Source organism: Loxodonta africana, chromosome 9, assembly GCF_030014295.1.
Source record: "Loxodonta africana isolate mLoxAfr1 chromosome 9, mLoxAfr1.hap2, whole genome shotgun sequence".
Lineage (NCBI taxonomy): Eukaryota > Metazoa > Chordata > Mammalia > Proboscidea > Elephantidae > Loxodonta > Loxodonta africana.
Genome location: NC_087350.1, coordinates 121,744,211 through 121,866,106, shown reverse-complemented (window position 1 = coordinate 121,866,106; position 121,896 = coordinate 121,744,211). Strand labels below are relative to the sequence as shown.

The 121,896-nt window shown below is 51.7% G+C and overlaps 3 protein-coding genes across 3 annotated transcripts; all 3 read right to left on the bottom strand.

The window, feature by feature from the left end:
* Positions 1–23,988: 23,988 nt before the first annotated feature.
* Positions 23,989–51,313, bottom strand: UBAC1 (UBA domain containing 1). The gene is made up of 10 exons (XM_003422795.4): positions 51,120–51,313; positions 44,293–44,413; positions 43,037–43,110; positions 39,776–39,883; positions 38,428–38,530; positions 37,991–38,099; positions 37,026–37,248; positions 29,507–29,593; positions 28,683–28,821; positions 23,989–24,650 (listed from the first exon to the last, which is right to left on the bottom strand). Exons 1-10 carry the CDS (start codon positions 51,255–51,257, stop codon positions 24,535–24,537), a joined length of 1,218 nt encoding a protein of 405 aa, XP_003422843.1. The 5' UTR covers positions 51,258–51,313; the 3' UTR covers positions 23,989–24,534.
* Positions 51,314–59,851: 8,538 nt separating this feature from the next.
* LCN10 (lipocalin 10) lies at positions 59,852–64,317 on the bottom strand. The gene is made up of 6 exons (XM_064290918.1): positions 64,213–64,317; positions 63,247–63,386; positions 62,643–62,713; positions 61,423–61,530; positions 60,301–60,399; positions 59,852–59,969 (listed from the first exon to the last, which is right to left on the bottom strand). Exons 1-6 carry the CDS (start codon positions 64,315–64,317, stop codon positions 59,941–59,943), a joined length of 552 nt encoding a protein of 183 aa, XP_064146988.1. The 3' UTR covers positions 59,852–59,940.
* Positions 64,318–66,064: 1,747 nt separating this feature from the next.
* On the bottom strand, positions 66,065–70,522 carry LCN6 (lipocalin 6). Its single transcript, XM_064290867.1, has 7 exons — positions 70,433–70,522; positions 70,087–70,226; positions 67,889–67,959; positions 67,269–67,379; positions 66,628–66,729; positions 66,274–66,334; positions 66,065–66,155 (listed from the first exon to the last, which is right to left on the bottom strand). Exons 1-7 carry the CDS (start codon positions 70,520–70,522, stop codon positions 66,065–66,067), a joined length of 666 nt encoding a protein of 221 aa, XP_064146937.1.
* Between the last annotated feature and the right edge of the window lie 51,374 nt (positions 70,523–121,896).

Sequence of the window (121,896 nt, the reverse complement as noted above, 5' to 3'; positions counted from 1 at the left end):
CCAGCTCAGTGAAGAGGCAAGGCGGGCAGTGCCCAGGACGCTGGAAAGACCACCATGGAGAGATTGAGGCGCACCCCCCGCACATGGGGTCCCAGGCCAGCCCGGGGCTGCTGACGTGTGCTGGGTCCCCAGACTCTGCACGGAGACGTGATGAATCCTGGGTCCTCGGCTGCAGACGCTCATTGGTGAGAATGGACACTCTTCCGGCTCCTTTAGAGACGATGCGACCATCCATCTACTTCACAGTAAAGGGTTTTGCATTTCTCTCCCTGCAGCCCCTGTTGGCCAGGCCACACTTCCTTTCCTCATCAGAGTCTCTGAGTGCCCACTGCACCTGCAGCCCGTGCTCTGCACGTGGGATGTAAGCCTGAGGGGATACAGAGGGCAGAACCTAACATGGCCCAGCTGTAGAAGCCCACACAGCGGATCGCCAGAACCCGCAGGTGATGGTGGTTCCCTGGAAAGAATGAGTCAGCCTTCATGTTCACTCACCCAGAGCCCTTGAGTGGCACGGATAGTTAATGCGCTTGGCTGCTAACCAAAAGTTGAAGGTTTTATTCTACCCAGAGCACCTCAGAAGAAAGACCTGGCAATCTGCTTCAAAAAAATCAGCCATCGAAACCCCTGTGGAGCGCAGTTCTACTCTGACACACGTGGGGTCACCATGAATCAGAATCGACTCCACAGCTACTGGTCTGTCCCTTACTTACTGAAGCAAAAAAGTGGCATCTTTGCATCTTGAGTAAAATCCAATACGTTTCAGCGTCCTGGTTTAAGCAGGAAGCAGTCTCGCTGACACCAAGCACTGCATGGATTGTGTGGAGCCCTGTTACCACCCAGGAACTTGGCGTTCATTACAACCCAGGGCCGCCAGCCTTCCTCAGACAGATGGACAAGACCATCCCCAAAGGACTGGCACAGCCATGCCCAAAAAAGGCCAGATGCTAGAGCCATTTGCCCTGACTGAAAATGCCAGGGTGCCCTGAGGGAGGCCAGAGGGTACAGGCCCTCACCCGAGAACAGCCAAGCAGGCGTAGGGCGGTCTTCATGGCCAAGTGTTTAGTTGGGCTGGCGGTACCAAAGAATCGTTGTCCAAAAGGCATAAAAGGACAAACTGTGTGTCTGGGATTTGCTGTAAGGTGGTGGCAGCACAATAAGGCAGGCCGTGGGCTGGTGGGGAAGCTGGCTGATGGGCGTGGGGTCGTGACTCTTGCCCCCACTCCCTGCATGCTTGAGTTTTCTTTAAAGGCCTCCTTGGCTTCCACTGGCTGTGTAGTGGAACCGCAGAGCGAGACGCAGAGCCAGCCTCCTGCTGACCTGAACCGGCACCACTAGCGACCTCGGAGGTTCTACCTGACCCAGGATGTTCCTCAAAATGTGCAGAGAGGTGTCTACCAGCCCCGGGGTCATTTCCATGTGTGGGCTTATGAAACACACGCACATGTGGACACATGCATACACTCACATGCGTCCACGCTCACCATCGGCGCTGTGTCCTCCCCAGTGCAATGACTTGGGAGGGTTCTCAGGCCACACTTGGCGTGTTTGCATGACAGCACTTTGGATCAGACAAGGAGCATGTGCTGGACAAGTTCCCAATCATCTGGCTCATGCCCTTATCCGAGAAATGGAGCCAGCTCCTCCTCCCCGGCGTAGATCTCAGGCAACCTCTCAGCAATGCTGGCAAGGGGCAGACACCACATGTGAGCTGCACCAGACAGCCTTCCTTCTTATCAGAGGGAACAAATGAACACAAACAGCCTATCCAGCCAAACTTGGAACAACTCACCGATGACAGTCAAAATAGCGGGGGGTCTGGACCCTGGTACATATCAGAAGGCACAAGAGCTGTCAGGCAGTGCCATGCCCTTTATAATGGAGGATGGGGTGGAAGAGGCACAATAAGGAAGGCACCTGCCTCCAGAGATGAGCTGCATATGAATGGGCAGTAGACCTTCACTGCCTGGACAGGAAGGGAGGGAGACAGGGAGGGAAAAAGGAAGGAAGGAGGGAGGAAAGAAGGAAGGAAGGAAATTATTCCTCAGATCTGTAGAGCCCAGTGTGACCACTGCTAATATTCCCAGAGTAGAACCAGTAGGTATGACAGGCCCAGTGATCCCCTCCTGTTGTAAATGCGCCCTCCCCCGCTGCCCACACACAAATGCTCAAGGGTTGGCATCCTGTGATGTTGTGGGCCTGACATATCTGTCTCTCAGCCAGTGGCGACTTCCACAGGGCACCAGTTTTGATCCTTTTCCAGGCGCCTCAGCCCCACCATGCATGCTTTAGCAACAGCAAGCCTTAGGGGCAGCCCACATGGCCCCGGGAATCGAGGGGCACAGAGGAGAAGGAGGGCGGGGAGGGGAGTGGGAAGCACCTTCAGGGAGCTGTGAGCAGCCAGGTCAGTCTCCCAAGATGTTCCTGAGGGTCAGGAATCCAGATGCAGCTTAGCTGGGTGGTTCTGGCTCAGGCTCTTTCCTGAGATTATGGTCAAGATGTTGGCCAAGGATAAGTCATCTAAAGGCTTGACCAGAGCTAGAGAATCTCCTTCCAAAAGGCTTATTAACGCATTGGTCACAGGCCTCAGTTCCTCTCTGGCTGTTGGCTGGAGGCCTCGGTTCCTCTCTGGCTGTTGGATGGAGCCCTCAGTTCCTCTCTGGCTGTTGGCTAGAGGCCTCAGTTCCTCTCTGGCTTTTGGTTGGAGGCCTCACTTCCTCTCTGGCTGTTGACTGGAGACCTCAGTTCCTCTCTGGCTTTTGGCTTGAGGCCTCGGTTCCTCTCTGGCTGTTGACTGGAGGCTTCAGTTCCTCTCTGGCTGTTGGCTGGAGGTCTCAGTTCCTCTCTGGCTTTTGGCTAGAGGCCTCAGTTCCTCTCTGGCTATTGCTTGGAGGCCTCACTTCCTCTCTGGCTATTGCTTGGAGGCCTCACTTCCTCTCTGGCTGTTGGCTGGAGGCCTCAGTTCCTCTCTGGCTTTTGGTTGGAGGCCTCACTTCCTTTCTGGCTGTTGGCTGGAGGCCTCAGTTCTGCTCTGGCTTTTGGCTGGAGGCCTTGGTTCTTCTCTGGCTGTTGGTTGGAGGCCTCACTTCCTCTCTGGCTGTTGGCTAGAGGCCTCAGTTCCTCTCTGGCTTTTGGCTGGAGGCCTCACTTCCTCTCTGGCTGTTGGCTGGAGGCCTCAGTTCCTCTCTGGCTGTTGGCTGGAGGCCTCAGTTGCCCTAGTCTCTTGCCTCTGGCCCTTAAGTCCTTGATCCCCATTTCTGAGGCTCCGTTATCTATTTGCAGATAGCTGTGAATGAATGAGTAGCTAAAAGATGCCAAAGTCATCACATAGTTTCCAAGCAGCTCCTTGGGTCAAAGTCTACCCATATAAATGTTGCTAAGTAAGAAAAGAGCTAGACTGGCGGTCAGAAAACAGACAGGATGCTGTGTAAGACCTCAGGCAAACTATTTGCTCTCCCTAAACCTCAACTTCCCCAACTGTAAAGTGGCCTGACTCCAAAACTGAGTAAAAATTCAAAAGATGGACAACATCCAGTGTTGACAAGGATGTAGGGAAATGGGTGCCTTCAAACACTGATGATAGGAATGTAGTATCTCCCTTATATCCGAGCAATGGGACCTCTACCCTAGGCCCATCTCTCAAGAAGATGCGGCAGGCAGAATGATGTCCCCTCCAAAGATGTCCACACCCTAATCTCTGGAACCTGTGAATACGTTATAGTATATGGCAAAGGGGAATTAAGGTTGCTAATCAGATAACCTTAGAGTAATTGTGATGGTTTGCCCAGGTGGGCCCGATGTAATCACAAGAGTCCTTAAAAAATGGAAGACGGAATCAGGAGGGTCAGTATAGAGTGATGCAACACGAGAAAGTCTCAACACACTATTGCTGGCTTTGAAGATGGAGGGGGCCGTGAGCCAAGGAATGTGGGCAGCCTCTAGAAGCTGGAAAAGGCAAGAAAGCCAATTCTCCCCTACAGCCCCCAGAAGGAGCACAGTCCTGCCCACACCTTGATTCGAGCCCAGTGAGGCCCATTTCAGACACCTGACCTCCAGAGGTGTGAGAGAATACATTTGTGTTGTTTTAAGGCACTACATTTGTGGTAACGTGTTACAGAAGCAGCACAAAACAATACAGAAGTCCTTCTCTGGCCTCCTGTGGTCACTGACTTCACATGGAATCCACAGAGCCGAGAGGAGGCCCCCCCAGCTCCCCTTCTACCTTCCAGACACGCTCAGAATATAGAGGCCCAGAATCCCCTGCCCATCCCCTCCAGGGTTCTGTTTCTGAGGGATGAGTGGGGAGGAAGCATGTTAGTCCATCCATGTGACCTGGTTAATAAGTCATGGAGCAGCTGTGGTTGTGGAGAACAGTGGTCACCTTCCTCAGAGGGAGACAGACCCATGGGTCCTGGGGTGGGGGGACACTCTCCACTTCTTATTGTTCAGTTAAAAAACAGCAAACTGTAATCCCATTTTGTAAAAACAAGCAAAGACATAAATGTGGTAACAGGTACACATGCAGGTGGCAAAGCAGTTCATCCAGCTGCTAATGGATGGAGGTGGTGGGGGCAAGCCAAGGAGGGCAGGGCTTAGGAGAGGCAGCGAGGTGGTGCCCATGAACTCTGGGCACACTGAAGGAACTGAAGAGGCACCCCTCTGGGTGCAGGTCCCCTTGCTGCGGCCACCCTGGGTCCAGACCCAGGTCTCCAGACTAGAACCAAGAGAAGGTGGGCCAGAGAGATGCTGGAAAAGAGGTGTGATGATTAAGATTGTACGTCAACTTGGTCGATTCTCAGTGTTTACATGTGATCACCCCAATGATGGGATCTGCTTTGAGTAGCCAATCAGTTGAAATGGAGTTTCATTGGGCATATAGCCTGCATCCAAATCTAAGTGGACATTCCGGCTTTGGTCCTTTTGGGATCCTGCAGCAGCTGCCTCCTGTTCATCTGACCTCTGGTTCTCGGAACTTGAGCTAACAGCTTATCTGCTGATCTCGATATTCACTGAACTTCTCAGACTGTGAGCAAGAGCCCTGCTCTCCAACCTGCTGATCTTGGGTTCACCAGCCCCTGTGGGTACATGAATCAGGAGAAGCCTCTATTCTGATCCACAGACTTGGGACGTTCAGCCTCTATAATTGCATGCTCTGTTTCCTTAATATAAATCTCTCTCTCTATATATATTTATACCCTTTAATGGTTTTGCTTCTCTAGAGAACATTGCCTAAGACATTTGGTACCGAGAGTGGTTCTAGAAAAACAAAATTGTAAGGATGAGTTTTCTAATTGGTTCTCAAGTCTGGTTAGTCTTAAAGATGCTGACAACTCTGCCTCTAGTGGTAAGTAAAGAGGGCACTGCTAATCCATGGTGTGAGGTGACAATTCAAATATGCAAAATATCACCACCAATAGATCAGTTATTGGTGAAAGGCGAGGCTCTGGGTGATTGCATATATGATGCTTTTTACGATTTTGTTAATAATGAGAAGTATAAGGAAGCCGGTTGGTCGGTCCTATTTTGCTAGACAAACTGGTGAAAGACAGAGACATGGTCAGGGCTTCAGAGTCAAAGCTCGAGTGCTGCATAAACAACCTCAAAGTTTCCACTTGTGCTTTGAAAGAAACCCTTATTTCTTGTAGTAACAGAGTTGATATTGCTGAAAACCAAACCCAGGGTCTTCTTGTAAAAGTGGCTGAATTACAATGCCAGCTCAATTGTCAACCTCGAGAGCTTTCTGAAATTAAAAGGAGGGCATCGATTGGGAAGAAATGGGATCCCGAAACTTCAGATGGGGACATATGAGCAGACAATCAGGAAGCTGGAGACACTAAGCCCCTAAATTCCATTGAATCACTCCTGCCAACAGAACCACTCCCTTCTGAAGAAGAGAAAACTCGTGCCTCGTTTACAGATGGTTCTGTGTGATATGCAGGCACCACTTGAAAGTGGACAGTGGCAGCACTACGGCCCCTTTCTGGGACCTCCCTGAAGGATATTGACGAACAAAAATCCTCCCAAAGGGCAGAACTTCAAGCAATGCACCTGGTTGTTCACTTTGCTTTGAAGGAGAAATGGCCAGATATGCGATTGTATACTGATTCAAGGGCTGTGGCCAATGGCTTGGCTGGGTGGTCAGGGACTTGGAAGGAACATGATTAGAAAATTGGAGGCAAGGATTTATGGGGAAAAGGTATGTGGATAGATCTCTCTGAATGGACCAAAGATTTGAAGATATGTGTGTCTCATGTGAATGATCACCAAAGGGTGACCTCAGCAGAGGATGATTTTAACAATCAAGTGGATAAGATGACACACTCTGTGGAAACCGGTCATCCTCTTTCCCCAGCTACTCCCATCATTGCTGAATGGGCTCATGAGAAAAGTGACCGTGGTGGCGGGGATGGAGGTTACGCATGGGCCCAGCAACAGGGACTTCCACTCACCGAGGCTGACTTGGCTACGACCACTGCTGAGTGCCCAATCTGCCTGCAGCAGAGACCAATGGTGAGTCCCCGAAATGGCACCATCCCTCGAGGTGATCAGCCAGCAACCTGGTGGCAAGTTGATTACATTGGGCCACTCCCATCATGGAAGGGGCAGTGTTTTGTCCTTACTGGAATAGATACTTACTCTGGATATGGGTTTGCCTTCCCTGCATGCCATGCTTCTGCCAGAACTACCATCTGTGGACTTATGGAATACCTTATCCATTGTCATAGCATCCCACACAACATTGCCTCGGATCAAGGGACTCACTTCACAGCAAATGAAGTGCAGCAGGGGGCCCTGCTCATGGCATTCGCTGGTCTTACCATGTTTCCCATCATCCTGAAGCAGCTGGCTTGATAGAACAACGGAATGGCCTCTCAAAGACACAGTTATGGCACCAGCTAGGTGGCAATACTTGGCAGGGTTGGGGCAGTGTTCTTCAGGAGGCTGTATATGCTCTAAACCAGTGTCTGATATATGGTGCTATTTCTTCCATAGCCAGAATTCATGGGTTCAGGAATCGAGGGGTGGAAATGGGAGTGGCACCACTCACTATTAACCCTAGTGACCCACTCGCAAAATTTTTGCTTCCTGTCTCCACAACCTTATGCTCCGCAGGCCTACAGGTCTTAGTTCCAAAGGGAAGAATGTTCCCACCTGAAGACACATCACTGATTCCATTGAATTGTAAGTGAAGAATGCTGCCTGGCCACTTCGGGCTCCTTATGTCTCTGAATCAACAGGCAAAGAAGGGAGTTGCCCTATTGGCTGGTGTGATTGGTCCTGATTACCAAGAGGAAATCAGGTTGATATTACATAATGTAAGTAAAGAAGAATCTGTGTGGAAAATGCAGATCTCTTAGGGCCTCTCTTAGTACTACCATGCCCTGTGATTGAAGTCAATGGAAAACTACAACAACCCAATTACAACGTGACTACTAATGGCCCAGACCCTTCAGGAATGAAGGTTTGGGTCACTCCATTTGGCAAAGAACCACGACCAGCTGAGATGCTTGCTGAGGGCAAAGGGAACATAGAACGGGTGGTGGAAGAAGATAGCTCTAAATACCATTTACAGCCACATGACCAGTTGCAGAAAGGAGGACTGTAATTGTTATGAGTATTTCTGTTTTGTATGTGTGCATCAAATATTTTCATTTTCTTCAATTACAAAATGTAAGATGTAAACAGGGCTGGTGCATTTTCAGTTGTACACGTGTTAGTTGTATCACGTTGGGTGCAAGTATGACTTTGTAATTGTCTTTATTCAGAGATTATGTATGGTTTGGGGAGAAGTGTACAGGTACCAAGTTGACAAGGAGTGGACTGCGATGGTTAAGATTGTGTGTCAGCTTGGCTGGGTCATGATTCTCAGTGTTTATATGTGATCACCCCCATGATGGGATCTGCTTTGAGTAGCCAATCCGTTGAAACGCAGTTTCCTCGGGTGCGTGGCCTGCATCCGAATATAAGTGGAGCCTCTGGTTCTTGCCCTCTCGGGAGTCTGCAGCTAACTCCTGTTCATCTGACCTCTGGTTCTTGGGACTTGAGCTAGGAGCTTACCTGCTGATCTTGGTATTCACTGAACTTCACAGCCTGTAAGCAAGAGTCCTGCTCTCCAACCTGTCGATCTTGGGTTCGCCAACCCCTGCAGCTACTTGAAACAGGAGAAGCCTTGTGTTCTTGCATGGGAATCTTGGGATTTGTTGATCTTCACAACCCATGAGCAAGAGCCCTGCTCTCTGACCTGCCGATCTTGGATTTGCCAGCCATGGTGGGTATGTGGGAAACCCTGGTGGCATAGTGCCTAAGTGCTATTGCTGCTAAGCAAAAGGTCAATGGTTCAGATCCACCAGGCGCTCCTTGGAAACTCTATGGGGCAGCTCTACTCTGTCCTATAGGGTCACTATGAGTCAGAATCGACTCGACGGCAACGGGTTACTTGGGTAGATGGATCAGGAGAAGTCTCTGTCCTGATCCTTGTAGAGGTTCCAGCCTCTGCAATCACGTGAACTGTTTCCTTGATATAAGTCTCTTTCTATGTACATTTATCGTTTTACTGATTTTGCATCTCTAGGGAACCCAGCCTAAGACAGGAGGTCTGCAGGGAATCCCCACCCCTCAACTCCCCAGTGGGCAGGAGGGTGCTGCGGGGAGTGGCTCAGTGGAGATGGGAGGGGTGAGGTGGGGCACGGAGCCGAGGGAGCCTGTTAAAAAAAAAAACCATTGCCAGTTGATTCTCACTCATAGCGACCCCTATGGGGGGAGTGTGGAAAAAAGGGCATGGCTGGTTCAGAAAAGGGCACAGTGGGCAGTTGTTTTTTTTCCAACTGGTTGTTTTTAACATTAAAGAAATCATTTCCTCAGCACAAACTTAAAACCTGAAAACATCAGAAAATTAACAACTTCTCAAGCCTAAGTCCATTTGCATAAAAAAAAGTCCCCTGTAATTCAAGAGACCACACTCGAGGTGTTAAATAGGACTCAATGCCTGAAAGTGCCAGGGAGTAGTTCCTGAGCCAGGATAGCCGGGGCTGGTTCTCCCAGGGGGGCAGGATTTGGGCTTCGAGCTGCCCGTCAGGAAACTCCCCTCAGTGCCCATCCCTGGCTTATTGGAAATGCCACCAGCAGGCAGGCACAGAACATGATACACTTGTCAACCCACAGGGCTGGGCTGTGGCACACGGAATGAGCCCTGATGGAACTGCGGACCACAGTTCATCATGACACATCAATGTCAGTTCATCAGCTGAGACACACGTGGATAGGCGTGTGAGGTGGTGATAGCTGAGGATACTGTGGGCAGGGGAGAGGGGGCAGAGAGGAACTCTGTGTTTTCTGCACAACTCTGTAAACCTAAAATGGCTCTGAGAAATAGTCTATGAAACGAAGAACAATTCCATGGCGGGGAGATACCATCAGCAGAAAACGAGAGAAATGCCTCTGCACCTGCAGAACCTGCTACAGAAACAGAAGTGAGTGTGCTCACTGCTTGTGTTGTCTAAGCATTATTATTGTTGCTATGCTTGAGCCCATCATTGCAGCCACTGTATCAATCCATCTTGTTGAGGGTCTTCATCTTTTCCACTAACTCTGTATTTTACCAAGCATGATGTCCTTCTCCAGCAACTGATCTCACCTGACAACATGTCCAAAGTATGTGAGATGTAGTCTTGCCGTCCCTGCTTCTAAGGAGCATTCTGGTTGTACTTCTTCCAAGACAGATTTATTCGTTCTTTTGGCAGCCTAATATTCTTCACCAACACCTCAGTTCAAAGGTGTCAACTCTTCTTCGGTCTTTCTTACTCATTGTCTAGCATATGAGGTGATCGAAAACACCATGGCTTGGGTTAGGCACACCTTAGTCCTCAAGGTGACATCTTTGCTTTTAAACACTTTAACAAGGTCTTTTACAGCCAATTTGCACAATGCAGTGTGTCTTTTGATTTCTTGACTGCTGCTTCCATGGCTGTTGATTGTGGATGCAAGTAAAATGAAATCCTTGACATCCTCAGTCTTTTCTCCATTCATCATGATGTTGATTACTGGTCCAGTTGTGAGGATTTTTGTTTTGTTTGTGTTGAGGTGCAACCCATACTGAAGGCTGTGGTCTTTGATCTTCATCGGTAAGTGCTTCAAGTCCTCTTCACTTTCAGCAAGCAAGGTTGTATCATCTGCATAACGCAGGTTATTAACGAGTCTTCCTCCAATCCTGATGCCCCGTTCTTCTTCATATAGTCCAGCTTCTTGGATTAATTGCTCAGCATACAGATTGAATAGGTATGGTGAAAGGATGCAGTCCTGACACACATCTTTCCTGACTTTAAACCACTCATTATCCCCTTGTTCTGTTTGAATGACTTCCTCTTGATCCATGCACAGACTCCTCATGAGCTCAATTAAGTGTCCCAGAATTCCTATTCTGTGCAATATAATCTGTAATTTGTTATGGTCCACGCAGTCAAATGCCTAAGCATAGTCAATAAAATACAAGTAAACACCTTTCTGGTATTCTCTGCGTTCAGCCAGGATCCATCTGACATCAGCAATGATATCCCTCATTCCACATTCTCTTCTAAATCCGGCTTGTATTTCTGGAGTTCCCTGTTGATATACTGCTGCAGCTACTTTTGAATGATCTTAGGCAAAATTTTGCTTGCAAGTAATATTAATGATAGTGTTTGATAATTTTTGCATTCAGTTGGATCACCTTTCTTGGGAATAGGCATAAATACGGATCTCTTCTAGTTGGTTGGCCAGGTAGCTGTCTCCCAAATTTCTTAGCACAGACAAGTGAGCACTTCCACCACTGCATCTGTCTGTTGAAACATCTCAATTGGGATTCTGTCAATTTCAGGAGCCTCGTTTCTTGCTAACGCCTTCGGTGCTGCTTGGACTTCTTCCTTCAGTACCATTGGTTTCTGATCATATGTTACCTCCTGAAATAGTTGAATGTCAACTAGTTCTTTTTGGTATAGTGACTCTGTGTATTCCTTCCATCTTCTTTTATTGCTTCCTGCATCGTTTAATATTTTCCGCACGGAATCCTTCAGTATTGCAACTTGAGGCTTGAATTTTTTCTCAGTTCTTTCAGCTTGAGAAATGCTGAGTGTGTTCTCCCCTTTTGGTTTTCTATCACCAGGTCTTTGCACATATCATCATAATACTTTACTTTGTCTTCTCGAGCTGTCCTTTGAAATCCGTTCAGCTCTTTTACTTCATCATTTTTTCCTTTTGCTACTTGACTTTCAAGAGCAAGTTTCAGAGTCTCTTCTGACATCCATTTAGGTCTTTTCTTTCTCTCCTGTCTTTTTAATGACCTCTTGTTTTTTCAGGTATGATGTCCTAGATGTCATGCCACAACTTGTCTGGACTTTGGTCCTTAGTATTCAATGTATCAAATCCATCTAAATTCAGGTGGGATATACTCAAGGTCGTACTTTGGCTCTCACAGACTTGCTCTAATTTTCTTCAGTTTCAATTTGAACTTGCATATGAGTAATTGATGGTCTGTTCCACAGTTATCCCCTGGCCTTGTTCTAACTGATGATATTGAGCATTTTCCATTGCCTCTTTCCACAGATGTAGTCAGTTTGATTCCTATGTATTCCATCTGGAATACACGGCCACCCAAATACCACAGCCCTGATGTTCATCTAGAAATGTCCCCTCCAGGCACAGGTGGGGTGCTCCTGATCAGCACCAAGAGCGGTGTCTCAGCATTTATTTCATTATCACCCTCTAAGGGGAAAGTCTCCATTTAATTTAAATTTAACCTAATTAATTCTATCAGTTAATTAAGATCTAGTTTCACCCTAATAGGAGAAATGACAAACCAAGGGATATAGTTCTGCCGGGTGCAGTGGAGCTTTGTGGGGCCACAGACCGTTGTGGTAGCTGAAATTTTCCCCTCCCCACCCCAAGAGCCAACTTTTGTCCCCTTGGGGTCAGTATTGACCCATGGAGGACACAGGGCTTAAAGGACAACATGTGGCTGCAAAGGCTCAACACAGGCAGATGGAACCTGGCAGGGGCAGCTTATTTAGCCTGTTGCTGGATGTCACCTTGTGTCCTGAGTCCGGGCCCAGATGTCATCCATCCACCTTCCACCCACCATCCACTCTCCCGTCCATCCATCCACCATCTACCCTGCACCCATCCATCTACCCACCCATCCTTCCATCCACCCACCCACCCATCCACCCACCCCATCCGTCCTCCACCCATCCATTCATCCACCATCCATCCATCAGTCTACCCACCCACCCAACCATCCATCCATCCACCCACTCATCCATCCTCCACCCATCCATTCATCCACCATCCATCCATCTACCCACCCATCCATCCATTCATCCATCTATCCACCCATCCATCTACCCACCTATCCACCTATTCACCCTCCATCCATCCATCAACCCTCCATCCAGCCATCATCCACCCACCCACCCATCCACCCACTCATCCATCCTCCACCCATCCATTCATCCACCACCCACCCATCCATCTACCCACCTATCCATTCACCCTCCATCCATCCATCATCCACCCACCCACCCATCCACCCACCCCATCCATCCTCCACCCATCCATCCACCACACACCCACCAATCTACCCACCCATCCGTCCATCCGTCCGTCCATCCATCCATCCATCCATCCATCCATCCATCCACCCACCCATCCTCCACCCATCCATTCATCCACCACCCACCCATCAATCTACCCACCCATCCATCCATTCATCCATTTATCCACCCATCCTTCTACCTACCTGTCCATTCACCCTCCATCCACCCACCAACTCTCCATCCACCCATCCATCTATCCATCTACTTTTTATCCATCCATCCATCCTCCACCCACCCATCCATCCACCCACTCACCCATCCATCTACCCACCCACCCACCCATCCATTCACCGAACACTCAGTGAGCTCTGTTATCAACTCAGTGTTATGCATTAAAGAAAGATGAGTGTAATCTCCAATCTCTAATGCATATCGATAGTATTGATTAGAATGGCTGCTTTAACTTGAAGTATCGAACCATTCTGGCCTACTAACCAGATGGTTTGTGTGGTTGGATTCTTGGTCTGTGAGGTGGATGTTCTTAACTGGAAAGAAAACAGGGACTAGAATATAAAGCAAATCACAGCTGGGGATTTTGATTTATTTGGTCAAAGTGTATGGCCTTCGAGTTTTAAAAAATATATTTCATAATACCAAAAAAAGAAACTCCCCAGAAATGACCCCCAAGGATTTCAGAGCCAGCAGCCCTGATACAGAAGGAACATGGATGGAACTGCTCCAGACATCATCTTCTTGGGGACTGTTGAATTTTGGAGGCATGAAGTTCTTGAAAAAACTGTGCTGAGTGAAATAAATGAGACACAAAAAACAGACAATGTCTGATCCCACTTATATGAAATACCTAGACAGGCAAGTATAGCAGCACCGGAGTTCATCAGTGGTTATGAAGGGGTGGCGGGTAGCGAGTCACTGCTTTGGGGGCACTGAGCTTCTGTTCAGGTGATGGGAAAATTGGGACACAGAGAGCGTAAGTAATGTCACTGAAGCGTACACGTAACAAGTATTCGATTGGCAAATGTTTTGTTTATTTATTTACCCCTCCCCCCCCCCAAGAAAAGTTTAAGTTTCCCAGAACATAACCAAGTGTTTGGCTTCAAAGGGCCCAGAGAGAAACACGGCTCTTGATTATGGCCAGTGACTCGGCCTCTTTCAGCCACTGGGGTGCATGTGAGACTGAAAATAGCCCCCTCTTACCAAAAGAGGGGCAGAGCCTGGTTTGGGAGGTCAAGGTTTGGGGCTGGACAGCCGTGACCTTCATCAAGCCTTGGTGTAACTGTTGACGAGGGGAGGGTCCTGAGGATGGCCCAAGAAGTCTGGGCCATGTGGACAGTGAGGGCCGCGGGGATGCCAGCCAGCACCCGGGTCTCCACAAGCTCTGTCCCCCATGGTTGTGCTGGGGCAGTGACAAGGGCCTCCCACTTACGCCACCCCCAGCCCACTCCCATGGGGCATCCTGCAGGGCCTGGCAGCTGTCTGGTGGGAACAGGCATGTGCCTGGTGTAGCCATGGGCTCTTCAGGAGGGGCAGGGCTGTGCTCTGGTGTCCAGCAGCATTGGCATTCTGGATTCCTTGGGTCTGTGGGGGTTCAGGACCTTTGGATAGGTAGGGCTGAAGCCTGGGACGTCCCCATGGCCCCATCTGCGGGGGATGTCTCCATGACCCTATCCACCTGGGACACCCCCGAGGTCCCTCTGCCTGGGGCATCCCTGTGACCTCAGGCTTTGCTAAGGCCCCACACCAGAACATCTGCTGAAAGCATCATGGTTCCTCCAAATGGCCCCCAAAACCAAAAACATCCATTGCCCTTGAGTAGATTCCAACTCATAGCAACACTATAATGGCCCCAGCACTACAGATAATGAGGGAAGACCTCATGGACTGACGGGAAGTGTCTGACATTTTGTTAAGTGAAAACACCCGACGTTGCATACAGTCCTGCCTTTGTGGGTGGAATCAAGGCCAGGGTGTGTGGGAACCATGAGCACTGGGCGCCCTGGATGGCGGCTGGGGGGCCAGCAGGCCCTGCACGTCTTCTGGGCTCCTGGCAAGGCTCAGATGAGGGTCCACCCACCAGGCACTGCAGGGCTACTGTGTCCACCCCCTGCTGGAGAGCAGGTGTGCTGCCACGTGTGAAGCCCTGAGTCCACAAGGTGACACCCAGTTCCTGCCCTGTCACCCCTTTCCTGGGGCCACCTGTACAAGCTGTCCGGGCCTCTGGTCAGAGCCTACCTGGGCCCTCTGTGCTGTCTCTTGGGCAGGGCCCAGGGGCACGCACAGAGCAGACACCAGATCAATGTCTTTGGGGCTAATCAGCAGAGTCAAACCAGAAACCCCATGCCTGTGGCCCCTGGTCACAGCCAGCAGCCTAAACACAGCCCACAGCCCCCGTGGCTCAAAGTCTCCCATGGGGACAGTGGCCCCTGGTCCCAGGGCCGGTGGGGCAGGAGAGGGATGCTGGGAACTGCACTGGTTCCCTCTTGCTGCCCCGGGTGGCGACTTCCATGTGTGGACTTGGCTAGGCTATGGTGCCCGATGGTTTGGTCAGAACACATTTTGTAGATGTCATTCACATTTAAAAACCAGTCGGCTCTAACTAAAGCAGGTCACCTCCCCGATGTGGATGGGCCTTAGGTAGGCAATTGAAGGTCTTAGGAGTAAGAAGGGACGTTTCTAGACTGTCATGTGGACACCCTGCTGAGTCTCCAGCCCGCCCCATGGGTTTCACTCACCAGTCCCGCCACCTCGTGAGCCAGTGTCTTAAAATAAGCCCGTGTGTACTGTGTGTGCCCTACGGCCTCTCCATCTCTGGAGGATGCTTGTGAAAAGGCCACTGTAACAGAAGGGCCACACACCGGGGCCTTGAAACAACAGGAGGCAGAAGGCCAACACGGGAGTCGGCCGTGAGGCTCTGGGGGAGGATCCTTCCTGGCCTCTCTCAGCTGCTGGTGGCCCTTCTTGGCTTGTGGCCATGTCCCCCCATCTCTGCTTCACTGTCACATGGTGTCCCCCCACTGTGTCTGTCTCTTCTCTTCTTCCAAGGCCACCCCTCAGGCAGGATTTAGAGCCAGCAGTTCCAGTGTGATCTCATCTTAGCTAATTACCTCTGCATGACGCTTTCCAAATAAGGTCACGTTCTGAGGTTCCAGGGGCACATGAGTTTTTGGGGGGCCCACTACAGAGGCCAAGTGGGGGTGAGGCACTTCCTGGCCCAGAGAGGTCCGAGGCGGGAGGCCCGGCCTCCAGCCCACAGCCACCAGGCCCTCTTGGAAGCCTGCTTGCCAGCTGGCTCCACCAGGGCCCACTGGGGCTCGCCTGGGCAGGAAGCAGCAGGAGCAGCCAGGGAGCTCCACAGTCATCCCTGGCAGCAGTGTGCAGAATCAGAGCCCCAGCCTTGCAGAGATGGCGCCCCCTCCCGTGGCAATCCCAGGGACGACACAGGCCCCAGGTCTTCTCTGTCCTTCAGCAATTCTAGAAGTGTCACTGTTTGGTTGGCAGCGGCAGCAACTTAGAAACGCTGGTGATTCATTCAGTATAAAAAGGCAGGGCCCGTGGGTGTTGCCAGGAGTGGTTCAGAAGCTTGGGGGTGGGAGGAAAAGGCAGCTCACTCTCTTCAAAAAGACAGGACATTTGCTCTTAGAAGCTCCTTTCCTTGGCCAGGCTTGGGTGGTCCACAGTTGGAGGGGGTGCCGATCATGGAGGGCACCTGCCTTGGGCCCGCCCACAGCCCCACATGCTACGGGTGTGGCCAACGCTGGGCAGAGCTGCTGGGGCACCAGTCTCCAGACATCTCCCTGCCTCCATCCCCACTGGAATGGGGACGTCCCCCACAAAGTTGCCACTTGTCCCCACCGAAGGGACCCACAGTCCTTGAGCACTGTATGGTGCTAAAGTCCTGGACACTCTGCATAACAGGCCAGCCCTACCCTGGCAGCTTCACACACTGTGCTCTCTGCTCAGGGATGCCAGGGTCGGAATCCGGACTGCCTGGCGGCAGTGCTGGCCTCTGCTCCGAGATGTGTCTAGGTGACTCAAAGGCTGGGGCCGGAACCATCCAGAGGTTTCTTCACTCAAATTGTGGCCATTGGTTCTGGCTCCCACCCAGGATCTCAGCTGGGCAGTTCATGCATGGCCTCTCTGCAGCTCTGGCCACCTCAGGGACTAGGTCCCTATGTGGTGACTCAGCAACAGCAGCGAGTATCCCTGGAAGAGGTGGGTTGGTGGAGCCTCGCTGACCACGCCCAGGGAATCGCAGTCTTTGCTGTGATCTGTCACTTACAAGGACGTCACAGGGTGAGGGTGTCCCCAACTCCAAAAGATGACAGAACAACACCCTGCCCCCTTGGCTGCCCAGACTAGTCACCTGCCTCAGGCTACTGTCCTCACCACCTTCCAGACTCATCCCCTGCCTCAGGCCACTGTCCTCACTGCTATTGAGCATGGTCCCCTGCCTCAGGCCACTGTCCTCACTGCTGCCGAGCAGGGCTCGCCAGGTCCTGGACCCCCTGCAGCACTCCCATGGTCACCCCCAGCCCCTCTGGGGTCAGGACCTGCTGTCCCCCCCTCAAGTTCCCAAGTCACAGGGAGCCACAAGGGAGCCTGGGCTGGCTCCAGAGGCCTCATTCTGTAAGGTAGGCCTTGAATCCAGCCCCACCTTACCAATGAGACAGAGGCTGAGAGGTACTCTGTGCACACCACTTCTGGCTAGGTGTGTGGCCAGGTGTCACCATTCCTACCGCACAGGTGAGGGAGCCAAACCCATGTTCCACTGGCCTCCTGGTCCCCAGAGCCCACCCACATGGCCCAGGTGTCCCCAGAGCCTGTGCAAGCGGCTGTGCTTGGAGGAAGGCGAGAGGACTATGGTGTCGGGGCCCTCCCCCTGGCACTGACCTCATTTGGGACCCTGAGGAAAGGCTCAGGGGAGGGACCTGGGGAGCCTCCGGAATGGGAATGAGAGTGTGAGACTTGGCGGGGCCAAAGACCTGGCCTACCCTGCTCCTCTGCACTCACCCACTCCCCAGCAGTGAGGGGAAGGGGACGTGGAGACACAGTGGGGTTGTCCCTGAAGATGGTGCTGAGCAGCCTGGCCACTGGGCTCTGGCCCTGCCAGCTTTGGGTGCAGGGCTGAGCTGGGCAAAAAGCACAAGGTGGTAGCAACTAGAACCTCACCTCTGAGGCCCCTGATGGCAGACAGGCCTAGCAGGGATGTGAAAGCAGGAAGGGTCCTGGCGGGATGGTGCAGGGGGCCACAGGGAGGGCACCGGGCTGGCAGGGAGGGTGTGAGCTGCAGGAGGCACTGGGCTGGCAAGCTCCCCGGGCGGCCCTCAGGCCTGGGCTTGCACAGACTCACTCTGCTCTGAAGTGCCCTCATGGTCCCCAGCCTACTCAGGGAAATGCAGAGGCAGAAACACAAGGGCCCTGACAGCCCTCAGAAGGGCCTCCCTGGTGGTAGACCTTGGTTTCTGTTCTTACGGCTAAGGAGGTGTGGTCTGTAGCACACAGACTGGGGACCCCACGTCTGCCTCTTGGCCGCACTGCACGAACAGGAGGCCACAGGAAGGGCAGCCTCTCTCCTAGTCAGGATACCAGGGGCCCTCTCCTGCAGGCAGGTGCATCCCTACCAGCCTCACCTGGCACAGGAGTGGTCAGTAGTCACTTGGGGATCTCAGAAAGTTGGTCTGCAGCTGTCATGCTCAACTTAGCTCTTAACCCAGGAAAGGAGCCTGTGGGTGGGCTGGCCATGTGGGTGATGGGGGGCTTGGCAGAGTGGGACTTGACCTGTCACAGCCTGTTGGCCTTGGCCACCCCACAGCCTGGGCAGAGGGTGCAGGCATGGGTGGTGGACAGACACTGGGAGCAAGTCCAGAGCTGGGAGCCCCAAGGCCACCACCACCAACGTGGCTGGAGCAGGCTCACTAGCCTTGCCTCCACACTGCCCCTGGGACCCTGGTTAACAGGCCCGTGCCCCTACAGACCGAAGGGCCCCCTCCGGCTGGGTGTGCCCCATGCTGGCCGGGCCTGCTAGCTCCTTGACCCCAGCCCTGTCCTCCCTGGTCAGGCCCAGCACCTCCCACCACTGTCTCCTGAAGGTGCCCCAACCAGCCCTCAGCCACCAGGATACCTCTCCACGAGACTGGGCCAGGCTCCCGTGCATCCTGGCGGCCCCTCGAGCTGGGCTCCGTGTGCCCCACGGGGCACACCTATTCTCATACGAGGTCACCTCCAGCAGCTGGAGGGCTCCCACCATGGCCTCAGCTCTGCGGGAAGCGTGCGTCGTCCTGGGCAGAGGGACCCAACAGGAGGGAGAAGTGCCACCAAGAGAGTAGGCTGAGCCTCCACCCATGTTCTTGAGCCTGGTCCAGGCCTGGTGGGCCAGCGCCTGCACAAGGAGGGCCAGCTGCTCACCCCAAGAGACGAGAAACCGGTGTGGCACACGCTCACGATGGCCTTTATCTGGATGGACACCAGTGGCATGTGCATGGGGCAGGTCAGGTGATTCCGTGTCCCCAGACCCATACCCATGCCTCCCGTGACGGCTGCAATTTGGGCCAGACCACTGCCCACCGGTGGGCTGAGGAACCACACGGCAACTGGCAGTCAGAAGCGCCTGTGTTTAAAACCATGTTTGAGGAATTTATCATCTCATATGAATTAGAACTGACTTGATAGCAGTGGGTTTGGGTTTTTTTTTTTTATTTAGGGAATTTAAATGTTTTCCTGTTCTGTGGGTCCCTGTGACAAAAGCAAAAACAGAAATAAACAGCATTCCCGCCACTGCGCCGACTCCCGGCGGGCCATGAGAAGGGTGATTCTGGATTCAAGTTTGCCCATCTAAAGGCGGCTACCCTACAAGGCTGACCACAGGACACAAGTAGACAGCAGGGAACTCGGTGGTCACCAGGGCTGGGGGGTGGACAGGTGGGCTCAGGGTGTTGTCAGGGCAGTGGCGCTGTCCTGTGTGACGGTTTAGTTGACAGAGTGAGCCCCATGTGAACTGTGGGCTTTAGGTTATTACAACGTATCGCTGTGGGCTTTAGGTAATTACAACGTATCGCTGTGGGCTTTAGATATTTACAATGCATCACTGTGGGCTTTAGATAATTACAATGTATCACTGTGGGCTCAGGAACTGTAACAAATGTACTCCAGGAACTCACTGCACAGGGAGATGAAGGAGTGTGACTTTTGGCATAATTTTTCCGTAAACCTAAAACTGGTCTAAAAATTAAAGACTACTATTTAAAAAAACAAATAGGTTTTTTAGTTACTTAAATTTACCTTCTGAAACATGACCTCACCCCTAACACAAGCACATGAGACACAGGCTAGCTTCACCTACAAGGCTCTAGGCATCAGACCCAGGGACCGCCCAGTGACCTGGCTGGGAACCAGCAGCCCAGGAAGTCTGTGCCGAGAACACCACCTAGTGGCCAGACTCAGGGAAGAAGCCAGCCAGCCTCATCCTGTCAGTCACGGTTGCTCTTTAAACCCCGTGCCTGCAACGCCATCCTGCATGGCTCCAGGGAACTCTGGTGCCACTGACGAGGGACCCGGCAGAGCACGGCCCAGAAAGGAAAACACACCATGGGGACAGGGGAGAACATGGCCCAGCAAAGAAAACACACCATGGGGACACAGAATACAGACTAGCAAAGGCAACACATCATGGGGGCACCACAGGGACAGGGCAGAACACGGCCCAGCAAAGCAAATACGCCACGGGGGCATCACGGGGACACGATGGAATGCAGCCCGGCAAAGAGCGCACACACAGGGAAAAGCTGTACTTTTCTTTCAATTCTTATTGTGCTTTAAGTGAGAATTTACAAATCAAGTCAGTCCTCATACAAAAATTTATACACACCTTGCTATATACTCCTATTTGCTCTCCCTCTAATGAGACAGCACACTCCTTCCCTCCACTCTCTTTTTGCGTCCATTCGGCCAGCTTCTGGCCCCCTCCACCCTTCTATCTCCCCTCCAGACAGGAGCTGCCCACATAGTCTCATGTGTGTACTTGATCCAAGAAGCTCACTCCTCACCAGTATCATTTTCTATCCCATAGTCCAGTCCAATCCCTGTCTGAAGAGTTGGCTTTGGGAATGGTTCCTGCCCCGGGCTAACAGAAGGTCTGGGGACTGTGACCTCTAGGGTCCTTCTAGTCTCAGTAAGACCATTAGGTCCGGTCTTTTTAGGAGAATTTGGCGTCTGCATCCCACTGCTCTCCTCCTGCCTCAGGGGTTCTCTGTTGTGTTCCCTGTCAGGGCAGTCATGGGTTGTAGCTGGGCACCATCTAGTTCTTCTGGTCTCAGGATGATGTAGTCTCTGGTTCATGTGCCCCTTTCTGTCTCTTGGTCTCATAAACGCCTTGTGTCCTTGGTGTTCTTCATTCTCCTTTGCTCCAGGTGGGTTGAGACCAATTGATGCATCTTAGATGGCCGTTTGCTAGTGTTTAAGACCCCAGATGCCACTCTTCAAAGTGGGATGCAGAATGTTTTCTTAACAGATTTTATTATGCCAATTGAGTTAGATGTCCCCTGAAACCATGGTCCCCAAACCCCTGCCCCTGCTACGCTGGCCTTCGAAGCATTCAGTTTATTCAGAAAACTTCTTTGCTTTTGGTTTAGTCCAATTGTGCTGACCTCCGCAGTATTGTGTGCTGTCTTTCCCGTCACCTAAAGTTTTAGTTCTTATCTACCACCTAATTAGTGAATATCTCTCTCCCACCCTCCCTCCTCCCCCCGTCTCGTAACAATAAAAGAATGTTTTCTTCTCAGTTTAAACTATTTCTCAAGTTCTTATAATAGTGGTCTTATACAATATTTGTCCTTTTGCAACTAATTTCGCTCAGCATAATGCCTTCCAAGTTCCTCCATGTTATGTTTCACAGATTCCTCACTGTTCTTTATCGATGCGTAGTATTCCATTGTGTGAATATGCCATAATTTATCCATTCATCTGTTGATGGGCACCTTGGTTGCTTTCATCTTTTTGCTACTGTAAACAGTGCTGCAATAAACATGGGTGTGCATATATCTGTTTGTGTAAAGGCTCTTATTTCTCTAGGATATATTCCAAGGAGTGGGATTGCTGGATCGTATGGTAGTTCTATTTCTAGCTTTTTAAGGAAGCGCCAAATCGATTTCCAAAGTGGTTGTACCATTTTACATTCCGACCAGCAGTGTATAAGTGTTCCAGTCTCTCACAACCTCTCCAACATTTATTATTTTGTGTTTTTTGGATTAATGCCAGCCTTATTGGAGTCAGATGGAATCTCACGTAGTTTTCCTTTTTTTTAAATTTTTATTGTGGTTGAAGTGGAAGTTTACAAATCAAGTCAGCCTCTCATGCAAAAACTTATCTACACCTTGCTACATACTCCCAATTGCTCTGCCCCTAATAAGACAGCCTGATCCCTCCCTCCACTCCCTCTTTTCGTGTCCATTTCACCAGCTTCTAACCCCCTCTGCCCTCTCATCTCCCCTCCAGGGAGGAGATGCCAACATAGTCACAAGTGTCTACTTGATCCAAGACGCTCATTCTTCACCATCATCGTTTTCTATCCCATTGTCCAGTCCAAACCCTGTCCTATAGGGTCACTATGAGTCGGAATTGACTCGACGGCACTGGGTTTGGTTTTTTTTGGTTTATATATACACTTATACACTTTATGGGTTTTCCTTCTCTAGGGAACCCAGCCTAAGACAGTACCTAAAAGAATAAATTCAACCAGGAAGGTGAAGGACAGGCATGTGGAAAAGTACAAAACATTACTAAAAAAAATTAGAGGCCTAAATAAATGGAAGGACATTCCATGTTCATGAACTGAAAGGCTTAACATAGTAGAGATGTCAATTCTACCCAAAGCAATCAATAAATTAAATGTAATCTCCATCAAAATTCCAACAGTCTTTTTTGCAGAAATAGAAAAGTCAATCCTCAAATTTATATGGAATGGCAAGGACCCTAAATAGCCAAAGCAATCTTTAAAAAGATGAAAAATGAAGTAGGAAGACTCAAACATCCTGACTTAAAATATACTAAAGCCACAGTAATTAAAACAGCCTGGTATTGATATAACAGAAATACAGACCAACAGAACAGAATTGAGAGTCCAGGGACTAGTCCATATATTTACGGTCAACTGACTTTCAACAAGGGTGCTAAGTCCATCCAACAGGGGAGGATGAGTCTCTTCAATAAATGGTGCTGGGAAAACTGGGTTTCCACATGCAGAAGTATGAATCAGGATCCACACCTCACACCACACACAAAAACCAATCCAAAGTGGATCAAGGACCCAAGTGTGAAAAGGAAAACCACACAATTCTTAGAAGAAAACAAAGACATGACAATGGAGTAAGTGTGACAGCAAAGAGAAAACAGACATGTGGGACTTTGTGAAAAGTAAATACTTTCGTTCATCAAAGGACTTTATCAAAAGAGTGAAAAGACAGCCTACGGACTAGGCAAAAAGTTTCGAGACCCATGTATCTGATAAGGGTCTAGTACCTCAAACATACTGAAATATCCGTACAACAACAAAAAAAAGGCAAAGGGCTTGAGCAGATACTTCACCAGAGAGGACAGCAAACAGTCAACAAGCGCACGAGAAGACGCTCAATGTCATCAGCCGTAAGAGACACAAATCAAAGCCACAGTGAGATACCACCTCACCCCCATTAGAATGGCAACGATGCGCAAAAAAAAAAAAGGAAAACCACAGGCGTTGGTGAGGTTGTGGAGAAACTAGAACCCTGACTCACCCACCGCTGGTGGGCATGTAAAACGGTGCAGCCACCATGGGAAAGTTTGGTGGTTCCTCAAATGTTAAACACAGAATTATCATATGACCCAGCAATCCCAACCCTGGGTACACACCCAAAGAACTTGAAAGCAGGGACTTAAACTTGTATACCGATGTTCATGGCAGCCTTATTCACAGTTGCCAAAGGGTCCGAGCGCCCATCAACGGATGACTGTGTGAGCAAAGTGAGGTACCTACGTACAGTGGCATGTTAGCAGCCATAAAGAGGAATACAGTCCTGACGCAGGCCACAACACGCATGAGCCCTGAAAACATTATTCAGACAAATACTGTATGACCTCATTGATATTAAACAAGCACGTACACAGAAACCAAAGATTATTAGTGGTTGCCAGGGAGGAGAGGGAGGGAGGAAGGGGGAGTTTTTGCTTAAGGGGTACTGAGCTTACGTTCACGGTGTGGAACGGTTTGGAAAGGACAGCAATAATGGCCGCACAACTCGAAGAACATGATCAATGTCACTGGTTTAAACGTGTAGAAATCCAATCAGCGAATGTTTCGTTGTGTGTATTTTCACTACCATAAAAAAAAAAGCATACGACTTGTTCTTTGTGCACTAAAATAATGCTAAGACAGAAAATTGGAAAAAGAGCAATTGTTTATTAAAGAAAAATCACCTATGAAATACTCTACTTAAATTAGTATGTCTGATATGAACACTTTGAGTTGAAACATGCCTTCTTTCATACAAGTGGATGCTAATGTAAACTCCTAAGGTTGGATTCAGGCAGCCTCCGGGGGCGGCAGGGAACACTCTCTGGAGAGGGGCGAACGTTCAACTTCCTAGTGAAACATCGGTCACTTTTTGTAAACACCGTCAGATGCTAAAAACGCAGACTTACAAACTATCATCATAGAAGGTTTTTAAGCAGGAAGATTAAAAATTGGGAGCAGATGCCACCTTGAGCAGTCCAGACAAGGCTGGGAGGGAGGTTTCTGCAGCCCCACCCTCCTGGCCCTTCTCCCCGCAGCATGCACCCTCAGCTGAGCTGAAGGGTCTCTGCAGCCCTTGGTTCTTCTGTTACCAGTGAACCCCCCAGGACCTCTCGCCCGGGGAAGCGGTGAGGAAGCGCCGGCTCTGAGCCTCCACCGGTGGCCACCGCAGCAGGGAGCAGCTAGGCAGCACTACGTGCGGTTCAGGGTCTGGAAGATCCTGGAGATCTGCAGCATGACAGGTCCTGTTTCAGGGTCGTTCATCCACTGCGTGCTGTTGAGTGGGTTCTCGAGCATGTCTTCAAATGCTGTGGGGAGACAGAGCAAGACAGGCTAAGTGGCAGCCGCTCTGCAAGCTTAGCCACGCACCACGTGGACCACCTTCCGCTCCTCGAACTTAGCCACACATGTACACACACGTGGACCACCTTCCGCTCCTCGAACTTAGCCACACATGTACACACACGTGGACCACCTTCCGCTCCTCGAACTTAGCCACACATGTACACACACATGGACCACCTTCCACTCCTCGAACTTAGCCACACATGTACACACACGTGGACCACCTTCCCCTCCTCAAACTTGGCCATGAACGCACACACGGACCACCTTCCCCTACAGCTTCCTGAGTGCATGCACTCGGACCACCTTTTCCTACGGCTTTATAAGCATAGACGCAGACCACCTTCCCTACGGCTTTGTGAGTGTAGACACAGACGGCCTTCCCTACGGCTTTGTGAGTGTAGACACAGACGGCCTTCCCTACGGCTTTGTGAGTGTAGACACAGACGGCCTTCCCTACGGCTTTGTGAGTGTAGACACAGACGGCCTTCCCTACGGCTTTGTGAGTGTAGACACAGCCCGCCTTCGCTACGGCTTTGTGAGTGTAGACACAGCCCGCCTTCCCTACGGCTTTGTGAGTGTAGACACAGACGGCCTTCCCTACGGCTTTGTGAGTGCATGGCTCACACGGAAACCACTTATGCGTGGCAGTCTTCACTCCTGAGATTCACCCAGCTGTCCATGTCTGAGCCGCCCATCCAGCTGGTGAGGCGGGTGTAACTGGCTGGCCCACAGACTCTGAAAAGCGACCTGGCAACAGCAATCAGGAGCCTGACAGCCACGACCTGTGACCAGCTATTGCATCTCCAGTCCCCTCAACAAAATCACCAGGTGCAGAATGACCAGGGGCAAAGGTGCTGCTGCAAGACAGACTGGAAAAACCTAAACGCTCAGTCACAGGGAGATGGTTAAAAACCAGCACGTTAAAAGTTTAACTAAGCACTTATTCAAAATGATAACTTTGATTTTCTAAACAGTTCTACAAAACTATTTCCCCAGAAAGCAGAGGTGCCTTCTGGCCAAGCAGCCGGGCTGCCCACGCACGCAGCAACATGGAGGGCGTGTGCAGGGGTCGGCTACTTTACGCAGGGGACGCGGCCTTACACAGGGCCTTGTCACATGGGCAGACATTGAACCATGTCAGGAAAGTGGTACCATGTTCACAGGCCTCGCGACAGCACGTGGCACAGGAATCCACTGCTACTCGGGGTGGAAGAAGACCAGACCAGCCTCAGTGCACATGTGACAACAGGCTTTAGCTGGGCTCACGGGTGACAACACCCAGCCCTAACAGTCCCCTGGAATTGTTCTCATTAAAACCCTCTGAAACCAGCTTAGGAAGCCAGAAAGATTACCACCACTGACCACTCTGAGAGGGATCACAACAGAAGGTCCCAGACAGAACAGAAGAAAAATGTAGAACAAAATTCAAATTCAAAAAGAGACCAGGCTTACTGATCTGACAGAGACTGGAGAAACCCTGAGACTATGGCCCCCAGATACCCTGCTAACACAGAACTGAAGCCATTCCTGAAGTTCACCTTTCAGCCAACTATTAGATAGGTCTATAAAACAAGGAGCCCTGATGGGTCATTGGTTAAGAGCTTGGCTGCTAACCAAAAGACGGACAGTTCAAATCCACTAGCCGTCCCTTGGAAACCCTATGGGGCGGTCCTACTCTGTCGTATAGGGTCGCTATGAGTTGGAATTGACTCAAAGCAATGGCCTATAAAACAATAACACCTGTGAGGAACGTGCTTCTTGGAACAACCAAGTATACAAGACCAAATGGGCATTGCCTGCCCAAAAGCAAAGGTGAGCAGGCAAGAAAAAAATCAGACGAATGGAAATGGGGAACCCGGGGTGGAAAGCGGGACGGTGCTAACACATTGCGGGGACTGCAATGAATGTTACAAAACAATTCGTGTATAAATTATCAAATGGGAAACTAATTTGGTCTATAAACTTTCACCTAAAATGTAAAAAAAAAAAAAAAAGCCCGAAAGAGAAGCCAAAACACAACTTGGTCATATGAGAATGAAACAGAATGGAAGGGTGGCACCACAGACCCAGGAGACAAGAAAGGATGGCCCCCGAACAGCGCTGGGACCCTGATCCCATTTCCTCCCAACAAACGCCGAAATGAACTCTGAAGGATGGAAGGATTGAACCAGAAGATACAAAAAGGTGCTACATGGGACACCACGGACAACTGTTCATCTGAAGAGGGACTCTCTTTCTGCATGTCCTAACTTCGACATCTCAAATATGTCACTGTAAAGATGGCGTCACGGCATCGGACCTCCTCGAACTTCAGAAGGGCAGGGAGTCACCGTCAGCATCAGCCCAAGGCTGATTCCCATGAGGCAGAGGTAAGACGCACCTCCTCTCTCCGACCTTCTCTACCAACTCGGACACCAGCCGTTGCCCCCGCAGCACTCTCTATGTCTCTGCTGGGTTTGCTAATTCACTGCAGTGGCCACGCAGAACTCACAGACCACACCCACAGTTATGGGGTTTATTAGGAAGCAACAGGTTACAATTTAGGATCAGGAATGACTCAGGGTGCAGTTCTTTGATCAGGACAGCTTTCTCTCAGCTGTGCCCGCAGGCAGGCCTCTTTTTGGCCCTGGCCCCTAGGCCTCTGCCCAACTCGGTCAAGTGTTGTAAAGCTCCTTAGCTATACCAGTAAGTGCCCAGCAGCACCCCACTCTGCCAGCAAGCCTCCTGCCCAAAGCCGCTCAGCTCTCTCCCTCCGTGGGTCAGCACACTCACTGTAGGCCCTTGTTAAACTGACCAATCCCTCGTTAGGGTCCCACCCCCCCAAGAGTACCATGTACGTTATTTGCACAGTTAGCAGGCTGTCCAATCCCTTTAGCGAGCCACAAACACAGTATTTACATTGCCCCACCCAATCAGCGTGCGGGAGTCAGAAGACCACGCATGGCGAAAAGGGCCACATGAAGTAACTCACCGCACTGCGGTCATATAAAATCACAGAGCTACCTTGCCCCATTAGAATGACAGTGATCAAAACAACAGGTGCTGGCACGGTCGTAGAGAAAGTGGAACTCTCATTCACTGTGGAAAAAAAGTTAATCATAGAACCACTGCATGAGCCAGCAATTCCGCTACCGGGTATATACCCAGAAATGCAGGCACGAATGCAAACGGAAAGCTGTACACCAACGTTCCCTGCAGCACTATCCACAACAACCAAAGGTGAGACAGCTGAAATGCCCACCAACAGGTGAACGGATAACCAAAATGTGGCCTGCAATGGCATGCTCCGCCGTGAGGAGAAATGAAGTCCTGACGCATCCTACGACACGGATGAACTCAGAAAACGTGATGCTGAGTGAAGTCAGTCAGCCGTGAGAGGACGAACACTGTGAGTCTCACTTACATGAAACATCTACAACTGCAGAGACAGAGATGAGGTTATTAGTGGTCACCAGGGGCTGCAGAGTCCTGGTGGTGCGACGGTTAGGAGCTCGGCTGCTGACCTAAAGGTTGGTAGTTCGAACCCGTGCAGTGGCTCCAAGGGAGAAAGACCTGGGATCTGCTGCCATAAAGATCACACCCTAGAAAGCCCTCTGGAGCAGTCCTGCCGTCACACGGGGCCACCACGAGTCAGCACCGACCTGACGGTGCCCGACAACCACCCAGAGGCTGGGGAGACTGGGAAACGGAGAGTTCGTGCTTGAAACACTGCTGCATACGTACCTCACAATAAAAACAAACAAATGGCCAAGAAGTCCGATACAAACACAAGGGTAAAAGTCTAACCCCATGTTCCCCTCGGACAGGTGAGCCTGTGCCCTGATGCCAGGGCCCCACAGTGGCTTAGGCAGGCACAACACTGAAGCACACCGAGCTGTACGGGGGAGACTCCCCGCACACAGTGTCACCAGCACGCACCCCACCTGCCTGTCAAGGTCAGGAACCAGCTAGCCACGGGCCCGCCCTGAGCCGTGTGGAGGACACGCACGTACCTAACAGTGTCTTAGGGTTGGTCAGGCCCAACTGCACCACAGGGTTGTCCAGGATGGCTTGGAAGAGGGGGCTCTCGGGGTCCATGCCCTTGTCCAGCTCCTCGGGGGAGGGCTTCCGGTCCCCCAGCAGCCACTCACACTGCAAAGGCGAGAACGTCAGAGTGGCGGTGAGTTCCTTCCCGGGACACACCGCGAACATCACACTGCCCGCCACCGGCCCCAGCCTCTCCATTCACTCCCCGGGTCCCCAGGACTTCTTCTAGCGTGAGAGATGGCCACGTAAAAACACGCCCAGGCCCAGGCTCAGGTGACGTGAATGTCTGAGCTGGCCTCCTCAGCAGCCCTGGCACCGCCATTCAAAGGCAGTACGACTTCTCCAGCCCCACGGCGCAAGGAGCGCCGGCAACAGTCCCAGACACCCACAGGCCTGTCCCTGCGGAGCGGCCCCGGGCAGGACGGAGTCATCAGGACAGACCCAGCAGCTAGAGCTGAGCCAGCTGAGTCATCGAGCAGGTGGCACAGCAAGCCCACTGCCAAGTCCAGCCCAGCAGACTGCCCCTTAGAGGCCAGTGTGTGCTTGGAGAACAGGAGCCAGCAAGCACACAGAAACAAACCACACACGCACACATGAACACGGGACGTATGCTGTTTTAGGAAGAGAGAGCCCAGAACTCTCTCAGCCAAATAACGCATTTTTAGGATTTTGACTATTTGAGCCCTCCACCCTCCTGTGCTGCTTCACAAGCAGAAGAGCCGAATGCACACGAAAGCGGCCAGGCGTGCAGGCACTTGTGACGGGACTCCGACCAGGGCCGCGTACTCACGGCCGCATTCTGCTGGTTGTTGTTCACTCGGAGAGCGTCGATCACCTCCTTCTCATCAAACCCCATCTCCATCAGGGAAACGACGGCCTAAAGCAGAACCACACACCCCATTCAGGGCCACGCTCAGGAAGCCAGGTGGCAAACCTCACCAGTCAGGCATCTGGTATGGGGTTGAGCTGCTTCTCATTACAGCATCTTAGCGAAAGGCATTTTAACATAACATCACTGGATTTTCTGCCTCAAGATTATGTTTCCTGACTTCCAGCCAATGTGGCGCCATAGACAGAAGCACCATGCCATCCCTCCACACCAAGGACTCGAAAAACTAAGCAAAACAGGGACAAATGTTATTCCTGGAACCTGAAATGCCAAATGAAAAGAGATCGATCTCAGCCAAGCACTGAATGGAATAAGAAACTGGTAGAGGATGGAGAGTGAGGAGAGATACATGTGGAGGGCCCCATCAGCTAACATAGCACGGATCCGCCGTCTTGGACGCCAGCTGGGGATGGGCAGACAGGGAGCACAGGAAAGCAGCTTTGAGGAACTCCCAGCAGAAGACAGAACACCTGGTAACCAGTGATACACGCTTTCCCACTCCCATTCTTCCCGCTGCTCTACCTCCAAGCTTCTTAGCTGGCTACAGTGGCTCAGTCAGCTGGGAAGAAGTACAGCGTCCCTGCCACTTGGATTTGCCCCACCCAAGTCTGAGATCAGCAGACAGGGAATACGGGAAAGCAGCCTCACCAAGTTCCCAGCAGACGACAGAGCACACTGTAAAAAGCCACATATGGCTTCCTAGCCCCCCACCCCACCCTTGGCCTCCTCTGCTTCCTGCCAGTTGCAGTCTCTTGGCCAGCAGGCAACTGCTTTGGCCTCAGGCTGCTTGGATTCACCCTGCCCACACTGGCCGGGCACCCGAGCTGGTATTTGTTCTTTCTGTCTCTTTTGGTTTCTTCTGTGGCTCCTACCACCTCCCCCTCCTTCCTCCAGAACACCTAGCTCAGTGCACCATCTTTCCTTCTTGAAAGGCTGTGAAGCCGTGGTCAACTGGGGAACCACTCCCCCGGCCTGCGACACCATGCTGGTGGGAGCCCTGAGGCTTTTTTTCCTTGTTTTGATTTGTTTTACTTTGTTCTGTTTGTTTTTTTCTTTTTGCAGCTTGGGACCCCCTTCTAGCCGGGCTGCACTGCACAGCTTAGGAGCCACTCCCCCAATCTGCAGAGCCTCGTAGGTGGGATCCTTGGGAGCATTTCTTTTTTTCTTCTTTCTCCGCTTCTCTCCTCTTCTCCCCGCCCCTTTCTTTCTTTCCTCTCTCTTTTTCCCTTTCTGTCTGTCTTCATTTCTCAGTTCTCGTCTCTCTACACGTACCTTCTTTTCCTGTCTCCTGAATACCTGGTGCTATGTGACATCTATACCCCCTCTAGCCAGGCTATACTGCGCAGCCTGGTAGCCACTTCCGTAGTCTTAGCAGCTCCACTGCTGGGACCCTGGGACTCTTTTCTTTTTCTCTTTTCCAAATTCTTACCTAGTTTTTTTTTTCTTTCTTTTCCCTTTCTGCTTCTCTCCATTTCTCGGCTTCTCATCTCTCCAGTCCAATAGCAAGCTCCCTTAGCACTTTTTTCTTTCTTTCTTTGCTTTTTGGCTCCTGTTTTTCTCTCCCCTCTCTCCTCTTTCCCACACCCCTATTAGCTCCACATATCACAACCTCACCCCTCCTTCCTGCACCATGCCCTGAACATTACACCCCCAAGCAGCACAGGGAAGGCCTACTGGAACCTGCCCAGCACTGATTCCTGGCTCCCCCTGTTGGCCCTAGTATGTGCCACAAACAACCCATCCCAGCCCCTCCCCTTCAGCTGGACCTCCCCTGCTGTATCATAGCTGAGTGACTGGCCCTGCCCATTGGACAAGAAGGTGGAAAGTAGTGTGACTACAGATGAGCAAACAAAGAACACACAGACTGCCTGCTCAGACATAACCAAATATAACAAAAAGGCAGGACAAAACAAACCTACAATCAAGAAACAAAGACATAACTACTGAATGTCCTGAAGACAGCAGATAATATCAAAACATATTAAAAAAACAAGACAGGATGGGTCCAGTAAGTGTCCAAAATAAAACACCAGATGACTTTCCAGTAGAAGTTAAGGCACTAGAACTACCTGACAGGGAATTCAAATCTCTAATATTCAGAGCAATCCAAGAGTTGAAGCAAAAAGCAGACAAAAATGAGGAAAAAATAGATAAATTTTTGGAAAAGGCAGGCAAATTCATGCAAAATACAGACAAAAAAATGCAACAATTCAGGAAAGTAATACAGGAACAAAATGCCAAAATAAATTCACAACTAGAAATCATACAAAAACAATTACAAATCCAAAAGATAAACAATAAGATTTCAGAAAATGACAGTATCGTAGAAGGGCTAAGGAGCAGGTTTGAAACGATGGAAGAGAGCATCAACGAAATTGAAGACAAATACTTGGATACAACTCTGTTTGAGGAAAAATCAGAAAAAAAGAAGGAAGAAAAATGAAGAAACCCTGGAAATTATGTGGGATACAATCAATAGCAAAAATTTGTGAGTGATCGGAGTTCCAGAACAGGGAGAGAAAACGGAAAACACAGAGAGGATCATTGAAGAACTGCTGACAGAAAACTTCCCTAACATCATGATGAAAACCTGACGATCCAAGAAGCTCAACAAGCCCCATATAGGATAGACCCCAAAAGAAAAACACCAAAGCATATCATAATTGCACTCGCTAAAACCAAAGACAAAATCCTGAGTGGCTTGAGAAAAACAAAAAGTCACGTACAGAGGAGAAACAACAAGATTAACCTCTGATTATTCAGCAGAAACCATGCAGGCAAGAAGGCAATGGGATGACACATACAAAACCCTGAAAAACCCACTGCCAACCAAGAATAATACACCCTGTAAGACGTTCATGTAATTACGATGATGAAATTAGGACATTTCCAAATAATCAGAAATTAAGAGAATATATAAAAACCAAACCAAACTAACAAGAATTATTAAAGGGAGTCCTTCGGTCTGAGAACAAACAACGTCAGACCACAGCCTGAATCTAGGAAACAAAATTGTACCCACCAGATACCAACCTAGGAAATGAACTCTCAGGGGCTATCCCAAACCAAAGCAATTGGAACAGGGAACCCCAGAGGTTAATCTATAAATGACAACAATGTCAGAACAATAAAAGAGGGCATAAACAGTATAGGTATACAACTCTTTAATGAAAAGGAAGGCAAGCGCGATATCAATAATAAACTGGTTCAAACCTAGGAAGATAGGGGTAAACTTCAAGGTAACCACAAAAAGAGTTAACAAACCTACTCATCAAAATAAAGAAGAAAAACATAAAGTCTCAATAAAAACAAAAACTACAAAAACAAAAGAAATGAAAAAGAAATCCACAAACAAAAGGAACTTAGCACAGGACATTACGCTGAGTGAAATAAGTCAATCACAAAAGGACAAACGTTGTACGAGACCACTACTGTAAAAACTCATGAAAAGGATTCCATAAAGAAAGAAACACTATTTGATGGTTAAGAGGGAGGGAAGGGGTGGGGATGGAAAAACACTTAATAGACAAAAGGTAGGCGGTAACTTTGGTGAAGGGTAAGACAGTATACAACACTGGGGAAGCCAGCAAAACCTGTACAAGGCAAGGCCATGGTAGCTCCAGACACATCCAAACTCCCTGAGGGACCAAACTGCTGGGCTGAGGGCTGTGGGGACCATGGTCTCGGGGAATATCTAGCTCATCTGGCATAACAGAGTTTATGAAGAAAATGTTCTGCATTCTACTTTGGTGAGTAGTGTTTGGGGTCTTGAAAGCCTGTGAGCAGCCATCTAGGATACTCCACTGGTCTCACCCCTTTGGGAGCAAGGAAGAATGAAGAAAACTAAAGATACAAGGGAAAGATTAGTCCAAAAGACTAATGGACCACTTCTACCACGGCCTCCACCAGACTGAGACAAGTACAACGAGATGGTGCCTGGCTACCACCACTGACTGTCCTGACAGGGATCACAATAGACGGTCCTGGACAGAGTTGGAGAAAAATGTAGAACAAAATTCTAACTCCAAAAAAAAGATTAGACTTGCTGGCCTGACAGAGACTGGAGAAACCCTGAGAGTATGGCTCCCGGACACTCTTTCAGCTCAGTAATGAGGCCAAAGATTGAACAGGCCCATGGAACAAAACAGGGGCAGGGACTGGAAGGCAGGAGGGAACAGGAAAGCTGGTAATAGGGAACCCAGGGTTGAGAAGGGGGAGTATTGACATGTCCTGGGGTTGTTAACCCATGTCATACAACAATGTGTGTACTAATTGTTTGATGAGAAACTAGTTCATTCCATAAACCTTCTCTAAAGTTCAATTAAACAAACAAACAACTACGTTTCCTTCCAGCTCTACTGAAACGTGTGTGGGCTTTCAACATTCTGCGCACTTGTTCCGGAGACCAGGAGGTGTGCGGCTGTGGCCTGGCCTGCAGCACATGAAGGCAGAAGGTACATTCGAGGAGGCAGCTCCACAGGAGCCAGGTTGGGGGTGAAGGCCCTGCCCACAGGTGCACTGACCACGCTGCTACATGGGCAGCCAGATCACTTCCAACCCTCTCAGGCCTGTCCACTGAAGTTTTGGATAAAAATGTCTTCAGCAACCACATGGAAACAGATTCCTGAGGGCCTTGGTATCCATGAACAAGCAGCGTTGAAGAAAAGGCCACATACATAAATCTAACTTAAACAGACCAAACACCACAGTGATTTGTAAAAAAAGGGGGGGAGGGCTTTATTCTGATTTTATCTTTTAAAAAAAAAAGAAACTGAAATTATTTTTTTTTAATCAAATATTTAATAAAACTTAAGCTCCAATTGTAAACACATGCTAGTTCTTAGCGTGAACAAAGGACAGCCATCGATGTTCTGGGGAAGAACATGCACTTTCAGGACCAAAACCACGATAACAAGGTAAAAATATGTTCGCCTCACAGACTTTGCCTCATGGCCCATTCTGCAGAAACATTTAACGGTTTCATCGGTTTTTCAAGGCTTCTCTTAATCCCTTGAAGCTCAGATCATTCTCTTCAGGTCCCCAGAAGCCGCTCCTGTTTCGACTTTCTTGTCACCGCTAACTGGCAAGTTCTGCCGGGTCCTGTGTAGGTAACTCAGACGCCCCACGAACCCCACACCTGCTATGGGACACACTTCCACCCTGCGTCAGTGAGGACAGTCCATGTCTCAAAGATGTCCCGGGGGTGGCCACTAGGGGGATGCTGAACTGGACCCAGATTATACAGTGGCTGGTTTGGAGCCAGTGTTCTCTGCTCAGGGCCTCGTTTGCTCTCCTGGGCCCCATCTAACCTAATCCCAGGAGCTCAGTCAGCGAATGCCAGAAGAGCTGGCTGTGCTGCAGTGTGTTATCTGAACAACGTAAGACAGCCTGGAAGGTCCTGCAATATCCAAGGACAGGACAGCTTTTTCTATTCGTCTCAATGAAAGCCATTCTGTCTCATTTCTGCCTTAGCCCAGAAAATGAACCCCCAATGCTTCCCAGAGGTTCTCCCTGGGAAGAAGCTCCCTGCCCTTCCTTCCGCTCTGTGGCGGTAGGGCTGTAACAGTCAGTGCCTGGGAGAGGCTCCTGCACCTCTAGGCCACAAGCTTCCTCTGCCTCTGCCCATGGCAAGAGAGGGCAGGCTGCACAAGGGCTGGAAAGGCCACCTGGGCTCAGTCCACGCTGTGCTCCCCACCAGTCTCTCCTGTGACACAGCGAACACTCTGATCCTGTCGGACTGCTGCTGATGTCACGCCTGCTACAGAAACCACATCTGATAAGCCCTTCAAACCCTGGCATTCTCTACTACAACTGTTACAAGAGAAGAAAGTCTGTGGAATGTTTCTAAAACAGAAAAGGAAAGGGCAAGAACGGTAACAGAGAAGTATCTTAGGAAAACGACCATGTGAAGAGCGGTGAGAATGACACACGGTTAAGAGGACAATAAAAACACAAAACGCAGGTCCGGCACCTAAGGAGATGTGCAGGGCCAGGGCAACAAGTGCAGACCAGACTGTGGAGGGTCAGACCCACCCAGGGATGCCGCCCCACCCTAACATGGGACCCAAACCAGATCCAGGCTTGGCTCCCAAAACGTGGAAGACTAAGGTAAAGCGACAAACTTGCCGCCACACCTCGACCAGCTGAGTCCAATACGAGAATACCTCCAAGTGCAGAGCTGAGCTCACCGGACAGGGAGATGCTGAGGGGACAAGAGCAAAGCAGGGACAGAAAGCTAGCCCATAAGCACACGTGCAGAGAGAGGGCTGCCCTGGGGGCAGGGGCTCCGACGCCCCACGTAGACAGAAGGTGGACCTTGGGCCCACAGGAGGGAGGTCAGAACCGACACCCTCGAGTAAGGCCAGGACCTGCAAAAGGTCTGAACAAGGACAGGCCAGAAGAGAGTGTCCCAGCTCAGGCTCTGTCTCCGCAGGCAGCCCAGGAGCCCCACCGAGATGCACTCAGCGTCACCCGGGGACACCCTGGGCCACATGGGTGCCCACCGCTGAACTCACAGCGGGACGTCTTAAACCCTGAGAAAACCATCTACGGCACAGTGAGAGTCGGGAGACCACGCCTGATCCGAGCCCTGAAGCCTTGAGCTAAGAGACCTATAATCTGAAAGAAAATATAAGCACGTTTAGGACCATTCCGTATATAAAGGAAGGAACTGAGACCCTAGTAGAAGAACAATTCGGTACAGAAGGAATAGCCACAGTCAGTCACCGCCGAGTCGGTCCTGACTCACGGTGACCCCACGTGTATCAGAGCAGAACTGCACTCCGTGGTTTTTGGTGGCTGATTTTTCAAAAGTAGGCCATGAGGCCTTCCTTCTGAGGTGCCTCCGGGTAGCTCTGAACCTCCAATCTTTCGATTAGTAGCTGAGCGCTTGGCTGTTTACACTACCCAGGGACTCCAAAGAAAGAACGGGGAGATGTGAAAACATCAGCAATGTGGTAACAATGACGAGGGGTGTGGAAATGCACACTAACCTCAACTGGCCAGCTATACCACAGAGGAAACCAGACCCCAGGTTTTTAGACCCTGCAGACACCACAGTGAAAGGGTCAATGCCCGGGCAGTGGTCTCTCTCCCCATTCAGGGTGACTGAAGCAGCGAGAGACGCTCTAGTCTCTGCACTCATCCAGCCCGAGAGGGGCTACAGCTCAAAGGGCACCAGAGATGACAGACACGCCCACAAACCACTTACAGGGAATTACAGTCACCCGGGTTCACGTGAGTATAACTTAAGAATCCCAGGAGGCCTCCAGGCCTGTCTGTAAGCCCTCATCCATCCAGCCTTGGCCAGAATGGTGGCCGACTCAGGCCTGTGGTCAGCCATGTGGCTCGGACTTCACCTGCACAGCGCAGCCTCAAGGGGAAAACAGCAACTCCACGCCAGAAGTCCGAAAACACATACCCGCGCATCTGCCCGGAATTCCCTTTTCCTTCGAATCTTCTTGAAGACCTCCGTTAGCTCGTCTCTGACCTCCTCTTCTCCCTCACTCGTCCCAGTGGGTGCCTCGGTGGAGGTGGCGGTGGCCTCCGAGGTGCCTGGTGAGGCCTGGCCTGGTAGAGGTGTGTCTATGGTGGGGTCCTCTGCGTGCTCGATGAGCCACTCCATGGCCTGTGTCACTGACATGCTGCAAAGCAACAAGAGACTCTTTCCAGCACCCCAGGCTGGTGAGGGGGTGCCTCGCGATTCCTGTGCATGCCCCACAAAGATGCTTCTGTTTAACATCCTTTCTAGCGTTAGCCGGTGACAGCGCACAGTCAGACTCTTCAAATCATTTAAGGATTAAAACAGGTATATCTGAAGCACTGGCCCTGACTCAAACTACCCCACACCCAGGCCAGAACAGAGACAGCCATTCACTGGCTAAGCACAGGGACTTGAACATGTGAGGTTCACAGTGAGCTTGGGGTCAAAGCGAACAGGGTCCTAACCCGGGGAAGAGTGTGGCCCCCGGGCTACTATAGATCTAAACAAACGATTCGCCACAGGGCACTCTATACGATCATACAAAGGACCTACACACGTGCTCCTAAAGAAAACTGTTAAAGGTAACAGGACACGTGCCTTGAATACAGGACAGAAAAGCGGTCCCTGTGGTGGACGTCCCTGCTACGCACAGGTTTAAACTTGGGTTCCTACAAAACGACAGCTGTGAGGGAACTCAGAGCCATATCAGAGCATCACCTCCCAGTCAGCGACGTTTAAACTCTCAAAACCCCGAGATGTCGAGGGCAGCTAACCTGTGCACGTGCTGAAGGGCCCTCCTTAAACCCCACTCCTACCAGAACTGAGTCAGTTGGAGCTAGGGCAGCCCCCCCAGGAGTGGAGAGACCGGTGGCCACTGGTGCAGGGAGGGAGCCGGGACGTACTGGTTCAGCCGCAGGGCCTTTACGGCTCTGGTCTCTGGAAAGCCCATTTCTGTCAGCTGCCGCAGGGCGGCTTCATCTACTCGCTCCTCCTCATCCTCGTCCAGCATGGCTGTGGGCAAGAGACAAACAGCTCGTGGGGACTGGGCAGTGCCACGCCAGCTCTGTGAGGTGCTCTGAGTTCCCCGGGCCGGCCGCCCTGCTCCTGACAGTTCTCTTAAACTTCTGAAAGCGGAGATGCAGCCATCAGCTCTCACTAGCATAGACAAGGAATGATGGGATACGCAGTTCATGAACCTGCGTCACCCAAATGTAGAAAAGAAAGGATTCTTCCTGCCCAGCTCCCATGCTGAGCGCCATGGGGACTCACAGGGTCTATAGGGCTGGATCAGTGGGGCCTGAGCATACAGCCCAGCCGTCGGCCTGAGGTCTGCACATACCATTTGCCTTCTTAAATAATTCAACGGCATCAGGGTTCAGTGCAAGCAATTTCTGAGCCACCTCGATGAGAGATACCAATATTTTCCGGAGTTCTGTCTGGAACTGCAGGGAAAGAAAAAGCAAGTAGGAGGTAATTCCTCTAGGTGCCCAACAAACTGTGTGACCCACCCTCCTGACCCAGAACTCTATGGCATTACATTGCCCTTTTGTTCCTGAAAGTCTGGCTCCACTGAGGAAGAGGGCGACAGTAGGGAGGAGTGACCAAACGTATCTCTCTGGGGCAGGGCACAGACCAGGCGGCCGGAAGGTTCTGTCAGCACAGGCACCTGTGGACGTGGCCTGAGTGCCCGTCCTCCCAGAGGCCTTAGCTAAACACCACAGAGAAAGCCCACCCAGGGCTCGGCGCTAACTCTATGTGCTGGGATCAATCGTTTGTATACGGCCTTCCTCGACATGGTCTTGTACTCCTACAAGATAACTGGGGGGCGGGGGGCTATGCACATAGGGTCCTGTGGCCCACCAAGCGGACTGGGCAGCCTGCTAACAATCCCAGGAGCAGTGTGACCCACGGCCCTTTGCTCAAGGAGGAAATGGCTGGCCAGTAGCTGCTGAGGAAGCCGAGACCTCTCCTCTGGCTTCGCTGGAGAAACAGACCCCGCCTCTGATCTGACGGACCACACAGACCTACTCAGCCTTCTGTAACAAACCCATCTTCTCAACGAGAAGAAACCCTTTCACGGATGGGCTCCTGGCTCTGTGGACGGAGAAGGGGGATCAAATAGCTCTCCTGTCTCCCACACAAGCCACGGGCCACCAAGTGAAGTCCATTCTGCACGCAGTGTGACAACACACTGGGCAAAAACACTGGAGCCCAACACACACAGCCAAGGAGGGACGGCCTCTGCAGAATGTTTCAGAGATCCAAGGGAGAGCGGGGGCTCCTAACCCTGCTCTTAGATGAGGCCAGACTCAGAGACAGGCAAAGGCCAGCCCTCGGCCTCTATGACACTGCCAGCCTGTCACTCTGGGCCAGCCCAGGGAGCACCTGGAGCAGTTTCCCTCTAACTGAGAACATGCCATCCCAAAGTAATGGGAGACTTCGGATTTCTACACAAACGACAGTTTCTACCAAAACACTGGCAAGGTCCCCACAGTGTCGACCTTTTCATTCTTGCCTTCAAAAACTTTTTACTTTGAAATGATTTTACATTTACAGAAGAGTTACAGAAGCAGTAGCATTCCTGTATGCCCTCGCCCGGCTAACAAGCACTCTTCAGTGCCCTCGCGGAGCCCCGGCCACAGTGGCCGCGCTGACAGAGGGACAGCGCCCTCAGCTGGACCACTCACATCTCGCACGCTGGTCTGCACCACGGCCCGGTCCATGTTGTGGGAGGGCAGGTCGGCTGTTGCCTGGAATATAGCATCTCTGTCTGGGGTTGTCTGGTCTTGTTTCATCTGCGTGAAAAGGGGTGGGGAAGTCAGAAGTCACACAGGCGCATTCCAAGGCAGGTCCACGGAGTGACAAACAAGAGCTCTCGCTCGAGAAGCCTCTTTTCTACACGTGGTGGCAAACCCAATCTCTAGCCGGGAGCTGGAGCTATGCCCCCATCGTGAGCGGGGGGCCCCTTACATGCAGACGGCTGGACGTGACACACAGGCCACCCTCTCTCCCGCCTGACACCGGGAACAGCGTGCAGTGACAAGTGGAGGTAGAGAGCAGGCACCGTCCCTGGGGACCACGGCTGTGGCCGCAGGACACCACGCATGGGCCTGCACTGGGCTGGGAACAACCCTTCCTCCAGAGAAAAGCCCTCGAGACCCTGACCAGAGAAATCAGGCGAGCCCACCTGGACTTCTGACCTACAGAACCACGAGCTGAGAAATGAGTGTTGTTTCAAACTGATACGTTTGTGGCAATTTGTCAGGAAGCCACAGAAAGTGAACAGACTTAGAGGACGCCAACACGGGAGAAGCAGGAAAACGCAGGCTGTGCAGTAGGCGGGAAGGCAGCTGCCATGGGAGGAGGAGGGGGCCAGAGGTGCCCGGAGAGACATCTCCAAGAAGAAAGGAATTTGCAGGTAACCTGATGTGTGACATTTTCTGAGGGGCTTATCAACTCTATGGAAGAATTTGGAAATTTGGGGAAATTTTTGTGATAAGCGTATAGAAAGCTAAGCAACAAAACACTGAGGCAATTATTAACTCCAGAAGAAAACAAGGCTACATAATAAAGACTAACCAAAAAAAAAAAATTGTTGCCATGGAGTCAATTTCAACTCATAGTGGCCCTCTAGGACAGAGCAGAACTGCCCCAAAGGGTTTCAAAGGAGCGGCTGGTGAATTCAAGCTGCCACTCTTTTGGTTAGCTGCTGAACTCTTAACCACCGTGTCACCAAGGCTCCATAATAAGAAATAAGTCCGTTGCCATCGAGTCACTTCCAGTGGTTAGGCATTTAGCTGCTAACCAAAAGGTCGGCAGTTCGAATTGCCCCCCCCACCCCCACCAACTGCTCCTTGGAAACCGTATGGGGCAGTCCTACTCTGTCCTATAGGGTCGCTGAGTCGGAACTGATTCGACAGCATCGGTAGTGAAGAATAGGTCATCTCAATGCGCTGCTCACAGCAGCAAGCAGACGTACATAACGATTCTAACAGAGACGCTGAATCCTTCTTTAGCCAACATTAGGACCTCTCAAATTTCAAAGGACAGAGGGAGGGAGGACTGCGGAGAAGTCAGAGAGCTACCTCCACATCAAGAATAAGAAGGCAACAGAATCTCAAGCTTTAATTCAACCAACAGCGACACCCGCACACAAAGCAGAAACCCGGCCAGCTGAAGAGACAGTTAGGAGCTACAGACAAATGGTGCCTTCAGGGAGTGAGCCTCAGGGAGAACAGGACGATAAGGGTCGTTAGAAGACCTGTAGCACCGTTCGACTGTTCAATGTAAATACATGTGCTATTTTGATTTAAAAACCAAGAAAGCCATCCACACGTGAACTGATGCTTGACAGTTCTGCTGCAGACCACACGTAAACGTTCCACTCTGCAGACATGTGAAGAGGAAACGCAGGTGCACCGCGTTGGCTCCCCTGTGTTCTGTCCTGTCCCAACTCCAGGAAGTGGCAGGCCGCTGGCCTTTAAGTCTGAATACCAATGGTCACACTGTAATTTGAGAATTGCCTATCCCCACCCCTGCTACGGGCACTTCTCGGAAACCGCACTTCTCGGAAACCGCCTGACTCAGGGCTGGGAAGGCAGGCCCAGATCTGCTTCTGGAGATTGGGGTGGGTGGGGTGGTGTGCCCGTGTGCATGCCCGAGCTGTGGCCAGGTGTGGCTGCAGATATGGCAACTGAAACCCAGAGGCACACCTGCCTCACTTGTCCCGGATGAGACCCTAAAATAGCTCACCCTGCGATCCAGCCCAAGGGCCCAGCCCCGAGAGTTTGATCTTCTTTCTCTGGGGTGAACTTTCTCCCTAGAGCTTCAAAGCAGGAGTAAGAAACTGCCCTCTTGAGACCAGTAAAGAAGGAGCTGTTAAATTAACATACATGTCCTTCTACAAGAGCGCTTCTTTCTACCTGGGCACATGGAGGAGGGCTTGCTCAGAGCAGAGGGACTGCATTTGCCCACACGTGCCTTACCCTGTGACCATGGGCTTCACGAACATGTGGTCTGGTTCAGAGAGAGACCACGCCACATCTCACATTGTGCGCATGAGCTTCGTAAACGAAGCTTAATAAAGAACGAGCTTTTAGGCCAGTTACTAAACAACAAACTACCCAGCTACCCTACACAAAACAAAACAAAACCTGTTGCTGTAGGGTCGATTCTGACTCTCAGTGACCCCTCGTTACAGAGTGGAACTGCCCACAGGGTTTATGGAAGCAGGCTGCCACATCTTTCTCTCACAGAGTGGCGGGGGCCTTCGAACCACTGAGCTTTCAGTTAGCAACCGAGCGCTTAACCACTGCACCACTAAGGTAACTAAATTAAAGGAAAGATGCAGATTATATAAGTCAAGCCACTAGGCAAACCCCAAGGGACACCCCCTCATCCTGGGAGCAGACGACACAGGGAACACTGCTGCTCGAGCCACTCGGTGAGTGTGAGCTGGTGCTTGTCGCCAAGTGTGGGCCAGGGCGACGTGGGGCCTCCCCTCCCCTCGCACTCATGCTCCTGCTCTGTGTGGTGGGCTTGGTGCTCTCAGGACAACTTCCTGTCAGAGTGATTTAGATACCAGCCGAGCCGGGGCCGGGGCGGGGGGACAGGCAAATCCCCAGGGAGGTCTGATGGCAGCTGAAGGCATGAAACCCAGACTCCAGAGTGCGCTGGCTCTCCTCTGTGCGGAACCCAGAACCCGGTGTGACTGTGCGCTGGCCACATGATGGGGGCCCAGGAGCAGTGTCACCTAAACAGGTCCAGCCATGACAGAAAACTCCTTGCAGCCACGTCAACTGTAGCCAGGTTGCCATTCAAAAACTATGTATGGTGGGTCTGGGAACAACTGGAGTACAGAATGCTCCTTAAAAAGTAAAACATTAAAAGTCTCAGAAGTAGGAGACTTTTACCAATAAAGATCTCCAATTCCACATTTGGGAACTCACCTTTTCTTCCTCAGAGACGTCGGCCATCTTCGGAAGTGGAGCTGGGGCCCGCTTTTTTATCAGCAGTAAGACATCTACAAAAAATAAGTTACATCTACCAAGCTGGCTGAGGCTTCACATCCATGAAACAGCAATAAGGATGAGAAATGACCGGAACAAAAGGTGGGGTTCCCCGTGGCCCCTCTTCTACAGTCCTGAACTCATGCCCCTGGAGCATGTCCAGAGTAAGGTTCCCAGGCCTGACAAGAGCCAGGCTGTGGGCGACATGACCAGAAGGCACACAGCGTGCAGCCCTGACAACTGTGCAGACGGGGGGGACAGTCTCAAAAGTGGCATCATTTTAGTGGGCTCAGCTTGGAAGTCTGTGAGGCTGGCAGTTTGGTCGTGAACCTCAGAGCTGGAAATCTTGAGACTGGTTAGTCCACGTGTTCGTGTCGGCCCCCAACTCAAGGTGACCCCACGCACAACAAAATGAAATGCTGGCTGGTCCTACGCCATCCCCATGATAGGCTGTGCCCTGGACCACGGTGACTCCTAGGGTTTTTGCTGGCTGATTGCCAGGCCTTTCTTCCCAGTCCGGCTTAGTCTGAAAGCACTGCTGAAACCTGTTCAGCAGCACAGCAACACGCAAGCCTCCCCTGACAGGTGGAGGCGCACCGACTGGTCTCCCCCACGGAAGGCAGGACCTCCCCACTGAACCACCATGGCACTAGCGGTCATCTCCTGCCACCGGTTTTGAGCCTGGTTGAGCGTGTTCAAGGGAAGTCTGTTCACACCTGTAGCAGTGTCGCGACAGATGACTTAAAGGGACCCCAGAATTCAAATCATCCCTTGAAGAAGACAGAGTGCTGAGGCTTCTCCCCACGTGCCCTGCAGACACACAACCGGAAGCCATGAAGTGGACTGTGAGGACGTCTGACGATGCCGTCCAAAACCTCCACAGTCACGACACAACCAGCCTAAAAACAAAACCTCCAGAAGCTCCGGGGCCCCTGCCTTTGCCCTGAAACAGAATTAAGTTTGCGTTCAGCTTCTCTGAAGTCGGCTGTCTGTTCAGTTGTGGTTTCTGCCGCTTTTCACAAACTTTCCATAATGCAAACTTTCTTTTTTAATAAAGGAAAAATAAAACACTCTCAGTTGATCTGGTTTCCTTGCTCAAGTCCACTCAGGACGCTGACCTAGCGTTGAGGGGGCTTCACCTGTCAAGTTCACCACCTCACAGGTGCCAACCAAGCTGGGCCGTGAAGTGCCCTTACCTTTATCTTGAACATTCTCTTCTAAGATAGTTTTGGCATCGTTCAGCACCCTCTCTGAAGCAGCATGTATTAACTTATGATGCGTTACACTCTTGGGGTCTTCTAGGTTCCCATGTGCACACTAGGGAAAGAAATCACATAAACATATTTCAAAATAAAAAATAAACAAATTGTAATACTCATGATATAGTACCTGACATCTCAAGCCACAGCAGGAATTCACCAGTTTTTTCTCTGAGAAATTAAAGCATAGATTAAACCAAAGAGCTCCTGTCTCAGTGGTGGAAGCCAGCAGAAAGCCTAACGCCCGACCCGATGGCCCCCCATCAGCTGCAGGTACTCCTGAAATCGGTTCACGGCTTTGATTGCAATACCCACTGATAATTAGTGGCAGCACGAATCACTTCCTCCATCTGGAAAAGGTCTGCAAAGTAATCTTTAGATAAAAACAGCACGTCCACTGTTTCCTGGTAATCTGACTCGTGCACGCGTTTCTCTTTCTTCTGCAGACACGAAGGGAAGACGGAGAGAGCCAGGAAAGAAGGCCGGTTAGTCAGCAGAGAGCAGGAGACTGGAACCAGGCCACTGAAACCCCAGCAAAGTCCCGGGAACGGCACTGAGAAACAGCTGCAGCTACAGACAGTTCCGCAAGGGGCCCCGCGTCTCACTCACCAGGGCCCGGGAGCCCGTGGTACCAGGGGAGGGGAGGGGAAGAGCAGTGGGAGCGCAGGCACCAAAGTCTCCACACATGTGGAGGGCAGCACGGAGCTGCACAACCAAACTAGGGGCGCATCCCCCCCTCCACACACATACTACAGCTACCACGCCTCCCCCACCCTACCCTGACAGGAGCTCACAGATGGCCTGGGAACAGAGTCCAGCTCAATGCCACTGACTTCAAACTATGGAGAGGAGCCAAGAGCAGACGGCTTGTGAGATCCCCTCCAAATAAGAGTCTGTTATGGATTGAATTAGGTTCCCCCAAGATACATGTTGTAAATCCTAACCTCTGTGCCTGTGGTTATAATTTGGGAATGGGCAGTCTTCGTTATGTTAGTGAGGCAGGATTAGCATAGGATATGTCTTGAGTCATTCACTTTTGAGACATAAAAGAGATTAAACAAGCCAAGTGAGCAAGTGGAGATGGGGGAAGAGAGGTGCCAAGCCACATGAAGACTGCCTAGGAGCAGAAGCTCAGAGACAAGGACCTTCCTCCAGAGCCGACAGAGAGAGACAGCCTTCCCCTAGAGATGGTGCCCTGAATTCAGAGTTCTAACCTGCTACACTGTGAGAAAATAAACTTGAATGTCTTAAAGCCATCCACTTGTGGTATTTGTTATAGCGGCAATGCATATCTACAACAGAGCCCTGGTAGCTGGCTGGCAGAGGACACTGGTTTCAGCCAGGTCCTCACAGCCGTCCACAGCTCCTGAGCAGACATCACCGCGCCTGGTCAGTTCCTTTCGTTTGGACAAGAGTTCTATGAACGCCCTGTGCGGACACCATTCTGCGTAGACCTCGCAGATGTGGACGGCACCATGACGGTACAGACAGCGACCGTGCCATCCCTGCCTGTGCGCTGGGCTCATCCTGAGCACCACCAGTCTGCTTCGATGTCCTCCTTTGTGCAGCATGGCCACACACACCACCAGCACCCAGTTCACTGAGTGGCCATGCACCAGGGACTGGTCACTGGCCTGCCGTGGCAGCAGCTCCAGACTGGGGCAATGTCAGTAGGCTGGGAAGCAGTAAGTCACTGGGACTCTGGCACCAAGAAGCTCCCTCAGGAGCTGAGGCACTGGGCTGGTCAGCGGGAAGCCACTCTGATCACTACCCAAGGCAGCCCTCCTCTCCCTGGCACTGACCCCAGCACCTTGCACAGGCCTGGCCACGAGTCTCTCAACAGCACTAACCACAGCTGGTCCCAGGCCCAGGGCCTCACTGGCGAGGGTGGGAGAATACACTGGGTCACACACAGGAAGAGCACTCCTTTCTCTGCACATCGGCAGTTAGGAAAGCCGCTGCTGGCAAGGGCAGTCTGCAAAATCCCTCCCTGGGGCTGAGAGTCCATGGCCAGAAGAGGCTGCTGGGCTTCTGCTCCCACCCCTCATCCCACTCTGAACCTGAATTTTATAAATACTTCACACTGCAGTCTATTCAGACAGGTGGCCACAGAGGCAGTGTGTAAATGCATACACACCTGCGGGTGCGTGTTCACTTCTTGGCTCGTGGGGTACACACACAAACTGGGCACTGCACCCGAGCACTGATGAGGTACCTCACCTGGTGGCTGCAGTGCCACAATCAAATGGCCGCCAAGTCTTCTCCTCAGGTGGACAGGTGAGACAACAGGGGTTATGAGACACACACTGGACAAACTGTAACCCAAGTTCAGGAACTAAGTTTCTGCAAGATGACCACAAGGCAGAATGAAACTGTGCAGAGACCACAAGGAGAGAAACCTGCCAGGGATATCCTATGACCCCAAACGACGGGGCCACTGAGTCAACTGCAGCCCCCTCCCCCAGCCAGAATCTGCACTTGTATATGCCACAAAACATTCCACAGACACTTCTGAGAGGGAGTACGAGCTGAAAAAACTATCGGGTTTAATTTTTTGTAACAATTTAAGCTTTAGCAAAAAAGCTTCAAAACGCAGAACCGGGAAATAGCTATTTCCTTGCTGTTACTGATTGCCTGAGGTTAGATTCTGGTTTTCTGAAGATAAGGAAAAGAGCTGGGTGAAACCGCTCACTGGGTGCTAATACTTGTTACCTGACTCAGCACCTGAGCGGGGGGTACATCCTGGACCGAGCGGACTGCAGCAGCATCCTGGGATGTGACCCTAGGCCCAGGGCAGTCCCCAGTCCTGCCTTGGGTGGAACAGGCTACGTCTCAGGGCTCGGCACAGACCCCCTGGGAGCCCACCACCACCTTCCCCCTGCCGTCACCAAGGCCCGAGGAAACCAGCACACATACCACTGCAGTCCTCTCAGCAGGAGAGACACCCAGGAAGACGCTCTACCTCTGAACACTGGGGCTTTGAGACTGTCTCAGGTGTCCGATACTGCTGTAACAGAACACCACAAGTGGATGGCTTTAACGAACAGAAATTTATCCTCTCACAGTCTAGAAGTCTAAATTCAGGGTGCCAGCTCTACGGGAAGGCTTTCTCTCTCTGTCAGCTCTGGGGGAAAGTCCTTGTCTCCTTTCAACATCTGTGGGTGCAGTGTTCCTTGGAGATCTCTATGTGTCTTGGCATCAATCTTCCCCTGGGTCTAGGAGGTACTCAGTGCAGGGACCCCCAGGTCCAAAGGACATGCTCTGCTCCTGGCTCTTCTTTCTTGGTAGTATTCAGGACCCCTTTCTCCCTGCTCACTGCTCCTGGCTTGCCTTTTCTGGTGGTAGTCAGGGCCCTCTTCTCCCTGCTCACTTCTTTTATCTCTTGTAAGATAAAAGGTGATACAGGCCACACCCCAGGGAAACTCCCTTTACATGGATCAGGGCTTCCTCCTGAGTAAGGGCACTGTATCCCACCTTAATCCTGCCTGATTAACGTAACAAACATAACCTAATCCTACCTCATTAACCACAGAGATTAGGATTTATATCACATAGGACAATTATATCAGATCACAAAACAAAATAGAAGACAACCACACAATACTGAGATTATGGCTTAGCCAAGTTGTCACACATTTTGGGGGGGTACACAATTTAATCCATGACAAACAATAACTATAATCTCCAGTAACCTAAGGTTGAAAACAGGGAAAAAGGATCACGAAGGCTTCAGGGGTAGGCATACATTCAAGCAAAACCAACAAGGCCCAAGACGACACCGGGTAGACCAGGTCGTGGGACGCCACTTCACCATTTGTGACAGGGCAGAGAACTGCCCTGGGCCCTGAATCCAACAATGGCTCTGCTCCCAGAAATGCTGGGTGCGTGTCCCCGTAATTCCAACACCTGTAGCGGGCTAGCTCATCCGTCAAGTTCAGAACCCAGCCTGTGATGCAATTTCCCAAATGATCCCCAAATTGGCTCCTGAAGAGAAAGTCCTCGGCTGAGTGTAAACAGCACCAGGAGCCAAATGGGGGCACCGTGGTCTCACCGTGCTTTGTTCTCAGCAGAAGCTTCCAGGAAACTAGGATGCGGCAGCTGCGGACAAGCCTCAACACCACCCCGGCCATGGCCAGGGAGTCCCACCTCCCCGCAGGAGCAGTAACCTGGAGTCTGCTTACACCTGATACGTCTTTTGAAGATTCACCTCCATGGGATGGAGGAAACGGAAAGGGACTAGCAAGTGCCACGTGACGTTCTGGCAATTTCACGAATGTCTGCTACACTCAGAAGAGTGTGTGCCATTACAGTGGTAATTCTCTGAAAATCCTGGACCACCTATGACACAGGATGACTCACTCGGCCCCCTCCCCCTCTCCACGTGGGAAGCTAGAGACCACCAAGTGATCCCAACTGGGAAAAAATAAAAAAGGGCAAGGCAATTCATTTAAGAGCTACAAGACTAGCCATCTCTTTACTATAATACACTCCCAGGAGTACTGTGGGGGGAGAACAACAACAAAAAAAACCCACACCCTCCCCCCTGCAAAGTGGAGGGGAAAGAGCAAGAGGAAAATAAAGCCAGCTGAAGCATGCACAAGGGGCACCTGGGAAGGCCTGACGCGACAGATACAGACACAGGAGAGGAGCCTCACTGCCTGCAGCAGCGCCACCCTCAGGTGGCATTCACACACACCACGTGGGAGTTCTCCCTTTCGAACTAATGCGTCCGACTGCGGCTGGGAAGAGCTGCTCCGCCTGCAGAACGGGATGGGCGTGGAGGTGGGAATGCTTTCTGGTGGCTCAGCTCTGTGCTTAGTAACTCAGGTCAGCTCTTCTGCTGTCAAACTCGCCTGCTGGCCAGAGCCTGCACACCTGGAGAGACTGCAGAATGGAATACAACTTCAACTTAGAGTAGGGTAATTCCCAAAACAGTCCCAGACAACGCATCTCAGCGCTGACCGCAGCAGCAGCCCCTACTGCGCTGGCTGCCCCGAGCGCTCCTGAGGCTCGCCAGCAAGCATCTGCGGATTGGTCAGGTCTTGCTCATGTCCTGTTCCCCTTCATACAACAACATTACAATGGTCACGGAAATCTGGGCCATTAGTGAGTTAGGCGACACGCCACACCAACTTTACTCCTGCCTTACTCAGCAGGTGGGTTTCTCGGGCCCATCCAGGGTCAACAGTTATGAACTGACAATGTACTTCCATTCTTTGCAGGGACCCGCCGTGATCCTGGCCCTGGGCGTGTGGATGCAAACCCTATCCCTGAAGTCCTAGGTGGGTGAGGACACAGCACGTCAGTGAGGTTTTTAAAAATATACACAACTAGACAACCAGTAACCCCTGGCTCTGACAGGCCTGAATGCCCAGAGAATCCCCAACCTTCTGCCTTAGCAATGTTTTGGTGGCCTTCTAGAAGCCTAAGCCACACTGACTGGGCCGGGGGGGAAAAAAAAAACAAGAAAGCGGCCAAAACCTACCTGCTCCTTGAGCATGTGAGCCTGGAGCCCCCTTGGAGTATTCCAGAAGGGGGCTTGATCATGAAAGCAGAGTGTTCTGGCCTGCCTCACAATGACAAAACCAATTCATGAACCTGACTCCAAAGAACTCTTGGTGGAAGCCCTGAGTATACGTCAACGGTGATGGAGAGCTTGGCAACGGCCACGGGTGGTGGCTGCACAAGACTAATGGAATCAACGCACTGACCTGCGTACGGAGCGAAGGACACGCTGACAGATGTCGTGTCGTATATACATTCACCACAATAGGAAATTGAAAAAGGACTGTCTGTGGTGGGTTGTCACCGTGATGCCGAACACGCGCTTGCACTTGGAGACAAACCACTGCTTTATCTTCGCCACACCGACTTCGCACACACGCAGATGCATAATTCACCCCGTGGAGTCCCCATTAGAAACCTGCAGGCTCGGTAGGTGACCTGAATCCTGCTGAGGAAACCACTCCATCTTTCTTCCCCAGTGAGCACGTACAGTGCCGGCCTAATAGCAATGCAAAAGCCTTCGAGAACTAGTTTCAAAAATTCGTCACTTAACCAGCTAACTATACAATGACTACATCACTGTGAGTAAACTTCAAAAAGGGGGCCCCCTTTCCTAGACTTAAGCAACTCGATGGATTGAAAGCGGCCAGGAGAGCCCCAGCGCGCCGGCGTGTGGGCAGGGCGCTATTTTCAGGGGCTGCAGGCAGAGGCACCAGTGGCCAGAGGCCAGCACAGCCCAGGCCACCCGAGGGAGAGCTCCAGGCAGCAGGCTCTGCGCGCACCGAGGGGCCTCTCTGCCACGGTTCCCTTCCCGCTTCAGCGTTACCCCCGGCTGGCGGGGAAGCCACCGAGAAGGCCACCAGCCTCCACCGCAGCAAGTAAGGGCGCCGCTGGGAGCCCAGGAGGGCCCGCTGCCCGCTGTACGTGGGCCTCTCCGAGCCTCAGTTTCCCGATCTGCACCTAATCCCGGGATGCGGGGTGTGCCTGCCACTGGGAAAGTGCTTCCCGAGCTCGGAAACGACCGTCTAGAAAGTGTGGGTTTGTGGGGCGAGGAAAGCGGCCGGACGCTGCAGCCCGGCCGGCAGAGGGGACACTGCGGGGCACGGCCGGGGGTCGCTGTGGGGCACGGCCGGGGGGCGCTGTGGGTCACGGCCGGGGTCGCGGCGGTCGGGGCACGGCCGGGGGTCGCGGGGGTCGGGGCACGGCCGGGGGTCGCTGTGGGTCACGGCTGGGGTCGCGGGGGTCGGGGCCCGGCTTACGTGCTTCAGGCAGCGCTCCTTGAGCTTCTCCACTGAGGTGTCCTCGGCCGCCTCCTCCAGCCACTCGGCGCCGTCGGCCGCGCAGATGTGCAGCCGCAGCACCTTGCCCGCGAAGATCTTCTCCTCCTGCACGAACATCGCGCCGCCGCCGCCTCAGGGGCCTACGCCCGCCGCCCAGGCCGTGAAGGTCACCGGGGCGGGCGGGGCGGGGCGGGGCGGGGCGGGGCCAGGCCGGCGGCGCGCTCTTTCTTGGCCGCCGCCACCGCCCCGCCCCGGCTCCCGTCGGCCGGCCGCCCGTCACCAGACACGGCCTAAGCGGTCGCCTCGCTCCCGCCGCCACTGCCGTCGGGGGCGCGCTGTCGCCGCCGCACAGGATGTGCGTAACAGGGGGCGCCCGGGGCATGCCGGGAGATATAGTTCCCTGCGGCCGCCTCTCTCCCACTGCCGCCGCGCCGGAAGTGAGTTAGGCGCCCCCGGGGCAAGCCGGGAGATGTAGTTCTCTGGCCTCTCCTGCCCTTCCCCACCCGCGTGCGCTGTCCAACGCGGAGCCGCTCACCCCGCTGGCTGCTTGACCGCTTCCTAGTCCCAAGTGAGGTAGGTGGGCTCTACGTAAAATACACACCCTATTTCAAAGACTATGAAAAAATGAATGTAAGATATCACAATCATGTGCTTATAACATGTGCAAATTACTTCGAATGTATTGAGTTGAATAAAGTCGTACTGTTAAAATTAAATTCACCTGTTTGTTTTACTTTTGTCAAAAGTGGCTACCAGAAATTTTTCAATTATAAATCTGCATTATATTTCTCTTGGCCTGCACTACTCTAAGCTGTTGTTGTTGTTGTTAGGTACCGTTAAGTCAGTTCCGACCCATAGCGACCCCACGCACAACAGAACGAAACACTGCCCGGTCCCTCGCCATCCCCACAATTGTTGTTATGCTTGAGCTCATTGTTGCAGCCACTGTGTCAATCCACCTCGTTGAGGGTCTTCCTCTTTTCCGCTGACACTGTACTCTGCCAAGCATGACGTCCTTCTCCAGGGACTGATGCCTCCTGGCAACACGTCCAAAGTATGTAAGACGCAGTTTCGCCATCCTTGCCTCTAAGGAGCATTCTGGCCGTACTTCTTCCAAGACAGATTTGTTCGTTCTCTTGGCAGTCGATGGTATATTCAATATTCTTCGCCAACACCACAATTCAAAGGCATCAACTCTTCTTCCGTCTTCCTTATTCATTGTCTAGCTTTCACATGCATATGATGTGATTGAAAATACCATGGCTTGGGTCAGGCGCACCTTAGTCTTCAAGGTGACATATTTGCTCTTCAACACTTTAAAGAGGTCTTTTGCAGGAGATTTACCCAATGCAATGCGTCTTTTGATTTCTTGACTGCTGCTTCCATGGCTGTTGATTGTGGATCCAAGTAAAATCAAATCCTTGACCACTTCAGTCTTTTCTCCATTTATCATGATGTTGCTCATTGGTCCAGTTGTGAGGATTTTTGTTTCCTTTATGTTGAGGTGTAATCCATACCAAAGGCTGTGTTCTTTCATCTTCATTAGTAAGTGCTTCAAGTCCTCTTCACTTTCAGCAACCAAGGTTGTGTCATCTGCATAATGCAGGTTGTTAATGAGTCTTCCTCCAATCCCAATGCCCCGTTCTTCTTCATGTAGTCCAGCTTCTCGTATTATTTGCTCAGCATACAGATTGAATAGGTATGGTGAAAGAATACAACCCTGATGCACACCTTTCCTGACTTTAAACCAATCAGTATCCCCTTGTTCTGTCTGAACAACTGCCTCTTGATCTATGTAAAGGTTCCTCATGAGCACAATTAAGTGTCCCAGAATTCCTATTCTCTGCAATATAATCCATAATTTGTTATGGTCCACACAGTCAAATGCCTTAGCATAGTCAATAAAATATAAGTAAACACCTTTCTGGTATTCTCTGCTTTCATCCAGAATCCATCTGACATCAGCAATGATATCCCTGGTTCCACATCCTCTTCTGAAACCAGCCTGAATTTCCGGCAGTTCCCTGTTGATATACTGCTGCAGCCTTTTTTGAATGATCTTCAGCAAAATTTTGCTTGCGTGTGATATTAATGACATTGTTCTATAATTTTCACATTCGGGTGGATCACCTTTCTTGGGAATAGGCATAAATATGGATTTTTTCTTCCAGTCAGTTGGCCAGGAAGCTGTCATCCATATTTCTTGGCATAGACGAGTGAGCACCTCCAGCGCTGCATCTGTTTGTTGAAACATCTCAATTGATATTGCATCAATTCCTGGAGCCTTGTTTTTCGCCAATGCCTTCAGAGCAGCTTGGACTTCTTCCTTCAGTACCATCGGTTTCTGATCATATGCCACCTCTTGAAATGGTTGAATATTGACTAATTCTTTTTGGTATAATGACTCTGTGTATTCCTTCCATCTTCTTTTGATGCTTCCTGCATCGTTTGATATTTTCCCCATGGAATCCTTCACTATTGCAACTCGAGGCTTGAATTTTTTCGTCAGTTCTTTCACCTTGAGAAACGCCAAGCATGTTCTTCCCTTTTGGTTTCTATCTCCAGCTCTTTGCACATGTCATTATAATACTTTACTTTGTCTTCTCGAGCTGCCCTTTGAAATCTTCTGTTCAGTTCTCTTACTTCATCAATTCTTCCTTTTGCTTTAGCTGCTTGACGTTCCAGAGCAAGCTCAGAGTCTCCTCTGACATCCATCTTGGTCTTTTCTTTCTTTCCTGTCTTTTCAGTGACCTCTTGCTTTCTTCATGGATAATGTCCTTGATGACATCCCACATCTCATCTGGTCTTCAGTCACTAGTGTTCAATGCATCAAATCTATTCTTCAGATGGTCTTTAGAGATCAGGTGGGATATACTGAAGGTCATATTTTGGCTCTCGTGGACTTGCTCTGATTTTCTTCAGTTTCAACTTGAACATGCATATGAGCAATTGATGGTCTGTTCCACAGTCGGCCCCTGGCCTTTTTCTGACTGGTGATATTGAGCTTTTCCATCATCTCCACAGGTGTAGTCAATTTGATTTCTGTGTGTTCCATCTGGCGAAGTCCATGTGTATATTCACCGTTTATGTTGGTGAAAGAGGTATTTGCAATGAAGAAGTCGTTGGTCTTGCAAAATTCTATCATTCGATCTCTGGCATTGTTTCTATCACCAAGGCCATATTTTCCAACTACTGATCCTTCTTCTTTGTTTCCAGCTTTTGCATTCCAATCACCAGTAATTATCAATGCATCTTGATTGCATGTTCGATCAATTTCAGACTGCAGCAGCTGATAAAAATCTTCTATTTCTTCATCTTTGGCCCTAGTGGTTGGTGCATAAATTTGACTAATAGTTGTATTAACTGGTCTTCCTTGTAGAAGTACAGATATTATCCTATCACTGACAGTGTTGTGCTTCAGGATAGATCTTGAAACGTTCTTTTTGACGATGAATGCAACACCATTCCTCTTCGAGTTGTCATTCCCAGCATAGTAGACTATAGGAATGTCTGATTCAAAATGGCCAATACCAGTCCATTTCAGCTCACTAATGCCTAGGATATTGATGTTTATGAGTTCAATTTCAATTTTGACGATTTCCAATTTTCCTAGATTCATACTTTGTACATTCCAGGTTCTGATTATTAATGGATGTTTGCAGCTGTTTCTTCTCATTTTGAGTTGTGCCACATCAGCAAATGAAGGCCCTGAAAGCTTTACTCCATCCACGTCATTAAGGTCGACTCTACTTTGAGGAGGCAGCTCTTCCCCCTCTAGTCATCTTTTGAGTGCCTTCCAACCTGGGGGGCCCATCTTCCAGGACTATATCAGACAATGTTCCGCTGCTATTCATAAGGTTTTCACTGGCTAATGCTTTTCAGAAGTAGACTTCTGGGTCCTTCTTCCTAGTCTGTCTTAGTCTGGAAGCTCAGCTGAAACCTGTCCTCCATGGGTGACCCTGCTGGGTATCTGAATACCGGTGGCATAGCTTCCAGCATCACAGCTACACGCAAGCCCCTACAGTATGACAAACTGACAGATACGTGGGGTCCTGGTGATCTACTTCTAAAAAATCAGGCACTGAGAAGGCTGTGGAGCACAGTCCTGCACACGGGTCACCACGAGCAGAGTCAACTTGACGACAACTGGAGCTGTTGCATTAAGGCAACAAATAAAATTCAGACCTGCAGGGCTTCCCGTCCCTGTTTCTGACTCCCTTTTTGGGAACACAGTTTCACAAATCATCACCAAGGTTGGAGAAAAGGCCTGGAGATCTGCTTCCATGAAGAAGACTGCAGCCAAGAAAACCCTATGGAGCCGTTCTACTCTGTGACAGACGGGCCTGCCATGAGCCGGCATTCACTCAACACCAACTAACAACAACAACAACCAAGAGTTCACAACCCCTGCCCCATTCGTCCCAACCTCCCACCCCACCTCCAGGGTGCTGGCTTCAAGCAAACTTCCTATGGATTTGAAAGTGCGGGAATTACCTCATTGGTTGGCATCAGTGGAAGGGAAAACCACAGCCCTAGGGAAGGAGTAGAAGGTGCCAACAAATGTCCTTCAGGTAAAGATGTGGGCAAATCTAACCTTCACACTGGAAGATATTCTTGGAGAAAATCCAAGGACATCTTAGTCCAAACAAGGAAGTCCAACACTAAAGACTTCCTTGTGAAGGGTCTAAAGATTAGGAATGGGTGTGCAGAAGGGTGGAAAGGCCTCATTCTGCTCTGATCACATTGTGAAGTCAGAGGACAGGTTCAGGTACAGAATAGACACCTGAATCCAGTTGGGCCTGCTGGGAGTGTTGCCGAACCCGCATGCACCCAAAGCCAGCCTCTGCACCCCCAGGGTTCCTTGTCCCTTAGAGGGGCCCAGCCTTCTGGGGAAGGAAGGAGAGAGCAGACTGAGGTGCTCCAAGAGTTTCGGGATTCGTGCTGAGAGGATCGGGAGGAAGGTGGGCCAAAGCACTCAGGTGCAGGCATGATGTGGGCGGCAGAGTCACTCTGAAGAGCTTGACTTAAGGGGCACTGAGATTTTCCTCACCTGGGGGAAGGGTGTTCCTCCACTCCACAAAAGTGGTAGGATTTTTTTTAAAGACAAGAAGCAAGGCTCCTGTTGTGGGTTGAATTGTGTCTTCCATAAAGATAGACTGAAGTCCTAACCCTGATACCTGTGAAGGCGACCTTATTTGGAAATAGGGTCTTTGCAGATGTAATGAGTTAAGTTAACATGAGGTCATACTGGAGTAAGCTGGGCCCTAATCCCATATGGCTGGTGTCCATATAAGAAGAGAGAGATTTGGAGACACAGACAGACAGAGGGAAAACGCCACGTGAAGAAAGAGGCAGAGACTGGAGTGATGCAGCCACAAGCCAAGGAACACCTGGCCACCAGAAACTGGAAGAGACAAGAAGGATTCCCCCCTAGAGCCTTCAGAGACAGCATGGCCCTGCTTACACCTTGCTTTCGGACACTGGCCTCCAGAGCTGTAAGAGAAGAAACATCTGCTGTTTTCAGCCCCCAGTGTGTGGGGCTTTGTTATGGCCCCCAGGACACACACGGACGGTTGGTGGTGGAGGTTTGTTTACATCAGCAGGCACATAGCCAGGGACCCCATCACTGGCACAGCCACAGCCACAGCCACAGGTGGGGCTCCCTGCCCAGATAGGCATACCTGGGCCTGTTACCGGGGCTGGGCCGGTGGAGATGAAGCCACACACCCCAGACACAGAAAAGTAGATCCCGACACCCCCAGCGTCTGCCCAGGACCCACACAGAGCAAGCCAGACCAGGGCTGCAAACTTAGTGAGCAATAAATAGGAGCAGCTAAAGGCCTGAAGGGCTCAGATGGGGAAACCCAAGTCCCTGGAAAGGCCAGAACTGGGTCCCAACCCAGAGGAAGGGGTCTCGCGTCCAGTCAGGCCAGCCCAGCTCCCTGTGGGAAGTGCTCTGTATGAGCCGTCTGCTGCTGCTGTAACAAATTGTCACAAATGAGCAGCTTAGAACAGCACAGTTTTCTCTCACAGTTCTGGAGGCCAGAAGCCCGAGATGGGTCTTTCAGGGCTAAAATCAAGGTGCCGATAGGGCTGGTTCCTTCCTCAGGCTCCAGCTTCCAGAGGCCACCCACATTCCTTGGCTCCTGGTCCCCTCTTCCATGTTCAAAGCCAGCAGTGACCACAGCCAGGAAAGAGTTTCCGCTCTTAAGGACTCATGTGATCAGGTCAGGCCCATCCAGATAATCCAGAATAATCTCCCCATCTCAGGGTCCTTGACTCAATCACGTCAGCAAGGTCCCCTTCGCCATGAGGTGACACAGTCACAGGTTCCGGGGACCATGACGTAGACATCCTACTCTCTCCACCACAGTCATCATTGAGGCAGAAAGACCAGGGTAAAGTGGAAGGTGTGGAAGGCCCCAGGACAGCTGAGAGTCCTCAGGCAATGCTGTGGGCAGGGGTGGTCAGACCTGTCCCCCAGAGTCTCCATCTCAGGCTCCGGGACAGTACGGCAGGACTGTCTCTCCCTTCCCCTTGGGGACCATCCTGACCACCTCTGCCAGTCAATGGGGACCTCCAAGGCACAGCCCATCCCACTTCCGAGTGGCCCCTCAGGTGACGGAGCAGAGGCCATTCTGGGGTCTTCCCTTGCCTTCTGAAGGCGGATTGCTGAGGGGTTGTGGGGAGGCGAGACCAGGCGGATGCCCGATTGGAACTATCTGTTTCGTAGAAACGCAGACTGTTGCATCAGCCCCACCAATCCCTGGGTGCCAAGGTGCTCTGTCCCTACCACCGCCACCCAGCCTGGGCTGGGTTGGCATTTCTGGTGAGTCCTCCACCTGCTCTTCGGAAACACCAGCTTCCAACATGTTGCAGGCCCCTCTTCCAGGGATACGAGACCAGCTGGGAAGAGGAAGGTAAATCCTTCCAAGTTAGAAGCCTCTTCACTGGCTGAGGATTCCCTAGGCGGCACCAAAGGTTCACAGGCTCAGCTGCTGACCAAAAGGTTGGAGGCTCGAGTCCACCCAGAGGTACCTTGGAGGAAAGGCCTGGTGATCTACTTCCAAAAAATCAGCCACTGAAAACCCTACGGAGGAGCACGGTTCCTCTCTGACACATGGGGTTGCCATGAGGTGGCAACGACTCCAGACAGCAACCGGTTTTCACTGGCTGAACGAATGGTGGCGCAGTTGTCATGGAGTACTATGCAGGCATTAAAAAGGAGAACTGTCACTAGTAACTGATACCCAGCTATTTTTAGGAAACGTTGTTAAGTAAAAGAAACAAGTTATGCTCCGAAGAACTTTTTTCTCCACACCGCTTACTGTGTTCCCACGGACGCCTGTAGGTAACCAAGCCATGTCTCTGTCCTTCCCGTGTATCTTTTTGCAAATTGTACATATGGGTGTGTGTGTGTGTTGCCTTTATTTCACAGAAGTAGCATACTAAATATACGGGACAACTTTAGAACAACTGGAGAATAAAAATAATGATGGGAATTTTGTTATAAAAATAAAATAAAATAACCAAAACCAAACCCACTGCCATCTAGTGCATTTTGAACAAAGTAGAGCCCAGTTAGTCTACAATATTACAAAATAATTTTAAGGGTATTCACCAGTCCACTATGACACCAAAATAATAATTAATTAAAGGGGTCAGAGGGGAGAAGGAAAGCTCTTCTTGGTAACAGAAGGCCATCTAAGTCACCTAGAGCTGTTATAACAGAAATGCCACAAGTGGATGGCTTTAGTAAAGAGAAATTTACTTCTCACAGTCTAGGAGGCTAGAAGTCTGAATTCAGGGCATCAGCTCTAGGGAAAACTTTGTTGGCTCAGGAGGAAGATTCTTCTCGTCAATCTTACCCTGGACTTGGAGCTTCTCTGGGCAGGAACCCCAGGTCCAAAGGACACGCTCTGCTCCTGGTGCTTCTTTCTTGGCGGTATAGGTCCCACTCTCTCCTTGCTTCCCTTTCCTTTTATCACTTGTAAGATAAAACGTGGTGGAGGCCACACCTGAGGGCAACTCCCTTTACACTGGATCAGGGATGTGCCCTGAGTAAGGGTGTTACAATCCTACACTAATCCTATTTAACATAAAATTACAATCTCAAAATGGAGGATTGGGACTCATGGCCTAACCAAGTTGATACATATTTCGGGGAGACAGAACTGAATCCAGGACAAAGGCCAATCCTATAAATGTAGAAGAAGGAATACAATTTTTTTAAATCACCATTTTTAACTACCATAGTAAAAACTTATTCAGACAAGAAGCACCATTGGATGCTAAAACCATTGAGTAAGAGGGTTGGCAAACAGGATACTCACACTTCTCAAATTATAACATTAATTAATAATTACAAAGCAGACAGGTACAAAAGGAAGGATTTCTTAGGCGACAGTAAGGAGCCGCAGAGAACAGACTGGGAGCAACACCCAAGCCACAAGCTTCAAGGAACACGCCTGCCCCAGAGTAGGGAGACCTGGCACCATTTTTCCCATGGGACTCCAGTCACAAGGAGCAGAGAGGGCAGGTGGCAAAAGCCCGAGATCTATTTGATGGCGGATGAGGGTCAGAGGGCTCAGGAGGAGGGGACCATCTGGGTCTCAACTCTCTGTGGTAACCAAGAATCCCACTGGGGATGAGAGCCTTGGCCCTGGGTTCCACCCCAGTGATGGCCAGAAGTCTCCAAGTCCCTCTTGTGAGCGGTAGCGTGAGGACTGCTCTGGAGCCCCACTCCAGAGCCGGGGGACCCCAAGTGGAGTCCCACAGGAAAGGGCAGAAGGCGCTGTGCTCACGGCAGAATGGTGTTCGCACAGGAGGCTGCGGAGGAGAAAGACACTGAGGGGCCACCGGGAGCAAGTGTGCCGGGCCGTGCCCTGCAGCCCCAGCCCTCCGCCATGGCCACATGTCACCTGCTTAGGGACCCTGAGAGAATGGGGGGCTATGCCTCGTGCTCTTTGCAGGCTCCAGGGCACAGCTGGCCCTGACGCTGAGCGAAGGCTGGAAGGAGGGAATGGAAAGGATGCCCAGCCCACGTTCACGATGGCTTTCAGTACCGACGTGTGGCAAGATGGGGCCTCTTCCTTCCCTCCCCCACGTAAATCAATGCTCTGACAGGGCGGGCAGGTGGGCAGGAGTAGTCGCATGGTACCGTCTTTTGGAAGGAAAGTTGCATTTTCCAGGAGCTCCAGGACCTCAGCTGCGTCCACGAATTCTTTGATCTTCAGGAAGCTTGACATGGTCTGCCGGCCTGGAGTCGGGGTTGTGTCGCCTCCTCAGAGCATGATTTGGGCATTGAGGCTGATTCCCACCCCACAGCCACCAAAATGTCCCTGAGCTTGGTGGATGAAGAAGCAAAGCGGTTCTGCCAAGGGAAGTGCTGCCCTGGAGGGCCACCTCTGCTCCATGTTTCCAGGAGGATAGGTGTCCCTGACCACTGGGCAGCCCTCTTTGCCCACTAGAGCTCCCCTGCCCCCTGCCCCCCTTAACCCTGCCCTCTTCACCCTTCCCTGTGCCCTGCACCCTCACCCCCGGCACCCTGACCCTGACCACTGATACCTGCCCCACTGCCCCTGAACACTGCCCTGACCCCTGCACCCTGACCCTGACCCCTGCACCCTGCCTCTGACCCCTGCACCCTGCCCTTGACCCCTGCCCTGACCCCTACACCCTACCCAACCACTGCATCCTGCCCCTGACCCCTGCCCTGCCCCCGACCCCTGCCCCTGACCCCTGACCCCTGCAACCTTACACCCTGTACCCTGCACCATGCCCCTGATCCCTGCCCCTGACCCCTGCATCCTGTCCCTGCCCCCTGCATCCTTCCCCCAACCCCTGCCCTCTGCCCCCCCACCCCCTGCCTCCTAACCCTGCATTACCCTGGCAGCCCCCTGTCCACGGGCATGGCCCATCTCCCTGACCTCTCCCTTTCCAGGCCTGCCCTCTGCAATGCCTCCTCCACCTCACTTACCCCTCCGCAGACATGTACTGGACCCGCCTCTGTGACCTCAATTCCCAGTTCTCTCCACCCTGGCCGCCCATCGGTAACATCTGGAACTCTCCGCCCACCTCACCACCTGCCTGTGTCCGAGCTCACCTCCTATATCCCCTCTACCCCCTGGCCTCACCCCAGGGGCGGCCAAAGCCCTGACCCTCTGGGCCTGGCTGACCTCCTGTCCCCCTGCACCCTCATCCTTCATGGCACCTCCACACGCAGGGGCCAAGGACACGCTCCTGTGGCTCCTGCCACCCTGAGAAGCTGCCAGTCACTCACTGAAGAGCAGCAGGCTCTTGTATTCCCGGCCGGCCCGACCCAGCCGCACATAGACCACGCCGTAGCTGTAGTCGGTGGACAGCACGCGGAAGGCTTTGATCCCTCTCACTGGAAGAGAAGAGATACAGAAGCCCCCAGCCCGTGCCTGCTCCTGCTGCTCCTGTGCGCCAGCGGGAAGCCCTGCCTGAGCCCAGCGCAGGCGCCTCAGGGGCTGGCGTGTCTGACCCTCAACCTCCCCCTCCAAGGCCCATGGGGACATCTGCTCCAGGAGGACCAGGCCTGGGACAAAGGCCAGCCTGACCTTGGTCCCAGGGTGCTTGTCCCACCTGCCATGCTTTCTCAGGAGCAGAGAGGTAGCTGGGATGTTTGGTCAGGTGTGTCTCATCCAGGTCCTCGTGGGCCATGAACCTGAGGGGTCTGCCCACTCCTCTGTGCCCTCTGCAGTCTGCCCTGTCCTCCTCTGTGCCCTCTGTAGCCTGCCCTCTCCTCCGTGCCCTCTGCAGCCTGCCCTCTCCTCCGTGCCCTCTGCAGCCTGCCCTCTCCTCCGTGCCCTCTGCAGCCTGCCCTCTCCTCCTCTGTGCCCTCTGCAGCCTGCCCACTCCTCTGTGCCCTCTGCAGCCTGCCCACTCCTCTGTGCCCTCTGCAGCCTGCCCACTCCTCTGTGCCCTCTGCAGCCTGCCCACTCCTCTGTGCCCTCTGCAGCCTGTCCTCTCCTCTGTGCCCTCTGCAGCCTGCCCACTCCTCTGTGCCCTCTGCAGCCTGCCCACTCCTCTGTGCCCTCTGCAGCCTGCCCTCTCCTCCTCTGTGCCCTCTGCAGCCTGCCCACTCCTCTGTGCCCTCTGCAGCCTGTCCTCTCCTCTGTGCCCTCTGCAGCCTGCCCACTCCTCTGTGCCCTCTGCAGCCTGCCCACTCCTCTGTGCCCTCTGCAGCCTGCCCACTCCTCTGTGCCCTCTGCAGCCTGCCCTCTCCTCTGTGCCCTCTGCAGCCTGCCCACTCCTCTGTGCCCTCTGCAGCCTGTCCTCTCCTCTGTGCCCTCTGCAGCCTGCCCACTCCACTGTGCCCTCTGCAGCCTGCCCACTCCTCTGTGCCCTCTGCAGCCTGTCCTCTCCTCTGTGCCCTCTGCAGCCTGTCCTCTCCTCTGTGCCCTCTGCAGACTGCCCACTCTTCTGTGCCCTCTGCAGCCTGCCCACTCTCTGCAGACCCTGAGCTGCCATACTCACAGGTATTCCTGAATACAGCCTTCTTGTTGTCCTTCCTCAGGATGACTGTGTGGGACTGGCACCCCTGGGACCTGGGGAGGAGGCAGCAGCTGTGAACACCCCAATGGGAAGCCACCTTCACTGGGTCTGCCCCTCAGCCCCTGGGACCTGGTGGGGGCAGGTTTGGGAGGGCCGTGGCAGCCATTTGGACATCACTCACCCCCACATTGTCTCAGTTTAATGCTCTGCTGGTGGGGTTTCCCCATGCTGGACCAGGGCCTGCCCACAGTTCAGGGAACCTCCAAACACCTGCTCCCTGCAAGTGGTTATGCTGCCAAGTGGGCACTCGCCACTGTGATTTGTCCCAAAGAAGCCCTCAGAATTTCAGGCCGGGGCGGGCAGGGGGACAGGCAATCCCTGTGAAATTTTCAGACTGAGCCCACAGGCCTGCCTCCCCCCACCGCCCTAGCTCCTTTCCCCTCCAACCAGGAGCCCCGTGGGGTGGGGCGGGGGGGACCAGCTTTTACCCCTGGAAAGGAAGATGCCCCTGACTATTTGCAGCAAGCTGTGTCTGCAGGTGGGTCTGTAAGGGCCAGCTGGGCCTGCCCCACCATGGCCCACTTACCGACTGAAGGCAATGACCACCTTCAGCTGGCCTGCCTTGTGAACCTCCACCAGGGACGCCCCCAGCTTCCTTTTGTCTCTGCCCGGCAAGAAGCCCTTGGCGTCAGTGGCAATGGCGAGAATATACCAGAAGCCTGAAAACTGGATGGGAACAACGGGGTGGTTGCCACTCTTCCACCACCCACCCCCAATGGCTCCCAGCTGGGGTGAAGAACCAACCAGCACAGCCTAGTCCCAGCACAGCAGGTCAGCCCAGCCCCAGCCCCCCTGCTCAGGTTGCTTGTGGGGAGGCAGATGTCCAGCTGGTCAGGGGCCCAGCAGTGAGGCAAGGACCACAGACGCTGATAGGTCTGAGGCCCCACCACCGCCCCCCCTTGAGTCCCAGGCCCCTCCCTCTAGGGCCCCCCGGACAAAGGGCTGCCCTGTCCCCTCCTTTCCAGCCTGCCTCTGCTCCTCATCTGTTCCTCCTGTGTGCCCCCACACCCCAGGCACCACCATACCTGGCCAGCTCCACTCCCCCATTTGGTCAACCTCGTCTTGGCCGGTGGCCCGTGTCCACCCCCACGGAACCCTGTGCCCAGTCAGCCTGTCCTCATTATCCTAGAACGGGCCCTGCTTGCTCTGCCTTCCCTGCTCCAGCAACTCGAAGCCACGGCCCCGTCCCTCCTTGGGGCTCCATGGCCCCGTCCCTGCACCCCCAGGGCTTCAGCTTAGCAGCCGTGACTCGGGGTTGAGTTTTGCAACCACGACCAGGCCCTGAAGAGGGTAAGACAGTGCACCACATCCCCACCTGACAGGGGGCTCCCAGAGCCGCGGCTTTGGGTGGAGAGGCCAGACGACCACATTGGGCCCAGCCCCTTAGTCCCCTTCAGACTTCCACTGCTGACCAGGGTGTGGGCTGTTTCTGGGTGACCCTACCTCCTGTTCACTCCCCCACTTCACTTGGGGACTGGGGTGTGAGGGCTACCTTATTCCAGTTGAGATTGTAGGACTCCTTGGGGAGCTGCTCTTGTGGCCGGGACGTGATGGCCAGCACCAGGACCAGGAACAAGGACAGCAGCCCTGGCTTCATCCTCTCCTACCTCCAGCAGGCATTGTCCCAATAGGCCACACACTGCATTTAAACCCCCTGGCCCTGCCAGGCCCAGCCCAGCTCTGCCCACTGTGGATTCCAGCCAGTCCTGGAGCTGCAGCCTAGCTGAGGTGGGGCAGGAAGGATGGGGAGGCAGGTGGGACTGTCCTCACCTCTCTGGGGGCCATGGACCAAGGGCGGAGAACAGCCAGGACACACCCTCAGCTCCGCATGTTCCCGTCTGGGAGCCGGTCTCCCTGGGGGCTGAGGACGGAGAATGGCCAGGACTTACCCTCAGCTCACCATGCTCCCCTCTGGGGGCCTGGCCCTGGCTCTCAGGAGGACCCTGAAGACCCATTGCATTTTAGATGCCACACCGCACTCCCCGCAGTCTCAGAGGCTCAGGAACCCAAGCCTCCACCCCCGTGCTCCCCTCCCCCTGCAAACCCATCCTCCCCAGGCAGCTTCCTGTTCTAGAGACTTCCAAAAGGAGGCAGACATGACCTGGACATGACCTGTCTGAGCCTTGGCTCTTCATCCATAGACCAGGGCCCTCAGGGTGCTGAGAGCGTGGGAAACCACCTGCTACCGGCTGGTACACAGTAGGTGCTCAATAAAAGCTTTCTTCCATTGTGGTAAAATACACATGACATAGTATTTGCCATTTTCACCACTTTAACGTGCATGACCCAGTGCGTTTAGCACGTTCGCACTGCTATGCCGTCCTCGCCCTATCGAGCACCAACCAGTGTGTGCGTGCATGCAGCGGGTGGGGACAACGATTCATCTTTTTTCTCTTTAACTCCCCATTTCTCCTTCCCTCCAGCCTCTGGTGGGTGGGGCCCAGGCTGGAGGTGTGTGCAAGTGTGTGCATGTGTGTGTGTGTGCATGTGAGCCCTGCGTTGTGTACACACGTGTTCATGGGATTGTGTGCACATGAGTGTGTATGCACTGTGTATGTGTGTGCATGTGTTGTGTGTGTGTGCACACGTGTGGGCACAGTGTTCATGCCCAGCCTCGAGGAGCAAGGCGCCCACCTGCCCATCACACCTCACCTCACCTTGAGCAACACCTCCACTGCTTTGAGCCCACCTTCGCCCAAGCCTGAGCAGCTCCCAAGACTTGGGCTGGGGGTCCCGCCAGAACAGAGGGCCAGGCAGGAGAAAGGAATGGCAACCCAAGCGGGGTGCCCCACCCACCAAGACTGCCAGTACTGCAGCAGCAAGAACCCCCCACAGAGAGAAAGCCAGGTCTTGGCAAGTTGGGAGTGCCCTCTCAGCCCCACCTGGCTGGATAAAAACCGACCTGCTGCCCTCAAGCCCTGGGCAATCCCTGGACACTGTGGTGCCAGCTTTCTCAGCCCAGAGCCCAAACCATGCACATCCTGTTCCATAGGACCTTCCCCCCATGGGGCCTTCCTCCCACCAGGTTGACTACCACCTATATTAGGCTGCTGCTCTGCCCTCCTGGCCCAGCCCACCACCCCCAGCCAGGCCTGAGTGCAGGCGTCCCCAGACCACAGGGATCAAGACAAGTGTTCAGGTGAGGCACCCTCTCCCGCAACTGCTGTGATGCTGACCTCACGGGGCCTGAGGTCCTGCCCCCAGTGACCCCTCCCATCCTCCTCACTGGAGGTGACCAGAGTCCCAGGAGGGGGCACCATGTCAGACACCTGTCTGCCTTTCACATGTGTTTGACCTGGGCCCTGCCTGACGCACAGTGGAAAGGCCTCGGTGAGGGTTTGGAATCACTTTATTCCGATCCGGTGAGAGAGTCTGTGGGAGCAGCCAGCGCAGCGCCCAGCACACTGGCCGGCCTCTTCGGCCATATTGAGGACACTGTGGGGGTGGCCACGTCACTCACTGCAAGCCAAGAGGAGCATCGGAGCACCCGGGCTCAACCCCCAGCCCACAGCCACACACTGGACCCAGTCATAGGTGGTTCGTTCTGCCTCACTGGGGCCTGGGGCTGACCCCCAGGACGTGGCTTACCTGCAGGACCTTGTGCGCACAGGTGACTAGAAGAGGAAGAGACAGGCTATGAGGACCAGCTGGATCCCCGCGCCTCCCAGCCCCCGGGACAGGCTTCGGTCCATAGCTCACTTCGGGCATGGGTGGATGACCAGTTGAAGACCTCCCACAGCCCTGCCACACTCACAGGGGCCTGAGGGACCCGAGACAGGCAAAGCTGGCCTTGGTTCACGTCTACACCACCCTCGGCCCACATCTACGCAGCCCTCGGCCCATGTCTATGCAGCCCTTGGCCTGAGGGGTGTCCCAGGTGACCCGCCTTCAGCCACCAGGCACTCACGGTCCTCCTGCAACCTGGCCTGCTGCTGGGCCAGGTAGCCCAGGTTCCTGCTCCACTTGGAGAAGAGGCTGGTGGCCTCTAGGCTGGCCACCTCAGTCCGACCTGTGGGTGGCGGGGGGGCAACCTCACTGAGAGCCAGCAGGGGGACCCTGAGACTGTGAACCAGGCCTGCCCTCCTCTGCCCCGAAGGCCCTACCTGCACTGGAGCCCTGCCCCCACCCCCGTTTCTCCTCAACCAGGTGAGCGAGAAAAGGGAAGGGGGCCAGAGGGACAAGAAGGGACAGTGGAAGCCCCACTTGGCAATTTTATGCAAGGAAACAGTGAGGGAGCAGTCCCCCCAGCAGCAGCAAGGCCAGCACCTGTACCAGGCTCCTCCCCTCAGCCAGCCAACCCTGACTACTCCAGCAGGCAGCTGAGCCCAGAGGCCCAGGAGACCCTACACCCCAGAATGGTGCCTCCAAGCCCTCTTCCTGGGCCCCTTCGGGTCCCCAGAACTCTCGATGCCTGGGCTGGCATGGCTCAGTCGACAGGACATGGCCTTGTGCCTGTCCTCTGGGGTGGGGTCCTGGGCCTGGAGTGCACAAGTGGGCTCTCAGGGCTGGGCCCTGGTGGTCCCCTCAGCCTGCCCATCAGCTCCTCACTGTACAGCTCCACGGTATTGAAGGTCTCGTCCCCAAACTCCAGCTGGGTGAAGACAATGGCATAGTCCTTGAAGTTGGTACTCAGCACTCTGTACTCCAGGACACCCAGGGCTGAAACCAAGTGCACCCGGCGGGTGGGCATCAGCTTGGCTGGAGTTCAGGAGGCCCCCGGCCAAACGAAAGTGCCGGCGGGACCGGTCCCCTGGTCCCTGATCCCACCCAGGCCAGCACTCAGTGGCTGCTCAGACCGTGGCGTATGGACAGACAGACAGACTGGTGAATGCCTGTCCTCATGGGGAGTAGGCAGCCCCCGTCAGGGCCCTGGCCCTCCACATGGTGATGAGGAGACACCTCAGCCTCCAGGGGTGCCGGGGTGAGGCCGGAACCTGGTTCTTTGTGGCTTGGAGCCAGGCACCTTGCCCAGGGACACTACATGCTCAGGACAGGCACCAAACCTCTACAAAGTCAGGTCCTTGAACTTCCTCGGGGTGGAGGCGGCCCACCCCACCTCACCACTCACTGCTGCACTGGCCCTACGAACAGGGAGCCTGGGGACACCTTGTGGGACCGGGGGCTGGGGGGCCAGCCTGCCCCAGAGAAGGCCCTGGCCTTGCACTTACAGGGATTCTCAAACACCCATCCAGGACTTTGCTTCCACAACTCCACAGCGGTCAGGCTGCACCCGTCCAGCCTGGAGGAGGAAGGGCCTGTGGTCAGCTCAGGATCAGACCCAGGACCTGGGCAAGGGGAGACGGAGTCCTGCTACTCAGAGGCCTGCCGGCTAGGGAGTTCAGAGGAGTCCTGTTTTTCCTCTTACCCCCGTTACCCAGAAATCCCATTCTTGGCCAGTTGGAACCTGTCTGGGGAGCTGGCTGGCCCAGAGGGCCCCTTCGAAGTACAAATCAGCTCCCTCTCCCCCCACCCCAGGGAGCTATTACCCAGGACCTGTGTGAAGAAGCACTCCCCTCTGTCAATCTGTCTGTCACTGTGGTGGCTTGTGTGTTGCTGTGTTGCTGGGAGCTGTGTCAAGGGTATTTCAAATATCAGCAGGGTCACCCATGGTGGACAGGTTTCAGCAGAGCTTCCAGACTAAGACAGACTCGGAAGAAAGGCCTGGCAATCTACTGCCAAAAATTAGCCAGTGAGACCCCTATGGATCCCAACAGCACACTGTTCCATAGGGTGCTGGAAGCCAGGCCCCAGGCTCATCTGCACTGAACAACAATGCTTAGGGTTTGCAGCGAGATTTCAGGGGAAAGCTTCTGAACGGGGAACTGAGGAGAAATGAAAGAGGAGAGGGCGGGTAACAGGTGAACTGTGTCCCGAACAAAGGTATGTGGAAGTCTTAGCCCCGGTACCATGAATGTAAACTTCCTTGGAAATAGGATCTTTGCAGGTGTCATTAAGGAGCCCTGGTGGCACAGCGGTTAAACGCTCAGCTGCTAACTGAAAGGCCGGTGGTCCAAACCCACAGCTTCTCCATGGGAGAAATGTGTGGCAGTCTGCTTCCATAAAGATTACAGCCTTGGAAGCCCTATGGGAAGTTCTACTCTGTCCTAGAGGGTCTCTGTGAGTCCCTAGATGGTATTGTCAGCGTGAGGTCATGCTGGAGTAGGGCGGGTTCTAATCCCAGCTGAGTGGTGTTCTAAAAAAGGTGCGAGACAGAGAGACACAGGGACACAGAGACACTGGGACACTGGGACACGGGGACACGGGGACACAGGGACACAGACACAGGGACACAGAGACACTGGGACACAGGGACAGGGACCAGAGACATAGGGACATGGGGACACAGGGACACAGAGACACATGGACATAGAGACTCAGGGACACAGAGATGGAGGGACACAGGGACACATGGACAGAGGGACACAGGGACACAAAGACAGAGGGACACAGAGACACAGGGACACAGGGACACAGGGACACAGAGACACAGGGACACAGGGACACAAAGATGCAGGGACACAGAGACACAGGGACATGGACACAGAGGCAGAGGGACATAGAGACACTGGGACACAGGCACAGGGACACAGAGACACAGACACAGGGACTCAGACACAGAGACACAGAGACCCAGGGATGGAAGGACACAGAGACGGAGGGACACAGAGACACAGGGACACGGGGACACAGGGACCCAGAGAGTGAAGACACCATGTGACAGCCAAAGCAGACTTTGGGGTGATGTGGCTACAAGCCAAGGAACATGGAAAAGGAAGTGATACCTCTCCACATGACCCCCAGCTGCATGTCCCCCATCAGCATACCCCCAGGCACTGCCCCTCCCACCCTCCCACCAACCATGTGGGTTTGCGATGCCCACATGCACACACTCGCCCCTCAGGCCAGCAGCACCTAAGCCTGACACCCCAGGAGGCCACTTGACACAGTGCCCCCATGACCCCTCTCTTAGGGGGTCTATTTTCTGAAAGAACCAGTGACTCCCACCGCCTAGATGTTCACCTAACTTCCATCGTCTGCTCAGAAGGGTTGTTCACACCAGGAAGAGGCCTCTCTAACTGACCGAGCTGGCCCAGCTGGCCGAGGTCATCAGCTTCTGCGCCAGCGTGAGGCCCAGGTGGTGGACCCACAAGAGGCCAGCCCACCAGGACCCAGGGCACCAAGGCTGGCAGAGGGCTAGTGGCTCATAGGGAAGGGGGGATGTGTGGAGCGGTATGGGGACCCAGGGCCACTTGGCCACCGGACCTTTGTGCAGGGGCAGGAAGATGCAGAGCAGTCTCCAGCCTCAAGCCTCACCTGCAACGAGGCCCAAGTGGCCAAAAGGAGGAGCACCCCCTCCCCTGCTCACCCACTCCGAGAGGCCAGCATCTTCAACTTGTTCTCTGGGGTCAGAGTCACCACGACCCCTTCGATGGTCCTCATGGCCTTCCCCTCTGCAAAGCCCTTTTCCCGAGAGGCCACAGCAAGGATGTACCAGGGCCCAAGAAGCTGGAAGGGGGACAGCATGAGAGGGGCGAAGGCTGCCCAGCCTCCCCACTCAGGGCATCTTTGTGTCTGAGAGCCCACGTATCTGCTGCAGCATGCTCCCCAGGACCCAGGGGTTCCTGATGCCCAGCCTGTCCCCTGAAGCCCATGGCACTCAAAGGAGCAGCCTGGACCCCCAGGACTGACCAGCACCAGCAGGAGGCCATTACCTGCTTGGGGTCCAGCCTTCCCAGCCACATGGCCTGGGCCCTGGGCACGAAGGCCAGCACCAGGAGAGCCACCATCGGCACAACCCTCATCCTGCACTGCCTGCGCCAGCGCACCTGGCCCCTCAGGCCCTGGAACCCTCTTTTATGGCTCTGGGATCTGTGCTGTGGGCGGACACTAATGGCCAGACCATGGTCTCGGCCTTACTTCTTGCAAGAAAATGAGGAGACCATGGGGGGAGGACTCCAAGTGGTGACATTTGTCTGCCCAGCCCAGGAGGGCAGATGGCATGGACTGCGAGACTGCCCTCAGTGGACACGGGCTGTGCTGATCCCTGCGTCCTTCTGTCCCGTGGGGCTCCGTCCAGATTGCTGGTCCTGAGCCCTAGCCAACTCCTCCCTTCTCCAGGCCCCCAACACTTTCCCTCACTGAGCCTGGAGGGGTGGGAGGGACACCTCTGACCCCTCGGCCCCGGCCCCCCAGCCCTCCCACTCGCTGCTCTGCAGGCTAGTCTCATACCCCTGCCCTGCCAACACAGCCAGCCAGTCCATCTTGTTCCTCCACCCTCACCCTATCCTTCCCACATCCGCCACCCTGGCCCAGCTCCAAGCCACCTCATCCTACTTCTGCTTCCCACTTTCCTGGCCCAGGCCTCATGGGGATGGGTGTGTCTCCCAAGGCCCTTTGGGAGCTCTCTGCAGGCCAGAGTCTTTCTGCTGTCAGTCCCCTGAGCCCTGGGACAGGAGCAGGGACTCAGCAGGGCAACCTGGGAGACAGAGAATGGGGCTCAGCCCAGGGGCCCCCAGAAGTCCAGGTGAGGTGGCCATCACCTGCACCTTCTGGGATTCATTCATTCACTCATTCATCCACCAACACGTGTATACTCAGCTAATTCCACTCAGCAACACAGCTCTGGACACTTGGGCTCCATCTTGGCACAAATCCTCCATCTTGGAGTCATGCTCAGCCTCACATGGACCCCACCCTTGTCAGTCACTGAGATACATAGATAGGTAGACAGATGATAGATTAGATAGATAGATAGATAGATAGATAGATAGATAGATAGATAGATAGATAGATAGATAGATAGTAGATAGATAGATATGACAGACAGATAGATATGACAGACAGATAGATAGATAACAGACAGATAGACAGATAGATGATAGGTAGGTAGGTAGACAGACAGATAGGTAGATAGGTAGATGGATAGACAGACAGATAAATGATAGATAGGCAGGTAGTTAGGTAGATAGACAGACGGACCCCAACACGTCTGTCACTTTGCCATACTGTGGGAGCTTACGTGTTGCTGTGATTCTGGAAGCTATGTCACCAGTATTCAAATACCAGCAGGGTCACCCAGTGTGGACAGGTTTCAGCTGAGTTTCCAGGCTAAGACAGACTAGGAAGAAGGAACTGGTGGTCTGCTTCTGAAAAAATTAGCCAGTGAAAACTTTATGAATAGCAGCAGAACATTGTCTGAGACAGTGCAGGAAGATGAGCCTTTCAGGTTGGAAGGCACCCAAAATATGACTGGGGAAGAGCTGCCTCCTCAAAGTAGAGTCAACCTTAACGACATGGATAGAGTCAAGCTTTCAGGACCTTCATTTGCTGATGTGGCACGACTCAAAATGAGAAGAAACAGCTGCAAACATCCATTAATAATCAGAACCTGGGATGTATGAGGTATGAATGGAGGAAAATAAGAAATTGCCAAAAATGAAATGGAATTAATAAACATCGATATCCTAGGCATTAGTAAGCTGAAATGGACTGGTATTGGCCATTTTGAATCAGACCATCATATGGTCTACTATGCCAGGAATGATAAATTGAACAGGAATGGCATTGCATTCATCATCAAAAAGAACATTTCATGATCTATCCTGAAGTACAGTGCTATCAGTGTACAATAATATCCATACATCTTCAAGGAAGAGCAGTTAATACTATTATTCAAATTTACGCACCAACCACTAAAGCCAAAGATGAAGAAAGTGAAGATTTTTTTACCAGTTCTGAAGTCTGAAATTACTGGTGATTGGAACACAAAAGTTGGAAACAAAGAATTGGTAGTTGGAAAATATGGCTGTGGTGATAGAAATGATGGCTGAGATTGCATGATAGAATTTTGCAAAACCGATGACTTCTTCATTGCAAATATCTTTTTCAACAACATAAACAGAGTCTATACACGTGAGCCTTGCTGGATGGAATACACAGGAACCAAATCAACTACATCTATGGACAGAGGCTATGGAAAAGCGCAATATCATCAGTCACAGCAAGGCCAGGAGCCAAATGCTGAACAGACTGTCAATTGCTCATGTGCAAGTTCAAGTTGAAGAAAATTAGAGCAAGTCCACAAGAGCCAAAGCATGACCTTGAGTATAACCCACCTGAATTTAGATACAATCTCAAGAATAGATTTGACACACTGGACACTAATGACTGAAGACCAGAAGAGTTGTGGAATGACATCAAGGACATCCTACATGAAGAAAGCAAGAGGTCATTGAAAAGACAGGAAAGAAAGTAAAGACCAAAATGAATGCCAGAAGAGACTTTTGAAATTTGCTCTTGAATGTAGAGTAGCTAAAGTGAAAGGAAGAAATGATGAAAGAATTAAATGATATGACATGTGCAAAAACCTGAAGTTAGAAAACCAAAAGGGAAGAACGCTTTTGGTACTTCTCAAGTTGAAAGAACTGAAGAAAAAATTCAAGCCTTGAGCTGTAATATTAAAGGATTCTATGGGCAAAATACTGAACAACATAAAAAAAAGCATCAAAAGAAGATGCAAGCAATACATAGAGTCACTGTACCAAAAAGAATTGGTTGACGTTCAGTCACTTCAGGAGGTGGCATATGATCAAGAACGATGGTACTGAGTGAAGAGGCCCAAGCTGCACTGAAGGCATTGGAGACAAACAAGCCTCCAGGAATTGACGGAATACCAGTTGAGATATTGCAACAAATGGATGCAGCACTGGGATGCTCACTCATCTATATCAAGAAATTTGGAAGACAGCTACCTGGCCAACCGACTGGAAGAGATCCATATTTGTGCCTATTCCAAAGAAAGCTGATCCAACAGGATGCAGAAATTATCAAACAATGTCATTAATATCACACATAAGTGAAATTTTGCTGAAGATCATTCAAAAGTGGTTGCAGCAATACATCAATAGGGAACTGCCAGAAGTGGAAGCCAGATTCAGAAGAGGACGTGGAAAGGGGATATCATGTCAGATGGATCATGGCTGAAAGCAGAGAATATCAGAAAGCTGTTTACCTGTGCTTTATTGACTATGCAAAGGCATCGGACCATGTGGATCATAACAAATTATGGATAGCATTGCAAAGAGGCAATCTCTGAACAGAGCAAGCGGATACTGCATGGTTTAAAGTCAGGAAAGGCATGCATCAGGGTTGTAGCTTCTCACCATGCTTATTCAATATGTATGTTGAGCAAATAATCCAAAAAACTGGACTATGTGAAGAATGGGGCATCGGGATTGGAGGAAGACTCTTTAACAACCTGCATTATGCAGCTGACCCAATCTTGTTTGCTGAAAGTGAAGAGGACTTGAAACCTGTACTGATGAAGATCAAGGACTCAGCTTTCAGTACAGATTACACCTCAACATGAAGAGTACAAAAATCCTCACAACTGGACCAATAAGTGACTTCATAATAAACAGAGAAAAGTTTGAAGTTGTTAAGGATTTCATTTTGCTGGATTTACAATCAATGCCCATGGAAGCAGCGATCAAGAAATCAAACAACATATTGCATTGGGCAAATCTGCTGCAAAAGAATTCTTTAAAGTGTTAAAAAGCAAAGCCAAGAAAGGCAGGGCCAAGATGGCAGACTAGCCAGACGCTTCTGGCGATTCCCGCTTACAATAAAGACCCCAAAAAACAAGTGAAACTATTATGTTTATGACAAGCTAGGAGCCCTGAACATCAAAGGCAAAGTGAGAAAACAGACTGAGAGGCAGGGGGAGGGAGAGACAGCTCAGAAGCGGAGGGGAGTTGCTGGACTTGACTAGCAGGGATGCCTCAGGCACCATTCCCGGTAAGGGCTGCGGTGGGCTGGTAGTAGCCTTCAGCCCCAGTTTCCTCAGGGAGAAGAAGCCAGCCACACAACCTACTCACACCTCTGGAACCAGAGAAGACCAGTGCTCTTGGCAAAAGCTAAGTACTTGCAAAGCAGGGCGAAGATGGTGGAATAGGCAGATGCTTCCTGAGACCCCTCTTACAATAAAGACCTGAAAAAACAAGTGAAATGAGTATATTTATGACAACCTAGGAGCCCTGAACATCAAAGGCAAGGTTAGAAAACGAACTGAGGGGCAGGGGAGGAAGGGGCGGTTCAGAAGCGGAGAGGAGTTACCAGACCTGAATTGCAGGGAGCCTTCAGGTAACATTCCTGGGAGTGGCTGTGGCGGGCTGGTACTAGCGTTCAGCCAGTTTTCTCAGGGAGAAGCAGCCAGCCACACAGCCTACTCGCACCTCCAGAATCAGAGGAGACCGGCGCTCTCGGCAAAAGCTAAGTACTTGCATATATGTTACCGTGCCCCCCCCAAGCCAGCTTCAGTGGCTGCTGATTTCCCTTGGACTGAGATAGGCCCTGTTGAGCACCTAGAACCATCATCCAGGCCCTGGAGAAGGAATAAATTCGTAACTGGGGGAAAAGATAATATGTCAGCTCAGGACAGAAGTAGCTCCTGTTCAGGCATAAATGATCTGTGGACTTTGAGTACCTTTCCCCTCTGCATGGACCAGTGTGGGCCTGTTTCAGGAGAATAGGCCCTTGTGGGCAGACTACAACTGATTCAGCTGTGCGGCCGAGAGATGGGTGTTTGCTGTTTGACACCATTTTGCCTATTAAACAGGGTCCTCACCTACCCACATCAGGGGCCTAAGGACTGGTGGCTCCACTCAGGTCACCCCCCACCCGCGACAGGGGTCCAAGGATAACTGGTACCTCCCAGTCCTTACAACCAAAAACATTGGGTGCCCATGGTCTGTCTGCAGAACCCACCCACCTGTATGCTCTAGGGAACAGGGACATACTTTCCTCAGAGAAACATGAGGGATGATTCTCAGCCCCCTGCCTTGTTCAGAGCATGACTCCCTGCTGAAACCAGATACCGGTACCTACACCAATCACCCTTGCCCCTCTAAGACTGTAAGACAGAGCCTGTACCACACACTTGAGAAGCAGCTACCTGGACACCTGAGCTGAATTCATACAAGAAAAGTGAATGGATTCCTAGACTGATATAACTGATAACAGCTCTAGACATCTGGGGACAGAATGTCAGAGCTCCAAAGGTGAAAATAATCAAGCTAGCTCACTCAAGCAACCCATTTGGGCATATCAAAACAAAACAAAGCAAGAAGCTACAGTACAGTGAGCAAACATAAACTGATACAATAACTTATAGAAGGCTTGGAGAAAACAGTCAATATCAAGTCACATAAAGAAACGGACCGTGATCTCCTCAACAAGCTCTCAAAACAAAGAATCAAGGGATCTTCTAGATGAAAGTGCCTTCCTGGAATTACCAGAGGCAGAATACAAAAGATTAATATACAGAACCCTTCAAGACATCAGGAAGGGAATCAGGCCATATGCAGAACAAGCCAAGGAACACACAGATAAAGCAGTTGAAGAAATTAAAAATGTTATTCAGGAACATAATGAAAAATTTAATAAGCTGGAAAAATCCATAGAGAGACAGCAATCACAAATTCAGAAGACTAACATTAAAATTACTGAATTAGATAACTCAATAGAAAGTCAGAGGAGCAGAATTGAGCAAGTGGAAGGCAGAATTTGTGAACTTGAAGATAAAGCACTTGATGCCAACACATTTGAAGAAAATCAGATAAAAGAATTTAAAAAAATTTAGAAACCTTAAGAATCATGTGGGACTGTATCAAGAGAAATAACCTACAAGTGATTGGAGTTCCATAACAGGAAGGAATAACAGAAAATACAGAGAGAATTGTTGAAGATTTGTTGGCAGAAAACTTCCCTGGTATTGTGAGAAATGAGAAGAAATCTATCCAAGATGCTCATCGAGCTCCACATAAGGTAGATTTTAAAGGAAATGCACCAAGACGTTTTATAGTCAAACTTGTCAAAACCAAAGATAGAGAAGGAATTTTAAGAGCAGCTAGGGATAAACAAAAAGTTACCTACAAGGGGGCGTCAATAAGAATAAGCTCAGACTACTCGGCAGAAATCATGTAGGCAAGAAGGCAATGGGATGACTTATATAAAAAATTGAAGGAAAAAAATTGCCAACCAAGAATCATATATCTAGCAAAACTGTCTCTTAAATATGAAGGTGAAATTAGGGCATTTCCAGATAAACAGAAGTTTAGGGAATTCATAAAAACCAAACAAAAACTACAAAAAATACTAAAGGGAGTTCTTTGGTTAGAAAATCAATAATATAAGGTATCAACCCAAGACTAGAACACTGGGCAGAGCAATCAGATGTGAACCCACATAGGGAAATCCCAAAAATAAATTAAGATAAAAAAACACTCAAAACAGGGAAACAGCGATGTTATTATGTAAAAGAAGACAACATTAAAACAATAAAGAGGGACTAAGAAATGTAGTCATAGATCTTTCATATGGAGAGGAAGACAAGGCAATACAAAGAAATAAAAGTTAGGTTGAACTTTAGGAAAATAACGGTAAATAATAAGGTAACCACAAAGGAGACAAACTATCCCACACATCAAAATAAAATACAAGGTAAAAATACAGACTCAGCAGAAACAAAATCAACAACAACAGATGTGAGGAAAAGACAATATATAAAGATAATCTACTCAGCACAAAAAATTAACTGGGAAAAAGAAACTGTCAACAACACACAAAAAAAGACATCAACATAATAGCACTAAATTCGTATCTATCCATAATTACACTGAATGTAAATAGACTAAATGCACATAAAGGGACAGAGAGTGGCAGAATGGATTAAAAAACTCGATCCATCTATGTGCTGCCTACAAGAGACACACCTTAGACTTGGAGACACAAACAAACTAAAACTCAAAGATGGAAAAAATATATCAAGGAAACAGGAATCAAAAAAGGGCAGGAGTGGCAATATCAGTTTCTGACAAAATAGACCTTAAGTTAAATCCACGACAAAGGATAAGGAAGGACACTAGATAATGATTCAAGGGACAATATGTCAAGAAGATATAACCGTATTAAATATTTATGCACCCAGTAACAGGGCTACAAGATACATAAAACAAACTCTATCAGCATCAGAAAGTGAGATAGACAGCTCCACAATAATAGTAGGAGACTTCAACACACCACTTTCGGCGAAGGACAGGACAACCAGAAAGAAGCTCAATAAGGACACGGAAGATCTAAATGCCACAACCAACCAACTTGACCTCATAGACATATACACGACACTCCACCCAACAGCTGTCAAGCATACTTTCTTTTCTCGTGCACATGGAACATTCTCTAGAATAGACCACATATTAGGTCATAAAGCAAGCCTGAGCAGAATCCAAAACATCGTAGTATTACAAAGCATCTTCTCTGACCATAAGACCATAAAAGTGGAAATCAATAACAGGAAAAGCAGGCAAAAGAAATCAAACACTTGGAAACTGAACAATACCCTGCTCAAAAGAGACAGGTTATAGAAAACATTAAGGATGGAATAAAGAAATTCGTAGAATCCAATGAGAATGAAAACACTTCCTATCAGAACCTTTGGGACACAGCAAAAGCAGTGCTCAGAGGTCAATTTATATCAATAAATGCACACGTACAAAAAGCAGAAAGGGCCAAAATCAAAGAATTATCCCTACGACTTAAACAAATAGAAAAAGAGCAACAAAGGGAACCCTCAGGCACCAGAAGAAAGCAAATAATAAAAATTAGAGCAGAATTAAATGAAATAGAAAACAGAAAAACAATTGAAAGAATTAACAAGACCAAAAGCTGATTCTTTGAAAAAATTAACGAAACTGATAAACCACTGGCCAAACTGACAAAAGAAAAACAGGAGAGGAAACAAATAACTGGAAGAAGAAATGAGGTGGGCGATATTACAACAGACCCAACTGAAATTAAAAGAATCATAGCAGATTACTATGAAAAATTGTACTCTTAACAAATTTGAAAACCTAGAAGAAATGGATAAATTCCTAGAAACACACCACCTACCTAAACTAACACAAACAGGGGTAGAACAACTAAATAGACCCATAACAAAAGAAGAGATTGAAAAGGTAATCAAAAAACTCCTAACAAAAAAAAGCCCTGGCCCGGACAGCTTTACTGCAGAGCTCTACCAAACTTTCAGAGAAGAGTTAACACCACTACTACTGAGGGTATTTCAGAGCATGGAAAAGAACGGAATACTCCCAAACTCATTCTATGAAGTCAGCATATCCCTGATACCAAAACCAGGTAAAGATGCCACAAAAAAAGAAAATTACAGGCCTACAACCCTCATGAACTTAGAGGCAAAATCCTCAACAAAATTCTAGCCAATAGAATTCAACAACATATAAAAAAAATAATTCACCATGACCAAGTGGGATTCAAACCAGGTATGCAGGGATGGTTCAACATTAGAAAAACAATTAATGTAATCCACCACATATATAAAATAAGAGACAAGAATCACATGATTTTATCAATTGATACAGAAAAGGCATTTGACAAAGTTCGACACCCATTCATGATAAAAATTCCCAGCAAAATAGGAATAGAAGGAAAATTCCTCGACATAATAAAGGGCATTTATACAAAGCCAACAGCCAACATCATCCTAAATGGAGAGAGCCTGAAAGCATTCCCCTCGAGATCGGGAACCAGACAAGGATGCCCTTTATCACCACTCTTATTCAACATTGTGCTGGAGGTCCTAGCCAGAGCAATTAGGCTAGATAAGGAAATAAAGGGCATCCAGACTGGCAAGGAAGAAGTAAAAATATCTCTATTTGCAGATGACATGACCTTATACACAGAAAACCCTAAGGGATCCTCCAGAAAACTACTGAAACTAATAGTTCAGCAGTTTATCAGAATACAAGCTAAACATACAAAAATCCCTTGGATTTCTCTACACCAACAAAAAAAACATCGAAGAGGAAATCACCAAATCAATACCGTTTACAGTAGCCCCCAAGGAGGTAAAATACTTAGGAATAAATCTTACCAGAGACGTGAGAGACCTACACATGGAAAACTAAAAAAAACCTACAAGACACCGAAACTGCAAGAAACCAAAAGGACCTACGTGAGTGGAAAAACACACCTTGCTCATGGGTAGGAAGATTTAACACTGTAAAAATGTCTATTCTACCAAATATCATCTATAGATACAATGCAATTCCCATCCAAATTCCAATAACATTTTTTAATTAGATGGAAAAACAAATCACCAACTGCATATGGAAGCAAAAGAGGCCCCAGGTAAGTAAAGCATTACTGAAAAAGAAGAACAAAGTGGGAGGCCTCGCTCTACCTTATTTTAGAACCTGTTATACCTCCACAGTAGTCAAAACAGCCTGGTACTGGTACAACAACGGATGCATAGACCAATGGAACAGAATTGAGAATCCAGACATAAATCCATCCACATTTGAGCAGCTGATATTTGACAAAGGCCCAAAGTCAGTTAAATGGGGAAAAGACAGTCTCTTTAACAAATGGTGCTGGTGTAACTGGATATCCATCTGCAAAAAAATGAAACAAGACCCATACCTCACACCATGCACAAAAGCTGACTCAAAATGGATCAAAGACCTAAATATAAAATCTAAAATGATAAAGATCATGGAAGAAAAAATAGGGACAACTCTAGGAGCCCTAATAACATGGCATAAACAGTATATAAAACATTACTAACAATGCAGAAGAGAAACTAGATAACTGGGAGCTCCTAAAAATCAAACACCTGTGCTCATCCAAAGACTTCACCAAAAGAGTAAAAAGATTACCTACAGACTGGGAAAAGGTTTTTAGCTGCCACATTTCCGATCAGCACCTGTTCTCTAAAATCTGCATGGTACTGCAAAAACTCAACTACAAAAAGGCAAATAACCCAATTAAAAAATGGGCAAAAGATATGAATAGATACTTCACTAAAGAAGACATTCAGGTAGCTAACAGATACATGAGGAAATGCTCACGATCATTAGCCATTAGAGAAATGCAAATCAAAACTACAATGAGATTTCATCTCACTCCAACAAGGCTGGTGTTAATCCAAAAAACACAAAATAATAAATGTTGGAGAGGTTGTGGAGAGACTGGAACACATATACACTGCTGGTGGGAATGTAAAATGGTACAACCACTTTGGAAATCAATTTGGCGCTTCATTAAAAAGCTAGAAATAGAACTACCACATGATCCAGCAATCCCACTCCTTGGGATATATCCTAGAGAAATAAGAGCCTTTACACGAACGGATACACGCACACCCATGTTCACTGCAGCACTGTTTACAGTAGCAAAAAGATGGAAGCAACCAAGGTGCCCGTCAATGGATGAATGGATAAATAAATTATGGTATATTCACACAATGGAATACTACGTATCGATGAAGAAGAATGACGAATCCGTGAAACATTTCATAACATGGAGGAATCTGGAAGGCATTATGCTAAGTGAAATTAGTCAGTAGCAAAAAGACAAATATTGTATAAGACTGCAATTATAAGAACTCAAGAAATAGTTTAAATAGAGAAGAAAATATTCTTTGATGGCTATGAGGGGGAAAGGGAAGCAGGGAGAGAGAGGGGTTTTCATTAATTAGAGAGTAGATAAGAACAATATTGGGTGAAGGGAAAGACAACACACAATACAGGCGAGGTCAGCACAACTGGACTAAACCCAAAGCAAAGAAGTCTCCTGAATAAACTGAACACTTCGAAGGCCAGCATAGCAGGGGCGGGAGTTTGGGGACCATGGTTTCAGGGGACATCTAAGTCAATTGGCATAATAAAATCTATTAAGATAACATTCTGCATTCCACTTTGGGCAGTGGCATCTGGGGTCTTAAACGCTAGCAAGCAGCCCTCCAAGATGCATCAATTGGTCTCAACCCACCCGGAGCAAAGACGAATGAAAAACACCAAAGTCACAAGGTAATTATGAGCCCAAGAGACAGAAAGGGCTACATAAACCAGAGACTACATCAGCCTGAGACCAGAACTAGATGGTGCCCAGCTACAACCAATGACTGTCCCGACAGGGAACACAACAGAGAACCCCTGAGGGAGCAGGAGAGCAGTGGGATGCAGACCTCAGATACTCATAAAAAGACCAGACTTAATGGTCTGACTGAGACTAGAAGGACCCCGGAGGTCATGGCCCCCAGACCTTCTGTTAGCCCAAGACAGGAACCATTTCCAAACAACTCTTCAGACAGGGATCGGACTGGAAAATGGGATAGAAAATGATACTGGTGAAGAGAGAGCTTCTTGGATCAAGTAGACACATGAGACTATGTGGGCATCTCCTGTCTGGGGGGAGATGAGAGGGCAGAGGGGGTCAGAAGCTGGCCGAATGGACATGAAAAGAGAGAGTGGAGGGAAGGAGTGTGATGTCTCATGAGGGGGAGAGTAATTAGGAGTAGATAGCAAGGTGTGTATAAATTTTTGTGTGAGAGACTGACCTGATTTGTAAACTTTCACTTAAAGCACAATAAAAATTAAAAAAAAAAAAAAAAGCCAAGCCATGGTGGTTTCAATAACCTCATATGCATATGAAGCTGGACAATGAAAAAGGAAGATCAAAGAATTGACACATTTTTTTTATTAACTTTTATTGAGCTTCAAGTGAACGTTTACAAATCAAGTCCATCTGTCACATATAAGTTTATATACATCTTACCCCGTACTCCCACTTGCTCTCCCTCAATGAGTCAGCCCTTCCAGTCTCTCCTTTCGTGACAATTGTGCCAGCTTCCAACTCTCTCTATCCTCCCATCCCCCCTCCAGACAGGAGATGCCAACACAGTCTCAAGTGTCCACCTGATATAATTAGCTCACTCTTCATCAGCATCTCTCTCCTACCCACTGACCAGTCCCTTTCATGTCTGATGAGTTGTCTTCGGGGATGGTTCCTGTCCTGTGCCAACAGAAGGTCTGGGGACCATGGCCGCTGGGATTCCTCCAGTCTCAGTCAGACCATTAAGTATGGTCTTTTTATGAGAATTTGGGGTCTGTATCCCACTGATCTCCTGCTCCCTCAGGGGTTCTCTGTTGCGCTCCCTGTCAGGGCCGTCATCGATTGTGGCAGGGCACCAACTAGTTCTTCTGGTCTCAGGATGATGTAGGTCTCTGGTTCGTGTGGTCCTTTCTGTCTCTTAGGCTCTTAGTTGTTGTGTGACCTTGGTGTTCTTCATTCTCCTTTGCTCCAGGTGGGTTGAGACCAATTGATGCATCTTAGATGGCCGCTTGTTAGCATTTAAGACCCCAGACGCCACATTTCAAAGTGGGATGCAGAATGTTTTCATAATAGAATTATTTTGCCAATTTACTTAGAAGTCCCCTTAAACCATGGTCCCCAAACCCCCGCCCTTGCTCCGCTAACCTTTGAAGCATTCATTTTATCCCGGAAACTTCTTTGCTTTTGGTCCAGTCCAATTGAGCTGACCTTCCATGTATTGAGTGTTGTCCTTCCCTTCACCTAAAGCAGTTCTTACCTACTAATTAATCAGTAAAAAACCCTCTCTCTCCCTCCCTCCCTCCCCCCTTCGTAACCACAGAAGTATGTGTTCTTCTCAGTTTATGCTATTTCTCAAGATCTTATAATTTTTTTTTTTTTATAATAGTGGTCTTATACAATATTTGTCCTTTTGCCTCTGACTAATTTCGCTCAGCATAATGCCTTCCAGGTTCCTCCATGTTATGAAATGTTTCACAGATTCATCACTGTTCTTTATCGATGCGTAGTATTCCATTGTGTGAATATACCACAATTTATTTACCCGTTCATCCGTTGATGGACACCTTGGTTGCTTCCAGCTTTTTGCTATTGTAAACAGAGCTGCAATAAACATGGGCGTGCATATATCTGTTTGTGTGAAGGCTCTTGTTTCTCTAGGGTATATTCCCAGGAGTGGGATTTCTGGGTTGTATGGTAGTTCTATTTCTAACTGTTTAAGATAACGCCAGATAGATTTCCAAAGTGGTTGTACCATTTGACATTCCCACCAGCAGTGTATAAGAGTTCCAATCTCTCCGCAGCCTCTCCAACATTCATTATTTTGTGTTTTTTGGATTAATGCCAGCCTTGTTGGAGTGAGATAGAATCTCATCGTAGTTTTAATTTGCATTTCTCTAATGGCTAATGATCGAGAGCATTTTCTCATGTATCTGTTAGCTGCCCGAATATCTTCTTTAGTGAAGTGCGTGTTCATAACCTTTGCCCACTTCTTGATTGGGTTGTTTGTCTTTTTGTGGTTGAGTTTTGACAGAATCATGTAGATTTTAGAGATCAGGCGCTGGTCTGAGATGTCATAGCTGAAAATTCTTTCCCAGTCTGTAGGTGGTCTTTTTACTCTTTTGGTGAAGTCTTTAGATGAGCATAGGTGTTTGATTCTTAGGACCTCCCAGTTATCTGGTTTCTCTTCGTCATTTTTGGTAATGTTTTATATTCTATTTATGCCTTGTATTAGGGCTCCTAAGGTTGTCCCTATTTTTTCTTCCATGATCTTTATCGTTTTAGTCTTTATGTTTAGGTCTTTGATCCACTTGGAGTTAGTTTTCTGCTTGGTGTGAGGTATGGGACCTGTTTCATTTTTTTGCAAATGGATATCCAGTTATGCCAGCACCATTTGTTAAAAAGACTATCTTTTCCCCAATTAACTGACACTGGGCCTTTGTCAAGTATCAGCTGCTCATATGTGGATAGATTTATCTCTGGGTTCTCAATTCTGTTCCATTGGTCTATGTGTCTGTTGTTGTACCAGTACCAGGCTGTTTCGACTACTGTGGCTGTATAATAGGTTCTGAAATCAGGTAGAGTGAGACCTCCCACTTTCTTCTTCTTTTTCAGTAATGCTTTGCTTATCCGAGGCTTCTTTCCCTTCCATATGAAGTTGGTGATTTGTTTCTCTATCACCTTAAAAAATGACATTGGAATTTGGATCGGAAGTGCATTGTATGTATAGATGGCTTTTGGTAGAATAGACAGTTTTACTATGTTAAGTCTTCCTATCCATGAGCAAGGTATGTTTTTCCACTTAAGTATGTCCTTTTGAATTTCTTGTAGTAGAGCTTTGTAGTTTTCTTTGTATAGGTCTTTTACATCCTTGGTAAGATTTATTCCTAAGTATTTTATCTTCTTGGGGGCTACTGTGAATGGTATTGATTTGGTGATTTCCTCTTCGGTGTTCTTTTTGTTGATGTAGAGGAATCCAAGTGATTTTTGTATGTTTATCTTATAACCTGAGACTCTGCCAAACTCTTCTATTAGTTTCAGTAGTTTTCTGGAGGATTCCTTAGGGTTTTCTGTGTATAAGATCATGTCATCTGCAAATAGAGATAATTTTACTTCCTCCTTGCCAATCCAGATACCTTTTATTTCTTTGTCTAGCCTACTTGCCCTGGCTAGGACTTCTAGCACAATGTTAAATAAGGGCGGTGATAAAGGGCATCCTTGTCTGGTTCCCGTTCTCAAGGGAAATGCTTTCAGGCTCTCTCCATTCAGAGTGATGTTGGCTGTTGGCTTTGCATAAAAAAGATGCCCTTTATTATGTTGAGGAATTTTCCTTCAATTCCTATTTTGGTAAGAGTTTTTATCATAAATGGGTGTTGGACTTTGTCAAATGCCTTTTCTGCATCAATTGATAAGACCATGTGGTTTTTGTCTTTTGTTTTACTTATATAGTGGATTGCATTAATGGTTTTTCTGATATTAAACCAGCCTTGCATACCTGGTATAAATCCCACTTGGTCGTGGTGAATTATTTTTTTGATATTTGTTGAATTCTATTGGCTAGAATATTGTTGAGGATTTTTGCATCTATGTTCATGAGGGATATAGGTCCGTAATTTTCTTTTTTTGTCATGTCTTTACCTGGTTTTGGCATCAGGGAGATGGTAGCTTCATAGAATGAGTTGGGTAGTATTCCGTCATTTTCTATGCTTTGAAATGCCTTTAGTAGTAGTGGTGTTAACTCTTCTCTGAAAGTTTGGTAGAACTCTGCAGTGAAGCCGTCCGGGCCAGGGCTTTTTTTTTTGTTGGGAGTTTTTTGATTATCATTTCAATCTCTTTTTTTGTTATGGGTCTATTTAGTTGTCCTAATTCTGAATGTGTTAGTTTAGGTAGGTAGTGTATTTCCAGGAATTCATCCATTTCTTCTAGGTTTGAAAATTTGTTAGAGTACAATTTTTCGTAATAATCTGATATGATTCTTTTCATTTCAGTTGGGTCTGTTGTGATGTGGCCCTTCTCGTTTCTTATTCGGGTTATTTGTTTCCTTTCCTGTATTTCTTTAGTCAGTCTGGCCAATGGTTTATCAAATTTGTTAATTTTTTTGAAGAACCAGCTTTTGGCTTTATTAATTCTTTCAATTGTTTTTCTGTTCTCTAATTCATTTAGTTCAGCTCTAATTTTTATTATTTGTTTTCTTCTGGTGCCTGATGGATTCTTTCGTTGCTCACTTTCTATTTGTTCAAGTTGTCGGGACAGTTCTCTGATTTTGGCTCTTTCTTCTTTTTGTATGTGTGCATTTATCGATATAAATTGGCCTCTGAGCACTGCTTTTGCTGTGTCCCAGAGGTTTTGATAGGAAGTATTTTCATTCTCGTTGCATCCTATGAATTTCCTTATTCTCTCCTTGATGTCTTCTATAACCCAGTCTTTTTTCAGGAGGGTATTGTTCAGTTTCCAAGTATTTGATTTCTTTTCCCTAGTTTTTCTGTTACTGATTTCTAGTTTTACTGCCTTGTGGTCTGAGAAGATGCTTTGTAATAGTTCGATGTTTTGGATTCTGCAAAGGTTTGTTTTGTGACCTAATATGTGGTCTATTCTAGAGAATGTTCCATGTGCACTAGAAAAAAAAGTATACTTTGCTGCAGTTGGGTGGAGAGTTCTGTATAAGTCTATGAGGTCAAGTTGGTTGATTGTTGTAATTAGGTCTTCCGTGTCTCTATTGAGCTTCTTACTGGATGTCCTGTCCTTCTTCGAAAGTGGTGTGTTGAAGTCTCCTACTATAATTGTGGAGGTGTCTGTCTCACTTTTAAGTTCTGTTAAAATTTGATTTATGTATCTTGCAGCACTGTCATTGGGTGCATAAATATTTAATATGTTTATGTCTTCCTGATCAATTGTCCCTTTTATCATTATGTAGTGTCCTTCTTTATCCTTTGTGGTGGATTTAAGTCTAAAGTCTTTTTTGCCAGAAATTAATATTGTTACTCCTCTTCTTTTTTGCTTATTGTTTGCTTGATATATTTTTTTCCATCCTTTGAGTTTTAGTTTGTTTGTGTCTCTAAGTCTAAGGTGTGTCTCTTGTAGGCAGCATATAGACAGATCGTGTTTCTTTATCCAGTCCGAGACTCTCTGTCTCTTTATTGGTGCATTTAGTCCACTTACATTCAGCGTAATTATAGATAAATAAGTGTTTGGTGTTGTCATTTTGATGCCTTTTTATGTGTGCTGTTGACAATTTCATTTTTCCACTTACTTTTTTGTGCTGAGGCGTTTTTCTTAGTAAATTGTGAGATCCTCTTTTTCGTAGTGTTTGACTTTATGTTTGTTGAGTCGTTACATTTTTCTTGGCTTTTATCTTGAGTTATGGAGTTGTTATACCTCTTTGTGGTTACCTTAATATTTACCCCTATTTTTCTAACTAAAAACCTAACTTGTATTGTTCTATATCGCCTTGTATCACTCTCCATATGGCAGTTCTATGCCACCTGTATTTGGTCCCTCTTTCTGATTATTGTGATCTTTTACATATTAACTTCAATGATTCCCTGTTATGAGCATTTTTTTTTAATTAATCTTAATTTGTTTTTGTGATTTCCCTATTTGAGTTGATATCAGGATGTTCTGTTTTGTGACCTTGTATTGTGCTGGTATCTGATATTATTGGTTTTCTGACCAAACAATATCCTTTAGTATTTCTTGTAGCTTTGGTTTGTTTTTTGCAAATTCTCTAAACTTGTGTTTATCTGTAAATATCTTAATTTCGCCTTCATATTTGAGAGAGAGTTTTGCTGGATATATGATCCTTGGCTGGCAGTTTTTCTCCTTCAGTGCTCTGTATATGTCGTCCCATTCCCTTCTTGCCTGCATGGTTTCTGCTGAGTAGTCTGAACTTATTCTTATTGATTCTGCCTTGAAGGAAACCTTTCTTTTCTCCCTGGCTGCTTTTAAAATTTTCTGTTTATCTTTGGTTTTGGCAAGTTTGATGATAGTATGTCTTGGTGTTTTTCTTTTTGGATCAATCTTAAATAGGGTTCGATGAGCATCTTGGATGATATGCTTTCATCTTTCTTGATGTCAGGGAAGTTTTCTGTCAGCAGATCTTCAACTATTTTCTCTGCGTTTTCTGTTCTCCCTGTTCTGGGACTCCAATCACACGCAAGTTATCCTTCTTGATAGAGTCCCACATGATTCTTAGGGTTTCTTCATTTTTTTAAATTCTTTTATCTGATTTTTTTTCAGCTATGTTGGTGTTAATTCCCTGGTCCTCCAGATTTCCCAGTCTGCATTCTAATTGCTCAAGTCTGCTCCTCTGACTTCCTATTTTTTTTTTATTGCGTTGTCTAATTCTGTAATTTTATTGTTAATCTTTTGGATTTCTACATGCTGTCTCTCTATGGATTCTTGCAACTTATTAATTTTTCCACTATGTTCTTGAATAATCTTTTTGAGTTCTTCAACTGTTTTATCAGTGTGTTCCTTGGCTTTTTCTGCAGTTTGCCTTATTTTGTTTCTGATGTCTTGAAGCATTCTGTAAATTAGTTTTTTATATTCTGTATCTGATAATTCCAGGATTGTATCTTCATTTGGGAAAGATTTTGATTCTTTTGTTTGGGGGGTTGTAGAAGCTGTCATGGTCTGGTTCTTTATGTGGTTTGATATCGACTGCTGTCTCCGAGCCATCACTAAGATATAGTGGTTTATTCTATAATTGCTCACTGAGTCTTATCTTGTTTTGTTTTCTTTCAATATACGTGGATGGGCTACTAGATTGTGCTGTCTTGTTTGTTGTAGCCCTTGACTTACTTATGACCTATTACCAGCTGGTTTGGGCTGTAGCCAGATATATATGCCCGCGTCTATTCACTATTCTTGAGTAGAATCTGATTTTGGGTCATCAAGTGTGTGCTGCACCCTAACACCTATCCACCTCGAGAAGTAGTGGTGATAGTTGTGTGCACCAGATTCTAGTAGCAGCTGGGGTTCACCCTCCGGGGGGGCAGGATGCTGACAGGCTTCCCCCAAGTGTCAGTGAGGTAGGTGTGTCTCTATTCTTTTAGCACCTTGGTGGGAGGGCACTGCAGCTGTACCTTAGGCTCCCAATGCAAGTACCTCTACTGATTGGTAGGTGTCACCCTCCTTAGACCCCTAAGGGAGGAGGCTAGGTGGTCTGGGGGGAGCTTCAGTCCTCAGTTCCCTGTTGTGGGTCAGTGAGGGCTGTGTTGAATAAGCAGAGATATCAGACCTGGGAAACTTGTTTTTCCAGAAAATCCACTAAAAAAAAATGCAGTCAGATCCCTATCAGAACTGCCTTTGGATTATAACCGCCACTTTGTTCCGTGTAAGGATGAAAGTCCGAGATTTGGATCGTATATGCTTGGCTGTAGCTGGTTCTGTGTTTTTAGTCCAATTAGGGATGGATTTTTAGTCCCTGGGTTTTTTGTGGTTCCTTCTCTCAGGCCGGAAGAATGGGTTAGGAAAAGACCAAAAAAAAAAAGAGGCGGGGGGGAAGCAAAGGCGCCGCAGAGCCGGAGCCGTTCTCCCTCTGGCTCAGGAAATTCCAATGTTAATGAAGCCGCCTGGGAAGGGTGGGGGAGGGTTCAGAGAAATAGGAGAGTAGCACCTCGGAATATAGCCAAAGTTGCTTGTCTTGCTTGGAATGACTATTTTATCTGAGATTCCCGAGGGGCGTGTCGCCTATGTGTGCTGGGTATGTGGAGATTGCCCCCAGGGGTCTGGCCCACTGAAGCCGCGGTCAGATCCTCCGCTGCCAATCCAAAGCCCAGCGTCAAGGTTCCCCTGCTGGGACGCTGCACTCCCGGCTCCAAAATCAGTCGCTGCCTCCCAGGGACTTCTCATCCTGCCAGGCGCGTCATCGCGCCTCCCCCGCAGACCGGCTGGGCCCTCTCCCGGGGTTAGTTCAAGGGAGTAGAGCTGCACCCCGTGCTTGTGCCGTGACAGCACCCAGTCAAAAGCCCTGCGCCAAGATTCCCCGGCTGGGACGCTGCACTCCCGGCTCCAAAATCAGTCACTGCCTCCCGGGGACTTCTCCCACCAGCCGCGTCACCACGCAGCCAGCGCTGACCGGCAGGGCCCCCTCCCGGGGTTAGTTCAGAGGTGTAGGGCTGCACCCCTTGTTTGCGCCGTCACAAGATTTTTGATTTCAGCTCCCCTGGTCCCAGACCTAAGCCCGGCGCCAAGGTTACCTGACTGGGACGCTGGCTCCAGGCTCCGAAAACAGTCACTGCTTCCCCGTATTTGTTTGTTCTCCGTCTCTAAATCTGTGTTTGTTGTTCAGGGTTCGTCGATTGTTATGTATGTGATCGATTGACTTGTTTTTCCGAGTCTTTGTTGCAAGAGGGATCCGAGGTAGCGTCTACCTAGTCCGCCATCTTGGCCCCGCCTCGAATTGACACGTTTGAATGATGATGTTGGCAAAGAATATTGAATATACCACAGACTGCCAAAAAAACGAACAAACCTGTCTTGGAAGAAGTACAGCCAGAATGTTTTCTAGAGGCAAGGATGGCAAGACTTCATCTCATATACTTTGGACACGTTATTAGGAAGAACCAGTTCCGGGAGAAGGACATCACACTTGGTAAGACAGAGGGTCAGTGAAAGAGAGGAAGATCCTCAAGGAGGTGGACTGACACAGCGGCTGCAACAATGGGCTCAAGCATAATGATGGTTGTGAGGATGGCACAGGACCGGGCAGTGTTCCGTTCTGTTGTACATAGGGTCATTGTGAGTCAGAACCGACTCGACAGCACCTAGCAACAACAACAGGTAGACAGATGGATAGATAGATAGACAGACAGACAGATAGATGATAGGTAGACAGACAGACAGATAGATATAGATAGATAGATAGCTGATAGACCGACCGGCCGGCCGACCGACAGATAGATATAGACGATACATTGTAGAGACCCTGGATGCTGTTCTTGGCTTCCGAATGATCTTGAGTTTCCAGTAGGAAGTTCAATTACTGGCTGATCACCTTGAACTTGTTGCAATCTTTGTACGCTTTGAACAGGGAGATCTGAGGAAAATTCAAGCTCTTCCCCAAGACTCTCTAACTTGTCAGAATTCATCCTCCAAACTTCCCTCCTATGAGTCTTTTGGGGTTTGGTTTGGGATTTGTTAAGGTGAGTCCAGGTAGGTCTGACTCTGGGGTGTAAGCAGTGTCTTTTTGGTGTCTCAGCTGAGTGCCTAAGGTTTAAGGAGTTCTCTCCACTCTGCTGGGTTGGTCTTCCTCAGTCCTGGCATGCTGCTTGACCTCCAGCATCTCTTCTCTGCCTCAGCCACAAGGAGCTGCTCCCAGTAAGGACTGTGATGTCTGCAACTTAATCATGAAAATGTTTCCAAAAAAAGTAGAGACAGAAACACAAAGGAAGAGAATCTGGGTATGTGGGAGTCCTTTGTGCTATTTTCAAAACTTATTCCTATAAGTTTGAAGTTACAGCAAAATCATTTTTCCAAAAAAAAAGGAATACTTCCTTTGGTTTATATTAGCCTGCGGGTCTGAACCCCAGCCCAGGGGATGATCCTTGGAGCTGCAATTCCCACTCATGATGCCCAACCCTGGGTGGGGCTGCTTCTGCAGCTGTGCCATCACGTCCCCTCAGGTCCCCTCTGTGCCATCTCCATCCTCTGGTGCCTCTGGAATCAATCCCTTGTATTAAATTCTCTCTGTTGCAATAACTAGGAGTGTCCTGTTTTCCTGACTGGACTATGGCTGACCATGGGGCCAGGCCCTGTGTGGGGAAACCAAGAAGAACCAAGGGCACATGCAGGCAGGCAGGGTCAGCCAGCCCTTCGGCCTGGCCTGAGGCCCCACCCCTACGGAGGCCCCTAGAATGGACATACACTCCCACTGACTCCCGTGCTGGCTTGACTTCTGGGCCAAGTTAGAGGTGATCGAGCACCTTGCCAGTGCTCTGCTAGCCGTGGATGCGTGAGTGTCTCCCAGATCAGTGGTCCAGATGGTGGACTAGAGCCCCCAGAACTTGCAGGAAGTAGATTCGAAAGCCCAGGGTGTCCCTCCCCCCCCCCCCCCAGAATTCCCCTCTCTCCAAGGGAAGAAGCAAACAGCATCCATCTCTTCCTGGTGCTCCTGCTTCCAAGGCCTCCTGGTCTCAGGCCAGCATCTCCCAGAGGAGGGCAGGGAGCAGGCCCTGCTGATTTGGGTCACAGCCCCCCTTCCACAAAGACCCTTCACTCAGACCCCACCACTTCTTCCCAGCTAATGCTAAGGCAATAGCTTGAAGGAAAGCTCTCACGGTGAGAAGGTCCAGCAGAAACTGACCACCCATGAGGGCAGTGAGGCCCATCGTGGGGCAAACCACTCAAGGCTGATGGGCAAAGAATGCTGGGAAGGGCCTCCTCTCTGCGTTCCCTGCCCTTTCCCAGACTGCCCCTTCCGCTCAGGCCAATGGAAGAAAACGGGGCAATCGGACAGTTCTAGTGTGGGCCATGGGGGCCAGAGAGCACACACGTGATGGAGCCCCAGACCCTGATGGTGGGGAGCCGACAGTCGAGGCAAACAGGAGGAGGCCAGGCTGAAAGAGTGGCCACATCTGGGAGGACCTGGGACACAGTTCAGGCCTGTGGGGGCTGAGCTCCGCGCACCAGGGAGCCATGGGGGATCGTAGTGGGAGGGAGGTTCGGTCGCCAGCATTTGAGACCCGCTGGGACCCACACCTGCACTTCTGCTGTCATGTGGGCTCGGGGGGCCCAGCCCAGGCTGTTGCTGGCTCTCAGGGAGCTGCGGAGACTGCACCTCAGCTAGGGTGGTGCTGGGCCGTGCTCCTGGGGCAGTGGCTGCACCCTGGCCAGCCCAGGCTCTGAGAGGGCCAGGCTGGGGCCCCGGGAGGGAGGGAGAGAGGGCGGTGGGCGGCTGTGCTGGGTGTGAGCTGTGTCCCCAGGCCCTGCAGGGAGGGAAGCAGCAACAGAGGGGGAGGGCTTGGCCTGCAGTGACCCCTTGTGAACTTCGGATGTCTAGCTGGGGGTGAAATCCCAACATTCCTCACATCGGCCAGCGCAGGTCACAGTAAAGAGCAGGCCACAGCAAGGTCGCTTTGATTGTTGTTTTCAGTATTATGGGTTGGATTGTGCTCCCCTAAAAGATACGTGGAAGTCCCAATCCCTGTACCTGTGAATGTGACCTTGTTTGGGAAAATGGGGTCTTCTTTGAAGATCTTATCGGTTACATCAAGGAAGTCATACTGAAGTGAGGCAGGCCCTGACCCCCTCTGAGTGGTGTCTTATAAAAGGGGAGAATGGACCCGGAGACAGAGACATAGAGGAAGATGCCCAGTGAAGAGGCACGGCAAGCCAAGGAAGGCCAGGATGCCAGGGACCACGAGAAGCTGGAGGAGACAAGGCAGGGTCTTTGCCTGGAGTGGACGGAGAGTGTGGCCTTGCTGACAGCCTGCATTTGGATTCTCAGCCTCCAGAGCTTCGAGATAATAAATTTCTGCTCTTTAAAGTCCCTACCCATGGCATTTTGTCACTGCTGAGCGGAGAGACAGAAAAAGCACCCCTTGTTGCCTGGGGCACACCAACACCCGCCCCATCTGTGTACCCATTGGTGCAGCCCCAGGAAAGACGCTCATGCAGTGGGTTGGCAGCGGGGTTTATTCGGGGTTTGTTGGGGTTTGTTGGGAATCGAGGGCGGCTGTAGATCCAGCCCCTGCCGGGCAAGGAAAGGGGGGGGCAGGGCGGGATCACCTGGGCCGTGCAGGGGTGAGGCTGTGCGTATCCTCACTGGAACACAGAGGGGACGGGGAGGTCACGGGAGCGGGACAGCCCCACCACGTGGCCGGCAGCAGGCAGCATCTGGAGTCCACAGCCCACATGTGGGGCAGCTCTCCTCTGCTGCCACTGCTGCCCCTCAGAGCCTGCCCCCTCACCCCTTGAGAAGAACCAGAGCCCGCACTCATCCCCGCAGACCCCTGTCTGTGCAGGAGCCCGGGAGGCTGCAGCTTTCCAGAGCTTGGCAGGGAGGATCATCCTCTCTGAGGAGCATGGGGTGGGACCCCAATCTGATGCTGAGAGGCTTGTGCGAGGGGCAGGGCCCTCAGGAAGGACTCCTGCTGAACCTGGGCTCAGTGGGTGGGCCCTGAGTGAGTATCCAGCTGAGGGGAGCCACCTCTCTCTTCTGGCGAGACCATCGGCAGGACCTGGGAGCTTGGTTTCAATGCTGACACCCCTAGATCTCACCTTGTAGCCACCCCCAGCTGCTGTGGCCAGAGGCAGAGCCCAGGCTGATCATTGGGCGTGCCCCACCCTCAGCAGGGTCCCTCTCAAGGCTCAGCCTGTGTCCCCCTCTTTCTGAAGTTCCAGAGAGAAAGCTCAGGCACACTCCCTCTGTGCCCCTGGACCCCTGGCTCCTTTGCTCAGCTCCCTGCCACTTGAGAAGAACAGGAGGGGAGGGACCAAGCACCCCCAGACACCCAGCGCAGCCTGGACTCAGAACTGAGGGACCCCAGATGGCAGCAACTCACCGAGCTGAGTAAGTTCACACAGGTCCCTGTGGGGGAGAGAGGGAGTGAGGCCAGGAAGACAGGCCCAGCACCAGGGGCCCAGGACAAGCGGAGTGCGGAACTCACTGTCGGGGTCCAGGAGGCACACATCCTCCTGTGAGAACCCATTGGCCACCGCCACCTCCTTGAACTTCTTTATGGCCTCCTCATTGTTGTTAAGGCTCCGGCCTGCAAGGGGATGGCGGGGGCTGGGACGGTGGCCTAGGTTGGGGGCCATGGCTCCCTCCCTGTCGACCACTCACTTGGATGGAGGTCGGGGACTGACCCAGGCCGCCACAACCATCATGGTCACTTGGGAATGTCCCTGAATTCCCTCCATACCCCCTCAGAGCTGAGGGGACCCAGGGGTGCGCGGGCCAGGGCAGGAAGCCCAGAGGGAGCGGCGACTGGAGAGGCACCTCGACGGTGCCCAGGCCTAAGCTTACTGTAGAGTTTCATGACTTTCTGGGTCTTGTCTCCTTTGTGCAGAGTCACACTCATGACGGCGTAGGTCTCGTAGTCCGTGAACAGTACGCGGACCTCTTTGCTCACTGGAAGACACACCACCGCCAAGGGCTCGCGGGGCCTGGGCTCCTGCTCACGGATCTGCAGACACCTCCCTAGAGCACACTCCCACCTCGCATGCACGCTCACATACAGCACATGTACACGCAGAGCACATACACTCACAAGTACGGAGACACACATGTACAGAGACACACAAGTACAGAGACACATGTATAGACACACGCACACACAAGTACAGAGACACATGTGTATAGACACACGCACACACAAGTACGGAGACACACAAGTACAGACACACATGTACAGATACACACACAAGTACAGAGACACACATGTACAGACACATACACAAACACAAGTCAGAGACACATGTACAGACACACACAGAAGTATAATAACACATATGTTCAGGCACACATGCACACACAAACTCACACAGCACACACACACATAGACACGCATGTATACACACGGACACTGCGCACCCACGCAAAGCATACACACACACACAAATACACATACATTCACACACATGCACACACACCACTCACACACAAACACACAAGTCCATACACACAAACACACTAACAAGCACAAACACAAACACACAGAGCACACATATACATACACACACACCCCTAGAGTTTGGAGCAGACCCTCTGGGCTCCCTGAAGGTGGCCTCCCCAAGAATGGTGGACAGGGAACCCCTCTGACCAGGAAAGAAGGTGCCTGATGGGATGTTTCCTGAGTCTCAAAGAGGAAGTTGTCACCTCATGTCACCCTTGGAGATGGAGGCCAAAGTCTGGGGCTGGGGGCAGCAGCACAGGCCCCTGGATTTCTGGGCACCTACATGGCCCTGGGAAACCCTGGTGGCGTAGTGGTTAAGTGTTACAGCTGCTAACCAAAGGGTCAGCAGTTCAAATCTTTCAGGCGATCCTTGGAAACTCTATGGGGCAGTTCTACTCTGTCCTATACATAGGGTCGCTATGTGTCAGAATTGACTCGACGGCACTGGGTTTGGTTTGGTTTTTGGTTTACATGGCCCTGGGCACCTGGGCACCTGGGGAACTGAACAGCTCTGGGCCACTGGGTACCTACATGACCCCTCAGGAGCTGCAGCCAGGAACTCCGACCCAGATGGCCTGCAGCCTCCGAGCCAGGTCCTGCCGAGGAGGGGCCTAGTCATCTCCCTCTAGAGTCAGCAGGCCCGGTGGCAGGGATGCTGCGGGGAGGGAGCAGGAGGCCCGGTGGCCAGGCACCAGTGAGGAGAGAAGGAGACCCCCAGCACAGGGCTTCTCACCTGAGTCTCTGGACACCATGTACGTCCCGGGGACAGCCCCCTGCGAGGCCTGGTCAGTTTCCTTCACACAGTGCTTCATACTAGAAAACAGCAGATGTCCGACAACCAGGGCTGCCCAAGCCCCTCCACACCCTCAGACGAGACCACCGTGGAGGTCCCAGCACCGCAACTCCAGGCACAGGACCCCTGCCCAGCCCCCCTGTGCTGCCCTCTGGAAGTGGACAAAGGCCCACGTGGAGGCGGGCCCACCTCTGAGGCATGATCAGGGCATCACCGAGGGGTGCAGGGCACTCCCTCTCCAGGGGGACCCACAGATGGATTTGGGGCAGCCGTGTGCAAGAGGCAGGCCCAGGCACAGCAGGCAGCCAGCAAGGAGTGCAGTCTGGGGGCCGGCAAGGTTCTGCGCCCCAACCCTTCTTGTGGGGGTGCTGTCACTTCCCACCACCTTAGGGAGGAAACAACTACAGTCTCAGTGGTCGCCTCGCTGCCTAGTCAAAGTCCTAAGCTCAGGGCTAAAGCCCAGACCCCAGGGGCCGACTCTGAGCCGCAGCCCAGCCCCCTGTACTGTCCCTGATCGCAGCTGGTCTTGGGCACATACCTCGGGAAGGGGCCAGAGCTGGTGCTCCCAGGACTGCTAAGTGCGGTCTGGAAAGGGTTTAGCCCTACACCCCTCCCACCAGGCAGACGCCTGGGGCTGGGAGGACCCCACCTCCGGATGGCAGACCATGGACAGCTCTGCAGGCAGGGTGTCCTCCTCTCCTTGGCAGCGAGCCCTCGGGCCCCCCACTTACTCATCAAAAACACTGGTCAAGGCCAGGGTCTTTTCTTCCAGCTGGACCAGCACGGCCCCCACCTTCTTTGACTTGTCCATGGTGACTTGGTGACCCAGCTCGGAGGCCAGGGCGATCTCGTACCAGAGGCCTGAGAACTGGGGGGTGGGGGCTTAGGAGGAGGACTGTTCCCAGGACCCCAGGTGCTCCTGCATCCAAGTAAGGGGCCCCTTGGCGGACTCTCAGGGGCCAGCTCCTCGCCCACAAGGTAGAACAACAGTTGGGAAGTTCGGGGAGGGGATGCCCCATACTGTGAGCACCTTCTGGAGGAGATGGGAGGTTCCAGAATCTCAAGTCCGGAAGAGCACCCCACCTGTGGTCTGCCCAGAACCACCTCCTGCAGGAGCCTGAGAAGTACCTTAATGAGATCAAAGTCAGGCTGCTTCCGCTCCTTGTGCTCAGTGTCCTGTGCACAGGCTGCCAGCACCACACAGAACCCCAGCAGTGATGCCAGAATCCTGCCCTCCATGTCCACGAAGCCCCCGAGCCTCGCACCTGGCCTGAGGCCCTGCCTTTATGCCCTTGGCGGAGCGGGTGCTCAGCAAGAAGGCACAGCTGCTCCTCATTAAGCAGACTTGGCAGCACACCACGGCCAGCCCAGAGCTTGTCCACCCCCAGATGGCAGGCCATGGGCAGCTCCTGGAGTAGAGGCCCTCATGCTCTCATCCAGCATCGTGCCTACCACTCTGGTGGGACCAGGAGCTCCTAGGGGTAGCCACTGTCTCTCAGGTCAGCAATCTGGACAGTGAGTCCACAGGGGGGCAGTGCCAGGCTGTGCACATGAAAGACACCACAGGGTGAGCCAGGAGGGAGCCTGGCCTGCAGGACCCCAAATCTCAGGAGCCGGTTGGCCCCCAGAAGCACCTTGGGAATGTGGGCTAGGTAGGGCGTCTGTGAGGACACTGGGCAGGCCTGGAGTCATGGTCCAGGCTCGGGGTCTTTCCAGGAGGCATTGCAGCAGGGGCCACAGACCACTGATATTGTCGAGGCCTGCTGGCCACAGCCTGGCCCAGATGGCCTCGTATTGGGCATGGGGCTCCCCTGCACCCAGCAACAGCACAGCATATCACCAGGACACGATGGAGGGAAGGGAGAAGGGGCACTCAGCCCCCAGAACCCATGTCGGCCAGGGCCCGGATCAGGGGGCAGACTGTTCCACAAGGCACTGACAGATGGACTGGAACGTCCAGACCGTTCCTGCCCACTGATGTCCTGAGTCCTCTGAAGAAACAGTAACGGCCCAGCAATAAGCATGTGGTCCCCTTAGGTGCCCAGGGGAGGGGCTGGAGGGAGGCCAGTGTGAAACAGGCTGGTTAGCTGTATCTTGAACAGTACCCGAGCCTCTTTTTCTCTTTCTTCTTTCTCTTCTTTCGTTTCCCTAGCCCGTCTCTGTCTCCAAGTAAGATTCTGCCGTTAGCTCCTCCAAAAGTTTAAATGTTAACCAGTGTTTCCTCTAGGACCGTGGAAAACAAGAGATGTTGATCTAAGCCTGTCAAATAAGATGAAGGGTGGTGCCAGCCACCCCCTGAACTGATGGGATAATGGCAGGAAAAGTCAACATGTTTGAGATACGACCACCGAAACCAAACAGATGAAAGACAGTGCACATTCCACAAGTCCCTAAAACCTAGAGCCCCTTTTCCCTTTAAAGCCCTAGCTGGCCTGCAGTTTCTGGATGCAGGCAGCTTTAGCAGGAGATCATTCCCCTCTGTCTCCATATACCAGTATACCTAATAAAGTTCTTGCCACCCACCTCACCCGCCTCAAGAACTGGCTGTTTTTGGCAGGCGGCTCTAACTCACGAAATTGCAGTAACAATTTGGTAGCCCGTAGAGGGATTCTAGCTGTTTGAGACATGGTGGCCCCATGGTAGCCCAGTGGCTCCATGGCAGGGCCCGGGCCTGATCGACAGTTCTCCTACCAAGGAGCTGCTGGGGACTGTGTTTGACTCCAGAGTCTGCCCCCCGACCCAGGCTCCCTGCAGCGCCACTGGTCCCCAATCATGCCAAGGAGGTAGGTGAAGCCAAGACCTAACCAGGACCCTGAGGTGAGTCCACAGCCCTCTCCCTGTTGTGCTCAGGGCAGGCCAGCGTGGTTCCCGGAACTGGCCCCAGGTCCTTGGTTTCTAAGGTGAGTGGAGCCTTAGATGACCATCCCCATGAGTAGGATCTCAAGAAGGGACTCTTGGTGACTCTAGAGTTTGGGCAGATGTATGCGTGTGTGGCGGCCGTCGTTTTCATGTGTCTGAATGTTGTCTATCTCTGGCTGGTGCACCCTGGTTCTGGGGAGTGGAGGTAGACATCTCTATCAGTTTAGATTGGGAGATTGATGCCCCTCCATCTGATATTGGGGATAGGAGGTATCTGGAGGATTGAGGTGGAGATTCAGACATTCTTAGTGATGTGTTAGACTTCACTAAGATCATCCTCATTCTTCCTTTCCTTTCTGGCTTGTCGGGTCCAAGTGCTGTCTGTCTGTCTGGTTTGTCTTACGCGTAACTGGGCTGGCTGGCTGGGAGGTTGAGGCTACAAGGTTATCTCTGTCACTTTTGTCTGTTTGTCTGTTCCTCTTATGTATGATTACTTGTCCTTGTGAGGTTTTTCGGTGTTGTCATTTCGTTAATCCCTGTCTGTACAAAACCGGTCACCAGGCTCAAGAGCAGTTTTGGTATAAGTTTTTTGAGACTGACAATTAGCTTCATGGGTCTGAGAAAGCCCACCATGCACAGATTATTTTAGAAGAGTGCCCCCGAGGAGGTTAGGGTCCTAGGATAGGAACCCAAGAAATCCTGAAAGAATTAAGCCTAATTAGAGAAGAGCTGAATTTCCAGATAGATCTAGAAATCAATGAGCATTGTGCTTGAGAGACTCAGACTCTCCCCTTTGTCAAACGAGGTTGATCCTGCCTAAGGCAGGAAAAGGAGAGTTCAAACAAAAGAGATATTAGCATGGGGGCAGCATCTATTCCAGCTGAATCCCCGCTGGGGTGTGTTTTGGCCAATTGGAAAAGGTATAGTTATGAGCCCATGTAACAGCATATGGCCTCAGCACCAGCTGGGGGACCAGGAACAGTGGTCCTCAGAGGGGTCTTTATAATATGATACTTCAATTGGATTTGTTCTTCAAGTGAACTAAAAAGTGAGATGAAGTCCCTTATGTACAAGCCTTCATGTCTCTCTATGCTGCAACCCCCCAAACAGGTTTTTTTCCAGGGAAAATCAAAGGCTAAAGTACTTCCTGAGTCCTCATCAGAGGACCCCCTCTTAGAAGAATGGGCTCCAGCCACCTTTCCAGCTCCCCTTCCCCCATATAGAGGAGGCGTGGTATAAGCCGAGGGCCAGACCGTGAAACGACAGCAATGCCTCCAAACAGAATGGCCGAGCCCAATTCTAGCTTGGCCAGCCCACCGAAGGCTGACAGAAGAGGAGCTTCAGACAGTGAGGGTCCAACTTCACCAGGTATGGCCTCCCCATCTCATACCCGTCAGGGTATCATTTTCAGTGCGGGTGCCTCAGGAGTCCAGGCAGGGCAATACCCCCTGAGAGAAGTTCCAGCTGGAGTGGATGATGAGGGGCAGCCACGGCGGACAATGCTGGTACGTACTCCACCTTCCACCCCTGATCTATATAACTGGAAGAGCCATAACGCCCCCTACTGGAGTGGCCCAAACAGAATGGCTGAACTGTTTCTTTCTATTTTCTCTACTCACGGCCCTACCTGGCCAGATATACAGGAGCTCCTCACCACTGTGTTAACTTCAGGAGAATGCCATATGGTGCGAGAACAGGCTCAGAAAGAGGCTGATAGGCTGGATAACTCAGACCCTAGTAATGGAGCTTGAGCCCCCGGGACTGAAGCATCCCTGCTAGAGATCCGGTTTGGGATCACAATCATGAAGAAGGGGCAAATAAACTTCAGTTCTATCGGGATTGACTAAACTTTGGATTGAGAAACAGGGCCCCCAAACCCAAGAGCTTACAAAAGTTTAGAGAAAGCATCCAGGGAGAAAAGGAAGATCCATCCACTTTCTCAGAAAGGATGACAGACGCGTTTTGTCAATACACTGATATCAACCCTGAGGATCCCAACAATGCCCGGCTTATAAACATGACTTCCATTTTGCAGAGCGCCCCTGATATTCAAAAACAATTACAAAAGTTGGAAAGGGGACTTGGGATGCCAATAGGGTAGCTACTTGAAGTAGCTTTTAAGGTGTTCGATAATCGGGACCAGGTAGCAGAACAGAAGGAAAAACAAAAGATGAAACAAAAGGGTGGCCTTAGGTGCAGCGGCCCCCACCCCCGCCCCCGCCCCCGCCAAATGAAGAAGGGGAAAGGGAGGTAGGAGCCAGAAAAAGGACCACCCCGAGGCGAGGAGGGAGACCTTCAGAACCTGACCAAACATTACGGTTACCTGATCTCCAAAAACCATTCGAACTGTCTATACATGAGAGACAGGGAGTTCCTCTGGGAGTGTTGACCCAGATTTTGACCAGCCAAGAGGCCAGTAGCCTATTTTTTCAAACAGCTAGAAAACGTGGACCGAGGATGGCCCCCTTGCCTCCAGGCTGTGGCAGCAACATGTGACTTACTGCAAGAAGCTGAGAAATTTACCCTGGGACAAAAGGTGATGATTCACACACCTCACACTGTCCTTCCCCTCTTAGAACAAAAAGGGGGGTTTTGGCTTACAGTGGGACACATGGGGAAATATCAAGCAGTCCTATTAGATAACCCAAATGTAACCTTAAAGGCCGTCTCTACTCTCAACTCAGCCACCCTAGTACCGATCTCAGAGGAAAGGCCAATAGATGACTGTTTAGAGGTTATTGAAGAGTTTTATTCCAGCAAGCCCAGTCTGTCAGACGTCCCTCTAACTGACCCCGAGCTGGAAATGTACATCGACGGTAGCAGGTTCACGTGCAAAGGACATCAAAGGGCAGGCTATGTGGTGGTGACTCGGCCTGAGATGGTAGAGGCGGCTCCGTTTCCTGCTGGCACCTCAGCAAAAAAAGCCAAGGTTAATAGCCTTTGGGTGGGCCCTGTGGCTGGGAGCAGGAAGGCGTATAACCGTGTAGACCGGCAGCAGATGTGCCCATCTTGTGCTCCACTCACACAGGATATTGTGGAAGGAGAGGGGTCTCCTTACATCTGCCAGCAAGGAGATAAAGCAGGTATCAGAAATTCTTGAGCTCCTAGAAGCAGTCAACTATCTCCTCCAGGTGGCAGTGGTGTATTGCTGTGGGTACCAGAAGGGAAAATCCCCTGAAGCAGTAGGGAACCGAAAAGGCTGCAATGCAAGGAGATGAGATAGAGAAAGAAATGGCCCTGATCCCTCACCTGGACCCTGCTGAGCTTCCCGCACTACCTACAGCGCTCAGGACTTTAAAAGGGCTGAAGAATGGGGTTTTCACCCGGCTTCCCATTCCAACCGGTTAGTAAGTCCTGAAGGGAGAGTGCTGTTCCCAGAAGCCCAGGTATATGGTGTAGTGTCACCTTTACATGAAGGAACTCATTATAGAGAAATGCCAGTCTTGGGTGGATCCAACAGGTGGCCGCAGGACCAAGTCTCCTCAAGGCCATTGGAGAAGTCACAAGAAGATGCCACCTTTGTGCAAAGAACAACCCAAAGACTGCCCCGTCCAACATCGGGGAACTAACGTGGGAGAAGATTGGCAAGTAGACTTTACGATGACGCTCTGGGCACCTGGAAACTTCAGGTATCTGTTGGTCTTTGTGGATACCTACTCAGGATGGGTGGAGGCTTTCCTTTGTCAAACTGAACAAGCTCAAGAAGTTAACCAAGGTATTACTTAAAGAGATTATCCCTCAGTTCGGTTTGCCAATTTCAATCCAAAGCGACAATGGAGGTGCTTTCCTGGCACAAATAACCCAAGAAGTCAGCAAAGCCCTGGATATAAATTGGAGGCTACATTCTGCCCAGAGGCCAGAGTCGACAGGGAAGACTGAGAGGGTGAATCACACCCTGAAAAAGGCCCTGGCAAAAATATGTCAAGAGACCAACTTAACATGGTTACAAGTCCTGCCTATTGCACTGCTTAGAATCCGAGCAGCCCCTCGAAGTGGGCTTAAGTTAAGCCCTTACGAATTGGTATATGGCAGACCATTCCTGAGAAAGTCTACCTTCCCCACCTTGGTAATGACAGAGGTGGAAAAGAGAGACTGGGTCCGTTCTCTGGGAGCTGTTGTAAACATTATTAACCAGTATGCCTCCCTTCTGTCTTTTCCCTCTGATACCCCTCTTCACACGTTCCGGCTGGGAGATCAGGTACTACTAAAGACTTAGTAGAGACACGAACACCCTGAAGACCAGCTGGCTCCTAAGTGGAAGGGGCCTTTTGAAGTCCTCCTGACTACTCACTAATCTTTGAAGTTGGCAGGAGTGACTGCATGGGTACATCATTCCAGAGTAAAAACAGCTCCACTTGAAAAAGAATGAACTCAAGAGTCACCTTATTCCTGCACACTGGTTCAAGGTTTAAAGTAAGGTTTTAAAAAATTATGAAATGATATTTTAAATTGTTTTTCTCTTCTTCCAAGGAGAGTGGCACACCACATCAAAACAGGCCCCTGCGATTCTGCAAGCCAGAAGGACCCTGACCTTAGAAGTAGGAGATGCCCTGACTCCAGTTGGCCCCATTAAATGCATATTGGTAACCCCGGAAAAAGAACAGATGGTTGTCTGGGGTTTCAAAACCTCTGGCTCCTCCTGAGTGACACTCATGGCTGACACTACTCAGGCATACAATCGAGATTTTTCGATCATTATTCAGATATAACCTTGTCTGACCTAGGGTTTTATTACTGTGTAAAGTTCAAAAAAGGGCTGCCAAAAGATACTGAAATCAGTAGGGGAGAAGGAATCCAGGTGGTTGTTGTAGGATATCAAGGGCCTGCTCACCTCCCAGATGGGTGGGACTGGTCATCCAGTGGCCTAGTCACCATGTTCCAAGCAGTGGTCATGGGGGGAAATCTCAGCAACTGTTAGATATGCCAGTGTTTTCCTCGGTCAGGAGCACCTTTGAGCCCCATGGCAGCCCCCGTTTTTGACTATAACAAAGATGTCGCTAACTATACCTAGACTCACCGTGCCCCCAAGGCCCCAATCTGAGCTCGGCTTGTACAGTACCCATTTTCCATACCTTGTTTTCTCCCCACTAATCTTTATAATCTTACCTTGGGAACCAGGTGGGAAACAAAATCACAAAGCTCCCAAGCTAAATTCACACAGCAGGTTTTTCGAGACTTCCAGCTTCTTTCATCCTGCAACGAATCTTTGACTGTACCCCAGTTGATTCACATCAATTCTAGTATTCCCGATGGCCCCAATAAGAATCTATCCTTATGTGCTCCACCACGGTACACCCCTTTATGTGGAGGGTGACCCTACTCCAGCAGTAAAATCCCAGTCCCTAGGCCATCACCTTACATCTGGGCCATTTAGTGCTTAACAGGAGTTCATTTCGTGAGACAGTGTACTCTAGGGTTCCTGACTTTCCCAACCGAGGTTCATCCATCGTTTGCCCAACACACCACGAAGATCCCCTGAAAGAAAAGGGATGTGTTTTCAGTAGATCCTACATCCCTAGGGGCAACGGGGATGGAAAGTAACCCTGTTCTAGAGGAAAACAACTTTGGGTTGTGGGTCTTGAAAACAATTATTCCATGTTTAAGAAAGTACCCCATACAGGTGGCCATTAGAAACTTGTCAGACACTATCCACCTGCTATCCCTTGGAACTGAAAAGGCACTTGGAGCTCAACAAACCTCTTTAAAATCCTTGGCAGAGATGGTCTTAGATCATAGGATAGCATTCGATGTCTTACTAGCCAAATTGGGAGGAGTGTGTGCTGTGATTAACAAAAGCTGTTGTGCCTGGATAAACACCACTGGAGAGGTAGAGGTAGGACTGGATGCTATCCACAAGGTAACCAAATGGACTGACCCAACACCTAGGCAAGGGAACACATGGGATTGTTCACTAAGCTTTTCCCCACCTTGGGATCCTGGTCGACCCCTTTAATAACTTTGGGAGTAGTAGTCACTTTGGTCTGCATTTGCGCTCCCTGTCTAACAAAAGTGGTTGCCGGGGTGCCACCAGTACCCTCAAGTCTAAAGAGGTTTTTGCCCTGGTAGACCAAACTACTTCTTCCCCAGACTTCGGGGATGTGTGTCACTTAATCTAATGATATATTGCTGAATTTCATCTTTCCAAACTGCCACCTGTGTGTGACTCCTACTAAATGTCAGGTTTCTCTCCCGAACTGATCCCCCTCATCCAGCAGGAAATAGCTAGAGAGACATGGTGCCTTGTTTCCCAAGATTGAGAAATCTACAACAAAAAGGGGAGACTGATACAGGCTGCTCAGCCATACCTTGAACAGTACCTGAGCCTTTTTTTACTTTCTTTCTTTCTTCTTCTTTCCCTTCCCTAGCCCATCTCTGTCTCCAAGTAAGATCCTGCTGTTAGCTCTTCCAAGAGGTTAAGTGTTAACCAATGTTTCCTCTAGGACCATGGAAAACAAGTGATATTGATCTAAGTCTGTCAAACAAGATGAAGGGTGGTGCCAGCCACCCCCCTACCCAGCCGATGGGATAACGGCAGGAAAAGATCAACATGTTTGAGATACAACCACCGAAACCAAACAGAAGAAAGAGAATGGGGATGTGCCGGCAGTCAGGGCCCCTGGCCCTTTTGGGTGTGCCTGGGCTGGCTGTGGTGTTCAGCCTGGTCCCACCCCACCCTGGCCTGTGCCCCCAGCCACAGTGCCCTTGCTCTGTGTTTGCCCTCCTCCCTACCTGGCACAGCTGACCCCTGTGGGTGGGGTCAGGGTCACCCGCTCTCAGTTTTCTTGGCAGTCTTGAGTCCCCAGGTGGCCTGGGCAGGCTATAGGCAGGGCTTTGGGGTCTACACCCACCCTAGGGCAGGTAGGCTCCTGCTCAGACCAGGTTCACCTTCACCAGGCTGACCTGAAATGGGGGGTCCTGAGGTGACCAGGGGCAGAGCAGACTGTGAATGGCACGCCCAAAACGATATGTCCATGTCCTGACCCCCGGAACATGTGAATGGGCCTTATTTGGAAAAAGGGTTCCTGCAGATGTGATGAAGGTGAGGAACTCAGGTGAGGTCATCCAGGTTTAGCTGTTGTTAGTTGCCGTCGAGTTGATTCTGACTCGGGACGACCCCATGTGCGCACAGCAGAACTGCTCCATAGGGTGTTCAAGGCTGTGACCCTTTGGAAGCAGGTCGCCAGGCCTGTCTTCCGACACCTCTGGGTGGGTAGTCAAGCACTTAACCGTTTGCACCACCCAGGGACTTACTGAAGTCCCTGACTAAATCCACGGCAAGTGTCCTTACAGGAGACAGAAGAGGAGACACAGAGAAGACGTGGCACCGTGTGAAGATGGAGCAGAGATTGGAGAAATGCGGCCACAAGCCACGGAACAACTGGGGCTGCCGGAAGCTGGAAGAGACAAGGAAGGATCCTGCCTAGCGCCTGCGAAGAGCGCCACCCTGCGGACACTCGGGTCTCAGACTTGTGGCTCCACAGCCGGGAGAGGCATTCCTGTGGTTTTAAGCCCCCCTTTGCAGTACTTTGTTGCCGCGGCTGCAGGACATCCACACCGCTATTGTCCTATATTCTCCGCGTGATTTCTGAATAACCTTTGGTCCCTTGGCTGCGCCCCCTCTGTGTACCCCTCACCTGCCCTCCAGGTAGACAAATGCAGCAGCAGGTTTGGCAGTGGGGATTTATTCAGAGCTGAGCAGGCCCACCAAGGGCGCAGGCGGCCCCTCCAGCTGGGGAAGCTCAAGGAGAGGCCAGGTAGGCAGGGGTCTCGGGGGTGGTGTTCTCCTAGATCAGCTCCTGTGGCAGGAAGGGGGCTCAGGCCCTGCGTGTGACTCTGCGGGGCAGGGGTTATGGCCCAAGCTTGGGAGTGGGAGTCCTAGCTCTGTGGCTTCAGGCAAACCCTGAGCCTCTGTTTCATTATCTGCAAAATGGGGCTACAGTCCACCTCTCGGGGCTGTGTTGAGGTAGCATGAGGTTCTGCAGGTGATGGGTTAGCCTGGCCACAGGGACCCCATGACACTCCTCAAGGGGCCTGTGCCCCACTAAGCCCAACCTGGGTGGGCCACCCCTTCTCTCCCTCCGTGTCCCCCAGCCAGACCCTTGGGCTCCTCACCAAACTACAGAGCAGACACACCCCTGGCTTCACCCCAACCGTTTTGTTGCTTGTCCCATTTACAGGAAGGGGCAAAGGGCCCTCCTACCCCAGGACCCGGCTTGGTACAGGGAGGCCAGCCGGGGGAGGGGAGGGGACATCCGTGCAGACCCAGGCCCCACACTCACTTCCTTCAGCAGCTGAGCACAACTTTCTGCAAGGGGTGAGGGAAGCAGCGTGAGGGGCAGCCAGGAGAGTCTCACCCACACACCCAAGGCCAGGAGCCTCACCTTGCTGGACCACCGGAAGCCAGGCTCGTTCTCGTCCTGGACGCTGCGGCCTGTGAGCAGATGCAGCTGGGCCTGGGGTCAGCAGGCGGGGGGCCCAGGGAGGCAGGCTGCAGGGCTGAGGTGCCCCACCCCCGGCCAACTTACTTAAGTGCTTGAGCACTTCGAAGTTGCTGCCCCACCAATGCAGGGACACCCTCAGGATGGCACAGTGCTCATAGTCTGCGTCTAGCACCTGTAGCTTCCTGCAGCCCGGGGCCAGCAGGCGAGAGGGGACTCTGCAGGAGCGGGCCTGTGGGGTTCCCCACCCACACCTGCCCGAGTCCAGGCCCTCTCATGATGCCCAGGGGACGATGAGGACCTAGAGCCAGGTCTGCAGGTACTAAGCACACCCAGTGCAGTTGCAATACTTGGGGGTTAACCTCTGCCACGGGCTGGGGCAGAGCCAGGATCCCCCATGATGCTCTGGAGAGTGGGGCTCCAGCTGCCCTTGAAGGACGACCTGTGTGGTGGGGGGAGGGGAGGGTCTGGGGCACCAGCACAGGGAACAGAGGTCAAGCACAGCTGCTGTGCAGGGCCAGGGGTAGGACAGGCTGCAGCTCTTACCAGGAAAAATATATTTCCCTGAAATATCCATTTCTGAGCCCACAATTTTTTTGGTCTCATAGCTTCCTGAGCTGAAAGGCAGCAAAAGCACGTTAGGAAGGAGGCAGCCTACACCTCACCCTGCGACTCCTGGGGCTGCTTCTCTGGGGAAAGATGCTGTCCCCACCCCAGGAAAGCCTGGGGGTCATGAAGTGCAGGGAAGGCTATTCTCCACGTGTCTACCAGGGGGCCCCATCATCTGAGGGAGCCACCAGCCCTTTGCCATCTTACTCTTACAGAATGATGGGGCTGCATGGATTTCTTTTGTTGGAAGAAAACGTCATTTCTTATTTTTTTCTTGCAGAACTACAAGACTGGATGTCTGGTTTTCTCGGGGTGTCAAGATTGTGGGTGGTGGGTGCAGGAAGGGCCAGTCCTCCACTCTGGTTTACAAAACCTGAGCACCGACATTATCCATTCGTCTCCCTGACAACAGGGTGGGTCCCACTGCCCCATCCACCAGGAGGGGGTGTTGGGATGTGACGTCATGAGACGATGGCAGCTGGTTGCACCTGGACACCTGCCCACACCTGGACACCCAGGCACACCTGGACACCCAGGCACACCTGGACACCAGGCACACCTGGACACTCACCCATACCCAGGCACCTGCTTGCAAACTCCATTCCTCTTGGCAGGCACACTGGGAGTGTCAAGTGGAGCCCAAACCCCACGCACCCCAGCCTCTTGTTGTACATGACCTTCACAGTCAGGTTGGCTCCATTCAAGGTCAGGAGCAAGCCCTCCAGCCACACTTTGGGGTGTGGAGCGCCAGGTTGTGGTCGGAGGCCACGCCTACTTCCCGCCAAACCGAACTAAACCCAGTGCCGTCGAGTCGATTCCGATTCATAGCGACCTTATAGGACAGAGTAGAACCGGCCCATAGAGTTTCCAAGGAGCGCCTGGTGGATTCGAACTGCCAACCCTTTGGTTAGCAGCCGTAGCACTTAACCACTATACCACCAGGGTTTCCTACAATCTAGAAGGCCAGGCAGGAGCAGCCTCAGAGACCCCCTCCCACCCACCTGGCTCCCTGGGGCAGTTCACAGACCCCCACCTACAGGGACCTGCTGGCCTTTGCAAGCTGGCAGCCGCCACAAGGGTTGGTGACAAAGAACAAGAGGGTCTGGGAACCTTCTGGTAGCACAAGGACCCCCCCAGCACAGATGGTACAGCCCCCACCCACCAGGGACCCAGAAGCTCCAAACTCTCAGAAGAGCCAGCCCTGCTCTAGCCCGGCAGGGTGGGGGGAAAGAGTCGTTGGGACAATCTGGGTCTCCTTGGGGTCAAGACATGGAAGGGAAGGGTGGAGGTTGGACCCTGGAAGGGGAGGCTGGAGAGGGTGAGATGGGCAGAAAGGGGGCATCACCTCCAGTCTGTGCCCTGTAGGAGGGGCTCCACTCTGTCCCGCCCCCAGAGTCCCATTGTCCCCAGCCCAGACCTTCTCTTTGAAACTTTTAAGAACAGATTGTGCAAGAGTCAGTGTCCCACACCTGTGTCATCCCTGGCCTGGCTCACGTGCCTGGCCCGGCAGCAGGCACAGACTGAGTAGAAGGTGCGTAGGCACAGAGTCAACCTGATGGGAGCTTCCAGGTGCCCTCCTCCCCAGGCGCCCTCCTCCCCAGGCACCCTCCTCCTCAGGTGCCCTCTGCTCAGGTGCCCTCCACCCAGGTGCCCTCCACCCACATGCACTTCACCCACGTGACCTCCACTCACGTGCCCTCCTTCCCAGGTGCCCTCCTTCCCAGGTGGCCTCCTCCCAGGTGCACTCCTCTCCAGGTACCCTTCACCCAGGTGCCCTCCACCCACGTGCCCTCCACCCAGGTGCCCTCCTCCCCAGGTGCCCTCCTCCCCAGGTGCCCTCCTCCCCAGGTGCCCTCTCCCCAGGTGCCCTCCACCCACGTGCCCTCCTTCCCAGGTGCCCTCCACACCATGGCAGCTCTGCTGGTCCTCAAAGTGCACTGGGATAGGGGAGGAAGCATAGGAGGAAGCCCATCCAACCCAGGGGCAGTGGCACCCGGTGGACCAGCCAGCCTGCCTCCAGGGACCCTTGGTGAGGGCTGAACCCCGGTCCCTCTGGGTTTCATGCTCACAGCCTGCAGGAAGGTGCCAGGCAGGTGTGAGCTCAGCAACCCCCCCGGAACCCTTAGCTGCCTGCCCTCTTCAGGCGACCTGGCCAGAAGGCTGGACGGACAGAGAAGAGGTGGACACCACAGCCTTGGCATTGTCCTCCCAGCTGAGAGAGAGGCGCTACCTTCTGGCTGTCCAGGTCTGGCTGCACGGCCATCCTCGCTTGCACCAGGACGACAACACCCAGGACGGCGCTCTGCAGCCCAGCTGGCACGCCCCCTAGGCTTCCTCGAAACAGCATGGGATCAGGGTCTGAGTTCTCAACGCCTCCTACCTGCAGCCCTGGGTTATATTTTGGAGACGGCGTTGTGCAATCAACGTGACGGCGTCACTGGGCAAAATTGGGACCAACCAATTCTGCATGGACACCCACCTGGGGGGGCACCAACTGTCTCTGCAGACACCTACTCTCACCTGGGGCCATTAGCCTCGTGACACCCACACCCTCCCCGGGGAGATAGCCAGGGTGACACTGGGTGGCAGTAGACCTTGCAGTAAGGCCTGCCTGAGGGACCTGGTGGCCTGGGAGCAGGAGGGCGAGGAAGACTAGGCAGGAGCCAGGGCTGATTCCGGGACTGTGCTTGTCGCGGGGACCACTGGCCCAGGTGGGTCCCCCTGCCTCTGGGGAGTGGCAACAACCACTGTGTAGCCTCTTCCTCCTCCCTCCCCTTCTCCTCCACCTCTGCCTGATATGCACACTCACACAGTCACCCAGCACACTCACACACACATACACACACATGCTCACACACAGCATGTTCACTCACTCGCACTCACAGATGTGCACACTCACACAGTCACCTGGCACACTCACACACACAGACATACACATACCCACACTCACACAGAACACTCACACACCCACACTCGCACAGATATGTACACTCACACAGCACACTCATACACCCACACTCACACACTGACACTCACATGCACACTCACACAGATATGCACACTCAGCACACTCACACACCCACACTCGCACAGATATGCACACTCAGCACACTCACACTCACACAAACAACACTCAAGCTAGTCAGGTTGTGTGGCCACTGTCACGTGTGTCTCCTGTAGCGGTGGGCTGAGGGGACACAACAGACGTCATTCAGGCTTCCTACTGAACCCTAAAGTCGGCAGTAACAGGCTGATAAAAACGAAGGCTGTCAGTCCTCCTTTACACCCTGTCGGTCCCCTGCACACCCCGTGTACACAGCCTGCTCGTTAGCTCTCGCTGGTTTAAAGCCATCCACATGGGACGAGGCCCCGACGCCTACGCCCAGCTTGGCCAGGGCTCGGAGCATGACCTCGTATCTGTCCATAGAGGGACTATGCCAAGCCTGCCTCCCTGCCCCCCTGCGCACTGAGCACTCAGTTTACACCCCAGAACTCCCAGAAGGACCAGACATCGTCCGGACAACTGAGCAGACGCTTTGAGGGGGGCCTAGCCCTGCACCAGCTGAGGCAGCCCAGTGGGAGGGGGTCCCTGCCCTCTGGCAGAAAACTTGAGCCAGGGGCACCCCAGTTGGGGGCTGTGGACCCATGGCGAACCTCGAGCTGCACCTCGAAGGAGGAGCAGGAGGGAGGGGGTTTGTGCAAAGGGAAGAGCATTCGAGAGGCACGGCAGCGGGGGCCTGGGGGGCGCTGGGGCTAGGAGAAGGCCCACGAGGTGGTATAAGCTAGGGCCTTACGCAGACCCAGCACCAGGTCTTTCTGCCTCGTGCAGTCTGTGTCCTCTCCCACATGGAGCTGGGCTGTATGGAGTCCCCATGCCCAGGCCCCCTGCCAAGCCCCTGTGCTTTATCTGCTCAAGCCCCCCAGCAGCCCTGCGGTGGGGACCTGCTGAGAAGCTGGCCTCAGAGAGGCCCCATCCTACCCACGTCTGGCAGCCGGGAGGGGGCAGGGCTGAGACTCAAACCCAGGGCACTGCCACCAGCACCTGCCCTTTAGCCCCCAAGCCTTTGCCCCGCCCGTGCCCCAGGACCCCCACCCCACCAGCATCCACTGTCCCTGCCGACCCCGGGCCAACTACGTGGTTCGTGGGCCCAGGGCAAAATGAAACAAGACTCCTTGCCCAAAATGATCATGAATTTCAAGACAGCAACCAAAACCAAAACCAAACCCACTGCCGTCGAGTCAAATCCTGACTCATGGTGACCCTGGAGGACAGAGAAGAACTGCCCTGTCGGGCTTCCAAGGGTGTAATCTTTACAGCAGCAGCCTGCCACATCTTTCTCCCAGGGAGCAGCTGGTGGGTTGGGAGTAGCTGATGGGTGCAAACTGCTAACCTTTTGCTTAGCAGCTGGGCACTTAACCACTCTGCCACCAGGGCTCCTTCAAGATGGCAACAACAGGCATTAAACCAAGTGGCATGCTGGGTGACCTCTCAGCCGGCCTTGGCCCTCTGACCCCTCCAGACCTTCATGGGGCAGCCCCTGTCCAGCTCAGATGGTGGACTTCACCAGAGGCGTCTCGGGCCACAGGGACTGGACCAGTGTGGCCAGGGAGTTCCTGGTCAAGAAGCTGTGTTTTCAGTGGGAACAGGCCCAAAAGCCTTGGTGGGAGCCAGGATTGCACAGGGGTCTTGAGTGCCGGCCCCAGGGCTGTGAGCAGGGGTGGGACAGCCCCTGTGGCCAAGAAGGCTGACTCAGCAGAGGGGTCCAAGGGTGCTCCACAGTACCCTTGCCAAAAGATCAGCACCCCAGCCCTGTGAAAACCCACCCTGAAATAGCTCCAGGCTTTGATCACCAGAGGCCCTGGTCACCACCTCTGTCCCCCACTTCCCGTGACTGTGTGCTCACCAGAACCCTCAGGGGACAGACTGAATGGGGGTGGAGTAGAAGCAGAGGGGCTGGGGGGCCACAGACCTGGCAGAACCCAGCCTCAGGCTGACCATCCAAGGCCCCTCAGGGCTCTGTTGGGCAAGAGAGGTAGGGCACGAAGCGTGGGGACACAGGTGTCTGGGAGACGAGGTGGGATGAGGACAATACCCCTCAGGGCTGACTGCTCCTGGCCCGGCCCCATCTCCAGAGCCATGACCCCAGGCCTCCCGCGCCTTCCTGCTCTGCCACACTGGCCCTTTGAAGTGTGACCACCAAAACCACAGGCCTCAGAGCTCTGGGGGGCTGTGGCAGGCACAGTGTCATGGACAAGGCCACTGCAACGTTGCCTTCACCGCATGTTGAGAGGGAGTTCAGACCCCAGGCCCTGCAGCCAGACCACAGGCATGTGGACCCCAGCCGCGGGTACCCCACCTCTCTGTGCCTAGTGTCTCGATCTGAGAAAGGGGGGCAGCCCCAGGGGCAGAGCTGGCAGGGTGAGGGCTCAGTGCGCTGGCCACCACCATGACCAAGTTTCGGGGCTCCGGAGGCCTAAAAGAACCCATTGCCGTTGAGTAGATTCCAGCTCATAGCCACCCCACGGGACAGAGCAGAACTGCCCCACAGGGTTTCCAAGGAGCAGCTGGTGGATTCAAACTGCCAACCTTCCAATTAGGAGTCAAGCTCATAACCACTTCACCACCACGGCTCCCCCAGAGATCTAAACAGTGTGCTATACCCTGTGGGTCCTGGGAGGTGAAACCGTGTGAGTCACCACCTGACCTCGTGACCCCACTCCTGGGTCCCAGGAGACCTGAAAACAGGGACAAAGACAGACACGTGGGCACCAGGGTCCAGCAGCTCTGCTCACTATGTCCAAGAGGTGGAGACAACCCGAGTGTCCATCAGCAGGTGGGTGGAGAAACACAATGTGGGCCATCCATTAATGGGCTGTAACTCAGCCGTGAAGAGAAATGACATCCTGGTTCCTGCCACACGTGGGTGAACCTTGAAGACACCATGCCGAGTGAAAGGAGCCAGATGCAAAAGGACACATGTCATGTGACCCGACTTATAGGAAATACCCAGACAGTCAAATCCATAGATCCAAAAGTTATTCGTGGTGACCAGGGGCTGGAAGGAGGGATGGGAGTTTTGCCCAAGGGGCACTGAGTTTCTGTTTCGGGTGGTGGAAAGTTCTGGAAACGGAGAGTGATGAAAGTTGCACAACATTGTGAGTGTGCTCAACGCCTCTGAATTGTACACTTAAAAACAGTTACAATTGTGAGGATGGTATAGGACTGAGCAATGTTTCATTTTGTTGTACACAGGGTCGCCATGAGTCGGAACAGACTTGACGGCACCTAACAACAACAACAAACATTTCACCAGAAACAATTAATCAGTTAATTAAAACACACACTGCACACCCCACGGCCGTATGATGCCAGCCTCCTCTGCCCCTTGCACCAGGGTCCCCGCGGAGGGCCATGCCTAGGGCCCATCTTCATTCCACAGGCACCGTGGCCATGGGGACCAGTCACCACCTTCAGTCAGGACCCCACACGTGCCCATCTTGGCTGGAGCCCCCACAACCAGACTCCCCTTCACAACCTGCCTGCCTCGGTCTCCCCTGGAGGTGTGGACAGCACTGCCATCTGTAAGTCATGGGGCCACGATGGGGCCAGTGTGGACGCCTCCAAAGAACCGAGGAGCCTCAGGCTGCAGAATCTGTTTACTGGGTGGAAGGGAGGGGCCCAAGGAGAAGTTCCAGGGGGGATGGACGGAGGAGGGGAAGAAGGGACTGTCCAAGGCTTGGCAGCCCCAGTGGTGAGTTTCACATCCTGGGGGACTCTTTCTTCTCCAGGGTGATGAAGGCTGCTGCCCAGACTCTCCCTGTGCAGACAGAAGGCCTTGGTTACCGCCATCACTCCACAAACGCTTCTCAGGCACCCTGACCTGCTCGTTCTGCTGCCCCTCACAATTCAAGCCTCACCCACAAGGCCAGCTCTGCCCCCAAAATGTTGGCAAACGCACGAGTGGATCAGCACGGGGGGGGGGCTGTGAAGGGGTGAGAGGGGGCTGGGTGGTGGCGGAAGGAGGGCAAGAGAAGAGAATGGGGAGGAGAAGCAGGCGGCGGAGTGGGGGTGCAGGGGAACGGGGACAGAGACCCAGGCAGGGGGGGGACCCTCAAGGAGGGGGCCAAGGGAGAGTTGTGCTGCCTACCTGGGTAGGGCCCAAGTGCAGCCTGAAGGGTCAGGGTGCCTCCTTGTCCCCTGAGGAGCAGGCATCTGTGGAAGGAAGGGGGCTGTGACATGCTGAGCTGGCTGGTACTGCCCGCCTGCCTGCTGGGGTGCCAGGGGGCCAAGAGCCATGGAACAGTGGGGCCAAGACACCCTCCCGCACCTCAATCCCAAACTCTCTCTCGGGGGGGGCAGCCCGTGGGCAACCTGCAGTGGGGACAGGCGGGCTGAGCAGGTACCTGACTTGGGCAGCGTGACTGCCATGTCCTCGGGGAGCCCCACGGTAGGGTAGAAGTCCTGGAAGGCTTTCATGGCCTCGGGGCTCACATCCTGGGTCCGGCCTGGGGCAGAGCAGGCCACTGTGAACCAGGAGCCCACAGGGCGAGGGGTCCACAGGGGTTGACTTAGCGAAGGGCCGCCACCAGGGCTAGGCAGGCTGTGCACTGCACGAAGCCTTTCCTAACCCCACAAAGGCATGCAGGAGGCTGGGGGCCTGGCAGGCACCCAAAGGGCATATTCCCCTGGGCGCCCCTTAAGCCTCCTTCAGGCAGCTCCCACGCCAGTCTGTCCACCAGGAGGAGCCCCTGGCCCTCTCAGCAGAGCCCTCCCTGCTTAGAATTCAGGGTCCCAGGCCCTGGGGCCCAGGCAAAGGAGAGTGGGCCTCACCCCTCACCTCTCACCTCTCGCCTTCCCCTAAACCCTTCACCTTCCTCCCCCACCCCTCACCTTTCCCCCACCCCTCACCTTCCTCCCCAACCCCCTGAAGGCCAGGGAAGGGTAGGAGCTGGGGGGTTGCTGGCACTCAGGGCCTCTGCAACCATACACCCCCAGTCCAAAGCGCTGTGGGGTTCCACCACCCCCATGCCACCTGCACTAGTCTTTACCAAAGACCAGGGTCCATGGCGAGGACACCAGAGGGGCTGGGCTGGGGAGTGGTGGGAGGAACCAAGGCAGATGAGATACAGGTGGGGTGCTGGAGGCAAAGGGGCAGAGAAAAAGGGGGAAAGGAAAGGAAACGGTAGGGAGGAGAGGGGCTAAAGTTGTTAAACCCATTGCCAGACAGAGTAGAACTGCCCCATAGAGCTTCCAAGGAGCACCTGGTAGATTCGAACTGCCAACCTTTTGGTTAGCAACCATAGCACTTAACCACTACACGACCAGGGTTTCCAAAGTTGTTAAAAAAAAAAAAAAAAAAATAGCACTTAACCACTACACAACCAGGGTTTCCAAAGTTGTTTTAAAAAAAAAAAATAGCACTTAACCACTACACGATCAGGGTTTCCAAAGTTGTTAGGTGCTGTCAAATGGGTTCCGATTCATAGCAACCCTATAGGACAGAGTATAAGTGCCCACAGGGTTTCCAAGGCTGTAATATTTACCAGGAGGGAGCCCTGGTGGCACAGTGGTTAAAGAGCTTGGCTGCTAACTGGAAGGTCAGTGGTTTGAACCCACAGTAAAGATGTACAGCCTTGATAACAAGAGCAGTTCTGCTCTGTCCTGTAGGGTTGCTATGAGTCACAGGCGACTCAGTGGCAATGGGAGCAGCTGGTGGGTTTGAGCTGCCAAACTTTTGATTTGCAGGCAAACCCTTAACCACTGTGCCACTAGGTCTCCTTCGGCCCTTAATTCAGTTACCACTGAGTCAATTCCGACACAGGCGACCCTGTAGGACAGAGCAGAACTGCCCCATAGGGTTTCCAAGGCGGTAAATCTTTACACAAGGAGACTGCCACATCTTTCTCCGGGAGCGGCTGGTGGGTTCCAACCTTTCTGTTAGCAACCGAGCTCTCTAACCATTGCAACGCCAGTGCTCCTTGAGCCCTAAATAGGGGGCCTTAGACAGGGGTGGAAAAAGAAAAAGCAAACACACCCTGGTGGTACAGTGGTTAAGGGCTATGGGCTGCTAACCAAAAGGTCAGTAGTTCAAATCCACCAGGCACTCCTTGGAAACCCTATGGGACAGTTCTGGTCTGTCCTGTAGGGTCACTATGAGTCAGAATAGACTACATGGCAATAGGTTTGGGTTTTTTTGTTTTTTATAAACGACGTGAGCACGGTGGAGAAGGGGCGGGGCGTAGAGGGAGCACCAATGGTGGGCGGGGCCTAGAGGGGCACCATGGTGGGGCGGGGCGCTGCTGGGGGCGGGGCGCTCTGGGGGCGCACGCACTGTAGAGTTGCACCATGGTGCTGAACGCCCCCTCCAGCTCCTTGTAGATGTAGACCACGGCGAAGGAGCTGTAGTCGGTGTCCGAGATGCGCACGTCCAGGTAGCCCAAGGCTGCGGGGGAGGCGGCTGGCTGTGGAGCCCTGGGCAGGACCCAGCCGGGGACGGGGTCCCGGACAGCGACCCGTCCCCCCATGGGCCCTGGGAGGGTAAGCTGGGGGAAGGGCATGGGGGAGGGGTACAGAGGGCGGGACCGAGTGGCTGCAGGAAGGAGGTGGCCGACGCCAGGATCTTCCAGGATGGAAGGGTAACCCCAAGGCTGTCCTGGGAAGCAGCCCTGCAGGGCGTGGGGTAGACCTACCCGGGACCCTGAAGTGCCCGGCGGAGCCCACTCTCAGGTACTCTGCGTCCACCTGGTTACAGCCGTCGGCCCTGGAGTCCACAGCCGGCCCTCACTCTCCGGCCCCTCACCCTCAGCCTCCGGCCCGTGGCCCCTCCCCTGCCCAGGCCTGGCCTCACCGAGGGAACGCCATGCGGACGTGGAGGTCGCCCTCCTCCGTGGCCTCGATGGCCCTGGTGGACATCAGCAAGTGGTCCTTCTTGCCCAGGAAGACCTTGCAGTCGGACACCATGGCCACCACATACCAGAGGCCTGAGAACTGGGCAGGCTCAGTGACAGGCGCGCCCTGCCAGAGCAGGCTGGCCCTCTCCCTGCCAAGGGGGCCCTAGGCGGCATGAACTCCGGGACCCAGAGTAACCAGGACTGTCTGGTGTCACACAGCGAGGGGTCTCCGGAGCATCCACCTCCTGGGTCTGAGCTCAGGGTGGACAGACCCCCCACACACACTGGCTTTGTGTGGTCCCATCCTGGGTGAGAGTCAGTTTCTCCAGTTATGCAGTGGGCCCACTAACGACTCCACACGCACATCCAGGGTTGTTTGAGGATTAAATGGGGCAGGGATCTGAAGTGTTTGCCCAGCACCCGGCACAGGGCAAAAAGCAGCTGTCACACCACCACCGTGGTTGCTATTTCCACAGGGCTCAGCTCACCCCGCACCCCACGCTGCTGCACAGCAGGGGCCCCCCGGTACCTTTCTGGCATCAAAGTCCGGCTGTACCAGGACCTCGGCCCCAGCTTCAGACAGCCAGAGCAGCGCCACCACAGGACCCAGCAGGACGACGGCGGACTTCATTCCGGTACCTGCCCTCAGCCCCGGCCGGGCAGCTGGCTTTATAGCCCAGCCCACCCGCCAGCTCACCTGAGGAACGGGTTGTGTGAGGGGCTGGAAGCCCCAGCCACTCTTTGTCCACTGTGGGGCACAATCGCTCCTTGTTCTCCATTGGCCCCTGGGTCGCTGCTGGCAGGACTCCAGCCGGCTGGGCACACACCTGACACTCTGGCTGGGGGTTTGGCCCCGCAGGGACACCAGGCACGTCACTGGCCATGGAGGTCTGGCAGAGCTAGCCGTGAGCAATGGCAGAGGCCTCCATGGCCTGCGGGGACTAGAACCCTGAATACCTCCATCCACCCTTAGGGCCTGGCTGGGGCTAGGACGCAGCCAGGCTCTGGCTTTGGCCAGCAGGCCCCCTGGGGTCACTGAGCAGCTGTGTCTCTGCTCCCGGTCATCCCCTGACTGGGGGCTCTGGCCACCATTGACCAGGGGCAGGTCAGAGGCCTGGGCGTCCCTGAGGCCCCATCACCCTACCTGGCCACCAGCTGGGTTCCCAGCAGGCACAACCAGGGCAGAGAGGGCTGAGCCAGGCACTTAGGGGATTATAGCCCAGCCACCCCTTATCACCGGTTGTGTAAGTGTGCTGGCGAGCTGACGCCAGGGAGGCACTGTGGCTGGGGGAGCGGGAGGGTGGGGAGCAGCTGCTCATCTTGGCACCCACAGAGTCCAGGGATGCTGAGAGAAGAGAGCCTTGTAGGGCTCGCCTCAGGGGTGAGCTCAGGGGCAGGCTCACCCCCCAGGGGGCCAGCACCACGACCAGCCCTTCAGCCAGTCCTCCATTGTGGACGGAGTCCAGGGTTGTAGTCCCCAGCCCCCGGACAGGAGGGGGAGGAGGCGAGGTGTCTGCTTGCTGCCTCCCTCTGCCCACCCCTCCCGTCCCCACCAAGTGCCCGGAGTCACTGGCTAGAGAACAGGAAGCACCTCTCCAGGTGAGTATTTGCCAAACACACATCTGACAGTGGACTTGCACCCAGACTCTGTAAAGAATTCTCAAGACTCAGTAATAAGAAAGAAACTCCCCAGTAAAAAAACAGGCAAGAGGTTTTAAAAGACACTTTACCAAAGAAGAGATACAGCTGCAAAATAAACACATGGAAAGATGCCCAGCATCGTTAGTCACCAGGGGAATGCACGTTAAAGTCCTGATGAGATACAACTACCCGCAAAAGCCAGTTGCCATCGAGTCCGTTTCATTCCAGCGACCCCATGTGACAGAGTAGAACTGCCCCATACAGCTTCCAAGGCAACAATCTCTAAGGAAGCAGGTGGCCAGGTCTTCTTCCCGCAGAACCACTGGATGGGTTCAAATCACCAACCTTTTGGTTAGCAGCCAAGCACTTAGCCACTGTGCCACCAGGGCTCCTGATACAGCTCCACGCCTGTAGAAAGGCTAAATTAAAAAAAAATAAAATAAATGCTGACAACACCAAGTGCTGGCAAGGATGTGGAGCAACTGGAGCTCACAGGCACTCCTGGGGGATGGGGGTGCAAAGTGGTACAACACTTTGGAAAACAGTTTGGCAGGTTCTCATAAAATTCATCACTCAATGGCCATACGATTCAACAGTCCCCCTCCTAGGTATTTAGCTAAGAGAAATGACAGCTTCTGTTTACCCAACACTCTGCGTGTGAACGTTTGCACTGACTTTATTCATAATCACTAAAGCTGGAAGAGCCCAAACGCCCTGCAGAGGTGGAGGGTGAACAAGCTGTGGTCCGTCCCTGCGGTAGACTCTGCTCAGCAGTAAGAGGGCACAGGTCGGCACTGATGCACACAACAGCACAGCGGATCTCAAAGGCACTACGCGGAGTGACAAGCCAGGTTCAGAAGGCTCCGTGCTGTGTGGTTCCGTCTCTACTACATTCTGGAATGAGCACAACTCCAGGGACAGAAGACAGCGAGTGGCGGCCAGGGGCTGGGGCTGAGGGGACTTTTGGAGGGGCAGAATTGTTCCATGTCTCGATTGTGGTGGTGGTTACGTGGCTGAGTGCTTCTGTGTAAACGTGTAGAACTATACACCAAAAAGAGTGAATTTTAATATATGTAAATTATACCTCAATATTTAAAAAAGCTTAAAATATATAGAGATTGAGAGAGAGAGAAAATAGACGATTGATAATAGGTAGGTTCATAGATAAGTAGGTAGACAGGTAGACAGACAGACAGGTAGGTAGACAGAAAAAGTAAGTCTTCCCCCAGAAAGCCGTCTCTTGGATTTAGGGGCTGGGCACCCTGAGTGAGCACCAGATTCCCAGGCTCTGAGGCAGAAGGACTCAGGCCAGCTCCTGGAACCAGGGGCCAAGTCCAGATGATGCTGCCCCACCCAGGGCTCCAGGAGAGGACAAGAGTCAGTGGCCCCCTGGGTCCGAGCAGCTCTGTCCTTGCTCCGTCTCATCCCCAGCCTGGGGGCTCTGGCCACCACTGACCAGTGGCAGGTAGGACTGGGCGTCCCTGTCTCAGAGCCCCACCACCCCGCCTGGCCACCAGCTGGGCTCCCAGCAGCCACATCCAGGACACTGGGGGGCCGAGCCAGGCACTTAGAGGATTATGGCCTGGCCACCCCTTATCGCCAGTTGCGTAAGTGTGCTGGTGAGCTGGCGCCGGGGAGGCACTGTGGCTGGGGGAGCAGGAGGGTGAGGAGCAGGACAGAAGCCACCACCTCCAACGACAAGACTGGTGGGCAGAGAGTGGTGCTCCAGGAGAAAGGACATGGGTCAGCAAGGACAAAAGGACAGACTATTGCAGCCCGCAGGGGCAGAGGCCCCAATCCAATCTTCGGCAAGCACTGGCTGAGCCATGAGCCAGGCGCCTGGGGGTGCAGAGTGGCCCCCACAGAGTCAAACGCCTCACTTCCGGGCTTCCGTGGCCTTGGCTGGGGGAAGCTCCACCAGGAGCCTACAATGTGGCCCGTAGTCTCGCTAGTCTCCCTGCTCCCTGTGGGTCCCTCAAGAAGAGACTCCATGCAGTGCCCTGAGGGAACCCGAAAAGATTTCTAACTGCTAGCATGTTCCCAAATCCTCATTACGCCTAGTGAAAGCCCAGCACCAACCCCACCCCTGCCAGTGGTCCCAGGCCCTGTGTAGGGACCCGGCCGGCCCTCCCACTTCCTGC

Excerpts from the sequence above, each read along its gene's own strand:
- UBAC1 (XM_003422795.4), bottom strand. The coding sequence starts at position 51,257 with ATGTTCGTGCAGGAGGAGAAGATCTTCGCGGGCAAGGTGCTGCGGCTG. Across the intron at positions 43,111-44,292 it reads AGAGAATGTTCAAGATAAAG|ATGTCTTACTGCTGATAAAA; the intron begins GTAAGGGCACTT and ends TATTTTTTGTAG. Across the intron at positions 24,651-28,682 it reads CAACCCTAAGACACTGTTAG|CATTTGAAGACATGCTCGAG; the intron begins GTACGTGCGTGT and ends GTCTCCCCACAG.
- LCN10 (XM_064290918.1), bottom strand. The coding sequence starts at position 64,317 with ATGAAGCCAGGGCTGCTGTCCTTGTTCCTGGTCCTGGTGCTGGCCATC. Across the intron at positions 63,387-64,212 it reads ACAATCTCAACTGGAATAAG|TTTTCAGGCTTCTGGTATAT; the intron begins GTAGCCCTCACA and ends GTTCCCATCCAG. Across the intron at positions 60,400-61,422 it reads CAAGAGCCTGCTGCTCTTCA|GCCGGCAGACCATGTCAAGC; the intron begins GTGAGTGACTGG and ends CCCCGACTCCAG.
- LCN6 (XM_064290867.1), bottom strand. The coding sequence starts at position 70,522 with ATGAGGGTTGTGCCGATGGTGGCTCTCCTGGTGCTGGCCTTCGTGCCC. Across the intron at positions 70,227-70,432 it reads GAAGGCTGGACCCCAAGCAG|CTTCTTGGGCCCTGGTACAT; the intron begins GTAATGGCCTCC and ends TCCCCCTTCCAG. Across the intron at positions 67,960-70,086 it reads ATGCTGGCCTCTCGGAGTGG|GCTGGACGGGTGCAGCCTGA; the intron begins GTGAGCAGGGGA and ends TTCCTCCTCCAG.